Source organism: Arvicola amphibius, chromosome 1 (genome assembly GCF_903992535.2).
Source record: "Arvicola amphibius chromosome 1, mArvAmp1.2, whole genome shotgun sequence".
NCBI classification, from domain to species: Eukaryota; Metazoa; Chordata; class Mammalia; order Rodentia; family Cricetidae; genus Arvicola; species Arvicola amphibius.
The window spans coordinates 56,525,771-56,669,949 of NC_052047.1; the positions used below are offsets into that span (position 1 = coordinate 56,525,771).

The following is a 144,179-nucleotide window of genomic DNA, read 5'->3' on the forward strand; positions in this document are numbered from 1 at the left end:
GGTTTGTTTCAAGGCTTTGAAACCCAACTCCATTCGTGCATATTAATAAACTCGGATAAAAAAAAGCCATAACTGCCATTTTAAAAAATCAAGCAGAAAATTGTGCGTAGTAATTGCCTCAGTTTTGCAAAAATAATTTAAAAATTCACAGAAAAAAATAATAAATACCAACAAAGGTCAGTTTACAATTACTTTTATTTTCATTACACATTTCTGGATTTTTCATGGTAGTTCATAAATAGAAAAAAAGGTTATTTTTTCCACATGCTAAAATAAAATATATTAAACCAAGATCATTGGGTAGAGACACTATGGATGCTTTTTCTCCATTGGTTTTCTCCAAGATTTACAATTAATTTGCTTTCTTGTTTTGTGTGTGTGTGCGAGGGGGGGGGGGGTTTGCTTGTTTGTTTTAGTAATAGGTCCTAGTGTTCCAAGAACACCTTCCAGTCGAAAAGTAGCGAAGGAAGTCAGGCAAGTGAAGAATAAACTGTCACCCTACAGCTGGTGCTCTAGGCTGAAAATCTACCAGATGTACACTCGGCTTTGTACTGTGAGGAACACAGCCTTAGGGATCCTTCACAGTCCTAAACATGCAGAGAACCAACCTTGATAGAGAAGTATCAAGGGCTGCTGTATCCTGTTGCTAAGTGACCGCTCACAATATTTAGCCTTGAGGCAATAAGAAATGGATCATGGAAACTCTTGCTAAAGGGACTGCTTAGTAAGCTTGCATAAGTGATTGTTTAAATACTAAACTGGAAGTGGAATCAAAGACTAGGAATGTAAATGTGCATGACAGATATCTGAGCACCAAAGAACAGCTAGAGCTTTGTACAGATTTCTGAGCTTCGTGTATTGTTGTCATGGGGATTTCCTAATCTGTGGGTGTGAATATCTTATTGTTTCAAGACAAATATTTGAATTCCTAAAAAAGAAATGGGATTGAGGCACAAGGAGAGACCTCTTAATACAAACCCGGGGAAGCTCTCTGCCCTCTCAATCTTTATTTCGATGTTAGCAAACAAAATGCTGCATTCACTCAACTCAAAGGGATGCCCTTTCAATTGAACAGATTTCACTCTACACACCAAGACAAAATCCATATATAAAGACAATGCCTTTACTTTGTGTTGTTAGTTTTTTGAGACAGGGTTTCTCTGTGTGACCCTGGCTGTCCTGGAACTCATTCTGTACACCAGGCTAGCCTTGAACTCAGGTCTGCCTCTGCCTCCCTAGTACTGGAATCAAAGATGTGCACCACCAGCACCCAGCTAAAGACAATGTTAAATGAATACTCAGTATCCTTTAGGACCAAGGAGCTTTAGGTCAGCTGGACTCAAAATTCCTCATCTCATCCAAGGCTGTAATGCATATGCCAACTCTCTTCTTCTTTGCAGAAGAAGAAGATCCATGTTGGATCTTCTAAAAGTCTTTTTCCCAGAGAGTCTCACCTAAAGCTCTGTTGCCTGAAGTCATGAAAATTCTCCCACAGGTTCTGTTTTAAAATAAGAACTCCTATTTGGTTTGTCATTTTGAGGTGCATGTTAGAAAGCAGGATACCAAACAGTTCGCATGTTCCAAATTGTAACTAAAAGGATATTTATAAAAATACAAATCATTACCTGGAGAGAAAGTTCAGGGGTTAAGAGTACATAGTGCTTTTGCAAAGGACTTGAATTTGTTTCTTAGCACCCAAGTCACATGGCTCATAACTGCCTGTAACTTTAGTTCCAGATTTTAAAACCTCTGGATTCCATGGGCACCAGCACTCATGTGCACATATCCACACTTAGGCACACACACCTACACATAGTTAAATATATATATATATATATAAATATGAATTCACAATTACCTGAGAACAAAGTAAACAAACTGTTTTCCTGGATTCCTATGTTTTCCCAGGCATTTAGTTAGTCATCACACAAAAACTGCAAAAGTGGTGATTAATTCACTGTGAGAGAGATTTTTCCTTTCCTATCCTTGTTTTTTTTTTTAGAAATGTTGCAAATTTTATTCTGTGTTTAGGGGTAAAATTATGAGAATGGCCCTAGAGAAGATCAACATTACATAGTAGGTCTATTCACAACATTTCAGTAACTATATTTTGTGATTTTTGTAGGACTTGTGCCCCGAATTATCTCTGTGCTCCAAAAAAGCTCAGTACCTACAAAAACAAGATGCCATTCCTGCAGGTGTAGAAAAGCAAGCCTTGAATGTTCCAGGATTTGGAATATTCAGACTTGTCAGTAGCTCTCTGGTACTGAAAGTAAACAGCCTGATATTTTTAATAAATCATTTGCATATGAGATCTGGAAAACAGACTTGGCTGCTTCCCATCAACCTCAGGCAAATGACAGAAGAAACAGAAATTTCTGAGCACAAAGTCTTTGACAAAGATGCTGTAGACAGCAAGAAGGCACAGCCTGGGCTGGACATCTTGTGACCAGTCTTCAAATATTCTGACATCCTTTATTGGACCAATCTGGAAATGTTACTAGCTTCGTTCGCAAGCATAGTAAGTTTGTTCTGGTCTTCAGTTTAGAGAGGGAAAAATGATGTAAATTGTCAATCTAAAGCTAAACAAACACACTGTATAAAAAAAATTTTAGGGTGTCATTGCTTTTCCAAACTATAATTGTTATGCTGTTGTTTTTGTTGACAAGAGTAAATAGATTTTACTATATCTCTCTTGCAAAAATAATGACTAATCTTGACAAAAAAATCATTAGCAACATGTGGATGCTTCTCAAGAAGTTCTTCAGTTGCTGATGAATTCTGTCAAGCCAAAAGAAAGTCAAGATAATGTGGATGACTTCCGCATTACAGGAGAAAACTACTCATTATTCTGACTTCACCCCAAGCCATGTCCTGAGTGGCACTGTCTGGTCTAATGGAGCAAAGTGTAAACCAGGGAGGGAAATCAGAATCAAGAAGCCCAGAGGGCTGACTGAACCTCTCCAAAGAGTTTCCCCGAGTTTTCTTGATCTTGAGATAAAAAGCCTAGCGGGGATTCTGGAAATTATCAATTTTTATCCTGTTCAAGGCAATTGCAGTTTCTCACACAGAACTGCCAGAGTTGAGCATCCTATGAAGGAGGAGGGATGTCATAACTGTGAACTTCACATAGCTATCTGGATTATCAGATAGCTGGTGAGAGCATTAGTGGGGGCTGAGTGTTTTGGTACCTTTGGTACACAGGAGAGGGTCCTTTTATTGAGCACCTGTCTTTCTCTTTTGTAGAGTTTGTAGTTATAGATCCCTCTTCTATCCTATAGGTCACTACTAAAAGAAGCTCCCTAAAACTATAGACTTTCTGGTCAACAATTTGCTATATTCATGGAATGACAATTATCACAATCTTCCAAAAAAGAAGACCCAAGAATAAGTCTTGCCTTTCTCCTTCATTAGATTAAAAAATTAAGTTCTAGAGAAATGAAGTGACTTGTCCAAAACCACACAGCAGGGTCTTTTCATAAACCTCAAAGCCAACAGGCCTCAAGGCCACCCTCACGGACAGCTCCACTCAGAGTCTTCTGTGCTCTTATATTATGAAGTGGAGATAAATTGTTTTCCATTATAACAGTGTGATTGAAAGGGGAACTGGGCTCACTATTGTTTCATCCTAAGAGACTGCCATATTCCATATAAATAGCCCAAGAAAAGATCAAAATTCCAAAGTGGAGGCATAGTTTCTCCTGAATGCATATCACTTTTACACCACTACCAAGTCAAAAGACTCATAAAGTTGAGCCATCTTAAGCTGGGACCATGCGTAGAGCACTGACCTGTCCCACATAGGACTAAGTCAACCCGAATTCCCCTTAATGACTATGTTTTGGGTAGGTGTGCAATGTAGAGTGACTGCCTGCATGGGGGATGGAGAGGCTGCCCTCTTGCTTTTGAAGCCTGGAGGAATTCCCTACTTTCTCACAGGATCCCAGACTCATGTGGACATGAAACAACAACAACAAAACCTAGTGACCAGGTTAAAAACAAACAAGGAAATGATTATGAAATGTACTGAGTCTATACCCTCACTCCCTGTGATGGTTTGAATGAGAAACATCCTCCATAAGCTCATGTACTTCATCACTTTGTCCCCAGGTGGTAGCACTTTTGGGGAAGGTTATAAAAGGTTAGAGACTCTAAGAAATGGAGCTTTTTACTACAGGTAGTATGTGGCTAGGCATGGGCTCTGAGGTTTTAGAGTTTGGCCTCATTTCCTGCTCTCTCTTTTGTTTACTGTGTGCACTTAAAATGTGATCTCCCTGCCTTCTAACTTCTGGGCCAACTTCATATTCGTTCCTTCTGTGCCTTCCCTGCCACAATGGACTTTATTCTCCTGGAACTGGAAGTCAAGTAAATCCTGTAGTCCCCAGTGTTGCTTTTGGCCAGAGTGTCCTTGTCACCGCAACGGGACGGAACCTGAACACTGTGGCATTTCAATGTCCTGGTCACTGGGGTTTGGCTAGGTTGATCTTGAGGAGAACACATGGTGAGATGAGGTGAAATAACAGAGAGGGTAACAGAAAAGCCATGTTATCACCCAATGTGTCAGCAACCTGTTGTCAAATATTACTTCATGTAAAGATGTATTGCATTGTTTATGCTGCATTTGTTTATGTAAAGATATGTCACGGTTTTATCTGACTAAGGCACCTGATTTGTCTAATAAAAGGCCGAATGGCCAATAGCTAGGCATTCGAGGGTTAAGTGGGACTGGAAGACAGAAAGAATAAGTAGGAGGAGGAATCTAAGCTCAAGAGAGAGAGAAGAGAATAAGGGAGAACAGAGGGAAATGCCTGGTGCCAGTCAGATGGTCATACATGAAGTAGCACATACGGAATGAAAGAAAGGTAAAAAAGCCCTCAGGCAAAACCTAAATGAAGAGAAACAGGTTAATTGAAGTTATCAGATCTAGTGGGACAAGAATAAACTAAGGCTGAGTATTCATAACTAATGAGTCTCCATGTCATAATTTGTGAGCTGACTGGTGACCCAAATGAAAGCCTGTTACATTTGGTGCCCAATGTGGGACCATTTCCACACAGGGCCTGAGAAAGCGAGGAGGAAAATGAAAACAAACAAACAAAGAACTGAATACTGCTACCTTAAGAGGCTCTGTGGTACAGCGAGCACTAAAGCAGTCGGAACGATAAGTAGAAGCAGAAAGCTAAGTAAAAACACCTGACACAGTGCAAGCACCAGTTTCCTAAACACAGCTCTCAGCCAGGCCCACCAGGTGTAAAGCTCAACCCTCATGGACCCAAGCAGGGCAGAGCCAATGCAAAGTTCATTCACATGCAAAACCAGATGCCTGGCTAAATGTTGGGCGACACCTTAAACTAGCAAACATAGTTTCCTTGGTCAAATAAGAAAAAGGAGACTTTGGATTACACATATCTGAGGGGTAGGGACTCCTACCTCTCTGAGTGGGAGACCAGAGCCCTTCCTGGAAGCATAGCCTTCCTTGATACCAGAAAGTCAAAAGCAGATATGAAGTACAGCACAACTTCTCCTTCTACCCCAGGCACAGTTCCCACACACGATCCTCACAGCAGCCCTAGGACAGAGGGGCCATCTTCTCCCTGAGAAATCAGGTGACATACCCAGATTATTACAACTAGCTAAAGGAAAATTTACAACAACCTCTGTCTTTAAGCTACTTAAGTAATTGTTTCACCTGACCAAAAGTACTCCCTAAATATGAGACTATCGGTGCTAAAATATATCAGCTCTGAGAAAATTGGGACAAATGGGTGACCCTGTGTTTAGTACAGTGTTTTCTATCAGAAGCTCAAAAATGAGGGCTTACAGATCTGTTGTCGGGGTTTCTGTCCTGCCCAGTTCCCGCAATCGTTAAGTCCCAAAGAAACCACACAGAGGTCTTCATTAACTATAGACTGATTGGCCCATTAGCTCAGGCTTCTTATGAGCTCTTATAACTTATATTAGCCCATTATTATAGTATATGTTAGCTATGTGGCTTGGTACCTTATTTAGCGAGGCATTCACATCTTGCTTCTTCTGTGGCTGGACAGGACTGCATAGGAATGGGCTCCCTTCTTCCCAGAATTCTCCTGTTCTCATTGAACCACCTCTACTTCCTGTCTGGTTGTCCCACCTATACTTCCTTCCTGGCTACTGACCAATCAGTGTTTATTTAAAATAGACAGAATATAGACAATTGCCCCACACCACAGGACTGCTCTGATAGAATAGCCTTATCAACTTCTTATTGCCAATGATGTGGGGCAGGTAGGATCCTCAGATACCTGTCTATTTACTACAGCACTGCAGGGCTATTCTCTGCTTTCATGGTCCAGAATGTTTTTCCAAGATCACATTTGTGATTCAAGTAGCAGGAAGGAGGGAAAGGAAGACAGGGGACCAAGAAATAATTCTGCTTTATCTCTTGAGGGAGCTTCTTGAAAGTTTCCTAGAACACTTCTACTGACACCGTTCCCTAAAACTCATGTGAATTCACCCAGCAGTAGAAGAGGCAAGATGGTGTTGTTTTGAACTAGATAAACATGTTCTTATTTTAGACAGAGGTGAAAATGGGTGTTGCAGAACAGCGAGGTTAACAGGCTCCTGATGACCATTGAGTCCTCAGTATTCAGTAAGTATACACAAATGCCCATTAGCATCTTCAATATTACTATCCAGGTGCATACACTTGGCTCATATAGGGAACCACATATGAAAGGCTCTGGTTCAATCCATAGGACAGAGATAGATAGATAGATAGATAGATAGATAGATAGATAGATAGATAGACAGACAGACAGATAGATAAAGATAAAATAGAGATATTACCATGAATTACTTCCCCAGAAGGACTTTGACCTGGGTCTTGTGCTTATGAGGCAAGGTGTGTCCTATGAGGCATCCTCATGAAGGAGTCATCTAGGCATTTTAAATTATTTGAAGAATCAATAAAATTGTACTGTTGTTATAGATTGGGGCATATACTCGTTGTAATGATATTTTGGAGTAGAAACATCTGTGGTCTTTATGGCTTAAAATAGCCTATATTTTCAATTGAGTGGAAAATTAGATGCTTCTGGGCTTTTTAACATGAGAGAGACATCAATTTTTTATATTAGCCATTAACTATGAGTTTTTACATTTTTTACCCTTGTATTTATTAATTCTTATTCAGATCACAGGAACCCTTCAAAGTAAGCATTGTACAATCTTATAGTGAATGAAAAAACTTGTCCTCTGCAGTAGAAGCATTGGAATCCTCAAACCTAACGGGGTGCCTTCTCCACAAGGTCCTCTGTTGCCCTCTAGTGCCTCTCTGCTCCCTCTCACCCTCATTTTCCCCACTGCATGACAGAACGAACTCTTGAAAATAAGGACAATCAAAGCCACCCTCTTCCAGTTCTTAGGGCCTGCAATGTGCATCATATTCTGCTTAACAAAACCAAACACTATAGAAGCTAAATACATAGGTCAACATCACACTCATACAAGTTAAATGGAATCCAAACCTGGTCTTACTTGACCAATGACTGTCACTGCCAGACATGCATGTGTCAGGCAGCGAGCACTGTGTGCTGAGGAATGACCACACTGAAGGGGTGAGATGATAGGTCAAGGAAGAATAAAATGAGGCACGAGCATGCGCTGCGAAGACAGGGAGGGCTGCAGGCTTCCCTCAGTTGTCACCGCTGGTCTTAGTCACCCTTCCTGACGCTCAAGAATGAGGGGATTTCTCATCCTATGAAAGTGAGCTGCCAAACTGACCTTTCATGTTGTCAGAGTGGTCAGCCATGGTCAGGAGAGCAGGAACTGGATTAGAAATGCCAAGGCAGGCAGCGGAAGTCATCGTTGTCTTGAGGAATGAAAATAACAGATCTCAAATTCTTAGATTGGGGTAGAAGAGTTCTGTTTTTGTCTTTGTCAAAGGAGGAGGGATTTGAAAGGGATTCACTTGAGATGGAGCCAACTGTAAAGAAAATCTTCTCAGAGAATAGCTGAATATTTCTCCCTTGGTTGGGAAAGTATTAACCACATAGCATGATTCAAAGCCAGTGAAAGATTGTAGCTGGTTTAACAGGAGCCTTAAAAAGTTCTAGCCTTTAAAGCTTCCATCTAGGGTTTAATTAAAGGCAATAGGATAAGCTAAAGGGGCGGGGGCTAAAAATTTGAGCATAAAGAAGTCTACTCATAACAGATTCTGTCTATGTTTCTTTATTCTTCTCTTTTCAATCCATCATTCCTCATTGTTTCTTCTTGTTCTTCTTTGTTCTACCCATTACAAATGTTCCCAGTCATATATATCCTTAAAACCAACAATTCCTAGCAGGTATTGGGGTTGGAATTCTTTTGCCCTATAGAAAGTCAGATAAGGGTTTTCACACACACACACACACACACACACACACACACATGCACGCACACACACACACACACACACACAGAGAGAGAGAGAGAGAGAGAGAGAGAGAGAGAGAGAGAGAGAGAGAGAGAGAGAGAGAGAGAGAGAGAAAGTGGAGAAAGTTAGCTAAGAAAGGAATTAAATTATCAGGGGATTCTAGAAGGGAAAGTTAGTGTGCTATACTGCATTTATAGGTGGTAGATGCTTTCAACTTTTAAAAGGTTTATTTTCAGTAAAATTATGAATATGGCACAGATTGTTTAGATTGATGTGCTGCTTTTTTCCCTCCCAGCATGCTTAGAATTGGGTACCCAAGCAACCTACATAAACAGTCTCTTGATCTGATTAGCACATTCACCAGACACTGCAATTCCTATGGGCCTACGTCTGGAGTTAGACTTACTTCTCTAAGCAAACAAGAGACCCAGACCTTTAAATTATTAGTTCCAGGCTATGATGTTATGGTTATCAGCTGTTCTGATCATGGGTGTTGTTGGGTCTTTTTTCTGGGTTGCAGTTAATCATCTCTTCTGCTGTCCCTGAGAGTAAAGTACAAGCCATAAATTTCCTGAATTAAAATCATCAGTAAACTAAGGTGAAGGTGAGAGTAAGGAGTTAAGAATCTTTAAGTGAGGTAAAACCAGAACAGCAGCTTGGGTAGTAATTCTATGTCCTTGAAGATCTGTGAACATCTTAAATGGAATGTTTAATGCCTGGACCCTAAGCACTGACCAAATGCCTGCTGATAAAGATAATTGCAAGAAGGCAGATTTCTGCATTTATCTAGAAGAGAGGAACAAGGCCTTGCAGTGGGAAACTGTTCTGAACTAGGGAATTAATTATCAAATATGTAACATAAAGGGAGTCAGCTACAATGAAAAATCTACAGCAAAAGATAGTCACTTGTTCACAAAGCAATAATGCCAAAAAGGCTTACCCTTTTGTTTTAGCCTTTATCAGATCCCTTGGTTCTGATAAGTCTCATGAAATGATGGCTGAGCAATTACTGTATAATGTTGTGGCTTGTAGCAGTGATCCTTCTGGTAGACAAGAGAATCAATCACTATTTTTCATTGACAAGAGAATCAATCACTATTTTTCATTACCACCCCACCCTTTAAGGTCCTAAGGTGGTACGGGAAGTCCTTCTGTATATGAGTTGCTTTTGTTGGTTAATGAATATATAAACTGCTTTGGCATGTAATAGGGCATAGTAGAGCTAGGTGGGGAAAACTAAACTGAATGCTGGGAGAGAGAAGGAGGAGTCAAGAGAAGCTATGTAGCCCAACCAGAGACAGACATTGGATGGAAACTTGTTGGTAAGCCACAGCCATGTGATGATATACAGATTAATAGAAATGGGTTAACCAAAGATATACGAGATAGCTAACAATATGCTTAAGTGATTGGCCAAGCAGCAATTTAAATAATATAGTTTCAGTGTGTTTATTTTGAATCAAGGCAGTCAGGAAAAGAATGAGCAGCCTCCTAATACACTAAGGTATCTAAGCTTGCTTGTCAAAGGATTTTTCTCTAGACAAACACAAGCACCAACACCCTTCTGAAAATCAGAACTGATAAGTGTTTCCACAAGTGTTAATTAAGCAGTTCATAAAACTTTTATACATTTCTTCTTACAGGATGGGTAAAACAATATAACAGGTAGGTGTTCTGCTTTCCTTTCTATTGCTGTAATAAAACACTCTCACCAAAAATAATTTAGGGGGAAAAGGGGTTATTTTAGCTCACAATTCCAGTCAGAGGAAGGACAAGGCAGGAGCTCAAGGCAGGAACTTGCTATTCCAAACAGCATTACCTTCAACAAAGGAATTCACTTCTCAGGCAAAGAGGTGTCGCAGGAGCCACAGGGGACACTGCTTGCTAGCTCATAGACAGGTTTATGCTAAGTTACATTTTTTTACGTAGTTCAGGACCATCTGCACAGGAAATAGTGCTGCCTGCAGTGGGGTAGACCCAATTATTGATCAAGACAATCCCCACAGATATACCCACAGCTCCTCGACTAAAGCTCTCCCCTCTCTTATATGACTATAGGCTGTGTCAAGTTTACACTTGAAGCTGACCATGAAAGTGGGTATTACTGTGACTGCCATTTTAAAACGCAAATTGGAGCTTATTCTAAGAAGTAACTTATAGCACGTCTTCACATCAGACAAATCTATGCAATAAATCTGAGCTGAAATAGCAATCAAGTACCAGGACCATCCATTGCATGCCATTCACCTCTTTTAATTCTATTTCCAGACATAGTCATTCTAGCACTGAATGATATTTCATTGTCTAGAAGGCAAACAAAGAATCTTTTACCTCACCCTTGCATAGTGGACTAACTGGGGATGTTATCTTTGCCTGGGTGACTCCCAAAACTGTTTCTTGACCTCCTGAAGAACCCTAAAATCCAAATAGTAGGAAATTTATATTCACCCAAAGCACTCTGCTGTTACGAAGGAGATGACTGACAGTTGCACTGTGTGGAGTGCCTAGTGCAATAACTGATCGTTTTCTCTTCTCTGGTGGTCTGCTCTTTGCATCAAGTGTTTAACTGTGGTCTCACATTTGTGTCACTTGGCAAGAAGCACACACGTTGTTGTGTCATTGTACAATATCCTTAGAATATCCTTAGAAGGATATAGGTGAATTTTCTTCATAGAGAACAGATACACCATTGTTTGATTCTCAAACCAAAGATTCTTCTATTTGTATCACTGAAAAAAGGCACACACTTTGTTTATGAACAAATACATTGCACGTCGAGGGCATCAGTGTTTAACATTACAACTTTCTGGGAGGTTGGTTATTGTACGGACAAAGAGGAAGGAAGGGAGGAGCGAGAAGAGGAATGCTTTAGGGGAGAAGAGAAGCTAGGGCAAGGAATGGAGAAGAGAAAGCAGAAGAAAGAAAGAAAGAAAGAAAGAAAGAAAGAAAGAAAGAAAGAAAGAAAGAAAGAAAGAAAGAAAGAAAGGAAAAAAAGAAAGGAGGGAGGGAGGGAAGGAGGGAGGGAGGGGAAGGAGGGAAGGAGAGAGAGAAAGAAAAAGAAAGAAAGAAAGAAAGAAAGAAAGAAAGAAAGAAAGAAAGAAAGAAAGAAAGAAAGAAAAGCAAGCCAGCCTCGGGGTAAAAGGCAACTTAGGAGGTGGAGACCTGGCATCAGACTGTGCATGGGTGACCAGGCCAGACATCCCCAGGCCTCAGTTGGTTCAGCTGGGCCTGCTCCAGAGGAAGAAGTTGCAGCTTGATGAGGGGTCATTAGGGGGACCTTGTGGCCTGGCACACACATAGAAATGGCGGCCCAGGTTGGGTCCTGGTTTTTTCACAATCCGCATCACACATGGCTCCCTGTGGCCTCTGCAGAGGGGTGCGGGTGAGGGCCCACTCAGCACAGACTTCCAGAACAAGGTCTGTACCCCCTTCTCATCTTTGACCTCAGAATCCTTGGCTTGCTCATCCACCATTGTGGTTGTCATAGCCTCTTCCGGAGACTTCGGGGTAAGAAGGGCGCCCACTAGAGGCAGCCTAGGTAGTTCTACATCAGAAGTTTGGGAATGGCTAGCAGAAGGCTGAAAATAACTCATCAGGTCTCTCTGGCGTCTTCTGGAGCCATCTTGACGTTTTGAAGGCCTGGACGAGTGCCTGTGGGCCTGTGTTTCCTGTGTTTTTTGCTGCTTCTGGACCTGGGCTTGATGGCTGGGCTGCAGGACTGGCTGCCCTCGCTTGAGTGCTTGTTCACGAGGAACTAGGAAGCCTAGAATCTTGAGCTGGGTACCTGCAAACTCAGGGAGGAAACGGGTGCACAGAGCTGGGCACTGTTTTGCTGGTAAACAGGACACATTCAAGAGAGCTCCCACAGGGCAGTGGTCAGAGCCCATAACTTGAGGGAGCAGGAAGGCATCTTGGAAAGTGTCTACGATTAGAGTCCGGTCCCCCAGTACATAGTCAAGTCTGGTACCATAGTTGAGACGGCGGGCACCAGTGATCACTGACCAGCAGGTGAAGGCTCTCTCCTGTTTTGGATAGAAATAACGGTAGCTATCCATAAAAGGCCCTATATGGGACTCAGCCTGGTACTCTAGGTCACTGACCAAGCCATCCATCCACTTACGACCCGGGTCTTCTTCAAAGCACTCTAGACTGCCAGCATCGCAGTGGTCAATTGGACGGTGGGCTGTATTCAGGTCCCCCAGGATTATAACATGGCAGCCAGCTGCCAGGAGCGCTTCTGCCCTGATCTGCAGCAGGCGATAGAAACGCATCTTAAAGGTCAGCCGCTCAGGCCTCCCGGGATTCGCATATGGGCAGTACACGTTGATCAGGGTCAAGGGCTTCTCCTTCCCTTCCCGTGTGCAGATCTTATGCTGCGTAAGGAGAGCCCGGCCCTCACTATCCAGAGCCCGGAGCTGCTCTTGGGTGAACTCAGTCATGTTTCCATAGCAACCAATATCCCCATTCAGGGTGGCAAACAGACCGCTCAGGCCTTCTTCAGCAGCCACTGGGGTAGCACTGTCCTTACAGAAAGTGGCTACACCAGAATAGCCACTCTGGCTGCGACTGAAGCTGAAATAGGAGTTATAGCCCTCAACAACAGCCAGGGGCTCCCTCAGTGAGTCTCTGGTCACTTTGGTCTCCTGGAGACAGACAATATCGGCATCCAGCTCTTCCAAAACCTGTCGCAAGACCGTTGAACTGGGTACCTGGCATCCCAGACCTTGCAGGGGCCTCCGGATCCCGTTGATATTCCAGCTTACCACGCGCAACATTTTGGTAGACTGTACCGTTTCACAGACTGTATGTATAGGCATAGTCAAACTGTTATCTGGAAGTTAACTGGCTCCCACCTTCCTCCTGCGGTTGAGCAGGTGTTCTCATCCCCCAAAGCGCTGGACTGCTTACCTGGGCTTCAAGTTCAGTTCTCTTTAGTGAGAGATGAACTATGGTGAGAACAGATTCCAACAAGGAAGGAAAGCTGGGTTTATATGCTGGTGACGTCAGCACTCAGAAAACTGAGGCAGGGGTTTGCAAGAACAAGACCTACCTGGGCTACGCAGCAAGACCATGTCCAAAATCCAGGAAAGAGTGAATGACGTCTATGGTCCTTTTCTTCTGGCTGCACACAGGCCAGACTCCTGAGTTCCCGATTTCCTTCCTCCTCTATTCAAAAGTCCCTTTGATACATCAGCTTAGTTACAACTGGCTTTCCAAAGACTATTACTAAAAAGCAAACAGAGTTCTTTCTAACAGTTAACAATCAACCAAGCAGAGTCTTCCCAAGACACACAAGTTACAAACATGGGAATTTCTTTTTGGGAGACACCAGTCACTCAAGAGGCAGTCTTGGCTGTGGTGTTGTCTTTTGTATCTGAGAGCATGCAGACTTGAGTTGGGCTCCTTTCACACAGTGGAAGAACAACACAGAGGGTAGCCAAGGTAAGGAAAATATGTATTTTACCCAAATATTTGGTAGTTTTGCTTGTCAACTAAGACACTGATTCATATGATTAGTGTGCATTGACACACACACACACACACACACACAGAGAGAGAGAGAGAGAGAGAGAGAGAGAGAGAGCACCCTTTCAAGCACTCAGTTTACCACTTCAGAACTCTCTTTTGAAACTGTGCTTCAAATACTGTAAAATCAGAAGTCACCACAGTAGGAAAAGGGTGAGCCTAAGGAAATTGGAAGAGGGACATGAGGTCTCAGGTTATTTCTCTACCCTTTGGCTAGCTATGATGGAAGACACAGTAGGGGAGGTGAGAGACATTTATAAAGCAAACCAGAGTGTGGAGAGAGGAAATAGAAGGTCTGTAAGCAAACAGTCATCCATCAGTCACAAAGAAGAGGAACATGACCCCAAAAATTCTACCATGGATCTTTTACAACTCATAAACAGGATACAAGATAAACTCAAAAAAAGTCAGTAGCCCTCCTTTACACAGATAATAAATGGACTAAGAAAGAAATAACTCTTTGAAGAGAGAAATTGAAGAAGACACCAGAAAGTGGAAAGCTCTCCTATGCTCTTGGGTAGGTAGAATTAACATAGTAAAAAATGGCAATCTTACCAAAAGCAATCTACAGATTCAATGCAATGCCCATCAAAATCCCAGCAAAATTCTTCACAGACCTCAAAAGAACAGTACTCAACTTCATATAGAAAAGCAAAAATCCCAGGATAGTTAAAACAATCCTGTACAATAAAAGAACTTCTGGAGGCATCACAATTCCTGACTTTAAACTCTACTACAGAGCTACGGTCCTGAAAACAGCCTGGTAATGGCATAAAAACACACAGGAGGACCAATGAAACTGAATTGAAGACCTGGATATTAATCCACACACCTATGAACACCTGATTTTTGACAAATAAGCAAAAAATATCAAATGGAAAAAAGAAAGCATATTTAACAAGTGGTGCTGGCATAACTGGATATCAACATGTAGAAAAATGAAAATAGGTCCAAATCTATCACCAATCACAAAACTCAAGTACAAATGGATCAAAGACCTCAACATAAAGCCAGTCACACTGAACCTCATAGAAGAAAAAGTGGGAAGTATACTTGAACACATTGGCACAGGAGACCACTTTCTAAATATAACCCCAGTAGCACAGACACTGAGAGAAACAATTAATAAATGTGATCTTCTGAAACTGAAAAGCTTCTGTAAAGCAAAGGACACAGTCAACAAGACAATACGGCAGCCTAGAAAATGGGAAAAGATCTTTATCAACCCCACATCAGATAGAGGTCTGATACAAAGAACTCAAGAAATTGGTTATCACCGGGCGGTGGTGGCGCACGCCTTTAATCCCAGCACTCAGGAGGCAGAGGCAGGCGGATCTCTGTGAGTTCGAGACCAGCCTGGTCTACAAGAGCTAGTTCCAGGAAAGGCTCCAAAGCCACAGAGAAACCCTGTCTCGAAAAACCAAAAAAAAGAAAAAAGAAATTGGTTATCAAAAGAACAACTAATACAATAAAAAATGGAGTACAAACCTAAACAGAGAACTCTCAACAAAGGAATCTAAAATGGCTGAAAGACACCTAAGGAAATGCTCAACATCCTTAGTCATCAGAGAAATGCAAATCAAAACAACTCTGAGCTTCCATTTTATACCTGTAAGAATGGCCAAGATCAAAAACACTGATGACACCTTATTCTGGAGAGGTTGTGGGGTAAAGGGAACACTTCTGCATTGCTGGTGGAAATGCAAGCTGATACATACCCTTTGGACATCAGTGTGGCAATTTCTTAGAAAATTAGGAAACAACCTTCCTCAAGACCCAGCAATACCGCTTTTTGGTATATATTCAAAGGATGTTCAATTGTACCACAAAGACATGTGTTCAACTATGTTCATAGCAGCATTGTTTGTCATAGCCAGAACTTGGAAACAACTTAAATGCCTCTCGACTGAAGAATGGGTAAGGAAAATATTGTTATGAGAGTTGCGGGCAGGCCTGCTTTTTGTCCCGCCCAGCTCCCAGCTGCCTGGCTAGCTTATGCCCAGAAATAACAACACACAAACTGTATTCATTTAAACACTGTCTGGCCCATTATTTCCAGCCTCTTATTGTCTAATTCTCACATCTTGAATAACCCAATTTTAATAATCTGTGTAGCACTACTAGGGGTGGCTTATTGGAAAGATTCTAGCCTGCATCCATCTCGGAGAGGAGAGTCATGGCGACTGCTTGAGGCATCTGACTAACTTCCCTCTTTCCCAGCATTCTGTTCTGTCTACTCTACTTATCTAAATCCCACCCTATCAAAAAGCCAAGGCAGTTTCTTTATTAACCAATGAGAGTCCGCCATCAAAATATGGTACTTTTCCACAATGGAGTACTACACAGCAGAAAAAAATAATGACATCTTGAAATTTGTAGGCAAATGGATAGAGCTAGAAAACATCATATTGTGTGAAGTAACTCAGACCCAGCAAGACAATTATCATATGTACTCACTCGTAAGTGGTTTTTAAACATAAAACAAAGAAAAACCAGCCTACAAATCACAATCCCAGAGAACCTAGACAACAATGAGGACCCTAAGAGAGACATACATGGATCTAATCTACATGGGAAGTAGAATAAGACAAGATCTCCTGAGTAAATTGGGAGCATGGGACCTTGGGAGAAGGTTGAAGGGGAGAGGAAAGGCAAGGAGGGGAGCAATGGAAAATGTAGAGCTCAATAAAATCAACTTAAAGAAAAACAAAAGGAACATGGAATATTTTTGTGCATGTAGGTCATCAAGCCCTTAGGGCTGGAAATGGCTGCAGGGTTAATGGTCTAGATGCTCAGAGTTAGAACTACAGAGAGAACAGAATCAGGGTTCTTTGCTATGGTGATGAAAGGTGGAGGAAGGAGAAGGAACACCCTAGCCCCAAGCCACCTCTGTGCAACGCCCCCCCACACCAGGGCCCTCTTCAGCAGCATGTGAAAATCCTGTGATTTGTCTCCTCTGAGATTTCCACTGGCTTAAAACTTGACCTCAGAGGAGTCTTCATGGTCTTGCTTACAAGTTGATTTCTACACTATCCACGTCATCTTGGAGGGAATGTGAAGGCCAAGTAGTTTCTGACACAAGCAGCCACTTCCAAAGTATGTTTGTGAGCAAGGACCTTAGTGAACCCTGAATCTGGTAACCACCCTTCACAGTAAAGCAGAAGAGTCTCGTGTAAAAGCTCTAGGCTACAGGCTTCACTGGCAGGGATCTGGTTCTGAGAACAGTCTCTCATAGGAGCTACTTGAAAGCTGGGACCAATCTGAGTCCCTGTTGGACTATCTGAAGCACAGCCTGTAAGCCAAGCTATTTAAATAAATCGTGTGTGTGTGTGTGTGTGTGTGTATGTGTGTGTGTGTGTGTACGTGTGTGTTGGTGTATTCGTATGGGATTTACTAGAATGTATGTATCCTGACTAATACAATACAAATTTGTCAAGGCTTTATGACATACTGCCCATTTTCATTATATTAGTCTATTACCATACTTCTCTCTTTCTCTCTGTGTGTGTATGTGTGCTGGTTCATGTGTATTCATACGTGAAAAGGCTACAGAAAGAACTTAGTTGTCATCCCTTAGATACCTTCCACCTTGATTTTTGAGAGAGTCTCTCTTTGGGACTTGGGCAGTGCCTGTCTCCAACATTTATGCTATTTTCAATAAACCAAGCAAATTGTTTGAGGCTGTAACAATTTAGTTTTATTAATATCTACAAAATACACTTATTTTTAAAGACAAACTAAAAATATTCTCTGGATGTGGAGAAGTAAATAATGTTTTTCTAAATAACAGTGGAACCAGGAACAATTTTAAACTGAATGGTAACCAATGCAGGCGTACAGAACTTCAGTGCTGCAGCAGAAGCAGGACTCAGAGGAAAACCCCCAGCACTAAAATACATGTGTAAGAAAAGAAAACAGGCTGCAATATCAATGATCTAAGCATCTATCTCAAAACAGTTGAACAAAGATATCCAAGGAAGCTAGAAGAAATAAGACATTTTTATATTTCTAAAAATAGAGGGAAAAAGCACAATTAGATAAAATAAAGAAAGAAAGCTAAAGATTGTAGGTTTGAAAACAGCTGCAACAACAATTGGTAATCCCAAAGCAAGACTGATCTAAGGAAAAAAGGATAGAAAACAAATTGCCAATATCAGCAACAAATGTAGTTTAACTCAAATTTAACTCAATATTTTTTGTTTCGTTTTGTTTTGGGGGGTTTTCTGTTGTTTGTTTGTTTGTTTGTTTGTATTTGTTTTTCTGTTTTGTTTTGTTTTGTTCTTTTGAGACAGGGTTTCTGTGTCTAACAGTCCTGGCTGTTCTAGAACTCACTATGTAGACCAATAGACCTGCAGAAATCAGAAATCTGCCTGCCCCTGCCTTCCAAGTGCTGGGATTACAAGTATGTGCTACCACCATCTGACTCACTAACTCAATATGTCAACAAAAATATTTTACTACCTATTAAGGGCACCAAGTATGAGCATGAAAGGAAATAGGATGCAATGAATTAGCTTTGAAAGTGTCCATAAAATTCACATTTCAGGCCGGGCGGTGGTGGTACACGCCTTTAATCTATCTCAGCACTCGAGAGGCAGGGGCAAGCAGATCTCTGTGAGTTCAATGCCGGCCTGTCTTCAGAGTGAGTTTCAGCACAGCCATGACTGTTCCACAGAGAAACCCTGTCCCAAGAAACAAAACAAAACAATCACATTTCAGATTTTATTACATTCAATTTAGTACAACAACATTCTCTGTACAATAATACAGGCTACTATCAATTTGGTGGTAAAGGCCTAGAAAGTAAGAAATATCGTATGTTGTGAGCTTTGAAAGAACAGAGTCAGCACCAGCTCTAATCATGATCCCCAGAATGTGACTTTAAGAAAGTTTATAACCTCTCTAAGCTCCATTTTCTCATATTTTTTAAAAAAGGAAAACAATAGCCAAACTTACTGGCACATGTTGGAAGGGTGAAAGATTAGAACAGCAAGCACGTTCAAGTTCCCACAGAACACCTTCCCCGTAATGACCCATGACCTCAGATTTACCATTTGAATATTTGTAGGAAAAATTCAGAAACATTGAAAAAAAATAAGGTCATTCATTTTTTAAAAGCTTGACATTTCATTTTCCTTGTCCATTTTGACCAGGGATGTTTGATTGGCAACTTATTTATTTATTTATTTATTTTCATTTTACATACCACAGTCCTCCTACCCACTCCTCCTGCTCCCCCGTGGATTGTCAATTGTTCGATAAAAATTATGTTACCAGCTGTGCTGAGGATGGAGACCAATGGTATACAGGTTTAACTACCGTGTGTGAAAGTTCTGGGGTTTGCTTCTCAGTTTCATTAAAAGAGAGAGAAAAAAAGTGAGTTAACAATATATGAACAAAATGCAGCACCACATGAGAAAGTTAAAGTTATAGAACAATATACAAGTTTAGCTCTGTGTCATGGAGTGGTCTTTTCCTTGAGTACTGGTAGTGTTCAGTAAGAACTAAACCGATTGTGTAACACTGCCAAACTTTGTTTCGAAGTCCTTCCATCTCGGGTGCTGGCATTATACGAGAGCGCCCTCTCTGATAGCTCCGGCGGTGTGCCAGTGTAGTTTCTGAGAGACTCTCATCTTGACCAGCAACAGGGGGTCTAGGATCCAAGCCATTCACACGCCAGAACGGCATGACAGATGCTCAGGGTTCTTCACACACTGAACAAACCTGACAGGCCTGTGGGAGAGAAGCAAGAAAGGAAATCAAGGGACAGGATGAGGACTGGCAAGATGGGTCATGGGGTAAAGGGATCACTGCCATGCCGTGCCCCATGACTGGAGAGCTTGATCTCCAGAGTTCATGTGGTGGAACAAAGCCCTGATTCCTACAAGTTGTCTTCAGATGCTCACATGAAAGCTATGGTATGTGCACACATGTGCAAATGTACATACATACAGTAAATAAACATAAATGTAACAAAAATTTAAGAGGAAAGAGACTGAACGATGTACCTTATGGCCCAACTCATCAATGAAAGAAAACCCTTCGGCAACCAAAGGAAAATGGACCACTGACCATCTACACACATGCCTCTCCTCAGCATCAACACTGAGAACTGCCTAGCCCAGGAGTAAACGACTTGAAAGGGTGCTCCATTCGGGTGCAGTTCACTTGTAAGGCCATAGAAATCAATGCCAAGGACGGAGTGCAATGGAAATATATGGAGGTGAAAAGCGAACATCTGGTTCAAACGTGTCACAAGTCTGTGACAGCTGATGATCACGAGACAGCAGATGTGGCCACAGAGAGCAGGGCCACCCTCATTCTTGAGGATTCTGCCTTCCCCAGTTAGGGAGCTTCCTGATGACTTCTGGGTGAAAGCAAGAGTCAGCACAGAACTCAGGGACTGTCCTTAAGAGGTATGGATATCTTCAGAGGGCCACGCTTCCTCTACATGTAGCACGCTTTAGGATCTAACTGGTAAATTTAAAAGACTGTCATTTTCATAAATGTGAGCTCACAAAACCATGGAGTCTATGTTCCGCAACCTCCTCCAGCCTGCCAGCACTCTTTCCTGTACAAAACGTCTTTGCACCTTCGCCTCATCAGCTGTCTACAGAGTTTCTTTTATAGCTGATCTTTTCTTCTGCTATTTTTTTTTCATTTAACTTCTGCAGCATGTTGATGATTTTTTTTTCCTGGCAGTTTCCAAAGAAGAGACAGCTTGATTGATGGGAAATTCAGGTCATCTGGGAAATGAGCCACCCATCCATTAAATCTGCCTTTGAGATATGGTAGGCGACGTGAAGAGGCGTAAAATTACTCCGTCTCTTCAGCCTGTGCATACATCACAGAGCCTTTTCTCTGGGCTTTGGTCTTGGTTGAAGCTGCTCCTCATGGGAAAGCTTCGAAAGTCCTGCTTGCTCTGTAGAAAGTGGCTGGCTGTCCCTGTCTGTATCATTGGTTGTAACCAGTCAAAAACAATGAGGGGCCCCCCAGTTTGGAGTTACAGATGACTTTAAAGATATATACCAGCCCATAGGTTAATGGTAAATTTCTGTTAAGAATTTACATTAGGTGCTCACTTCGGTAGCACTGACACTAAAATTGGAACAATGCACAGACGATTAGCATGACCCTTATGGGAGGATGACACACAAATTGTGATGCATTCGATTAAAAATAAAAAGAATTTACATTGGTGTTGGTTTTAATCTAGAAAAGATAAGTCTTTGTAAACTGCCGTGTGGAAATTTACCAAATAATAGGCATTTACATTTGAATCTAACCAAGGAGATTTCACATGCAAATTTATAGCCAGTCACGGAATCTTAAAACTTGGGAGAAAAGTCTTGGCGAGGCATGTTTCTGTTCCCCTGAAGGTCAGCAGAAAAGCAGGAAGTGTGTCCTCCGAGCGTCAGTCAGCTTCTGGGGCAAGTCACTGCTTACGGCTGGCACGGAAGGAGGAAGAGGACGAATGGGCAGGCAGCCAGATTGAAGCCATTGGCTAGGGAGACAAGTTAGGTTTGTTGGCACAGCAGAAGCCATCACACACCACACGCCCCCAAGGCCTGAGAGGCATCGCTGAAGCCTGCTCAGGTCACACTGCTGTTTTGTTCACAAGAAATCATTTACCGGCCTGGTTACATGGCTCGGTGATTAAGAGCACTGACTGGTCTTCCAGAGGATCCACATTCAATTTCGGACTCTCACAGGGTGACTCACAACTGTACTTCCAGCTCTAGGGACCCAATGCCCTCTTCGGCCTCCAGGCACAAATGTCATGCACAGACATGGATGCAAGCAAAATACTCATACATTAAAAAAATAAAATATTTAGAGGGTTGGATAGATAGCTCAGAGGTTAAGAACCCTGGCTGCTCTTACAGAGGTCCTGAGTTCAATTCTCTCAAGTCACATGGTGGCTCACATCTATCTCTGATAAGATCTGGCCCCTCTTCTGGCCTGCAGATATACATGCCGGCAGAATACTGTTTACATAATAAATAAACAAATCTTAAAAAATAAAAGAGATCAATTACCTGTAGTTATCCTGGCAGGTAAATGCAATATTCCTTTTTTCTACAATCAGCTTCAGCTCATTTATGGAGGATCCTGAGCATGAGTTACTAGGGAAGAAAGAAAATATTCAAGGAATCAGATCTTTCAAACACCCTCTGAGCGTCTGACCTCCTCTGCATAACTGCTCCTGGGAACAGCACTGAGTAGAGGCGGATCAGAAGTCCACCTCTTGGGTTCTCAGGTCATCAGGAGCAGAGGTGGGAGTCACTGTCCTTTGTGAAGACAGAAGTAAGACATTAGAAGGAGGGCTCAGAGCAGAGTGAGCATGCAGGTCTGTCCCCGCTGCACTCTTGTGACCTTGCATTTTTTCCACAGGCTGACTCAGAGACTATCAGTCTGCTACAGACAGTGACATACCTGGACTCTGCTTCGAGGTTATGCATCACCCAGGCCTGGAGTTTATGAACCTTATTTGGGTCCAGATTAAAGACTTCCACACTTCCAAAGGTACTAAAACAGAAGAGATAAAGAACATCCTTGATCCCAGGCCAGCGGGCAGGGCATCCAGACTGCCTGTCAGAATTCACCCAGCTGGACACCATTGAGCAGAATCTACCTCGCCTCCTACCTTTCCCCATTTGACATGACTCTTGGATTCCAGATTTCAAGATAAGATTTTTTTTTTTTCAAGACAGGGTTTCTCTGTGTTACAACTCTGGCTGTCCTGGAGCACACCAAGATCGCCTGCCTCTGCCTGCCATGCTAGGGTCAAAGGCTTGCATCTCCACTGCCCAGCCCAGATGAGATTTTAGCTATACTTCGGTGCTGATTAATACATATGAGATACTTGATGTAGCATTACCAGAGAAGCTGCTTACAACCACAGAATCTCACCAATGCCTTTTTAGATTCACCCTTGTTAGTGTGGACAGCTACCCTCCCTGTGGCAGGGACTTAGCTCTCTAATATCAGATGACAAGATTCTGAGTGCTAGCTAGCATCTTCACCCCAAACCCATAGGACAAGAGGGTCAGAAGAAGGCAACAGAGTTAATGTGGCTTTGTAAACTTAAATATTGAAACGGAAGAGAGGAACAATTAACAGAGGGTACCTAGAGTGCCCAGAAAAAAAATTTAATACATGCTTCCATCTTCAGAAGTATTTTTATCAGAGAAAAGTTAGAGAACAAAGGCCATTGATGTGATAGAAACTAAGGTGAAAAGGAGGCTTGGGACGGGAGGCTTGAGGGTGGGCCAGTTCAGTCCTGAGGACTAAATGAGAAAGTAATAGCTGATATGCCGTGGGGAGTTTTCATTAGACATGGAACTCACTCTTGGTTTATCTCTATAACATCCTCACCTCCTCACCTCATCACTTATGCATACAGGGACTCCCAGAGCCCAGCTGCCTGCCCCAGGTCACACAGGGTGTGTGTGATGACCTCTGGGGTCCACCCTGTTAAATCATTAGTGCTTTGCTGACAATGCTGCCATAAGAAAATGAAGATCAGAGCCCAGCGTGGCTTCTGATGTCCCAGGACACCTCTGCTGCTGAAGTGGGATTCCCACTCTTCACACGGGGAAAGAGACAAGTGAGCCATTATTCCTGAATGGTGGGGATGCAGAAAGGGAGAAGTGGGGAGGCAGGCCAGACAGTATGGGTGAAATGGGAGGATAAAATGAGAGGGGGAAGGAGAGTTGAGAAGATGATGCGAGACCTCAGAAAGTGAAGAGCAATGGCTGGTAACCATATAATGGCCCTTAGGAACGTTGGAGGATTTCAGACAAAGGAGAAATCAGAGCAAACATTGAACCAGGAAGAAAAATATCTTCTGAGAATACAAAAACTCCTTTTTTTTAAGACCAGCTCTTCGGGAATGAAAGAAAGGCACATTCTTTTGAGGAATGCCATGTCCAACAGGCGACTATGTGAAGCATGATTAATAAAAATTCAGAGACAGATATTTGGGGTTCAACCTGAAGACAAGAAAAGCGAAGTAGCCAGCCACTGACTCTTATCTCAACTTCTGTCCAAAAATGGTGACCCTGCTTCCAGGAAACCTCAGATTGAGACTGAGAGTTGTCTCCTCCCATTTTATCACCCTCTCTAAATCTTGGATTAAGGACATATACCACTACCACCTGGTTTCTATGGCAAGCTAATGTGGCTATTGGGATTAAAGGTGTGTGTCATTGCTGCCTGGTCTGTAAGGCTGTTTACTTTTCTAATCCTCAGGTAAGCTTTATTTATTAAACTACCAATGAAATGCCACTAAAACAATGGTAACTGCAAAAACTAACCCTTGCAAACAGGCTGCAAGGAAAGGAAAGAAGTACCTGTTTTTGTAAAATGGTTCACCGAGAGACCCATTGAGCATCACTTGGACCACACCACAGGCAGTTTCTGCAAACTTAAAAAAAAAAAAGTCCATCATTATTCTCCAGTAATTTCATGCAAAAGAGTATGCAGTATTAGCTAGGAGGGAGAAAATAGCCTCTACGCTTTCAGCCCAGGAATGGTGACAACAGTCTAAGCCATTGGAAATATTTGCTTTGCATGAGTTCTTGATGCAGCCTTGCCACTCTGTAATGATGCAGAAGTTGAAAGTCTAGAGTGGGAAACAGAGTATCTCTAGAAGAAGGAAATGAAGGCACTCGCCTGGTGTCATGTCCTGTAGAGGCTACACCTTATTTAACAGAAGCAAGATGGACAACTTAGGGGCAAGGGAAGTGGAGCACTGTGGAAAGAGAAACTTAGGCAAGAGCCAATGACCGTGACATTGTCTAAAAAGACACCAAGAGCAAAAGGAGACGCCCTGAAGAACTCTGTAGACCAGGCTGGCCTTTGAACACAGAGAGTTTGATTTCCTCAAGCAACCAACTTTCATCTGGAAAATTCATTAAGAACTGGAGTGAACCATGTACAAGGAGTACTGTGCAGCTTCCTCTGAAGACAGACCAAGACCTCTGGGACCTAGGTCTCCTTCTGTGACATTTGTGCACACATTGTAATGATGGGTGGAACAGCTTTAGCCATCAGTATGAAGAACTCCGTGGGGAACGAGAGCTTGGCTTCCCGGGATCTTCTAGAGTCTGTAGTGATCTATACCTGGTACATGGCGGAGGGGATGTTTTGCCCAGTAAAATTCCAAGGAAAGAAAAGATGGCAGGAAAAAGGAAGATACTTCATTCTAGAGATTAGGAAAGAGCAAGGAAGTGCTGTATAGGAGACAAAATCCCTGCCCCAAAGACTAGGTGGGATTTAATATGAATCTGTGATGGGAAAGGGCTGTAGGTTCTGGAAAGCAGTGGTGTTTGTGGGGGAAAAGTCAGTTCATGGAAGGCCATGTATGCAGTTGAGGAATTGACATTATTCTGCAGGTGACTTCTACACCACAGAGTGATCTGGAGTGGAATTATGAAGTCCAGTGGTGCTTGCCTAGCTACAGAGGGAGATGAGCAGGGGGGCACCTCTAACCCTGATAAATCATCATTAAACACTGACCCAGGAGAGCACTGGACTCCACAAGGTACAATTCTCATGAGTCCCTGACACAAGGAAATCTTGGCTCAGTTGACCTCAAGGTCACATGACTTAGCAGCAAGATGACCTGAAGATTCAAACCTGTAAGAAGAACCATCTTAGCCGGGCGGTGGTGGCGCACGCCTTTAATCCCAGCACTTGGGAGGCAGAGGCAGGCGGATCTCTGTGAGTTCCAGACCAGCCTGGTCTACAAGAGCTAGCTCCAGGACAGGCTCTAAAGCTGCAGAGAAACCCTGTCTCGAAAAACCAAAAAAAAAAAAAAAAAAAAAAAAAGAAGAACCATCTTTACTGTCAAAGATAGGGACTAGACTATTTGCCTTCTTCCATGAGGCAAGGATCAAGGTGCCCGTGCTGCAGCGTCTCAGAAGTCAGGGTGCCTTCAGTCACCCTCACCATTTAACTCTTAGTACCAAGGGTTGAAATGGGAGTACAAGAAAGCTATATATCTGCTATAAAAGGTTTTAATGATGGTGTGGCTGTAAAACATATCCCAGAGTTGATAGCATAAATGAAAAGCATTCTCTTAAAAAGCAATAAAAAAAATACAGTGTCTCTGAGTGTTCAAAACATGTAGTAAATGTTCAACAATACTAGGCCAAGCAGCTATAATTAATGTAGACCTCTGTGTGTTTCTTTGGGACTGAACAGCTGTGGAATCTGGTGGGACAGAAATCTCTGTCAACAAATATGTTTGGATTTTTTCTTTTCCTTTCACTTGTTTTTCTTGATCATTTTCATTTTCCCCCATTGGTCTACTTACAAAGGAATTTTTATTACTGACGTACAACTAACGGGGAAAAAAAGTAAATCTGCTTATGCAATTTCAATTGAAGTTATCTGTATGATGTGAGGTGAGGGAGCTAGTGTTTCTCAGCCCAGACTCGAGATCAGGAATCAGCTAGTAGCTTCCACGATTGCTTGCACCTCCATGGTGCTGCTCCAAAGTGGCCATGGTATTCATGATATTTTATTTGGCTATTGTGAAGACAGAGCTCTTAACTCCTGCAAAGAGTTGGGAACATATTAAGTGGTCCATAAATGCAAATTATTAAAACTTTCCCAGAAATCCAACCAAAACCTGGGTCCCAAGATTAAATCAAACCTAGCTTCCTGATAGACATAGCCAATGAATATTATGCACTCATTGGGGGTAGGGATTCTTTTTCTGAGCTTGCAAAGCCTCTGTGAGTGTTCTGAAATTGGGTGGGAAAGTCATCTAGCATGTATCTCTGAGCTTTTTTTCTCAGAAAAGGTTTCCACACTTTCACACCTACAAAGATATGTGACCCCAAAAGGGTCCAAATCAACCAACCATTGACCAGACAGCACCTTCAGTCAAAACTCTGGAACTGAACTACTTGGAACTTACCTTTTGGGAAATCTCTTTCCAGAACACCGTGACAGGATTGTTGGGACAGTTTTCACTCCAGTGTGGGCAAGAGTCATAGTTCAGGTCTAAAACACATAGTGTATAGGAAATAGTTAAAGTGGAAATGGACATGTACCTTCAGGCTCGTTCTTGGCTGACAATGACAGTGGGAGTGTTTTCCAATGGCATCTGCGCCAAGGCAGAGGCTGGAGAATGGATATATCTCAACCCAATTTGACTAAGTGTCCCCTGAATTCCTTCCAGCTGCTTGCCTTCCCTTCCAGATCCCAGACAGGAACAGTGTGATGGGTTTGACTCATGATTCTGGGAAATGACAACAAAAGTTTGCCCCAAAGAGAGCAGCCCCCATCACTCCCCTGGAGTCCAGGAACACTTAGAGAGAAGGCCAGGCCTTTGCCGGAAGAAGGCATATTCGCCAGACACTTCTCTGGTTTCTGGTAGTTCTCTCTTGTGGCGAGTTTCCTTCTCAACCCCCAGAAGTTTGGGGGCTCAGGTGGTCTCAGGTTTTTTACAGCCAGCCCCATCACAACAGGTTCAGCCCTTAGTGCAGTACAGAGCATAGAGTGTGGCTACATTATTTCTATGACACTGTACGCAAGGTTATCTACCTTAGTATATAAACATTTGCTGAGGGTTAGGTTCTGGAGATAGAGGCTTGAATCAGTGGGAGCTCTGCCTCTTATAGCATGTGATGTAGCGAAGACAAATACCCAGAGAAAGATTAACTTCTGCTGTGAAATAGTGCCAGGAAAAGTTCAGGTTGAATTTTGCCTTGGACAAGAATTATTGTCCTCAGACAGACACTAAAGAGAAGGACACCTTATGCAGATGGCACGTGCAGAGGCAAAAAGCTGTGCTGGGCTCTGATCAGAAAAGGAGAACGATAAAAGATGAGGCCCCTGATATACAGAGGCCACGCCAAGCTGAGGAACTTAGACCATTAGTCTAGAGGTGAGGAGAGAAAATTAGGTTTTCAAAGGAGATAGACACGGTCAGATGTTTACTATAAGGAAAACCTCTGTGGTGTCAGATCTAATGGAGACTGATCCAGAGGGGTAAAGAGTCATCACTGCAGCATTGCGGCATCCCCAGAGCATCCCAAGAGTGGGTGTCTGGGTGCTGGACTCAGGCAGTGTGAGCAGAGACGAAGAACAGATGGGTTTCTGAGCACATAGATTGATTTGCTATAAAGGGAAAAGAAGGGAAGATCACAATAAAGAATGGGGATGATACCTTAAGATGCCCATGCTAAATGTCTGGCGAATATGTCTTCTTCCGGCGAAGGACTGGCCTTCTCTCTAAGTGTTCCTGGACTCCAGGGGAGTGATGGGGGGCTGGTCTCTTTATTATATTATCTCAATATAATAATTGGTTCACTGTGTCTATTTATAACCAAACATTATACTACACACCTTAAGTATATATAATTTCAGTTTCAAAATGACTTTAAAAGTGGCTCAGAATTGTGTTCAAGAATGCATGATGCAGAATGCATTAAGATATATAGGTTAAGGGGGCCACTACTTGTAAAAAAAAAAAAAGAGGGGAAGAGAAAGAGGAAGTGGAGAGGGAAGAAGGAGTAGATGTGGGAGGAGACAGGGAAAGGAGAGAGTAGGAAAAAGAACTGGATTTGGGGATGTCTGATCTCAACAGCATTATAAACGAGTACTGTGCTTTGATACAGCTTGGCTTGCCAACACTCAAATTACCTCAATTATCTATTGCATTGTGTTGAGTTGATGGGACCTCTAAGACGAGTTGGGATCATGAGGGAACCTATCCACGTGAATAAATAATGGCTTTCTCAGCGTCTCTCTCTCTCTCTCTCTCTCTCTCTCTCTCTCTCTCTCTCTCTCTCTCTCTCTCTCTCTCTCTCTCTCTCTCGCTTCCTCCCTTATGGGAGGATTTCTGATCAGTCATCTCCTCCACATGTACTACTTCCCATCCCTCAGAGGCCAACTGCAGTCCTAAACTCTGAAGCTGATATTTCCAGAGGACAGGGATTGCTGTTCTCTAAGAGCCTGACTTGCCATTGAGGGTACCGATGGCATTAGGGCATGTGCCTACTGACCTTTCAAGGTCCCTTGTCCAGCTCAAGAATCCATTCCCCGGCACCCTGAGCCATCCCAGGTGATTGAGATCCTTACCGGAAGTGCTGGGATCTCCACACCACCTGAGATCATCAGCAATGTAGCCCAGCAGCGTGTCCTCCAGGGTGAACATCTTCCCCTGGACCGAGGTATACTGATGAGCCAAATGCTTGGATTTGCTCCAAAAGAGAGTCTGAGAAAGAATAAACACACAATTTAGTAGGTCCAAAAATAAACCCGAGGGTTGGGGGATGTGGCTCAGCAGTAGAATGAGTGATAACACAAACGAGGCTCTGGGTTCCATCCCCAGAACAGCAGCCAATCCATAGTTCCATCAATCAACCTTCTGTAAATAAAACTATCAAAGTAAATCATCACACCCACTACCTATTCAGAGAAGTCTGTTTGATTATTGTCTGTCCTCCACGTCCTCTGTTCAGAGCAATGCACTTGGTACCCCTGGGGTAGGAGACACAGCAATCTCCAGCTCACTTAAAAATGGGATGGGCGGTGATAACGGGGAGTGGATTGGAGAGCTTCACTTAGCTTCAGACATGAGAAATTTTGCTTTAAACACAGACTTTGAAAGAGTTGTCCTCATGAGAGACCTTTCCCAGTATATTAAAGGACTGGAAACCAGGCTTCTAGGACTCCAGGGCTTCTTCAATTTACATTTCAGTCGGTTTACATCTTTGTTTGTTTGTTTGTTTGTTTTATCAAGATAGTTTGTCTGTGTAGCTTTTGGAGCCTGTCCTGGAACTCTTTCTGTAGACTAGGCTGGCCTTGAACTCACAAAGATCCGCCAGCCAGACTCTGCCTCCCAAATGCTGGGATTAAAGGCGTGTGCCACCACTCTCTGGCCTTCAGCTGGTTTACATTTCTTATATTTGGGCAATTTCTTCTCACCGAGCCTGAGATTCCTCGCTGGTGAAAAAAGACTGATCCCTGGCTTGCCTACTCCATAGGATGGCTCTGAAGAACTAAGAAGGTGAGGGCTAGGAGAGTAAAAATCACTCTTCAAATGCAAATTGGCCTTGTGTTACCATCTACTTGTCGGTTACATCAGAATCCAGAAGTTCCATAAGTATGTAAGTCTGGATTACTTTTCTTATGGGGTGGGGTTGATGTTAGATTCTTTTCTCTGTTCCCACCTCTTCTCTTTTACCCTCCTTCCCCAGATATCCTAAACCCTGAGGGTCTCCTAGTTCTCCAAAGCCTGCCTTCTACCAATACTACCCTACCAACCATATCAAATGATGCCTAATGCCAAGATTGCCTCTCTTTCTGCATCCTAACTCTGGTCCTGGGACCTCTTCCCTTTGGCTTTTATTCTCAAATGTGAAAGGAATAACTTGTTACCTTGTTACATGGTACGGTCTGAGTGACCAACTTAACGAGTGGCTCATAGTCTTCTCCTGTGATGTTGCATTGATTCTTGGAAACAAATGCTCTTTTGAATGTACTCAGTATCTTCTTGCAGTCGTGATCACTATAAAAGGAAACGTGGAGAGCAGATTTTTAAAATATTTTGGAAGGGTCTGGTAAGATGGCTCATCAGTGAAGAGTATTTGTTGACTGGGTTTGGTCCTCAGCACCTACGCAGTGGCTCTCAACTGTGTGTTCAGTCCAGAGGACCCGACACCTTCATCTGGCCTCCATGGGCACTGCACACACATGGTGTATGAACATACACAGAGGCAAAACAACAAGACACATAAAACAAAAATAAGTCTTAGAAATATTTTCGGAGCATAGGTAATAGCAAGAAATGCTCCTCCTCTGGGAACCACACACAGGGCAGTCAGTCCTGTACATCATCCTATCAGATGTGTACCGCATCCTCCGGGGTGGAAATCAGCCTCTGTGCAGAGGCTCACTGAGGGTAAAGTGGCCCAAGTGCTGGATAAAATTAAGAAGAAAATATGAAGAAAACTGTTATTTTTGGTTCTTATCCTACATCTTATATAAAATCACTTATGGTTTCTAAGTGCCTTCAGAAAGGACAAGATTTCAAAATGCCTAGCAGAGGGGACTGGATATTCTCAACACAGAGAAGTCATGAATGCCTGAGGTGATAAACATGCCGATCACTCTAATCTGATCATTATATAGTAGTGTATATGTGGACCAAATTGCCATGTTGTGCCCATAAATATATCCAATACTATGTGTCAATTAAAACTTCAAATAAGCAGGGCTATTGCAGTTGGACTTGTTAATGTAGGACAGGGTTCAACGGTCTGTGCTCTCATGGCTTCCCTTGCCCCCAGGCAATGCTGACCCTGGTTATGTTTGAGAATCAGTGGAGACAAATGAAAGAGTGAAAGGTTCAATAACATTTCTATCCTAAGTCTAATCCAGAGTAGTTTAAGCCCATCAGCAGCTGCCTTTGAAAACTATGCCCGGAAACCATAGTGCTCCCCCTTTTACATACACAAAAAGAAAGTTATGATGCTATGTACTTTAATGTCAATCAAAATTTATGGGGTGCTATCATGAGCAATTTAGAAAATAGACGTTTGGCGGCTACTTTGCTTTCAGTAGGGTTTATGCTTTAATTCCAGTAATTACTGCCGTGGCCTTCTGAAGAACTCTCTGTTCTAAGTTCCAGCTGTTGTAGACCTCCTCTACTTTCCCCTTGGTGACATCTGCAGCACTTGAGGCAGACTAAGACGAGAGACGGAGGCCGAAGAAGCAGCAAGGCGGAGAGTGTTTCCCACTTTGAAGAAGGCCTGGTGGAAAGGGAAGTGATCAGCCCTGAGAACCTGCCACACATCAGAATTTCTCATCAGCAAGCTTTTATTTAATCACCAAAAACTCACAATGCTCCCAAATTTTTCTTATCCTTCTCTTAGGTCTTATACTCCAGTTCAAATTACAGTAAAGATTCAAGAAACCTGGGGCTAAAACCTGAGGAAAGTTCTTTTCTGAGGAGTGGAGACTGGAGCAATACTGCTGGATCTGACATGGAAGAGTTGATTCTACTCGGAAGAATTTGTATTTCAAAGAGAAAAACAAAAGCATCATCTTGCATAAATCATCAAAATTGTTTTCAAAATCTTTTTACCCCCTTTTTTCACTTGTAGCCAAATAGAAATATGTTAGGATTCAAATTTTAGGGGCAACCCCCTAGGAAACACACTTTCAAAGAGTCCTTTCCTTTACTGCTAAAACCTTCTGTTGTTGTTCTGTCTGTCTGTCTGTCTGTCTATCTACCTATCTAATCTATCCTATCTATCTATCTATCTATCTATCTATCTATCTATCTATCTATCTATCATCTATCTATCTATCTATCAAACTGAGGTTGCCCAGAGGTGTTACTGGCTGCCATCTTTATCATTCAAGCCAAGCATGACCAGAAGTGTTCCTGTCCACCACTCTAACCCTGCAAACATATGCTTCACAGTCTTTACCTAAGCATGCCCCCAGACTGTGTGCACCATCCTTTTTCTTCTCTTTTTTAAATATTTATTTATTTATTATGTATACAATATTCTGTCTGTGTGTATGCCTGCAGGCCAGAAGAGGGCACCGGACCCCATTACAGATGGTTGTGAGCCACCATATGGTTGCTGGGAATTGAACTCAGGACCTTTGGAAGAGCAGGCCATGCTCTTAACCTCTGAGCCAAGTCTCCAGCCCCTCTTTTTTCTTCTTGAACCTGCTCTCATTCCCCAACCTTATTTCTCAGCTATGCTTGTCTTTAGTTTGTACTCATTAAGACGCAATCTCCTCTTTTCTTATAATAACAAAATTTCGGAGTAGCTGGGACTACAGACACACAACACCACAACAGTGGTGGCACTGGGTAATTTCGCTTTGGTTTTTGTAGTGCTAGGAATTAAACTCCCTGCATCACACATGCTGCGCAAGTGCTCTACCACTGAGATTCACTTTCCAGTCCATCCTGACTTTACACGCACAGATAAGTAAAGTCATGATGCTTAGCAACCCATTAGCATTAATGGCCTGACCTTCCTCTACCCTACCCCTGGCTACCACAATTCTTTCTGTTTCAATTTGACTATGCTAGGTACCTCATGCAACTGGAATCTTTATATGTGGCTGACTTTACTTAGCACGATGTTCTTAGGATATTCATGCTGTATTATCTCTTAATTAGAGTTAGTATTGCTATGATAAAACTATGACCAAAACAGATCATAAAAGAAAGCTGTTAACTGGGGCTGGCTTAGAGTTTCAGGCTGTGAGTCCATGAACATCATGGCGGAAAGCATGGTGGCAGGTGGGCAGGCTCAGTGTTGGAGCAGTAGCTGAGAGCTTACACTCTGATTTGCAAGCAGCAGGCAGAGAGAGCAAGACCGAGTCTGGCATTGATCTTTTGAAACCATAAAGCTCACTTGAGGTCGATGGTGCATTCTCCTCTTTTCTACCCCTCTGCTCCTGTCAGTGGCCCTTCACTGTACTGCTCCCAGCCCCATGGACCACTTCTTATCATCTACCCCTCGCTCCTTCACTTTCCACTAAGTTACTCAGGGTTGGTTGTTTCCAGATGACCAAAGTTGGAAAGCAGCAATAGAGGAAAAGAGGGGCAGTCGTGACCCTGTGAGTCAGATGCTGTTCAAGATGCCAATGGCTAGTGCTTACATCAGAATCTCACACCAGCCACTGAGGGGGAATCTGGTTTAGAAGAGACCAGAACTCAGGGCAATTTAGGCCCTGGCCAAGCAGAATTAGCCAGCTACAGAATTGCTTTGCAGGCCGAAATCATCATCTTCTTCTTCTTCTTCTTCTTCTTCTTCTTCTTCTTCTTCTTCTTCTTCTTCTTCTTCTTCTTCTTCTTTTTTTTTTTTTTTCTTCTTTTTTTTCTTCTTCTTTCTTTTTCTTCTTCTTCTTCTTCTTCTTCTTCTTCTCCTCCTCCTCCTCCTCCTCCTCCTCCTCCTCCTCCTCCTCCTCCTCCTTCTTTTTAAAGACTACTTATTTGTTATGTATACAATGTTCTGTCTGCATGTATATCTGTAGGGCAGAAGAGGGCACCAGATCTCATTATGGATGGTTATAAGCCACCATGTGGTTGCTGGGAATTGAACTCAGGATCTCTGAAAGAACAGCCAGTGCTCTTAGCCACTGAGCCATCTCTCCAACCCTATCTTCTCATTTTTATTGTTTTTATTGAGTTATACATTTTTATGCACTCTCCTCCCTTCCTCCCCTCTTCCCTTCTACCCCCCCCCCATGACACCCCACACTCCTAATTTACTCAGGAGATCTTGTCTTTTTCTCCTTCCTATGTAGATCCATGTGTGTCTCTCTTAAGGTCTTCTTTGTTGTCTGGGTTCTCTGAGGCTATGAACTGTAGGTTGGTTATTCTTTTGTTTTATGTCTAAAAGTCACTTATATTTGTCTTTCTGGGTCTGTGTTACCCCACTCAATATGTTTTTTTCTAGATCCATCCATTGCCAGCAAATTTCAAGTTGTTGTTATTTTTTAACACTCTATAGTACTCTAATGTGTAATGTGTGCCACATTTTCTTTATTCATCTTTCGGCTGAGGGACATCTAGGTTGTTTCCAGGTTCTGGTTCATACTGCAAGGACATATGCTCCACTGTGTTCATAGCAGCAGATCTTCTCTTTTTTGATAGACAATGCTGCCTCCCACAGGAAAAACAAAACTATGCAGCTATGTTCAAAATAGGCTTCTAGATGAAAAACGTTACGATCCCCAGGGGAGTTGTGTCTCTAGACCATAGGAGATATTCAAGAATAGAACTGGGCAGTCATTTCTAGATGCTAGAATAACATGAGTTGGGAAGGAAAAGGTAAAGTGTTATGCCGAAGGGAGACACATATATGTGTGTGATTGTTAAACCGGGTTTTTGTGGACAGCCTGCACTGGGTATCCATCTCCACTATAAATGTGAACTACTTCCATAATAACGGCATTTCTACCTCCATAATGTGCCACTCCTGTGCGAGGCTTTGACACCTACGCCCCCGTTCCTTCAACACATTTAGCTCTCGAGGGAGTAGGGGTACACGTTTTATGAACTTTTCAGCTCTCTAGTCCTCCAGGTCAAGCTGTCTCTGCTCAAAGAAAACACAGTTGCCAAGGCTACTCCAGCCTGAATTTAAAGGAAAGACTGCCACCTTGTGGGCGAAGTGAGTGATTGGAGAGACACAGGAAGCGATGAGGAATTTCTAAACAGGGTCTCAGGAAAACAGCTCACAGAATCAGTTAACCAGGGCTCAGAGTGCTCAGAGAAACTCGACTATCAAACAGAGAGCCGGTATGGGTCTCACCCGGGTCGTCTGTATATACGTCATGGTTATGTAGCTTAGTGTTCTTACGGAACTCCTAACAGTGGGAGTGGGAACTGTCTCTAACTCTTCTTTCTGCTTTCAGTATCCTTTTCCTCCTACTGGGTTTCCTCATCCAGTCTTAATATGAGGGGATGTGCCTAGTCTTATTAATATAACTAGATAAGCCATGCTTGCTTGATATCGATCCCTGGGAGGCCAGCCTTTTTCCGAAGGGAAAGGAGGAGGAGTGGATCTGGGGAGATGGGAGGGGAGGGGGCTAGGAGAAGAGGGAGGGAAAACTTTGGTCAGGATTTTTTTTAAAAAGGAAACTCTAGTTTGAAGGGGTTCCTGGAAATGGCTAAATCAGAAATCTTGAAAATATTTAGTTAAAATATGCCATGTGCGAAGTGCAGAGGGTAAATCCGAGAACGAGATAAAGGCCGTGAAAGTTATAAAGCGCGTTAGAAAGCCATGGAAGTTCTGGGGGAGGGGCAGGCAGTGTTCAACATTCTATAAGGGGAGGGGGGAAATGTTAGCTGGCACTGAGCAAAGACCTGAAGGAAGACAGAAGCGTAGAGCCCTGACATCCGCAGGAATAATGTTCTGGAAAGAAGGTTCTAGTAATTGATGTGTGGAAAGGAACATTTTGGCTGGAGCAAAGCAAGCAAGGAGGAACAAGGAAGAAATGCGAATCTGACCTTCACTGTGGACTTCTACTTCGGGTAGAGTAGTGGCAACAGAAGGCTTTGTGCACAGGAAGTAGAAGAGATCACTTAAGTTCAAAAGAATTCTCTGCCCTTTTTTCTGGCTGGAGTCTGAAAGAAGGTGGGTGCAGAGGCAGGTAGATCAGAACTCGGGAGACAGAGGCAAGAAAATCTCGGAGTTCAAGGCTGGCCTGGTCTACAGAGTAAGTTCCAGGACAGCCAGAGCTAACACAAAAGGGAAAGGAGAGGAAAAGAAAAAAATAAGATGAAAAAAGTGATAGATTCCAAGTTCGCTGTGGATTTCTAGTGGACGGAGTATATGTGAGCATACGGTGTTGGACAAACTATCTGGTCAGTAACTAGAAAGCTTGTGATTGAGATACTAGAAGGATGGAGACGCCATCAATTGGAAGAGAGTTTCCAGCAGAAATAGCCTTGATATGTGTTCAATTTAGGACAGCTGGAGCTTGAAATGCCCATAAGATGTCCACAGGAAGTCATAGACCAGAGAAAGGGGCTTGTGAGAAGGCCAAAAAAGATATGATGATGATGATGATGATGATGATGATGATGGCCTCAATAGAAGGACTGAGCTTTGAGACTTGCCAACGAGAAAACTGTGGAAGATGAAACATGCACGCCATCAAAAAGCAAAATGAAGGGTTATGAAAAATGCTAAGTGAACAACGTGTCAAGCTGAAGGAAGGGCTCTACATGACAGGTCCACCTGATACCAAAGGAAGAGGAAGACTGAGACAAGACTGTTTCAAGTGCTGGAAAGGAAGTTGTGCCAAGAACTGCATGGCTTCTACATGTAATGCAGGGGAGGCACGGAGACGATCTGTTTCTTTACTTATGTCAAATATTGTATCTTGAGAATTTATTTGGGAGAACACTACTTCTACTTAAATATAGCGTACATGTATCATGAAGAAAGCAACATGCCCAAACACACCTTCCATGTCCTCATTTTCCTTGCCCATTTCAAAGCTTACCATGTTTTCTTTTAGGATAATAACTAAACTTCCTTATCAGTCATCGGTTTGGTTAGAAATTTTCCTGAAAGTGTAACTCAGAATGACACATCAAAACATTTTAGGCTTAACAATTCTACGACAGTCATTCTTCAACTTCCTATATTCTCGAAAACATATTTATCATTCTTTCTGAAATGTTCCCAATGTCTTATGGGCAGTGGTAGCACGTGCCTTTAATCCCAGTACTCTGCAGGCAGAGACAGGTGGATATCAGAGAGTTCGAGGCTAGCCTGGTCTACAGAGTGAGTTCCAGGACACCCACAGCTGCAGAGAAACCTTGTCTTGAAAAAACAAACAGCAACTATAGATGGAGTGGCGGGCTGTGTCCCGCCACCCGGCTAGCTTTATACCTGAAATAATTACACGGAAACTGTATTCTTTTAAACACTGCCTGGCCCATTAGTTTCAGCCTCCTATTGGTTAATTCTCATATCTTGCTTTAACCCATATTTAGTAATCTGTGTAGCACCACGAGGTGGTTGCTTACCAGGAGAGATCTTAACCTGTGTCCATCTCAGAGAGGAGAAGCATGGCGACTCACTATGGTGACTGCCTCGAGCATCTGCCTCACTGCCTTCTACCCAGCATTCTGTTCTGTCTACTCCACCTACCTAATTTTCTGTCCTCTTAAAGTGCCAAGGCAGATTTTTTATTAATCAATAAAGTAACACATAGACACTCCTCCATCTAGCAACAGTTTCCCAGTGTCATGAAAGCAAATTTATACTTACACTTCATCAGTACTGTATAACTTGATTTTTTTTAATGTGGAAAAGATCACATCATGTGAAAGGAGCCCAGAAAGACCCCCTTTCCCATTTCTCTTCTTGTTTTAGAGGCAGGATCTCATGTATCTCAGGCTGGCCTTGAATTCACGGTGTAGCTGAGGATGATCTCTAACTTCTGATTCTCCTGCCTCAACCTCCCAAGTGTTGTGATTATCCCATATCAAGATTTATAGAGTGTTAAAAATAGAACCCAGGGCTTAATGCATATTAGATAAACACTCTACTGAAAGAGCTCCATCCCCAGCCCTCAGTCTTGTTCTTTCCATAACCCCATCTTAGAAACTAACCCTTGACAGATGTGCACAGCCTTTTCTATGAGAAGTATCCTAATAACTTTGTCTCTTCCACTTGGCTCTGCCTCCTGAAGGCTTTCCCACCCCTTACATCACCACAGTGAGGGCAAAGCTCTGAGCACACGCTCTTGGGCAATGTATGCAAACCTTATCTATCCCTTCCAAAACATTAAAAATGTGTTCATTCCTTTAACACTATCCCATTCAAAACAGTTTGGTGGTTTCTCAAAAAGTTAAACAGTCTTTTGCCATTTGGTCCAAGTCTTTACTTCTGGATATTTGCCCCCCTCCAAATGAAACTATATGCTCATACAATAATTCATACATTAATGTCTAGATCATCTTCATTTATCATATTCAAAATGTGAATATCAGTCAAATGTCCGTCATCCAGTAAGTTCATAAACAAATTATGGTATAACACATACAGTTGACTTAGTAATAAAAAGTAACCAACTTTTAAAATAAAGTGTGTATACAGGTGTAAGTTTGGTGTATGTATATATGAAGTATATGCATACATGTGCAGATGCATACACTTTTGCACACACTCACAGAGGCTCAAGGAGGACAAGCTGTCCTGCCCCAGGACCCTTCACTTTATTCCCTTGAGATAGGGTCTCTCACTGACCTGGAGCCAAGCTTACGGCCAGCAAACCTCGGTGATCCCCTGTTTCCACTCCACACAGTTTTGGATTATAGCCCCTAGTGCAGCCACATCTAGCTTCTCACATATGTGCTGGGATCTTAGCTCAAATAGGCAGTGGAGGTGGCATTACCAACTCTGGGTCAAGTGAAATATTCAATGAACAGCATTCATATAACTGATTATACACCTGAAGGTGGGGGGGGGTGAAATTATTTTCCTAATTTTGCAATACACGAAGACAAATTCCAGATAGCTAAAGAACTTAACTGTGAAAAGTAGCAGCTTATCATTTTTAAAGTCATACCACTCTTTATAATGTCACATTAAAAAAATCTATTCCTCAGTAAGATACAGAGGCACAGCCATAAGAGAAAACATAATTGCAACAACATTTAGATTTTCAGGATGAAGGGTACCACAGATAAAGTCAAGAACGAAGCCACAGATTGGGAAACTATGTTGGCCATCCATATATTTGACAAGAGATTAGGATGTTGAATGTAGAAAGATGGGCAAAGCAGAAGAAGTCCGGATGACCAATGGATGCATAAAGGATGATCAGTTGACCTAATTTGATCAGGGAAATGAAACCAAAACTCAGCGCCACAATTCCAAAGAAAGTTCAGAGCAATCATGCAGAGACTTGATTCTGCAAGTTTGGAGTATATATGTCAATGTTGTGTCTCCATGTGATGTGACACAGATTCCCTTCACCTTCTTCTCTGGATAGCATGTCTCCAACGAAGATTTCAAAACATTTCTCAAACTTCCTTACACACTGGTCTAGCCATGTGGGTCACTTTTGGCCAATGAAATTTAAGAAGAGACCAGAAGCCTGAAGGAGGGATTCTGAGAGAAATATTCTTATCTGATGAGAAGAGTCCCGAAACCAAGTCCCGTCTCCCTGACCTTTGCTCCCTAGATGTGATTATGGGAGGACACAATGGCTGTGATTGCTGCGACCGTTCTCTGATGGATAAAAACCACATCCCACGAGATAAAAGACTAGAAAGGAAGGGTCTGACTCTTACTGACTGTGAGGTCACTTCACTTCTGGGTATCTCATTATATATGTGTGTGAGTGAGTGAGTGTGTGTGTGTGTGTGTGTGTGTGTGTGTGTGTGTATTTACCACAAAGATGTTGAAACCTTCACCCTGGTATTTCTGAATGTATCCCTATTTAGGAAGAAGAGCTTTGTAGAACACACACACAAAACACAGAATACACACACACACACACACACACATTTTTTTGAGTACATTTAGTGTGGCTTGGGACTACATTATTTCAGGACTGGTCACCTTGTACTGGATAACCAATTGGGGCCTCATTTAAGGGAGAGGCTAATTCATTCAAAGAGGCCATCAAATGGAGAAGGAATATTAGAGGAGGAACATGGGAGGAGATGGAGGGAAGAAAGGAAAGAAAAATGTGATATAGTGACATTTTAATTCTAATAAATTTTTAAAAATTAAACAGCTAAAACCATCTTTGAGGATGATCAATTTTATATGAAGTCACTGGGGCAGTTCTACATCCCATATCGCTGGGCTGATGTAGAAAGGAAGAAACTGGGGCTGGAGAAATGGCTCCGTGGGTAAAGTTTACACATGCAGTGCATGAGAACCTGAGCATGAGTGTCAAAGTTAGGTACAGGAGCCTTCAGTGGCCAGCCAGTCTAACCAAAACCCAGGTTCAGTGTGAGGATTTGTCTCGCAAAATAAAATGGACAACAATAGAAAGAAATACCCAGCCTTGTTCTCTGGTCTATGCATGTGCACGCACACACACATGTCCACACACACACACACACACACACACACACACACACACACACACGAAGAGTTAGATGTAGAAATAGACATGTACAGAGAGAATACTGTATAAAGACACCCCCCCACACACACACACAGGGAAGCCTTTCCACTCAGCCAAAGATTTCTATAGATCCCAGGACTTGGGAGAAGGGCATGGGACAGAGTCCCGCACAGCCGCCCTACATAGACCTCCACTTTTGACTTCCGACCTCCAGACTGTCAGATAGTACATTTCTGTTGTTGAAGCCATACGTGTAGTAAATACCTTGTTAGGGCGGCTCTAGCAATTTAAGACGCCAGTGAAAGTAACCATGGCACATTCTGTGACTCGTATTTGTACACAGGTAAATGCCATCGAAATTGTAAAATACCCTTCATTGGAAAACACAGTTAACCCCATAGAACCAAAGTGTGCAATAAACACAAAATCAGAACAGCCTGGAGGCGGTACCTTTTCTCATCATACTGGTGATCAGCAAGCTAAAGACACCTGGCAGAGTTGGGGGTGTGAGGAAACGAAAACACTCGTTGTGTCAAGAAGGGAACCACCCCAAGAAGAGAAATTGGGCATTTTTTAAAAAAATAAAAAATTATGTATGTCTTAACTTAGCAAACTTACTCCTAGGATTTTCTATCTTACACACACACACACACACACACACACACACACACACTTTATTCTAGCATTTCTTAGGAACTGTTACAAATATTAAAGCACTGAAAATGTCCCCATGTAAATCTAGTGTACAGAGAATTCATCAAGTGTGACTCCATTAACTGTGAAAATGAGAGCCAGCTGGGCTCATCGACAAGAACCCTGTTCAATGCAGAGGAAGAGGAAAGTGAGACACAGAGAGAAAACATGTTGAAAACAAGAGTCTGTGCTGCCTTGTGCTGGGAGCATTTCTAGAGAGCTCTGAGAGGAAACAAATGGCAGGGTTAGTCTCTGAGAAAAGGGCAAAGAAATTGAGAGAGGTGTTTTGTGAGCTGAGTCTGCAACTAGCTACTTTTTGAAACACTGAAAGAATGCTATGACATGGTATGGCATTTTTTTGCTATTGTTATTGATCAAAAAGGGAAGTTCCTAATATCCCACGGACATCTCGATGTGTTTAAAATATTCACGACTTAACTTCCTTGGCTTTAAGACATTGACAGAAGACTCTGGTTGAGGTGCATGAAATTGGGAGTGAATCTTTTGGTGTACTAAGACTAAGGAAAAGCTAACTTGGTAAAGGAGAAACACACAGTTCTTGACTGTGAATTGATTTGCTCCGACCCTGAGATTACACAATGCCTTTGAAAAAAGGGTTACAGCAAGAAAGTAGGTCCCAAACTACAACTGTCTGCCCTTACCTCTGTCTGAGCATCCTTTTAAATCTCTACCAATTGTGTGTGTTTTCTGCCTGTGTCCTTGAAGGACTTCCAAGGAGATTTCATCACTGGCAGCTTAGATATCTCGACAGATAACAGATAATTCAACTTGTAATAAACACCTACTCCCAGGAACCAAGATGACCAGCTTTATTATGAATTTCGTTCTATTTAACCTAGGAATGCAGAAATGACTTCATAATATTTGTTTGACAGTCATAACAAGAGGAGGGAGGGAGAGAGGGGAAAAGAAGACAGAGGAAGAAGAAGAGAGGAAGGGAGAGAGAGAGACAGAGACAGAGAGAGAGACAGAGACAGAGAGAGAAAGAGGGCATTTGAACAGTGCAGGGAGAATCTGGTGGTAGCTATGACAGGGTATCCCTTTCATATACCTTGAGTGAAATTCTTTCTTCAAACTCAATTAGAGTAATCATTGCTAAAGACTCCACGCTCATTGTGCTCGTTAACTTTGATCAACTTGACACACACTATCCACACCTGGGAGGAGGGAAGCTTAACTAAGGAATTGCCTCCATTAGATTGGGCCTGTGGGAACATCTGGGGGACATTTTGTCAATTGCTAATTGATGTGAGAGGGTCCAGATCACTGTGGACAGTCCCACCTTGGGCTGATGGGTCTGGGCTATATAAGAAAGATAGCAGAGCAAGTCAGAATACAAGTCAGTAAGTAGTGTTCCTCGATGGCTCTGCTTCATTTCCTGCCTTGATGTCCCTCTGTGAGTTCCTGCCTCCTTCCGTACTGGTCTGTGACCTGGAAGAGCAAATATTCTCCTTTTCTCACTAAGCTGTTTTTTATCATGGTGATTATCACAGCAACAGAAAACAGACTAGGACAGTAACATATGTAAAGTCAAACTTGTCCCATGTGTGTATACCACATCTGACGTATTCTGGTAAGGAGAACACACCATACAATTAAAAATTAATTCATTACAAAAGATTCTAACTGCATTGCGTAAGCTACTCAGTGTGGAAGCTATCTATCTGGTTAAGCAGGCATGGACTGCTTTTGTCCTTCATTTTAAACTTTATTCATTTTTTAAGTGGTGGAGCCACCCACTATTTAGGAGTCTAACTGGGAGTTAGTTGGTTTCACATTCTTAATCTTGTGTTTTAAATATTTTTTGGGTTTTTTTTTTTTTTTTTCGAGACAGGGTTTCCCTGTAGTTTCTAGAGCCTGTCCTGGAACTAGCTCTTGTAGAGCTAGGCCTCGAACTCAGAGATCCGCCTGCCTCTGCCTCCCGAGTGCTGGGATTAAAGGCATGCACCACCACCGCCCGGCTTGTGTTTTAAATTTTTAAGCAAGCATTCTACAGCGGGCATGCTTCCTTTTCATTGTTTGAGAAAAATCAGTCCTTTAGGGAATAAAAGTATTAGTCTCTGGCTTGGATGACTCCATATTTCTGACTCAGCTGTCACTCTCCTGTTTCCTCATCGCCTCTCCCAGAGTGGGTACCTGTTGGTTAAAACGATCTCTGCATCCATCCATATCAGTGTATGAATATAACCACCTTTCGCTTTCTGACCCTTCGTAACACATGAGCACAGGAAACCAATTCTTCATCTTTCACTCTGTTTCCTGTTTTGTTTTTTTGCTCAGTGTCTTAAATCTATTCTTGCCACCCACTTCTCCTTTGAGAAAGATGATCTTTTCAATACCCTGACACAATCAATTTCCAAGTAGTTTCTCAAAGAACAAGACTCATAGCTGTTCAACTCTGAGGTCATTTTGCCAGAAAACCATGTCCACACCAATTTGGTGAACGAACCCCTTCCCACTCCAGGTTGCTTTGGGTCATGGTGTTTATCCCAGCAACAGAAAGCAAAGGAGGGCTGTCATAGATGAAGCACCACCTTTCACATGTGGATATTCCTTTCTTGTCTGACACTTTCTCTGTAAAAGAAGCTGTCTTCACCTCAATTCCCAGACACCTCTGGAGCATAGGCAAGAACTTCTGTTTCCACCTACTTGGATGCGCATTTACCTTTTTGTAAATATGTTTGTGCTTTGTATTTTAATTATATAATTCTATTAAATTGTATGTAACTAAATTAGGTAAGAGACAAATAAAAACAATGCTTCCTATGAAAATTAAGTGCTTGTTTCAGAAAATAATGACCTGTGTGAGTCTATTGAAAAAAAATGCTGCATTTGGCATCGAAATGCCAATTGTAATGACCGTTGGACATTATGGATTTCTGGAGGCCTTCCTCACTTAGATGATTTCTTAACCTACTTAAAAGGCTCTGCCTCTCTAGTAACTCCTCAGTTTCTTCTATTTTTGCATACCAGCTGTTACCTACTTCTGTTCTTCCCAGAGAAATGCAGTTGCAAGAGTACTATGATTCGGAGAGAGAGCGGCAGATGTAGTGAGAAGTGGATATACTCTAGGTACATTTGGTACAGGGGACAGACAAGACTCACGCCCAGGCTGTCCTCAAACTCACCATATAACCCAGGCTAGCCTTAAACAGCAGTCCTTGGCTTCTTAGTGATGGGATGAACACATGCCCCCACACCAACCTGGATATAGTTAGTAGAGCCATTTCATTAAGTGTGTGAGTGTATACGGAATGCGGAGGGGGGAAGGAGAAAGAAGTGATGCCAAGATGTTTTGGGTTGAGCTACTGGGAAATAAGTTGCTATTTCAAACAGGGACAGGACAGAGTGAAACAAAGTGAGAAATGCGCCGGAGATTCGCATCTGTACAAATGAGTTTTGTGACTCCCGCTGCTGTCCAAGTGGGGATTTTTCAATAGGAAGTTGGGTTGTGACAGTCTTGGGGCTGTGAAGTTTTGGGTGAAGCTATGAATGTGAAAGCAAACTGTTGGGAGACAGGGAAGAAAATGTTTCACAAGGAGGCTGTGAAGTCAACTTTTTCTAGTGATTCCGATTGGTCCAGGGAGATGAAGGCAGGCAGCTACCAGCAGATTGATGAATCTGCTAAGATCTGCTTAAGATGAGTGCTAGCGATACCGAAATGAACTAAAGAAAAATTAACGAGAGCCTCTGGATGACTTTCTTAGTTCCATTCTTGCTGCAGGAAGGTGTATAGCTAGCAACTACCTGCCTACTGGGGCATGGCTTCATGGACTGTTTACCCGTATGCGGAAGCGTGTCCGGCCCCTTCCTTCCTTCCTCTAGCGGCTTGCCTCTGGGCCCCGTTTTGGCTGTTCGGTTTGCTTTGGGTCTGATCTTCGTCCATCGTTCAAGCAGAACATCCTGACCTTGTAAGTCTACCCCTTAATAAATACCTATCTGTTTTCTTAGTTCTGAGCTAGTGTGAGATTCCTTTTCTGTTAAGTGTCCGATCGTTTCTGCCTTTATATTCTTGTCTTGCTACTGTCTATTCTAAGTGAGACAGCCAACGTGGTCTTTCTTTGATTAAGCAGTGACATGCCAGTACAGAGTACTTTCAATACACGCCACTAGTGGCATTATCTTGTCTGTGAAGGTCAAAGAAGATAGCTTATGTCATTTAAAATACAGAGTGCTTACAAGAACAATGACATGAGCATAAAATAAATATATAACAATTACATATTGAATAGCCAGAGATAAAGCAAACACATAATTTTTTTTTTCGAGACAGGGTTTCCCTGTAGTTTCTAGAGCCTGTCTTGGAACTAGCTCTTGTAGACGAGGCTGGCTTCGAACTCAGAGATCCGCCTGCCTCTGCCTCCCGAGTGCTGGGATTAAAGGCGTGCGCCACCACCGCCCGGCTACAAACACATAATTATATTGTTACTAGGAGCTAAGATTTTCAGTATAAGAGAAGTAAAAGACAAACATAAAATTAAGAATATTAAAGCCTTGTACTTTTGTTCTGAATTGAGGTTATAGATATGAACTCATAACATGTATGTCTCTCCTGTCTTCTAGTGACCAGAGGGATGACTCAGCTGTTATAGAGCAGGCACTGCTCTTCCATAGGACTTGAGTTTGTCTCCCAGCACCCATGTTGGGCAGCTCAAAATCCACCTTCAGGGGATCCAACACTCTTGTGGCCTCTAAGAGCACTGGACTCACATGCACAAACACACACACATACACACACACATAATTTCAAAAATAAAATATTAAAAATATTATCTTCTAGAACTAGCCACTAAAGTCCAGAAAACCCATGCCAGATGGCAGGGAGTAGCCCTGACACACTCTCTAAGTTTTGTTTCTACCAGCAGTGGGCATGGTTCCTCAGAATGGTAGACAGTCTCATCTCTAGGGCAGGATAGTCACATCTCTAGGGCAGGACAGTCACAAGGTATGTGTAGGACACTGAGGATTGAGGATTGGTTTTGCCTTGAGAATGCTCTCTGCCTTGTATATCAGCGGTTCAGACACTACGGCCTCGGGAGTCCAGGCCTTATACCAGTAACTGTAGCCAGATTGATCCTCTGGAGTTTGGTCTGAGATTGTGTCACATCATTGGCTACTCTGGTTCTCAGGTCTCAGACATGGGACTGAGCAATTCTGCTGGCATCCTTTGGTCACCAGCCTGCAAAGGTCTATTGTGAGACTTCCCAGTCATTGTAATTACACGAGCCAGCTCTACTAGCAAATCCCCCACTTGTCTCCCCATCCACATCTTTTCATTGGCTCTGTTTCTATGAAGAGTCCTGACTAATATATCTGCCATCTGACTAATAAAGAGAAAGAATCAAGCACTTATCAGCCTTTTTTCCTATGAACTCTCTTTCAAGACAACCAATGGGGAAAGCTCTCTCCTCAGAAGAAATAAAGTAAATAAATGTCAAAGGACTCTCCCAGTTAGAAAACAGTGAATTGCTAACCCTGTGGAACTGGTCAACCTTGGCCATGATCATCAGATGCTACCAAAATTATGGGGTGAAAAGTCACTGTGGAACTTGAGAACAGATGGCCCAGGCGTGCAGTGCCCAGCTCTAATAACTTTCAAACTATGGGACAATATGACATCACGGGTCTTGGGATGTGATGCTGCAAGGGAAGCTACCTCTGTGAAATATTCTGCCCCATTCCCAAGTCTCACTGACTCTATCCTGGCTGTCAGTTCACAGGCAACACTGCTTCTAGAAGAGCATGTTAAACAGCAGCACTCACTGGGCTCCAGGGAGGTGACGCAGCAGATCACAGCGCTAGCTGCACAAGCTTGACAGCCCGAGTGTGTTCCATGGAACCCACATGAAGGTGGAAGGAGAAAACTGACCTCCACACACGCTCCATGATGCCTGTGTGCCCATGCACATATGTGCTCACGCACTTCATACACATACATGCAATAGCACTAAATCAAAGCATAAAAATAAAAAGAGAGCAACACCAGAATGTAACCATCCAAACCCAGGCCATTCTGTTCCACATACTGACTGATGTCTGTAAATGAAGAGAAAATGGTAATAAGTTTAAAAAAAAACTTACTAAACATTTATACAGAGCATACATGACTCTGCATTAGGACAAATCAAAGTTATGTTGTGTCTTTAAGAAAATCCTGGAAGATTAAACACAGGCTGGACATTACTAAAATGTCACCTTCCAGGGAATCCACCCAAGTTTTACTCCTATAATTGAAAATGGAAACCCTCCTCCACATTTTCTCCAGCTCTTTCCACCACTTGCTATAGTGTGTATGCTCTTGTTTTGTTTCATGTCTACCTCTTCCTGTGAGAATATAAGTTCTGGAAATCAAAAGAATTATGTATGTTTTGTTCACTGCTAAAAAGCTAGATGGATCTGCAAGAGTTTAGAAATACAGTTGGCCCTTTGTACATGTGGCTGCCATGGCTGTCAATACAAACCACTGGAGACTGGAAATACACAGAATAAGATACCTCCATACCAAGCATGTACATACTTTCCCTCTTGATATCATTCTCTGGACTACATGACATAATAACAATCAATATAGCATTTGTGTTGCATTAGGTTTTTAAGAAATCCAGAGAAGACATGAAATATGAGTGACAAAGTGAAAAATATATGCAAATATATCAGGATTTTATAGAAGAACTTTAGACATGGATTTTGGTAGCCTTCTGACTAGGCATCCTAAGACCAGCTCCCAATAGGTACAGAGAAATGACAGTATTCATGAAGAAATATGTTACAAAATACTTAGAAGGAAGGCCAAATTAAGGACAAAAGATTGTAGTGGCATTTCATTTGTATTTTAATAAATAAAGCTTGCCTGAAGATCAGAGAGTAAAACAGCCCAAATAGTCAGCCTTACAGACCAGGCAGTGTGACATACATCTTTGATCTCATTAGCCACACTAGTGTGCCATAGAAACCAGGTGGTGCACGCCTTTAATCCAAGCCCTAGACAGGATTATAAAACGGGAGGAGACAGCTCTCACTCTCAGTCTCATTCTGAGATTCCTGGAGGCAGGATTGTCATTTCAGACTGAGGTTGATGTTAGAGCTAGTGACTGGCTGCTTTGATGTTCTGGTCTTCAGGTTGAACCCCATTTCTGTCTCTGAGGTTTTATTAAACGTGCTACATTTGTTGCCCAACTTTTGGGGCATGAATTTATGAAAAATCCGTTTGCCTGAGGTTTTTTAGCCACCAGCTCTGGCCAGAGCTGGACCTGAACCTAGCCACCTGGGTACTGGAGAAAAACTAGCGCTCCCAGCTCCCATCCACCCTGGCTTAGCTTCCATGTAAAGATGGAAAATACACAGAGAATCCGGACAGTGTATGTTATTGTGTTATCTTTAAATTGTTTTACTGCTAAGGAAGGAGAAACAGCTGTTAAAATAATTTGATTATAAATGCTGCTGGATTAATCCATTTTATATATTTGGAAAATATCTTGACTTCTAAATTTAAGTCAAAAGATATGTTACTTTGAAGAAAAGATGTTGCTTTTGTTTCCATAGGAAATGAGAGGATGTGAATTCATTTTTGGTTAGGAAAAATAAGGTTTGTTTGAGGAAGACACCCTGAAAAATCTCCAATAGGAGTGTATGACCCAGATGGTCCAACATTTTAGAGCACCTCTGTTGCAGTTTCCTCTGAGTTCGAATTCCAGAGCAGTTTCAAGAATGCTGGCTGATATAATCCAGACTTACAGAATACTCCAGTCAGGACTTTCAACCATAATCCTAAACTTTCTTTGGGTCCCCATAAGATTATCAGCACCCCCAGTCAGCAGGAAGTAGCCTAAAACTATGTTCACATTCCCCCAAACTGGATTATGGATGTTTGTCATTGTTTAGTATGTTGGCTACAAGTTGTTATAGATAATGACCAGGAAAAAAGTTAAACAAAGGAGATTAGACTCAGAGTTCTTGTTTTGAAAAGAAAAAAAGGGGGATATAAATATGATAGGATAAAAGGGTTGATTATTGAATCTACTCTGAAAAGAAAAAAGGGATGATATAGATATGATCTTGTTTTGAAAAGAAAAAGGGGTGATAAAGGTATAATAGGACAAAAGGGCAGATTATTGAATATAATATTGTCCTAAAAGGTTTTCCAATCAAATGGACCTACGAAAGAAGTGGGTATAGCTATCCTAATATCTAACAAAATAGGCTTCAAACTAAAATCAATCAGAAGAGATGGAGAAGGACACTTTATACTCATAACAGGAACAATCCATCAAGATGTAGTCTCAATCCTGAACATCTGTGCCCCTAATAAAGAGCACCCACATATGTAAAAGAAACATTACTAAAACTTAAACTGCAATCAAACCTCACACACTAATAGTAGAAGACTTCAACACTCCACTCTTGCCAGTGGACAGATCAACCAGAGAGAAACTTAACAGAGAAATAAGAGAACTGAAAGATGTCATGAATCAAATAAACTTAACAGACATCTATAGAACATTCAATCCAAACCCAGAAGAATATACCTTGTTCTCAGCACCTCATGGAACCTTCTCTAAAACTGATAACATACTCGGTAACAAAACAAACCTCCACAGATACAAAAAAATTGGAGTAACACCTGTGTCTTATCAGATCACCATGGATTAAAGTTAGAATTTAACAACAATACTACTCTCAGAAAGCCTACAAACTCATGGAAATTGAACAGTGAACTACTGAACCACCACTGGGTAAAGGAAGAAATAAAGAAAGAAATTAAAGACTTCCTTGAATTTAGCAAAAATGAAGGCACAATGTATCCAAACCTATGGGACACTATGAAAAGAGTGCTAACAGGAAAGTTTATAGCACTAAGTGCCCACATAAAGAAAATGGAGAAATCTCACTTTAGTGACTTCACAGCACACCTGAAAGCTCTAGAACAAAAGAAGCAGTCTCACCCAGAAGGAGTAAAAGACAGAAAATAATCAAATTGAGGGCTGAAATCAACAAAATAAAAAAAAGAAAACAACACAAAGAATCAATGAAACAAAGAGCTGGTTCTTTGAGAAAATCAACAAGATAGACAACTCCTTATACAAACTAATCAAAAGGCAGAGAGAGAACATCCAAATTAACAAAATCAGAAATGAAAAGGGGACATAACAACAGACACTGAGGAAATTCAGATAATCATTAGGTCATACTACAAAAATCTGTACTCCACAAAATTGGAAAATGTAAAAGAAATGGATAATTTTCTACATAGATACCATATACCAAAATTAAATCAGGACTAGGTGAGCAATTTAAATAGACTGAAAAACTGCAAGGAAATAGAAGCTCTCATCAAAAACCTCCCTACCAAAAAAAGCCCAGGGCAGGATGGTTTTAGTGCAGAATTCTAGCAGAACTTCCAAGAAGAACTAATACCTATACCCTTCAAAGTGTTCCACATAATAGAAACAGAAGGAACATTGCCAAACTCTCTTAATAAGGCTACAGTTGCCCTAATACCAAAACCATACAAAGACTCAACTAAGAAGAAGAATTACAGACCAATCTCACTGATGAACATGGATGCAAAAATACTCAATAAAATACTGGCAAACTAAATCAAAGAACAGATCAAAAAAATCATCCACCATGATCAAGTCAGCTTCATCCCAGAGATGCAGGGCTAGTTAAACATATGAAAATCTATCCATGTAATCCATCATATAAATAAACTGAAAGAAAAAAACATGATTTTTTTCATTAGATGCTGAAAAGGCATTCAACCAAATCTAACACCCCTTTGTGATAAAGGTCTTGGAGAGATCAGGGATACAAGGAACATATCTAAATATAATAAAAGCAATATATAGCAAGTCGACAACCAACATCAAATTAAGTGGAGAGAAACTCAAAGTGATTCCAGAAAAATCAAGAACAAAACAAGGCTGTTCACTATCTCCATATATCTTCAACATAATTCTTGAAGTTTTGTCTATGGCAATAAGACAACAAAAGATGAAGATGATTCAAAATGAAAAGGAAGAAGTCAAACTTTCATTAGTTGCAGATGATATGATAGCATATATAAGTGATCCCGAAAACTCTACTAAAGAACTCCTACAGCTGATAAAAACCTTCAGTGACGTGGCAGGCTACAAGATCAACTCAATTGATCCCTCTTATACACAAATGATAAAAAAGTTGAGAGGGAAACCAGAGAAAAATCACGCTTCATAATAGCCACAATAACTTAAAATATCTTGTGGTAACACTAACCAAAGAAGTATTTAACAAGAACTTTAAGTCTTTGAAGAAAAAATTAAAGAAGATACCAAAAAATGGAAAGATCTCCCATGCTCTTGGATAGGTAGGATCAACATAGTAAAAATGGCAATCCTATCAAAAGTAATCTATAGATTCAGTGCAATACCTATCAAAATCCCAGCACAAATCTTCACAGACTTTGAAAGAGCAATAATCAACTTCATAGGAAAAAACAAAAACCCAGGATAGCCCAAACAATCCTGTATAATAAAGTAACTTCTGGAGGCATCACCATCCCTGACATCAAGCTCCATTACAGAGCTACAGTAATGAAAACAGCTTAGTACTGGCATAAAAACAGAGAGGTTGACCATGGAATCAAATTGAAGACCCAGACATTAATCCACACACCTATGAACACCTGATTTTTGACAAAGAAGCTAAAATTATACAATGGAAAAAAGAAAGCATATTTAACAAATGGTGCTGGCATAACTGGATGTCAATGTAGAAGAATGAAAACAGATCCATATCTATTGCTATGCACAAAACTCAAGTCCAAATAGATTAAAGACCTCAATATAAATCTGACCACACTGAACCTGATAGAAGAGAAAATAAGTAGAAGTCTTCAATGCATGGGCACAGGAGACCACTTCCTAAACATAACCAAGACACCAAGAGCAACAATAAATAAATGGGACCTCCTGAAGCTGAGAAGCCTCTGTAAAGCAAAGGACACAGTCAATAATACAAAAAAAGCATCCTACTGAATGGGAAAAGATCTTTACTAACCCCATATCAGACAAAAGACTGATTTCCAAAATATAAAAAGAACTCAAGAAATTGGACATCAAAAATCTAAATAACCCAATTTATAAATGAGGTACACAACTAATTCTCAACAGAATAATCTCAGATGACCAAAAGATACTTAAGGAAATGTTCAACATCTCTAGCCATCATGGAAATGCAAATCAAAACAACTCTGAGATACCATCTTACACCTGTCAGAATGGCTAAGATCAAAAAACACCTATTATAGCTTATGCATGAGAGGACAGGGAGTAAGGGGAGCACCCATCCATTGCTGGTGGGAATGCAAACTTGTACAACCATTTTGGAAATCAGTATGGCAGTTTCTCAGAAAATTGGGACTCAACCTATCTCAAGATCCAGAAATACCACTCTTGGGCATATACCCAAAGGATGCTCAGTCATACTACAGAAGCATTTGTCCACATATGTTCATAGCAGCATTATTTGTAATAGCCAGAATCTGGAAACAACCTAGATGCCACTCAACTGAAGAATGAATAAAGAAAATGTGGCACATCTACACATTAGAGTGTTACTCAGCAGTAAAAAACAATGACATCTTGAATTTTACATGTAAATGGATGGAATTAGAAAACACTCTCCTGAGTGAGGTAACCCAGACCCAAAAAGATGAATATTATATACTCTCTCATAAGTGGATACTAGCTATAAACAAAGGATACTGAGCCCATAGTTCATGATCTTAGAGAAGCTAAGTAATAAATTGAACCTTTTCCCCCCAAAAATATATAGATCCACCTGGAAATTGGAAACAGACAAGATCACCTGACAAAATTGGAAGCATGGGGATGGAGGGCGAGGGAGAGTGGAAGGGTAAAAAGAGGGAAGAAGGGGAGGGGTGAGGAGAACTTGAGGGAATGAAATAGTCAAGGTGGAAGAAGGACAGAGATAAGAGCAAAGAAAGAGCTATCTTGATTGAGGGAGCCATTATAAGGTTAGCAGAAACCTGGCTCTAGAGAAATTCCCAGGAATTCACAAGGATGACCCCAGCTAGGACCCTAAGCAATAGAGGAGAAGGGGCCTGGTCTGGACTTGTCCTGTAGCCAGACTGATGAATATCAAATATTACCATAGAACCTTCATCCAGCAACTGATGGAAACAGAGGCAGAGACCTGCATCAGAGCATAAGACTGAGCTCCCACGATCCAGTTGAAGAGTGGGAGGAATGAGAATGTGAGCAAAGAGGTCAAGACCATGATGGATTCTCCCACTGAAATAGTCTACATGAGCTAGTGGGAGCTCATCAACTCCAGCTGGGCTGGGAAGGGCCAAGCATGAGACCAAACTGGTCCCTCTGAGTGTGGTTGACAGTTGCATGGCTGGGGCAGACTGACAGACTGAGGGACTACTGGCAATGGCACCAGGATTTATCCCTACTGCATGCACTGGCTTTTTTGGGGGGGGGAGGGGGAACTTATTCTCTTTGAATGGATACCTTGCTTGGCCTGGATATAATGGGGAGGGCCTTGGACCTTCCACAGGGCAGTGTGTGCTTTGCCTCCTCTGAGGATTGGATAGGAGTGGGGTGGGAAGCTATGTGGAGGGAATGGGGGGAGGGAAGGGAGTGAGAACTTGGATTGGTATGTGTAGTGAAAATGGATATATGTGTGTGTGTGTGCGTGTGTGTACAATATTTCCTAATTGGACAAGCAGAACACAAAAGAAAGTAACTGCAAAACATTGTCAAGACAAGGGGGCAGCCATTCAGAATATCCTGCTTCACAGAAAAGTCTGTTGAATATGATAGGCCTGTAAATTAAGTAAATTAGTAAATTAGTAACAAGATTTTGGACTCGCCAAAGTAGAATAGATATGAAATATTTTCTCTGAATTTGTCAAATTCAAATGGACTAGACATTGTTGATGTATTTATTGCCTATATATAGTATATAGTTATTGTACTTATTGTATATAGTTTTTCTTATATTAGCTATAGTCTTCTTTATTTTAGATTAAAAGGGGAAATGTAGTGATATTTCATTTGTATTTTAATAAATAAAGCTTGCCTGAAGATCTGAGAGTAAAAGAGCCCCACTGGTCAGTCTTACAGACAAGGCACTGTGGCATACATCTTTAATCCCAGTAGCCACACTAGTTTGCCATAGAAACCAGGTGGTGCATGCCTTTAATCCAAGTCCTGGAGAGAATTATAAAACGGGAAGAGACAGCTCTCACTTTCTGTCTTATTGTGAGATTCCTGGAGGCAGGATCACCATTTTGGACTGAGTTCAGGGTAAAGAACCAGTGACTGACTGCTTTGCTTTTCTGGTCTTCATGTTGAACCCCAATTTCTGTCTCTGAGTTTTTATTAGTCATGCTACATAAAAGATAGCCAGCATTTGTTTGCAGTGTCATATTATAATTTGCCATAGTTTGGATATGGTCTGTGTCTGTACCCTGACAGTTTCCATGCTGGGAGCCTGGTCCACCATGTGGCAATGTTGAGTTTGTGGAACCTTTAAGAGATGGGACCTCATAGAAGATGCCTAAGTCATGGGTAATCACTCTCGGAATAAATTAATCCTGTTCTGAAGGTGGGGATTGATTCTTATGAGGATTGCATGGTCCCTCTCTAGACTCTGACTTCCTGGATGACTGAGCTGTATCTTCTGCAGTTCTCATCATCATGATGCCACCTGCCATGCTATGATGTAGCCAGAGGTCGCCATCAGAGCCCAGGAGCTGCAGCACTGTGTTCTTAGGCTTGTGAAATTGTGAGCTAAACTTTTCTTTCCTTCATCTGTTTCCGAACATCCTATACTTTATTATACTAGCAGCAAAGGACTAAGACAGGTACTGTTGGAAAGCCTTACTCAAAAAACTTTTGCCTAGTGGAATGTGGTTTTCATGTGAAGTTATAGCTCCAACCTTTTAAAGTTAGATGGTAGTTTGTCATTCTTGTCTGTTAGAGATACAAATAATTTCTGTGCAACAAAGAGAAAATCTCAGAGTTTCTGCTTCGTACTGCCTTCTAGAACATTAGCTAGTTTTTGCCTAACCTATGTATCTAAGTCTAATATTCCTTTTAAATACCAGCAGATATAAAGTGCTTCACAATATTTTTGAAGGGAATTTGTCGCTTTATTGACTTCCTCATAAATGAATATTTAAAGCCAGGTCTCTCTGACTCCAAGTACTGTTCTTGTTACATTTCACCTGGTCACTTTCAAGCCTGTCACAAATAAATAATTAGATCTCTAATGTGTGTAGCTCTCCGGGCTATGAATGTCACTTTCTTGTAGAAACTTACACTTTGGAAAATGTTTTCAAATTGTCACGAGAAAAGCTCCCTGCTGTTGAAACTGGCAGTGGTTCTAGACTTTTCCCTGATAATCAGTTTTCTGTCACTCTAAGGAAATGCCTGACACAATCTTATATAAGGAAGAGTTTACTTAGGTCCAGGGGTCTGGCAGTTCCATCCAAGATCAGGAAGTCCTTACCCTGTGTTTGTACTGATTTTCTGATTTTCTGCTTTCATCCAGTCTTAAATAAATGCTGAGACTATCAAGGTGGAAATCATAGGGAAGTAAGATGCCCAGACTTGGCCTCTAAGAAAACCCGGAAACTTAGAAGAAGAAGAAGAAGAAGAAGAAGAAGAAGAAGAAGAAGAAGAAGAAGAAGAAGAAGAAGAAGAAGAAGAAGAAGAAGAAGAGGAGGAGGAGGAGGAGGAGGAGGAGGAGGAGGAGGAGGAGGAGGAGGAGGAGGAGGAGGAGGAGGAGGAGGAGGAGGAGGAGGAAGAAGAAGAAGAAGAAGCAGCAGCAGCAAAGGATAAGTTTAAAAAGTGTAACCTGAAAACAAAAGAATGAGAAAAGCCAGCTAATGTGAGAAAAAAATGATCAGTAAAACAGAGAAGAATATTCTCTCTTTTATTATTTATGTTTGCATCCAGCCATCTTGATATTGACATAAAGTGAGTTCAATTTGAAAGGCTTTGACACAGAGACCAGAATATAATGAGCAGCATATGAGGTAAGGAGGGGTGGTGAGGTGAATTAGAACCCCACCTCCCTGGCTCTCAGCACTGCACTCCTTGTGGCTGTATTGAGATCTTTCATAGGCATGCAGTTTATATCCCTGTACTTTCACCTGGACCTCCAGTTTCTGTAACCACAATAAATGACTGACATCCCCAAAATCCATGGGGGAAGATGATCTTCTCCAAAATGTAAGAGTCATGGGATTTAAGTCATGCCAATAGAATCCATCTCCAGAGACCCATCTTGTTCTGTGTGCTGGATCTCCATCCCACTCTCGGGCTCTCACCGACCTCCTCACATACTCTGAGTCCTGACTGTTACATGAACACTTAACACTCTCCCACAGTACCAAGAGCCACTGTCAGTGCTGACAGCCTGTGCACACTTTGGTGAATCCTGGATGTGCATCTCTCAGCTTGTTGAGGGCCATCTTAGTCAGAAGATAGTTCCTATGTGTAGCCTTCAAGATAGGGGAACCATTCTTCAAGCGTATTTTACATTTAATGTCCCTGGTTCAACTTAGAAAGTTGAGTTTCATTTTTAAAGCCATGCCTTGATATCCATCTTCCCATGGGGCAGGGAGTGTAACTCATCCAGAGAATGTGTGCTTAACATTAATCTGAGAGCACAAAATACATCGCTGGTAGAAGGACATCACCACCCTAATTGTGAGTGGCTCACACTTTACCAGGCTTTAAGGAAAAGACTAAAGTTCCAGGAAGTAAGGGAATCATGCCAGTCTTTCTTCAGATTAAGCTGTAGCATCAGCAATTCTAGAGCTTCCAATCTATTATCTTTGACTGTAAGTGTTTCGGATTGCCAGCCTCCATGACTACATGAACCAATTCCACCCACCCACCCCCATGCCTCCCACACACTATTTCCATTTCTGTGGAGACCCTGTGATATAAGCACTGGCACTGGCACTGGATGTCAGGCAGAAGAAGAAAGGTCTCAAGGAGAGACTATTCACGTTGACTTGGTGGACACACAGGAAGTGGTTGCTGGAGCTGGCAATAGAAAGGCAGTCCCTTGCAAAAGTGACATAAGATGTGGCAACCCGGTCAACTGCAAAAGTGACACCCCTCAGGAACCTAAAGCTGAAGAGTCCAGTCTTTCTTTTTTTTTTATCTTTTTGGTTGTACAAGAGAAAGTACAGGTACAGAGGGAAGAATTTGGGATCCTTAGTGCAGAATCGAGAGCAAACGTTTCCGATTTGCTAGGTTTGAAAATAAAAACTGCCATTCTGTGTTTCTTGATAAGGGCATCAAAATAAGAAACAATCCCAAGATAATCATAAAACTCAGGGTGTTGTCAGTAAACTGTGTCCACAGTACAGAGGTCTCAGCAATGTGGCTGTGGGGCGCTTTGTGTATGTGTGTGTAAATATTATCTAGAAACATAAAGAACCCCCCAAACACATACATAAGTAATTCAACAGACAGAGTGAAGATCTGAACAAAGTTTAAGTGTACAAAAACAGACGAGGAAAAGGACTTGCTGGCAAACAGGGAAACTTAGATACTGCTTTTCTATTCTTCTCATAATTAAAAAAAGTTTAAGACATTCAAGAGTGGTCAGCTTGTGGAGAAGTGGGCCCTGTAGACTGATGAGTGGGTGTAAAATGACAAAGCTATTTCAGAAGGGACCCAGAAACATCTGGAATTCAAAAACCACTAAAACTTAGAGCATGCACTGTGATGGTTGGGATGAAAATGACCCCATAGGTTCATCGGGAGTGACACTAGCCAGAGGTGTGGCATTGTTGGAGGTGTGGCCTTGTAGCAGGAAGTGTATCACTCTGGGGGTGGGTTTCGAGATTTCAGAAGCTCAAGCCAGCCCAAATCTCTCTCTCTCTCTCTCTCTCTCTCTCTCTCTCTCTCTCTCTCTCTCTCTCTCTCTCTCTCTCTCTCTTGATTTCCAGAACCTATACAGTGGGAGACAGGACTCACATTGGTGGCTCTTCAGCTGCCACACATGTCCTGTGGCCCATGGCCCACCAAATGTAACAGGGATACATGATTTGGAAGTTAAACTTTCGTCAACTGGAAATGATTGTATGTACCCTATAAAGAAGGAGGTAGATTTGGGTGTACCAATATGAATGACCCCCTACCACCAAGTGTTGGGTTAACAAGATAGCTCAATAAATCAGAAAAAAAATGTAACTTTCAGCATTGGCAGACTGAATTGTGGGACTAGGATTTGATACACGAATGATTGGACCTAATCTATACTTGTTACTGTGGGGAGGTGTCTGCATCACTACATTTGCACAGCAGTAAACTTCAGATGTTTACCATGTCGAGATTATTCCCTAGCGCTCTTCCTTTCCTCAGGTGCTGGGTGCAGTCACTACTGTTTCCATTTTGTGTGGAGAGAACACACCACAGCACATACATTGAAGACCTGGTCCAAGGTCATGCTGTGGCAGAGCCAAGATCCAAGCTCAGATGATCTGGCTTCAGAGTTCACATTCTCAAACCACAGGAGGATAAGGTGCCATGTGTTCAGTGAAACTCGTTGGCTCGTTTTGCTTATAATATTGTTTCTTTCCTCTTTCAAGGTCTCTATACATGGCCTATAAACTTCCCAGCCACTCTACCTACAAACATGCACAGGCAGTTAATTTAGAGGCTCGCGAATTTAAACCCTAGAATCACATGTAGATAGTTTACTCAAACTTTCTGACTCAGTTTGCATATCTGTAACGTGGAGATACCAACAGTAACTCCCTCCGTGCGATTGTCTTCTGCCACATTCTATTCTGTTCCATTCATCCATTCACTGTGATGCTGGGGATGAACCCAATTCACTGTGTAAAGTGAGCAAGAGCCCCTGTTTCTGAGCTGCCTCTCAGCTCTGATGTGGTTGCTAAAGGGCTACACGATTGGCTGTTTTTAAGTGCCTGGCACACAACAAATATCTATCACTAATCTCCTCACATAAAACGCATGTGCGTGCATGAGCATGAGGGCATGTGTGTGTGAAAAGATGATCATCACAATATTAACAGGCTAGGTCAATGAGGTGGACCAGTTGGTAGGGATGCTTGCTTCTAAACCCAATGACTTGAATTTGATTCCCAGATTCTACATTGGGAGTGAGAGAGCTGATGTCATGACCTTCACATGTATGTGGTGAGACATGTGCACACATACACATGAAATGAAGTAAATATGCACAATTTTATTAATTAATCCTGTTATTTTTAGATTGATTATGATCTGACAGACACAAATAACTAATATTTGCTGAATGCTTATAAATACACATGAGTGGATCGGTTGAGCCAGCGCTTGTCAATCTACACTCCACAGGGTTAATACTAATCATACATCATGCCAGTTCCACACAACCAGTTTGCTAAGCACAGTGGATTTACCCAAAATGATTGAACAGCCAATATCATTTAAAAAAATCTGTAAACAAAATACTTAGCAGTACTCCGAAAGTAATTCTATATGTACATTTTCAAGTAAAATCAGGACCCAAACCACAGCATCTAGATTGTGCCTCTGAGGACGGAATGTGAAACGGGGCTCTGGGATGCCTTCCCAGCCTGTGGTGCTTCTGTTTGCCTTGAGACATCAGTTCTACACTAAGATATCTGGGGGAGAGACATGCAACAAACCCTCCATCCCTTTGGTGGAAGGGGGTATGCGGGCTGATTCCTTTGGGCTGATGAAGGCACTGTTTCCCAGGGTCTGCACAGGTCTGCCAGGCTGATTCAGCTTATCTGATGGGTAGTATTTCAGTTTTTATAGTCTGATTGCTTTGTTTTATTTAAGATCAAGCGCGAAGAGTCACGATGCTATCTCAGCTTGGTTTTTGTTAGGTGTGTGTTTTGATTAATTAATGTATTTATTTTAAGGCTGGTCTCCCTTTGCAACTCAAGCCTGACCCAAAATTTACAATGTAGCTATGCAGCCCTGGATAATATCGAACTCACAGCAATCTTCCTGTACCAACCTCCTTAGTGCTGGGGTTACACGCATGAACTACCACCCCAGGATGCCGTTTTATGAAGATAAATAAAACTCAAGACAGACATCTGACCTTTCTGACTCCCTCCATCCCCACAGCGTGCTCAGTAAGCTACTTGGTCAAGTGTCACCTGTGACCATAAATTTCCGGGCACGGCCAGTGGCAGATCGAAACTGCAAGTCAAGTGACAATGTCAAGTTCTTGTGCTTGCGAGTCATATTCTGTTCCTGCATTGCAGCTGTGGCCAAGGATGGCCCCCAAAACCCAGCTCAGGACCCGCTGAGGGGGGGAGGGCGGTCAAGCATCTTTGGGGAGCTCAGCACGAATCAGCACCCACCTCCTATGCCCTGCAACCCTCGAGGTGGTTGGGGGGAGGGGCTGTGCTCTGGTAACTTGCACAGGAATTTGGGGCTCATCCCAATCCTCATCACTGCCCCCTCGGCTCCCAGCTGACCCGCAACACAAGATTCTTTGTTTAGAACAGTCTGAACGCTCCCCCGCGCGCGCGAGCTCCAGCTGAGTCACAGCCAGCCTCCCCGGAGTTCAGCTATGCGACCCGCCGTGACCAGCATGTGCTTCCAATGCCAACTCACCTCATCTCAGGCCGGAGAATTTGAGTGTAAACGAGACACCGTCCCAGGAAGATCTCGGAAAAGTGCTTCGTGGTAGGCTTGCCTTTCCACACCATGGGTGCGCGCGGCCACAGAACTATGACCACCACCGTCACTACCGAGGCGATCAGGACCACGAGACCCACTCCAAGACAGATCTGGGCTTTCCTAGAGAGACGGCAGCAGGGTCTGTCCCCAGACACCTGGCTAAATTCGTAGTTGGCCATGGGGCTCCTTGGAGATCAGCCCAGGCTAGGCAGGAAGAGAGCACAGTGCAGACAGGGTCAGAGCCTGCCCCTCCTCCTTTCTTTCACTTGCCTTTTATCGGTTTCCTTTCCCACCCTCTACCCCTGCTTTAAAGCTTCAAGGGGTGACTGGAGGACGAATAAGACTTTAAGGACGTCAACAGGCACTCCAGCTGTTTACTTCCAGACTCCAGAGCCTCCTTTTCCAGAGGAAGCCAGCACCTTAGCCTCTTCAGGTGTACAAACAGCTTGGGAACACTCCTGGGCCAGCACCTTCTGTCACCTGTGCACCTGATGCTCCCTGGAGGGTAAAGTCTGTCCAACTTCCAACTCTCTCTCTCTCTCTCTCTCTCTCTCTCTCTCTCTCTCTCTCTCTCTCTCTCTCTCTCTCTCTCTCTCTCTCTCTTTCTCTCTCTCTCTCCCCTCTCTCTCCCTCTCCACCTCCCTCTTCCCCCCTCCCCCCTCTCCTTCTTCTCTCTCCCTCTCTCCCTCTCTCCCTGTCTCTCCCTCTCTCTCTCTCTCCCTCTCTCTTCACTCGATGCCTGGCAATGAAGTAGAGACTTCTGAGCTTTGATAAAATCCTGCCGCAAGATCTTTAAAGTCGCAGCTTTAGCTTCGGTCTGTGCCTCCTCTCCAGCGGTCTCAGTTCAAACCCAACCCTGGCTGTTAACATTGCTGTCAAATTTTAGAGAGACGTGAAGCAGTGACTCACATCAAGGCTTGCTATGGTGAGATGGGTTCAACAGACTTAGTGATTACTTGTGAAATGTAAGTTATTACTGCTTGTTCAGGAAGCTGCTGAAGTGATGGGACTTATGCTTGATGGGATGTTTGTAACACGTCTCATATGCACTAATACTTCATCCCGAGTGGGAACCCCAAAATACCATAGCTCTTCTTTCCCAAGAAGACATCTATTGCTCATATAGACTGGTCACATAATGGATCATACTGCATGATTTCCATGGGCAGTCTTTTTCCAGGCATAGGGCATATTAGATGTAAAAGCTGAGGCAGGAAAGCCACTGGTCCTGTTTCAAGGTACAGAAGAGCAGCCACTGTAGCCAGACTAGAGAATGGAGAGGGGGTAGTGTTGAGGGCAGCAGGAGAGCAGGTCTGCAGCTCTGTGGGACACGAGGATTCTTTTTTTGTTTTAGTGCTTTTCATTTTTAAAAATTTTTGTTGCCATTTTGCTTCTCCATTTGTCATGCATCTGTGTGTGTGTGTGTGTGTGTGTGTGTGTGTGAATGTATGCCACAACATGCAAGTGGAGGTCAAAGGACAACTTTGAGGAGCCCTTTCTCCCTCTACCATGTGTGCCCCAGAGGCTGAACTCAGGCCATCAGGCCTGACTGTAATAATATGATGCTTTTTACTCTTTTGGCTTTTTTTTTTTTTTGCCGGGGGGCAACCAAATAAATCACACAGAGGCTTATGTTTAGTTATAAATGTCCAGTTTTAGCCTAACTTATTTCTTGCCAGCTTTCTCAACTTATATATCCCCTCTGCCTTTTGTCTCTGGGCATTCTCTCACTTCTGTAAATCTTCCTCTTACTCAGTGGATTGCTCTGTAGCTGGATGACTGGCCCGTGATGTCCTCCTCTTCTCTGGCTCTTCTTTCTCCTCCCAGATTACTTTTTCTGTATGTTCTCTGCCTGCCAACCCCACCTATCCTTTCTCCTGCCTCGCTCTTGGCCGTTCAGATCTTTATTAGACCATCAGGGGTTCTAGACAGGCAAAGTATCACAGCTTCGCAGAGCTGAACAAATACAGCATAAACAAAAGTCACTCACCTTAGCATGATATTTCCCAACACCTGGCAGCAGAGGACCGTACATGTTGGGCCATCTCACCAGCCCACCTTTCAGTTTCAAAGCATTCAAGGTCAGTGAGTCACCTGACGTGACAAGGGAAAGGCTCAGCCTGGCTTTGGAGAACAAAGATGGAAACATAGGGACCAGGTCTCATGACTTTAACCTGTAGGGTATTAACAAAATGGCAAACCTAAAAATAACCACACCCTGGATATGGTTCTAAAGTAGAAGCAACAGGATTTGCCAAGTAGGATGTGGTTTGCAAGGATGGGGGGAATCAATGATACCACCAGTATTTTCAGTCTGAGAACTGATCAAAGGAAGGACTGACCCTACTGCTAGGCATAGAAATAGGAAAGCTGGAATGAAGTGGCGTTAGTTTTGGGGAGAAGGCATAAGTGGAGAATTCTGTTTAGATGGAGTTAAGTTTGAGATTCCAACACGAGACACTGAGTTGGGTACAAGTACGGAGTGATGATGAGGGACCAGTGTTGTACACCTGGCACATGAGGCTTCTTCAGCTGAGCTTTACAGGCTTGTAAAGAGGATCGTAAGGTCACAGAGAGACTGTGTGACAGGCAGAAGTTTCAAAGTCTTGTGGGACGTGCTTGAAGGAAGAGCCAGCAAAGTGCAGGCATCTCAGCAAAGGGAGCTTGGAAGGGTGACTCCTGAAAAAGAAAAGAAAAAGTTCTTTTTGACAAAGGGAAAGTTAAAAAAGAAAATCGCATGTGTTTGTCTCTGTGTGTGTATGTGTGTGTGTTTGTGTATTCAGGCTCATATGTGTGGTGCCCCTACAGGCTAAAATAAGGCATCAGGTGCCCCAGAGTTGAAGCTGTAAATGGTTGGAAATTGCCTGATGTAGATGCTAGAAACAAACTCCAGTGCAAGAGCACCAAACACTCAAATGCTGATCCTTCTTCTTCCCATCCTCCAGATGGAGCATTTTCAGAGAATGAGGACACAGCCCAGCACAGAGGGTGCAAGAGAATGGGAATGTGATATCAGTGAGTTAGAGTGCTTGTTTGGGTCAAAAGGAACAGAGAAATAAGGACACAAGTGGACAGTGCTTGGCACAGTGATTTGGATAGGTAACATCCTCTGTAGGTTATTGATTTTGAACTCTTGGGACTCAGGCAGGGGTGCTATTTTGGAAGATTGTGTACATTTAGGAGTCGGGGTTGAGATGGAGGAATTGAGTCACTGGATAAAAGTCTTTAATTCTGTGTTATCCCTGGCAACTTGCTGTCCAGTTCTGTGTTTCTAGGTTAGTCATGAAATAAACAACTCCTACGCCACATAATATTCTACCCAAAGCACACAGCCGAGAGATCATGAACTGACCCCTCTAAAGCTTCAACTAAAGTGAATTTTTCCTCTTTTCAGTTACTCTGTTGGCTATTTTTTCACAAAGATGAGAAAGTAACACTCTGGGATTCAGGAAAGAGCATGCTGTTCTGAGATTAGACTTCTTGTGCACTTTTGGAGGCCCACAAGCTGACTCACTGGTCCAGTAACATTTGACAAATGCAGGAGAGGGGGGCGAGGAATCCGAGGCATGGTGGGGGTGGGGGTGGAGAATACAGTTTGGGGGTTGAGATTTTAGAGGATTTGGTGATAATGACCTAAGGGTGTTTTCTCCTGATTGCTTTTTTCCATGGAGTAAAAGGAAAGCTCCCGCGACAGGGAACACTGATGGAGACTAATCAGTCTGAATCGTGGGGTGGGAGGGAATGGATGAGTTCTAAGGGTGTCATTAAATGGTCAAAAGTTCAAAGAAAGGCTAGTGTTTGTTTGTCCAACCACACCCACTGCTCAGACAAAAACCGGAAAAAGGCTGCAGATGGGGGACACAGCTGGGCCAGTAGTCATCTGCTAGAGAGCCCATAACACAGCACCATACATTGGATGGCTGCAGCAAAAGGAACTTATTGTCTTACAGTTCTGGAGGCTGGAAGTTCAAGCCCAAGGTGTTTGCACAGCTGGTCCCTCCTGCGGCCTCTCCACTGGGCTTTTAGGCTTCTTCTGTGTCTGTGTTAGCGGAGGAGGTCTCTCTGCAACAGCCTAGTTTGCAGTTTTTATAAAAACACCAGGTGATGTATTTGAGCTCTCCCTCAAGGATCTCATTTTAATTACTCCTATTTGGGTAACTGGGCTATCTCCACTGGGATTAGGGTTTAGGCCTAAGAATTGGGGGGAGTCAACATGAAGCCCTGCAGTCCTTAACACTGGGTAAAGACAGAGAGCTGAAAATGTGAGCGAGGACAGGGTTTAAATAGTAGCCCTTGACTCCTAAGTCCTACAGATACTGAAGTGAGAACAAACAGACGATGAGAAACCGTGAAAAGACACATGATATTACTACCATGATGCTGATGGGCCTGCAGGGTTATTAGAGCAGGGACATCTATAGTAGGTCAAACTCAACATGATGTTTCTCCTTTAATGTGCATTCCTCCTGGTCTTTATTTAAGTAATGAGCATCAATATCCTGGGCACACAATTGCTTAAACTGGGATCTTCCAAGGCATCCCCCTCCCTCAAACCACAAAACCCCCGGGTGAGGTTGGTCCCTGCTGCCTGCACATGAGTCATGAGACACTATATTCTTCCTCTCCAGTCCAACTTAATCCATTCTTTTTCACCTCAGAGTGGGCTTTCAACTCTTTTCCCGAATCCAGCCTGCTCAGTCTCCATCTATTCTCCACACCACAGATGGGGAGTTGGTCCAGGTGTCATGATTTTTAAGAGGTAATTTCCCCAACATGATTGTCTTTCGCACTTCCCAGCTTGCTCTAGACACCCCCCACAGCCTGTGGTCCCCTCTCAACGCATCCCTCTCCCAACCTCCACGGCCCTCCAGTGCCCTTGGCCTTCTCTGTCCCTAGTCAGCCCAAATTCTCCTCTGCCTTTGACCTCCATAGGTGTCATATACCGACCCAACAGGTGGCAATCTCAGTACACACTCTCCAGGAAGCCTTCCCATATATGAAAACAACGTCAGAACAGAAAGGGCTGATGCAGGCTCATGGCTTGAAGGTCTTGTTCACTGTGGCGCAGAAGGTACCGAGGTAGCATGAGGCATCTAGTCCTGTTGCATCTTCAGTCAGGAAGTGCAGAGCAATGAGAGCCAGCACTCAGTTCTAGACTGGGGTCCCAACCTATAGCAGGGTGCTGTGCATAATTAGGGCAGATCTTGCTACCCCAACTAGAAAATCCCCAATCTAGAAAATCTCCCGGAAACAGGCCCATTGGCTTGTCCCCTAGATGATTTTAGAGCTAAAGTTAACCATCACAGTGGGTTTCCAAGTTGTCCCCTCTCCTGCATGAATAATGCAGATCTGAAACAAGACAGATCTCAGAGGCTTAGCAATGAACCACCCAGCCACCAAACACAACTTTGGAGAGTTTCTCCTAGTCTTCCTTCCCACAAGACAAGGTATTTGCTAAGGGTGTGGTTGGTAAGAATTGATCTGTTTTTTTTCCTGGGATTCAGCTTGAAGTCCTGAAGTGTTTGTTAAACAGATGAATGTGTGATGCTCCGGTTTACTCCCAGGATCCATTTTCCCCTGAGAACTGGATTTATCCCCGCATGCCAGATCTAAGCTGTAGACCCGAAAGTGGAGCAGGGAATGCTGGTCCTGCTTTGCTTCAAGTCTGCTTTCCTTATCTCTGACCCTGTCGGCCCACGTTCCTTCACCGGTTTGCTCTGTGCTTTCTTTCTTGTCGCCTCTAAGTGCAAAGTTCAAAAATAGTTACTGTGTAACAGCTCTTCGCCTCTTTCTTGCTTATAAAATGAGACGAGACCTTCCCACCCACCCACCCGCGACCATCCATTTACAAAGAGTATTGTTAATTTTTTTCAGGACAGGTTTATTTTTTATTGCTATGTATCTGCGTGAGCCTACATGAGTTTGTGTGCACAAGTGTGTTCAGGGGCCTGTGGAGGTTAGAAGAGGGCACCAGATTCCCTGAAGCTGGAGTTATAAGGTGGCTGTGAGCCATCCAAACTGGGGTCTGGTGTGTGCATTCAGATTCTCGCAAGCACTCTTAACCACCGGTCCATTTCTCTTGCAATAAGTACTGTTTTTGGCAATAAATACGATAAAATACCCTTGAAGCAAAATGATAGGTGTAGAAAATAAATTTTTCCTTCCTTGGCCTCTTCTTATATTAATGAACAAATAAAACACATATTTACATATACACACATTTACACACATGTACACGTGTATCCACACATATATAGACAGATCTTTATCATGTCGCTAAAGCAAAGCATACCATGTCCTATTGGTGACGTGATTTCTTCCCATGTTGCTTCCATTGACAGCATCCAATACGCTGACTACTGAACCAAAATCTTTTAAATGACCTCTGATATTCTAGTATACAATACTCCAAGTTAGCTTAAGTAGACCCATAGTCATGGGCACTTATGTGAGCTATATCTCTGTCGCTACATTAAACATTACAGTATACCTCCTTGAGTTAATATATTTTTCTATATTCAAGTGCATGCATTCTCCAAAAAGTAGATTTTGTGATCAAAGGGCACAAAGTTTGAATAATCTTTTGCCAATCAAAACAGTTGTACCAAGTGAATGCACACTATGTCTCCAATGTGGGTTTCCCAGCATTCACATGAGTAAGACTTCTGTTTTCAATGCTGTTTTCATTTCCTGTCATTAATCCTCAATGAGATGAGGAAACTTTGGCTTTTAGTTCCTCTTTCTGTCAAATATAACAAGCACAGGAGAAAAAGAATCCAAAAGGGAGCCTGAAATCCTGACTTCTGCTAAATCTCTCTGAATTTGTGTTTTATCTTTCTCAACAATGATCAGCTACAGTGTCTGACATTGATACATACTTAGAGAAGAAAAGTGCATCTGCACAAAAATTGTCCATCTCTTCCACCCATAACAAAGTGTTGATTTCCCTTCAGCTTTAATACCCATGTTATGTCTAATCGAACTGAAGTGGGGGCTAATGGGAGAGAATCTGCCCACTTAAAATGGACACAGTCCTGTTATGATGGTCTTATTTGTACATAGTTAACTCACTGAGACTCAAAACAAAGTGTATTGTAGTATTCATTCATTTACTCAACAAATATTGAGGACCTACCTTATGCAAGGCTCTATGAAAGGGACCTTGATCTCTGTGTCACACAATGAAAAACACAGTCTTTGTGGTCAGGAAAGAGGACTCAGTCTTTCCAGTAAATTATAAATCTTCTCTGAAACACAAGTTCCTCTTCTGTACTATGAGATTAAAAGAGTCTTTGGACTCCCTAGAATGAATTCTTTCGCTAGGTACTACCTCCAACATGGGTTCAAAGAGTAAGCTCAGACACTGCAGCAGCTGTGTGGTTGGCACCAGGGATGCCAGGGAGTTCCAGCCGCTTTAAGAGAAGCTTAGAGAAGACAAGTTACTGCCTTTGGCTGTGAACAGCAAGCAAGGTGTATAGAAGAGGGGCATGGGCATCTAAACACAACCTCAAGCGATGGAGTGGATCTGAGAGATGCCTTGGGGGTGGACCGAGGAGTTACTCTTGCAGACCATACACAATTCCCACTAATATTTTAATATGTGTTTGCTTTCTCTCTCTCTCTCTCTCTCTCTCTCTCTCTCTCTCTCTCTCTCTCTCTCTCTCTCTCTCTCTCTCTCGTTATAAAGCCAGGGAACCATGAAGTCCACTGTTAAATTCTGTCCCCTAGAAATGACAAGGAAGCAAATACTCATGATACTGAAACAATATGACTGCCTAAACAAGACCTGAACAATGGCAACATGGATAGACATGATACCATGGAAGAAGGAAATCGCATGGGGCTCTATCCTCAGACAAAGAACCACAGGCAGCTAATGGCTGTTGAGAGAGGAGAATTAATTCTCCCCAGAGAGGAACTCCCTACCTGGCTGAACAATTCAAAGCAGTCAGCCTGAAATCATATACATACAAGCAACACTAAATGAATTCTGCATGCGGTACTTATATATTTGTGTGTGTGTGTGTGTGTGTGTGTATGTGTGTGTGTGTGTGAAGCAATAATAATAGTCACAAAGATGCAGTGAGTTTGGGAGGGAGTAGGGGTTGGTGGGAGGAGTTGGAAGGAGAAAAGGGAGAAATGATGCAATTGTATTTTAATCAAAATATAAAGTGAAAAGGTAGTTATGATGTGTTCTTTAATTATACATATTTCTGAAAGTGTGTGCTGCACATACGGTCCCCACCAAGCCTGTTTCCCCTCTGCAACAGAAGAACCCAGAAGTTTTTCAGTAGCTTCTTGAACGTGAGTGCCCTATGCAGTCTCTTCACCTCCCAGGCTTGCTGTATAACAAGTACATGCAGAGCACATACACCTCCTGGGTTCAGTTTCCAAAAATGGATGGTGTCTCTCCTCATCCCCCCCCCCCAGCAGGTCCCCTCCTCTAGGATAGGGCCACTGTTTGCCTTGATTCACCAACCATCACAAGTACACTGCACTCCCAGTACCAAGACAGTGTCCGACATGTGACTGGCACCTGGGCAATGCCTGGAGAAGGAAACTCTCTCTCGCTGCCTAGCTCACAGCACTGGGCTGAGCATTAGCTCATAAATCCAAGTTCTCCAGTTCTCCAGCTGAAGTCCATCTAAGGACATCCTCTGGGAGTAAAGAGAGTGTGGAGAGAGGAGACAGAGATGCTACAATCAGTTGCACAGTTAGCTTCTTTTCCTGCTTCGATAATGATTTCTAGCCTCTTAGAGTGCCGAACACCCTGTGAACAATAAAGCCGTTATGGAAACATTTTATAAGTGGTGCATTATGGACAAGACACCAGAGACCTTGAGTGGACAAGCTGACTGTGTCCCGGAAAGGACTTATGATCCAGAGTGGATACTTCTGGGGACATTCTTGGGTTGTGGCCCCTGGCAGCTGTAAGATGTTTGTGACCTCGGAAAGCTCAGGGAGGAGCATTTTTCTTGGCAGGAATCTGTCTCTTCAGTATGTTCTGTGCATCCTTGAATGGGGACCGTAAAGAGATGCTGAGCTTCACAAACAACAGGAAAGCCTTCTTACTGAGGTTGTCAAGTCATAACCTGGGCTTTTATTTCTAGCCAATTCAAGAGGAGAGCTGCATGTTTCTCCTCCCACATCCTGGAACTGAGCAAGGCCCAATCTCCCAGTGAGTTTTTTTTTTCCCCACTGGGCCTCCTGCTCTTCTTTGCAGGGTGCCTGTTTATTTGGTGTGAGTAGAGCTCAGAGTGCCAGGAAGCCAGCAGATCCTTCCTGGACAAGTGCTAACCTCAGCCTCTGTATTCAGTGGTATTCCACGTCTCTCCACATCCTCTCCATCCCCTTGCTCTCCTGAACCTTCAGATGACCCCTTAGTGCACTGCCTGTGACAAGTCTTACGTCTTGACCAGTTTTATAAGTTTTCCCTTATATAGCAAGTCCTTGGCGTGTGTTTTTATACCCACTCTATACTCCCTGAATTCTTTAATCTTAGCACTCGGGAGGCAGAGGCAGGCAGATCTCTGTGAGTTTGAGGCCAGCCTGGTCTACAAGAGCTAGTTCCAGGACAGGCTCCAAAACTATACAGAAACCTTGTCTCGACCCTCTACCCATCCCCCCCCAAAAAAAAACAAAAACCAAAAAAATAGAACTTATTCTATGTATTTGGATATTTAGCCTGCACGTGTATGTTTGCGGTACCTGGGGAACCCAGGAGACAATGTCATAGGCTCTGGAACAGGTGTTACAGAACACTGTGAGCTACTGTGTGAGCACTGAACCCCAGCCTCTACGATAGTGAGTGCTTTTAGCTACTAAGTCATCTTTCTGACACCCATTCTGAATAACTGAGAGTTTCCGCTCCTCCCCCAGACTGTGGATGGACACCAAAGAAATCTTTGTTTCAGTTCTGTTCCTAGGAACTAGAAAGTCACAGATATCTAGAAGGCACTACACACCATTAACAAATACACTTCACATTGCAATGGTTTCCCCTTCTATTTACTTACTCACCCAGTTAGTCATTAAATATTTATTGAGCATTTACTCTGTCTTATGAGCTGTTTTAAGTACCAGGCATACAAAAGCTAAAAGTATTTAGTCCTGTAGTCTAATGGAGGCAGACATGTAATAGACACACTCAATAGGTTATCCATACATAGCAGTGATGAGGACCAGGAGACCAACTGAGCAGAGGATGGAAAGGGGAATTAGAAGACTGGGCCCAGACTCAGGAAGGTGTCATGCGGAAGGTAGTTCTAGGCAGTGATCTGAAGAAGGTGAGGTAGTCACATAACAAAGACACACAGCGCAGGCAAAGGTCTGCAGGCAGAAGCAAGACGAGTCTGCTCAAGGAGCAGCAAGGAGCAACGAGAGGATCCTGTCACTGCCTGTGTGTTGGCAGTGGGTGACAAGCAGATACAGATACAGAGGAGTGGCACCTGCTGACTTGGATTTTATTAGAATCCTTGCTGAAAGGCAACAGAAAAGGGGCCAGAAGGAGCCCGATCATTTAAAAGTCTGTAGTGTCTGGATCCAGACAAGAGATGATGGGGTCTTGATCTGGCTTAGCTTTAGCAGGTTCGATTAAATTCTGGGTGTGGTTACAAGGACTGGCTGCTGGAATCGACAGTAGTGTCAAAGGCAATCATGATTCGGGCTTGAACAACTGGGATGATAAAGATGTCACTTGCTGAGCTGAGAAAGACAGAAAGGAAAATTCATTCAGCGCCCCAGCTTGGGAAGCCTATTACTTCCAGAAGCCCATTACTTCCACAAGTAGAAATGTTGAGAACACAAACACTTATGCCAGGCTTTACAAAGAGGCAGTACTTGTGGATCTGACCGAGGTGGCGAGGGAAAGTCTGGTTTACTAGTAGCTGGTCGAGCAGAAGAACTGAGATATATTTAAACCCCTAGGATGGACACAGGGTGCCTGCTTCTCTACACTATGCCATCTTGTGACTGAGCACGGTGAGGTTACACACACACACACACACACACAAAGCTAAATGGCACTTCATTCCAGCAGCTAAGACCCAAGCATCACCTTTCAGCTTATTTCTGAGCCTATCACTCAGCCAATGGCTGGAGTGTGTTGATTACAGTAAATCTGGGCTAATCCTATAGCCTGACCTTGGAAGTGGAGCCCAAAAGTGGACTGTGGGTGAGGTGAGAGAATATTCCCTGGAGGAAAATCAGATGCTCTGATGTGGAATATCATAATCAGCAGACTCACTAATGTCAAATTCAGCCCCCTCGTGACATATGGGCTATGTTTACACGTTAGCCATTCCGAGCGAGCACTGTCAACCCACCCCAAATACCAATGTGTGCCAATTTTTTTCTCAACAGATTCCCTTAGAAGATGTTTACTTCATTTCCAGGGATATTTATTCTTTCCATTCTTACATTCACTACCAAAGGCTGAAGGTCAAATATCTTAGCAGGAGAATTCTGGAATAGCTGAGGGGCACTGAATAATGCTCTCTCTGCCCAGTACATTTGAGGCAAATTAAAAAACAAAAATGAAACAAACATCAAGAGAAAGTTGCGAATGAAACCCATCTGAAGACTTTGACCCCAAACATACTCACTCACTGATGTTTGAACTCTCACTTCAGCAGTGAACTTCCTGTGAAGTTTTTACACTCGCAGCAAAAACAAGCAGGAAATAGAATTGTTACATCCTCCCGCCCATCTTCGTTCGTTCTTCCACCCCTACCTTCCCACCCCTGTGCACTCCACCCATGCAAGCCCCTGCTAGAGGGATCGATATTTATTATCACTTTACCAGGAATTAGAATTACCTAAATGACATACCTCTGGATGTTTTTGTGAGAGTTTCCAGAAAGACTTAGTGGAGGAGAGAAGGCTGACTGAGTGTGAGTGGTGGCACCATGCATCGCCTGGATGGATTCTGGAGCTGAATTAAAAGGGAAAAAGAAAAAGAATAAAAGAAGAGACTGAGAACCGGCATCCACCTCTCCCACTTGTCCGAGTGTGAATGCAGTGTGTCCCACGCCTCACACACCTGCCATGATCGACCAGATTCTGCCTCAAACCATGAGTCAAAATGAACCTTTCCTTGCTTTAATTTGCTTTTTTGGGGTGTTTTGTCAAAGCAACCAGAGAAGTCACTAAAACCCCTGACATCAGCATTGCCCACAGAAGTGCCTCAATATGTTAATGAGCTGCTATGAATATATTATAATCACCCCAAGTCTATGTCCACACTCAAGTTGAGCCCTGACACCCTACATCCCATGGAGTTGCACAGAGGTGTAATGATGTGGGCCTCCCATTTTTGCACACCTAACCATGCTGCCCTCCCTAACCTCAGGTGACCATTGTTTTTCTTGATAGATTTCTTTTCTTCTGTAATATAATCATTGGGATTACACAATAGGTTGCCTTTTAATTTTTTTTTATTTGGTTTCTTTTATATGTACGAATATTTTGCCTACATATATGTCTGTGGGCCACTTACAAGCCTAATACTCGTGAAGGCTGAATGAAGGTGTCAGATGCTCTTGGGACTGAAGTTACAGTGAGTTGTGAGCCACTGTGTAAATTACTGGGACTCCAGCCCAGCCCTCGGGAAGAGCAGTCGGGACTCTTAACTGCTGAGCCATCTCCAGCCCCCGTAGGCTGTGTTTTGGGATAGACTTCTCTCACATAGCTATATACGCACTTGAGGCTCCCTTTTAGCTCCCCCATCCCACCTTTGGGTCTTTATGACTGAGAATGCATTTCTCTCCGCCACTGTTGGATACACCACTGCCTCTCTTGTCATTCATCTACTGTAGGATATCTAGGTTATTTTTTTTCCTGAGACTAAAATTTTACCAATCTAATAAATTATAAAATCCTGCTTATTTCATTAAGTAGTTAGTAGTCAAAATAAAACTTGATCTTATATTTTAGAAAGACACCCTTTCTTAAACAAGGAGAGTTTTTGCAGATATTTTTTTTATAATGTAATAACAACTTTGGGTTCATACATCACTGGAAAAATAATAACATGAAGGAAAAAATTATGCACCTTTACTCAGAAATAAATAACAGTAATGCTAATATTTTGGTATAAAACATAATTCCCCAAATTTAGGTCCCAGTATTCTAAGTTAATGTTATAAACATTTTACTTTCTCTCTAGGTGTCCCTTATAAGTAGAACTTGTAGTTGAGAGTAGTCCTGTGTGGTTATTTATTTAATCACTATCTTGTGTTCAAATATTCCCTATCTCTTGCTGTGCTATAGTTACAGTGTAATTATAACATCCAGCAACTAACACCTCGAAGTTTTCTTACAGTAATTTTCTGGAATTTTAATAAAACTATTGTTTTGTTGTTGGACAAAAGGTAACAAAAATTAAAAGGAACTAACAATTGCAATTCTAAAGTGTTCAAAATCTTTACTTATTAAAAATAATGCAGAAAAAAGGCATAGCTTGATTACTTAAGGTACATTACTTGCAAGAGCAAAAAGGCCTAGGGTATGGCTCAGTGTCAGCACCTGCCTGCCAAGCCTGAGCTCTGAGTGTGGCTCCCAGCACTGAACAAAGAAGCGATCAAGAACCTAGAAGTCAGGGGATGTTGAGGATGTTGTGCAATCAGTAGCGTGCCTGCCCTCCCACCCCCACCATGCACAAAGCCCTGGGTTTCATTCCCAGGACCACGAGAAACTGGACATGGTGGTGCACACCTGTAACTATGGTGGTGCACACCTGTAACTATGGTGGTGCACACCTGTAACTATGGAGGTGCACAGCTGTAACTATGGTGGTGCACACCTGTAACTTCAGCACTCGGGAGGCAGGGACAGGAGGATCAGGCGTTCATGGTCATCCTCAGCCACATAGTAAGCTTAAGGCTACCCTGGACTACATAAGAACTCGTCTCAAAATAAGAAGAAAAAAACCCCACAGAAACGTTATTCCCTTTATTTTAAAATTTTCATTTATTGTGTATGTTTTACCATATACATAGCAGTGTGGTACATCTCTTTCCCAAATTAATGGGAATAACACCCATGATCCCTGCAGCATTGTTCACAGTTATCAGGAAGCACAGCTGAGGTGGCCATCAGTGAATGAAGATCTAGAGAAACCGAGGTACGTGTATGGAACATTATTCCGCCACAAGAAAGGAAATACCATTGTTTTTACAGCACAAAACAATGTAGAGGACACTATGCAAGTGAGATATGCCAGGTAAATGCTTTAAAAATCTCACTTACTTGGAGAATCTAAAAATCACTGAAGTCAGAGTCAGAGAGGGGGATAAGGGCTATCAGGACTGAGGGGCAGTGAGCTGGGAAATGAAGGAGCCGACTGTGGTTTATGATATGAACGTGTGTTAAGCACAGGTGCTGATGGGGTCACTAATGATTTGATTGTGATAATCACTCCAGTGTGTGCCGAGTCGGCACTCTGCACACCTTAAGTATATCCAATCTTAGTCTACTAGGTATTTTATAATAGAATAAACCTTTAAAAATAGATAGGCAATGCTGGGTCTATAGCTCAGAGATGGGGGCTTGTACTGCATGTAAAGCCTTGGGTATAATCCCCACAACCACAAGAAAAAGGGGAGATATACAATATTACAGGAAACAGAGAAAAAAATCACCGTAACTGAAGAACATCAAGACAACCACATTCATGTTTATTTTTCTAAGTGTGTGTGTGTGTGTGTGTGTGTGTGTGTGTGTATTTGTGTGAGGAGAAAGAGAGAGACAGACAGAGAGAGAGACAGAGACAGACAGAGAGAGAAACAGAGAGAAGCTTACATACATATATACACAGGTTAGAGTTAAATTCTTATCCTGGCTATATAACTTAGTGATACAGTGTACAAGGCACTAGTTCAAATTTCCAGTACCGCACATATGTGCACCTGCCCACATGCACGCACATACAATACATACGCATTATTAGAACATCCTGAAGGAGATAATCTTTTGTCTTCTTTTAAAGACAGGGAATCCTGTTCAGTTAAAGTCGTGATAACAGGAAGAGTCTGAGGTGCCCTAAGTGTAATTAGAAAGGCTAGAAAGCAGGGAAGAGAGATGTGGGGAGTAAGTTAGTAAATTGTGGACCGAGAACACAGCAGCCTTCCTATCCTTGAATGTATATTAAAGCTTTACTTCAAATCCTGCCATGAGTTCCCCATCGTTGTTCACAACTCAACCGATCCAGAAGCAGCAAATGCTTCTGAGGAACTGTCCTCCCTCCCTGAACTTCTGTGGCCCCACAGTCACCTCACATAAGCCCACAGCCCTTCTCTGTGTCCATGCAGGCTCAGAACCACTAGCTAAGTCTGAATCTCTCAGACCTCCTTTCTTAAAAGTTGATCTTAACTCTGGTCAGTGGATGCTTATCAGCTGCCCTCATCCTTGTACAAACATGTTTCTGTATCTGGTCTTCTTATTGCAGAGATTCTATGATCTCAAGAGCTTGAATTTAATCTTCATGAACAGTGGAACTGGCTGGTGTTTGTCTTGAACCCAGAGTGATACATTGGAGACGGTGATGGTAAGCTGGCTTCCTTTTACCCTGAGGATTCTTTGGCTGGACTACAAATCAAATGGACACAAACAAATTAACAAGGGGGGATACAATAAATTATACAGGGTATCTGAAAGTCCCAGAAGAATGTGTAACTTCAAGAGAGAGCAGATGGTAATTTATGCAACACATCCTCATTACAGAAAAAAAATGCGGGCTTGGGGCTGCTGGGGAAGTGGGAAGTTGCTCAAGATATGGTGGCATGGGAAGGAAGCATGCCCTGATCATCTGCCTTGCAAATATGTCACCCAATAAGAAAGGTTAATCTGGGGACTGTCCTGTGCTTGACACAGAGTTTACCTTCGTACATTTCCTTTAAGGAAAGGCTGCCAGAGTCACTGCTGGCTCTGCAGTTTCTCACAAAACCAGCTCCAAATATACTGAGTATATTTGGGGGTATGATATTTTTGTCAGCTATGATCATATTTAAGAGTGATGGGTCCTGATCCCCAGTAACTGAGCATTGTGGGAAAAAAGAATTGGCAGGCCACTGTACACAGAGTTCAGTCTATGTTGTAATTAAGTGTTGGAGGAGAGGCCGCTGTTCATCCCAGCCAACCAGAATCAAAATAACCATACAGAAACCGTATTATTAATTAAAACACTGCTTGGTCCCTTAGCTCTAGCTTCTTATTGGCTACCTCTTACATCTTAATTTAACCCATTTCTATTAATCTGTATATCACCACAAGTTCATGACCTACTAGCAAAGTTTCAGCACGTCTATCTCCAGGGCAGCTCCATGGCGTCTCTCTGACTCTGCCTTCCTCCTCCCATGCTATAGGCCAAGCCAATTCTTTATTCATTAACCAATAAAAGCAACACAGAAACAGAAGGACCTCCCACACCAATTAAGAAACTAGCTTCTGTGGGGCAGGGCATTTGTTTATAATAATAGTCAGGTGGACTTACAAAGTGTACACACGAGCACACACAGACTTGCATAAAAATGGAGACAGTCAGCTTGAGTGGTATGTAGCCCTCAACAGTGGCTGAAGCTGGTGCACAGCCCTCCATGGTGATTCAACTCACCATTTCGCTTCTCTCTTTGGAATTTCTTGCTCACAATGAAGTTGGCCAATGTATTGATGGCCAACAGAGAGTTCCAAAAGAATCACTCTGGTTTGTATGATTGTTTGACTCCTGGCATAAATATTGCGAGAAATTTCTGTGTCAGTGCAGAGTAATCTCTAAGATCCATTAATGGGAGGAAAAGCAAGGTGCAGAGGTCTGTGCTGAACACCTTCTTCTTTATGTAGGAAAAGGTGAAGAGCAATAATGGGTCTTCATATCTGCTTATATTTTTCACAAAGAACCCCCTGATGGGGCGTGTGAATCTTTACACAGTGGGGGCCCAAGTACAGATCAGAAGAGGTAATAAAAGTGAGGCTCCAGGCTGGCTGTGGCCTCCCCACCTCATGCTGAAACTTACTTGCCACTGAAATGATTTCGGGTGACTTGTAGGGTGTAGTGATGTCATGGAAGTCAGTGGAGGCTGTTACTGAGGGAGTGAGCTACCATCCACTGTGCTCCTGATAAGAAAGAGAGATCTTGATTCCTCTCTCTGTCTGTATATACTGGTTAGTCCCTTCTGCTATGTCATGGCACAACAGAAGTCACCACTAGAAGCTGATACTATGTTCCTGACATTCCCAGCCACCAGAAACATGAGCCAGGTATATTATTATTCTTTTGATATGCTAGTGTTTTCATTTGTATATTTGTAACCAAGTCTCAACCTGTAGTATGAGTTATTTTGGAACTTTCTATGTAGCCAAATTGGGCTTGTAATTTCCAGCAATCCTCCTGCCTCAGTCTTTTGACCAATAAGATTACAAGCATGGTATTCTTCTACAGCCACAGAAATGAGACTAAGAGAGATGAAATGTGTTTTTACAAAGGTTTTTGTCTTTTAAATATATGTACATATTGGCTTTCCAAAAATAACATTAAAAATCACCAGATGTAATCTAAACAAATCTATTTATACTAGACAATAACAATGGGCCTTTGAAAAAGTGTTTCCTGTCAGCAGGCAAGCTTATAAACACCCACCATAGAGAAACCTGCCGAAGAGTGGCTCCCTCTTGATCAGGTGCTATCACTACAGAAGAGTGGATCCTTCTGGATTGAGTGTTGTCCCTATGGAAGCGTGGATCCCTCTGGATCAGGTGCTGTCCCTACAGAGGAGTGGATCCCTCTGGATCAGGTGCTGCCCCTACAGAAGAGTGGATCCCTCTGGATCGAGTGCTGTTCCTAAGAAGAGGGATCCCTCTGGATCAAGAATTGTCCCTTTCTGGCATTCACAACACAGTGATAGCAGCTTCCTTTCTCTCGGGGTTCATGCTATTGCGGCCACACCATAGCCCCATGTCAGAACACAGCAGGAGAGAGATGGTGCAGACACCTCTTACAAGGCTGTATGACTTCCTCAAACAGGACCACCATCTGTGCAGCAAGTGTCCAAATACCTGAACTATGGGAGACATCTCTCATCTAAACCATCATAATTATTGGTCCGGGATCTTAGAAGTGACACTCAGCAAAAGTGCAAATATGTTTAATAATTTTAAATTCCAAGAGGATTGTCTGCTAATACAAGTATTACCGGTAATGTTAAGCATAGGTTATAGCACTGGGATAAATCTGGTGGGTCTTGAGGCAAATTTTTGTGCTTCTAGAACCGATGGCTCAAAAACAAGTTTTCTAAGAGCACTTGACTGCATACAGACGACTTGCTAAGACTGAATGTGATTTTAAGTGTACAATAGCATTTGCTACCTGCTTAGACACTATAATTTGCAGGGGTTTATGCAGTAGAAAGCACAAACCTCTGTGCTCTGTGACCCATATGTATTCCGAAAGCCTTCTTTATGCACTCTTTGTCTGTATCTTTAACTACAAAGACTGGTATATTTAGAACTCACCTTCCTTGTTAATAATTGGTTCACAAGAAACTCCTTATGTAAAGTCTGTTTCTTTTGTGCCAACCTCATCTGGGCTCTGGAGTCAGATGCCCCACTGACATGCCGATGCCCTGGTGGCTGGTCCTCTGAGCTCTCTCAGCCTCTTCATGTATCAGAAGCAGCAACTGTCAGGTGTGGCCTCCACTGCCTATAGAACTTTGCAGCAGGAGTAGGTTCAGCTGTCTTGTGATGCAGGTTCCATGGGCAGCGCTGGCTTCCTGCTCTAAGTGAATCACTCCCCTATCCATTCCCGCAGTGGACTTACTGTCTGTCACAGGGTCTGTTTCTGAAGAAATGTAACTGATCTCAACCCCTTCTTGCTTAAGGACTAAAGGGGATTTCCTGATGATCAGCATGGGGGAAGGGTATCTTCAAGCCTAGGGATACTGCTCTCTGGCTTTGCTCAGTGATGGCAGCCGCCGAGCTTGAGGGTATTGAAATAATTGGCTGTGCGTCGGCTGGAGGGACACCACAGCAGCAGGGAGCCCTTGTGCCTGCGTTGGAGTCCCCTTACTTTCCACACGTAATGGGACAGGACCTCCTAAGCTCCTGCTTCTTTTAGGCCGCAGGTCAGCAACCACTTTCGGGGCAGGAAATGAGTATTTTCAGCTTTGACAGCTTCCCAGTCTCTGTGCATCTTGTCCACACTGCCATCTTAGCAGAAAGCATTAGATGACGCAAGAGGAAGGAGTGCGTCTGCACTCCAATCAAACTGTGCTCGTGGACTCGTAAAGGCATAAAATGATGTTCTTTATACGTTTTTTTTTTTCCAATCATTTCAAAATGTAAAACCCACTAAAAGGCTGAAAAGATGCTTCACTGAGTAAAGATGCTAGCCATCAAGCCTGCTGGAATAAGAGAACAGACTTCTGAACATTGTCTTCAGACCTCCACAAGCATGTGACACACACCACACCCACGCACGCACGCACGCATCACATGCACTGAGTTACTTAATTAAATGTAATTTTAAAATAATGAAAGAAAATGGGCCTCATTCACAGCCTCTGGGCACACAAAAGCAAGAAAGGGGTAGATTCTGCCCTTTGCAGGCTCTCTTTTCACTTTTTTATTACCATGACAAAACACCATGACCCAATGCAGCTTATAAAAGAAAGCGTTTAATTTGGGGCTCATGGATCCAGATAGAGTCCATTGACATCATGGTGGGGAACATGGCAGCAAGCAGACAAGCATGACACTGGAGCAGTAACTGAGAGTTTACTTATGATCCACAGGCGTGAGGCAGACAAAGAGAGACAGAGACAGAAACAGAGACAGAGGCAGAGAGATACAGACAGAGAGACAGAGAAAGGCAGCCTTAGCCTGCCTGGCATGGTCCTTTGAAACTCCAAAGTCCATCCCCAGTGTTGCCTTCTCCAATAAGACTATGTCTCCTAGCCCTTCCCAAAGCAGTCTCACCAACTGAAAACCAAGCATTCAGACGTACGAAGCTATGGAGGTCGTTCTTACTCAAACCGCTACAAGAGCCATTGACATACACTCTATAGATAGTGTTGTTGGTTATTTTTTTCCCTCACCATGGCATTTATAAGCCATTTCACAGCTTGGGGGATCCCAGCATCCAGCACAGTGGGTTTTCATAAGGATGTCAAGGGTGTAAAAAGGATATTTCAGTAGCTTAACCCTGGTTAAGAGTCTCAGCTCTTTTCTTTTCACCAGCTATGCCTATTAAAAAGAGCACCTAATAGCATTCTAAGGACCAAGGTCTCTTCTCCGCCTGGGCAGGGGTATCATGCTGTAAGTGTAATGTTATCCCTGGCCTAGCCATCTCAACTAGGAACAGGCCCTCGTGCAAAGTTAAAATATCTAGCCATTAAACAATCGTGTTAGCTTTCCATTGCTGTGGTAAAACACTGGAATAATTAGCTTTTTGGGGAGAGGAGGTTTATTTTGTCTAACAGTTGAGGAAGTATCATCCGTGAATGATTGTTCTTATGATTTTGTGCCCATGGCAGGGCAGGGTATCATGGAATATGCTGAGAGCCTCTCACCTCACTTGTGTTCAAGAAGCAAAGGAGAATAGGAGAAGGCTGGAGTCCCACAGACACACTCAAGGCCAGTCCCCCAGTAACCTAAAGGCCTCCCCCTTGGCCTCACTGCTTAAAAAGTTCTGCAAAATTCCCAGTGGGTCACCCTGAGGTTCAAGCTCTTAACACAGGGGCCTTTTAGAGGGGCATTAGAGGGGCATTAGGTGGGCATTCAGGATCAAACTACAGCACTAATGAAAACCGAATTCTAGTCAGCGATTTTTTTTTTTTTTTTTTTTTTTTTTGGTTTTTCGAGACAGGGTTTCCCTGTAGTTTCTAGAGCCTGTCCTGGAACTAGCTCTTGTAGACCAGGCTGGCCTCGATCTCAGAGATCCGCCTGCCTCTGCCTCCCGAGTGCTGGGATTAAAGGCGTGCGCCACCACCGCCCGGCCCCTCTAGTCAGCGATTTTATTAGTCTACTGCAACCTTATTGGGCAACTCCACTGGAGAAGGGATAAATGGCAGGCCAGATCCAATGCTATGTCTTTGGGTATAATACTGCCATAGCACTGCCTACCCCTCACAGGATTCCTAATCAAAAAATCCAGCAGCTTAGGGCTGAGTAAATCTGTTAGTGTAAAAAGGTTCCCTGCAGTCTGTGTCACCCTCACCTTGCCAGGCTCCATCACTTTTTTTTGCAACGCTTTTCTCTCATGGATGTTAGGCTAGGTTGAGTCTTCCACTCTGAATCCCAAGAATCCCTGAGGCATCTTCATCACTTATACAAAGAGATGTTCATTGTGAGGCTATTCATCCATTAGTGGATGTTTGCCCCACCTCTCCCCCACACACCTGTGTTGCGGGAGCTCCTTCCGCTCCTTCAGCCAATAGCCGCTGAGATACCAGCCCATTAGGGCGTGGTCTCTCTCTTTAAAAACCACTGCCACTTCCCTCCACTCGTGCTCTGGCTTCCAGCTCCACTTCCGGTGACTAGGCTCCCTTCCTGATTGCGCATAGGGCTGTTGTCTGGGATGGTGATCTGTAAGTTTTTCCCCTTCAAAGAAATAACCATTCTATTCATCATAATTCCAAACTGGTGTGGGATTGTTTGTGACTTACGCCTTCACACCTGCTTCCCTGCTCAATCTGCCCCTGAATTTACATTGGTAACTACAACTGTAAAATATAGGGTTCCTGTGGTTACAATTTTTTTTTTGTAAATTTGTATTTCACAAAGCCCAAACAAAGTTTAATGTGTTCTTAAAGCTTGTAAGCCTGAGCTTTGTCTCAAGTCATTAAGATTATTTATTTATCTGTCTATCTATCTATTATTTATCTTTTTGTTTTGTTTTGTTTTAGACAGAGTTTTCCAGTAGCTATGGAGCGAGTCCTGGAACTCACACTGTAGATCAGACTGGCCTCAAACTCACAGCCTGCTTCTGCATCCCGAGTGCTGGGATTAAACGTATGTGCCACCACTGCGCAGCAATTGTTAAGTTTTAAAACGATATTTAGATAGAATTAATGTGCCACAATTTCTAAAATGTGAAAAATCATACAGGTTAAGCTGAGAGAAGCCAAAGTAAACCACCCTGCTTTTGTATGGGGAAGGTACACATACCTGACCAACTTTTCAATATACATTTTCCCCAAATAAATAAGCTGTTCTCCTGGAGAATTTGGGTAATTTTAGCAGCTGTCATGTGACAAAACTTCCCCAGGACAGAATCATGAAATCATGAATAAATACGCATTAGAACAAAATGATGCATTTTGACTTTTTGAGGGAAAAGACAAACTACAAAATACCAAGAATTTAACAATACATATTTCTTACTACTGGGATAACCTCTCACTGGCTTTACCGAGAAAACAGAAACCCACTAAGGCTTCAAGTCATGGGGATTGTGTTGGAATTAGCACAACCTGCCTTGCTGATTATTAATGTGACTCTTCAGAGCCCTCGCCAGGTCTTGAAAAGCAGTTTCCCAGTCTCAACAATCCTTCCATCCTGGCCGCCAGCGCTCTTTCAGTTTGCCCTTTGCTTGGTGCCAAAAGTCTCCTGAGAAGGAAAAGTCTGAGATCTTGCTTTCAAAGCAAGCCTGTTTGTGGAGTTCCAGCAACTGCAAAGTCTTCAACCGAGATTCATTTTCATGGGTCCTGCTTTCTGCCTTGAAGAGTTTTGAATAGCCTCTGTCAGTGGGAAAGCCAGTTCAGTTCAGCTTGCTTTGGAGCGGAACGTGACTACTTTCCAAAGTGACCCTTGTCCATTCGCATCCATTCCACACCCTCTGCAAATCTTGACATTAATTGGAATCGAGAAAGGGGTCACTGTAGCACAGGTGTGACCCTATTCTCACAGTGGAAACACATTGTTTTACTTGTTTGCTAAGGCAGCTACAGCAATATATGGAGGTGAGGGAAGACTGCGTTTGTTAGTGAAGCGTCGCTATGACAAAGTGCTGTAGACGATCAGCTTCAATCAGAGAAAAGGTTTCAGGGGCTTCCATCCTTGGTTGTCTGAACCTTCTCTTTGGAACCGATAAGCATTGAGATGAAAGCCGTGATAGAAGAGACTGCTCATCCCATGGCTGCCAGGAAGCAAAAAGAGAAAAGAGGTCAAGATCTCAGAACATCCCCTCAAAGACATAGCCCATCTCCATCCTCTAGGCTGTACTCCTTGAAGGCTCCATCACCTCTCAGTGGTGCTGACAGACTGAGAATCAAGCCTGCAGTACATGGGTCAGACGGTGGTAGGAAGGCATGCAGCTGAGTACCCTTGTACCAGAACCTCTGACGGGCTCCCTGCGAGAGGAAGGCGTTTTCAGGTGCCCAGTATCTTCACCATCACGGCCCCCACACTTTCCCCTTTTGAGTCCTGGGTTTCTCTTGCTATCAAGTCTGTTGTGTTTGAGGGAAGGCAGTCACATGTAGGGAGCCCAAGAGGGGAACCTAGTGGCCAGAGTAGTAACAAAACAAGAACTTAACTCTATGACATGTCCAACAGTCTCCCCGTCTTGTGCTCTGGGGACTTCCATAAGCATTTCTCCTTGGGCCGAATGCTCAGCATTCATTCATTCATTCAGCATGAGTCTGAATTACACACACACACACACACACACACACACACACACACATATATGTCTGCATTCTACATCCTCTGTGTGTCAGGGTGGTGCTGGGGCATTAACAAAGAAACACGGGGATGGGTCCCTCCTACTGAGGCTTGCTGTCCTCTGCCTTAGGAAGGGAAAAGCTGAGGCCATGGGAGGTGTCCTTGACCAAATAATAGGGCTTTTGTGGTACTATGTGTTCCTCTGCAAAATAGCATCATAACTGCAAGGATTTCCGAGGGTTAAGAAAGGAGTAAAGAAGACCATGTGTGGAGAGGCTTCACCTACACACGCTCTAAGGAGCAGCTCACCTGTGTGCTCTTCTGGCAGGTACATGTCTAGACAATTACAACGCAATTAGATCTGTAATGATAAAACCAACCCCCAGCGCTTACACAGTGCTGAAGACATGCCTCATACTTCCCTGGGTCCACTCTGCATGCTGCCTCATCATGAGTTCTTACAATCAGTACTTAAAACAAGAGGGGCAGAACTGCCTGGTGTGAGATGGAGAGGAAGGGGTTAAATAGGAAGTAACCAAAGAGATGTAGCTCTGTGTCTACTGACAGGCTTGCTCTTTTGTGGTTAAACAACCTCAAAGCTAAAACTAGGTTCTGTATCAGAGACTGATGCCAGAGCACTTTCCAGTGGTCCCACAAACAGAACATCTGCATGCTCACGGAGCCCCGGCTTCCTTATAGGGACAAGTACATGTGGTTTTGAGCCCTTCCCTTGTGGGCTTTCCCAGAGGATCATAGGAAGAATTTCCCCAGTTGCCATATACAGTCTATCCCTTATTCAGAGGTGGGTGAGGGGAGGCCACCTTACCTTATAAATACACTACTCACCTCATAAACTATCCTAAGACTTCTTGAAAATCCACACTGCCCAGCCCAGTGTGCCACTATACCCTTCAGACACCACCGTCTCCCACTCTCTCTCTGGAGTGTGAGATCTACCTTTTTTTTTTTTAGCTGTTATTTCTGAGCTGACTTCTTCATTGTGAGTACTGAGGTGAAGCCCTTGCCTGCTAACGGATAGACAACAAGCCGTGTTGAGAATGGGGTACTGAGAGAAGGCAGGCGAGGGACAGGTGTGGTTTAAGGGTGGTGGTGGCTCCCGCCTTTAATCCCAGCTCCCAGGAGGCAGAGACAGGCGGACCTCTGTGAGTTCGAGGCCAGCCTGGTCTGCAAATCAAGTTCCAGGACAGCCAGAGGTGCTATACAGAGAAACCATGTCTTAGAAAAACAAACAGTAACAACAAAAACAAGAACAAACAAACAAAACAAAAAGTATGGCCTTCTGGCTGGCACGTAGCTCAGTGGTAGAGTTGTAGGTTATGCAAGAGCAAGAAACTGAGTCTGTGTTAGACTGTCATCGTGGTGCTAGTGTTGCAGACACTTAAAAACACAAGCACGCATGAACACACACGGGGAAAGTGATACATTGCATAGGTTAACAGATAATAACGTTTATTTTTGGCCTTTCCTCCAATATTTCTATATTAAATTTTTTTCAAGTGGGCAGTGAACTTCATGTTCAGAAAAAGAAACCCTGCTTTTATTTTTAGAAAACAAAAAGCCTTTTTTCCTCACAGAATTCCAAAAGGCAGCATCTAATTAAGTCACAGGTTAGTTTTGCTGTGGGTGACTGTGCAAAGCCCCCTGTAACCCAGGCAACCTGAACGACCGGACACTATGTTCTCCAAACCAGCCTAAGAGACACCCCTTGGCGGCTACACCCCTGAGATCATTCTGAGGAGCTGTTTGGTCCCAAAGTAAATTGAGCCCTTTCTTTCTCTTTTGCCTGAGGCCAGTAGTCCTCAACATCCCCCCCCTCTCTCTCTTTCTCTCCCTCTCTCTCTCTCTGCTTCCTTCACACACAAAAAAATATCACACACTCCAAGTATTTTATTGAAATACAAAAATAAAAATAAATAAAGAAGAGTGTGGCTCACCATGCTTTTAAAACTGTCTCCTCCCATTCTTGGTTTCTTCCAACAAGGGAGACCCACGCCATGTGCTTTTTCTCAAAGTTTAGCTCATATACATAGCCGTTCTTTTATACAAACACTTACAGGTTGTCTACATTTCTCAGCCACAGCTAAGCCAGGGCTGCAAAGATGGGTAAGTCTTCAGTGAAGAACCAGTACGCAGTAAAGTCAGGCAAAGACATAAACAATGGTAAGACACTATAAAGGGACCCAGTTAGTGGATTTTTTCTCCATGTTTTATTTTTTTATATTTAAAAAATTTCCATCTTCTCCCCTCCTCCTCCCCCTTCCCTTCCCTCCCCTCCACCCATACCCCCCCCTCCAGGCCAAGGAGCCATCAGGGTTCCCTAGTTAGTGGATTTTTTGAAGGCAGAGGAGATAAGAGAAAGAGTGAAGAATAGCTGGATGGTGATGGCACACACTTTTAATTCCATCGCCCAGAAAACAGAGGTAGAGGGAGCTGAGTTCGAGGGCAGCATCGTCTACAGAGTGAGTTCCAGGACAGCCAGGGCTACACAGAGAAACCAAACAGAAAACCAAAAAAGCAAGCAAACAAACAAACAAAAAGCATGAAGACTACGAAGGCTCTAATGGGATGAAAGAAAATGGCATTAACGTTTTTCTAAAAATAAAAAATGGTTTTAGGTGAGAAGTGATATCCAATACATAAGCAGGGCATAATATCTGTCATATAAATGAAAATGAATGCAGAGAGAGAAGCATGTTCAAAGACCCAGAAGAAGGGAAAGTAAGTCAAATCTGGGCTATAGCAACGAAGTGAACTTAGTGATGTCACATTGGGCATGGCTTCTCTAAGAAGCATTTTACAATAAGCCATAGTGACTATATCACATGGAACTTCTGCCATGTAACAAGTCCCTGTTCCTCTACACTGCCTTGATTACCGTTTTCTTCACTCCTGAATCTGACCACGCTTGCCACTTCTATCTAAACTGTGACTCAGTCCCAGAGTGTCCTAGTATAGAAGGAGGGATCCATGGACCCACCAGGTGCCTGTATGTGTGCTGGGTATAGAAGCTGGAAGGCATGCTAGCTCCAGTCATGATGGCAGTGATGATGATAAAGGTGACTGTGGAGGTACCCGTCTTTTGACTACTACAACACAACTCAGGGAGCAGTTTCATAAAGAAACAAATTTTATTTGGGCTCAAGCACTCGGGGTGTCAGGTCCTAGCATCATGATACAAATTTTTCTGAGAGTCCCCAAGTATACATCCTATCATGGGGGGAACATGTATGAATCTATATTTCTATGTGATCTGTCTTAGTCATTTTTCAACTGCTGTAACAAAATACCATGACCAAGGCAACTTATAGAAAGAACAATTTTGAGGGGGCTTATAGTTTCAGAGGCTGAGTCTGTGACCATCATGGTGGGGAGTGTGGCAGCAGTCAGGCAGGTATGGCCCTGGAGAAACAGTTGAGAACTTACATCCTTGCACAAGTAGATGGCAGAGAGAGCTAACTGGGCTTGGCAGTGACATGGGCTTTTAAGACCTCAAAGCCCACACCCAGTGACTCACCTCCTCCAAAAATTCACACTTCCTAATCCTTCCCAAACAGTTCCAACAACTGATGACCAAATATTCAAATTCATGAGTCTATGGAGGTCATTCTCTTTCAAACCACCACATGGCCTTTCTCTCTTTCCTTAGAGAGTTATGGGGATTTAGTCATCAATGACCTACTGTAATCTACTTCCTAAAGTCTGAGCATAATAGTTGGATTCATTCCCCTTCTCTTAATATACTAACATAAAATTTTGAATCTTAAATTCCTGTGTGAGTACACGGAGAAAACCACAGCGAGTGGCAATGATCAAGTGGTCTGTTATCTCCTGACATTGGAGGGGACACCCCTGATGGAGCCTTCTGAAACAAATTTGTGTGTAGATTCCAAAGGGACAGAGTTAGGTAGAGATTGAGGAGGAATCAAGAGTCAGAGATGGAAAGCGGAGGAAGTTAGAAAACGATTATATAATTCACACACACACACACACACACACACACACACACACACACACAGTGGGAAGGGAGGGAGATAAAGAGATGGGGGAAGAGAGGGAAGGGGGAGAGGAAGAGGGAGGGAGAAAGGGGTAGAGACAGCCTAGGGAGAGTCTGAGGTTACCCTCTATAGTCCATCATCAGGAGACTGAATTGGGAACCTTGGACTTGGTCCTCCCCACTGCTTCTTTAATTTGGCCCCACCCCCATTCCTCATACATCCCTCCCACCCACCCTGGAATCCACTGCATTCCTCTTTCCCCATAGCTTTGGGGGAAAATCTGCATCTTTATCTTTCAGCATGTAACCTTTCGGTCTGGCTTCTTTCCCTTGGCACAGTACCATGTGTATGATTGCATGCATCACACTAGCCCCTTTGGATCCCTGAGTGGCATTTCCCAGGAGAGATGAGCCACGGTAATTCTAACTGTTCACCAGTCAGGTTATGGACATTACTTCTACTTGCTAAATGAATATTCCATTCTATGGATATCCAAAACCTTGGGTAGCTGGCCTCAATGGTTTTGTGTGTGTTTGACATTTTAGGCTGTTCCCTTATCATAAGTGGCTGTTAAATAGACATCTTTAAATACACATCTTTGCATAGCATCTATATATACTGTACATGTATCTGTAGCTCCTAATAAGCATGTATTGTGTCTTTTAAAACAGAAACATACAGAAAATAGAAAATACAGCTTCTTCCAAAAATATATTTAATTATATGAGATTTTATGACACTTCAGGTCTCCGTGTTTTGTATTATTATCAAAATAAGAAGCAGTAACTTTAATTCTGTAGCACATTTTGACTGGTAAGCAAGACTAGCTAAATGCCTTGTTTTTTTGGGTTTTTTTTTTTTTTTTTTTTGCATCAGAAGCATGAGTCTAACAGGATTACTGCCTGGCTACATTGTTTTCCTAGAAGAAAGTGTCTTTAGAGAGTGGGAGCCCTTGGCATAGGCAGGGTGGACGCAAGGCTGGGTTCCCTTAGAACGCTCTGGTGAATTTGTAGTCACACTTGAGAACTTGAAGTCAAAGCTACTAAGAGAGCAATGACAAGGCTGGCATCCCTTGTTGTGGAAAGAGCTGGGCTCTCCCTCCGCAGAGAGGCTGACGCTCTGAAAGGAATGAGGAAACAGAGACAGTGTTAGCATGTGACATCTGCTTTCAAAATCACGCAAGCACACGACAGAAATGTTTAAATAGAACAGAAAGTTCAGAAAGCCAGAAGTAAAAATTAATTTCCCTATTCCCAGAGAATCACAGATAATAATTTCAGTTGTCATTTCAAGAAAGCCACACACACACACACACACACACACACACACACACACACACACACAAACATGCACAGGCATGTACTCACACACATGCACACACACTAATGCACATGCACACGCACATACAAACACTCTCACACATCCCTCTATGTAAAAACACAGAATGCAATTTTCTTCCTTTGCCTGACTCCACCTCTTGGACAAAGTTTATGCTGGTTCACACGGAGTCAATTCATTTTTCCTTGTGTATGAATTCTTATTGTACGGATGTTCAAGAGTGTTAGCCAAGTTCCTTGTTGTGAATAGTGTAACATCAGAGTTTAACCGATTAAGAAAACCCTGTTCTGACTTTAAAATACCCAGCAGAGGCCTGACCAAATCCCATTTAAATTAAAGAAGGTCTGACCTTCGCAGTTTTTGAAACAGAAATTACTGAATTCTTTTCAACCAATTAAAATATAAACTTTTAAAGTTATAAAAAAGGAATCCCACCGCTCTGGACTAGTGGCCAGACAACTTCCTTAGGATGTGGGAGTCCCTTTTTTTAATTAGCCAAAGGATGGCTCCCTCTGCTGGACATTCACTACAGCTGCATTTCTGATTCAGTGCCTGTCCCTATTAGATTCATTCAAAATTGGTCCCTCCAACTTTTCTCGTTTTTTGCCTTAAAATAATTAACTAGATAATATCTGGATATATTCCATTTATTTTCAACAAAATTAAATAACAGGGCAAAAAGCAAGAAAGCATGAGGGCCTCCCTTCATCTTTTTGCACTTCTTACTTTGATATCGAGAAGTTACGGTTGGTGCTTTGGAGTTCACCTCCTCAGACCCCTGTCTCCTGTTTGCCCCATTACCAGCCACTAACGAAACATGCAGCTTTGTCCTCTTTGCACTATATTTCTGTGTCTATGCTAGAGTCTTGGTCTGGCCTATTTTGGAGTTAAAGGTGGCTGTAAAACACCACGGGGTGCTGGGGAACAAGCGCCAGTCCTTCAGCACAGCAGCTGGTACTCTTGACCACGGGAGCCATCTCTCTAGCCCTAACTTTTATTTTCTCAAAAAAATAACAGAAGCATCTCCAAGACATACTGTTAAGTGACAAAACAGCAAATCCCAGAGTCACATCTATAGTATCATTTATTATAACTAATCTAAGAGATCTACATCTGGTGTGTGTGTGTGCACGTCCATGAACATGTACACATGCATACATGGACCAGGACAGGAATGTCATAATCTACAAGGACACGCGAGAATATAGAAACAGTGGTCTATCTACTTTGAGTAAGGAAACTAAGTAGCATAGGAATCAAGAAAAAACAGTGTTCACTTCCTCGACCCTTTTGATAATTGCAAATTTTGCTTCAAGGGTGTATATTAACTTTGAAAAGCTAGGATTAAGAAGGAAAGTCTGCTGAAGTGTTGCTAGGCAAAGCATGGCGTTGAGCTGTCTGGGGGAGAGCTGGCTCGGCTTGTAAATGTGTGTGGAACTTGCACCCACCTAACTCAGAGATGGGGGGCGGCTACAGTGAAGAAACAACCTAATCTGCAGCGGGTGACTTAGGAGATACATGGAAAATCACGCTGCAGTTCGCCTGAGTTCCGACTGACGCCCTTGACTTACGAGCTCATGACACAGTCCGGGTGAGTGCTGTGGTCCACGCACATTAAGAACTTCACAGGTCTAAAGGGGAAAAACAGTCCTTAGGAGATTTCCCAAATAACTAACATTCACCCATTAAACATGTATGATTTGTCTGAAAAGCACTGGAAACACAAAATGTATCTCTGAAGATCCCACAAGCAACTCCTTTATAAACAATACTAGGTAGGCTGGAAGTGGTGCACACTTTTCATCCCAACACTAGGGAGGAAGGTAGAGGCAGGGAGATCTCTGTAAATCTGAGGCCAACCTGGTCTACATAGAGAAAGAGTCCCAGGGCAGCCAAGGCTGCACAGTTTGACCCTATCCCAACACCCTTCTTACAAAAGATAGCATTTATTAAGCTCTTACTAGGTATCAGATATTTTGATTGTGTATTTTATTCAGATTGTGTCATTCAATCATTCAACCATCCAGTGGAGTTGATCTTATTTTCAGCTGCAATTTGTTGCAGCTAAAACTGCCCACAATGATTCTCCCACGTTCTCACAACATGGGAAACGTCGTGAGTTAGCGCGCTAACCTCGAACCTTTTAGGTCATCCAGACCCTCTCTGCCTGCACATCCTTCTTCATTAGGAAAACCTTTCCAATGTGTACTTTGGACAGAAGGTTGGGCCTAAAACACATGAGGGATGATGGCCATGCTCTGGCTCCAGCAAAGAACACTCCGTTGCCTAGTACAACCAAGCCTGAAAATGGAAAGTTCTGGGGCACCCAGGAGGGAAGGCAAACAGCAAAGGAAATAGGAGCAGGCCACAGTGACACAGAAGCCTTGAATTACAAGGCAGGCTAAGGGAATGTCTCTATCCAGATGACTGGAAAGAGTCGAGAAAAGTGGGGGCCTTACACTGCCACTCAATGCCTGCCCTGCAATTTCCACTTAGACTCATCTACCCTTCAAGGAAGTCTACTGTACATACATACATTTTATTAGTGGTGGGTTTTGAGGTATCGCCTCACTATGCTGCCTAGGCTGGTCTTAAAACCCCTGCTGGGCTCTAGTCATCCTCCCACCTTGGCCTCATGGGTGCCTGGTACAACAGATGTGATCGGTCAATACATATTTATAAAAACCAAATGTAGCTGTCGTTGTCTTTTACCAAAGACAGTCACTGAATTTCATCGAGTCTGATCCAGTGTGGTATTAGCAGGTCCAACCAGGAGGAGCGAGTCTCTGTGGGTTGATAAGGCTCCACCAATCTCACCAAGGACCCTGATGTGAACTCCGGCTGACAAGGGACAAAAGGTGACTCCCCTGAATTCTGAGGGTTGTGAGACCCTCACCTACACTTATGTAGACCTTTGTGTGGTTAGCCTTTGCAGTTTTGCTTCTTTGCTCTCCAGGAGCAATTGAAAAACCTTAACAGAATAGCAGCCAGCAGGAGCTGAGTGAAGCTTGGAGTCCAGGAATCAGCAGCGAGCTGAAGTGGGGATCACAGGAGAGAGAAAGAAAAAGGCTGGGACCTAGAAGAGCTGTGATGGGGAGGAGGCTTCTGGGTCTGGCCTGACTGATACAGCATGGCCTGGTGCTTGGAGAAAGAGACTTTCTAGAGAGTTCTTGAGCCAGAGAAAAGAGGTGGTAACTCTGAAATCTGTAGCCACAACTGTCCCTATCTCTGAGCTGTAATATAGTAAGAATTGTCTATTTAGATGTCTTTCTAATAACAGTGCTTTGACTCATGAAGGAACATTAGTAGGGGGTGCTGGAGGATATATGCTTCAAGGCTACACCAAGTTGGGTTCAAAAACCAACTTTGACCATGCGTAATGACCTTGGACCGGTCATTTAACCTCTGTGACTCATCTAAAAACAGGCAAGCTTTATAGCTCAAAGACATATAAAACTAGTTCATGACACTATGAATCTAGCCAGTGATTATCACCGAAGCCGACAGGTGTACCCAAGAGGGAGTCTGGCGGACACCCAGGTGCCGGTTGTCGTCTTCATCCCTGAGGGCTGCAGCAGACTGAACTTGATCATGCAACATTGTATGTAAATCTGTAATTTTCCTGTATGTGGGTCAGATGTCCAGAAGAGTGTATTTGCTTAGTTTTACTCTTGAAAGTGGATGATGGACAGCACCTAAGCTTTGCATTTGTGTGAGCATGAGCAACAATGAGCAAAAGGGAGCCTGGAACAGGGATGGCATGACCACACATCCAGAGGTGTCGGTCTGTTGGAAGAATAATAGAGCTCTTACAACTCTAGGAAGACGGAAGCAGCAAGGTGATGGTGTTGGGCAATCAAACTCCTGGTGCCTTTTCCACCCAGCACACCGTTAGCGTTTAAGAAAGCCTGCCAGGGTTGAGCGCGCGAGCCCCTGGAAAACCATTAGGCTTGAACGCTTAAGAGCTGAGGCGGCGGTGGTGCACACATTTACTTTCAGCACCCAGGAAGCAGAGGAAGGCGGAGTTCAGGGTCACCCTGGTCTACAAAGTGAGTTCCAAGACAGCCAGGGCTATATAGAGAAACCCTGTCTTAGAGAGAGAAAGAGAGAGAGAGAGAGAGAGAGAGAGAGAGAGAGAGAGAGAGAGAGAGAGAGAGAGAGAGAGAGAGAGAGAGAGAGAGAGAGAGAGAGACAGAGACAGACAGAGACAGAGAGAGTGGAGATAGGTTAGAGAGGAATGGGGAGGGGGATTCTGGGTTGTCTGTAGGAAGGCCCTCGATGACACCTGAGGCAAAACATACAAAGTGTGGGTCACAGTGTCTCAACACTTAGTAGCTGTTATGATTTTTCATAGTATCTATGGTCAAGACCCATCTATCAAGCACGCATCTCAGTAGCTTGTGTCCTGTGATCTAAGATATGGAAACCACAGCCCTTGGTCTCCAATTTCATCACGCATCCACCGAGGCTGGATAATAGTAAATTATAAATTTCTGCTTTTAGCATCCCCCAACTGTCCTTAAAAGGGACTCAGAAAGGTTCTCCCTGCCCACACATCCACAGGCAACCCAGAAGTGGCAACCCTGGCCTTTGGTGCGGTTTCCTGCAAAACTAACCCTTCGAATCGCTTTACTCTTTCAAAGTGGTTATACATAGCGCCACCTACCGGTAGTCATCGATACAAGTGTGCTGGAACCCCAGGGCCTCCAGTCTGTCTTCCAGGATTTTCACACTGCCTTCGCCACAGGATTCCCTAAAACACAGACCAATGTATCTTTTTAAAAAACAGATTAAAGAAGGAGGAAAACGTAGTAGTTTCAGTGTCAACCAGAGATCTTTCGGCCACTCTCTGATGTATTTCTCTCAAAGGGAACAAGGAAAAGCTTCTGGTTCGGGAGCTGTGGCTTCTGGGAAACCTACACAGTCAAGCAGAGTGATGAGGCCACAGGGTTTGGCAATATTCCCCTCCATGCAGCATCAGAGCTCTGAAGAATCTGGCCCAGCTCGCCTCTGAAGTTTCCGCATGGGCATAAAACTGGTTGTGGCCTCATCGCCAGGCTTCTGAAGCAAACGGCACTATGTAAACCGCAGGGTAGAAATGTTTGCAAACCGGGAGCCAAGAAAGTGGGGAAGTTATCTTAGAGTGCTTGGCAGAGGTGTTCATTCACGAAAAAAAGAATGAGTTCCACCCTTGCTTATATATAAACTCAGGTAGTTTCTGCGAAGTTTTGGTCCTCACCGCTTAGCCAGCACCTAGTTGCAAATGTGGTTGCTCCGTGGAGAGCAAAGGCTTCGCCACAGAGCCCTGTGTTGATTTTGAAAACCCTGGTGAGGGTATTGAGCATTCAGGAAAAAAGAAACTGGCTTTGATCTTCAGGGATTCCTAAGAAACTCCCACGCCACTCATGGGGGTACACTGGCATTCCCGACAGTCAGCCTTCGTTACCAGCCACATTAGAGACAGAAGGCTGGCAGGTCCCTAAGGCTAAGTGCAAAGGGGCCCTGATTAGATCATAGCCAAGCAAAGCAAGATCTCACAGCTACCATAGCTACCACCCCAGTCCCCACAACTTACACAATGGGTCCCCCAACTTCATGCATGACCCAGATCTCAATTCTTGTGATTTTATCCTTTTGTAAGTATGGGATTTCAAAATCTGCAAAAAACCTGGAAGACAGGGAAGACATGGATTTTTTTTCTTTGTTCTTCCACGGGGTTGAATGTGTACATGCTAGACAAGCCCTGTCTCCAGTCTAGATCATTTCAAGTCTTAACACAGCACGATCACTCTCCATTTGGGATGCTAGTTTATTTAGATATTAATTATTTTAAACGTTTCTAGGAAAGTCGGGTGTGGTGGCGCACACCTTTGAACCCAGCACTAGTAAAGTAGAGGTAAGTGGATCTTTTTTGAGATTGAGGCCAGTCTGGTCTACTTAGTGAATTCCAGGACAACCAGGGCTATTCAGAGAGACCCCATCTCCCCTCCCTCCAAAACGGTATCTAGGGTTCCTTTTACATTTTGTGTACATGCCCATGTTTATGTGTGTGAGGGAGCACATGTATGTGTGTATGTGCATATGGAAGCCAGAGGACAAAACTGGGTGCTGTCCAGTCTCTCTGGCCTGGAACTGTTCAAGTCACTAAGCTGGAGCAGAGAGTCCCAGAGGTCCACCTGTCTCTGTCACCCCAGGACTTGGATTACAAATGTGTCTTCACCCCTGGATTTTTCACCTGGGTTCTAGGGATCAGACAGAGTCCCTCGTGTTTGCCAGGCAAGCACAACCGCTGAGCTCTCTCCCTCCGGCTGCTCTTCTTACCTCTACATTTGAAGCCTCGCTCGTGACTTTGCAACTCTCAATGGTTTAATTGTAGAGACCCGGCTCTAATTACCACATTTACCACATCACTCAACTGTTTCTCTTTACCTGACTTTACAAAAGCAAGCGTTAAATTGGGACTGGGATGATTTTCTGGTCCTTGGGTCCTGCAGTTCTTACCCTTTCACGGGATAGGCTCCTTTGGGCTCTGAGCCATTCAGCATGACATTGATCACCCCAGAACTGTCTCTTGAATACTGCAAGAAGAAATGCATTTTTGAGGAAATGAAGTGATAGCTCGTGTGTGTGTGTGTTTGTGTGCGTGTGTGTGTGCGCGCGCGCATGTGTGTGCGTGTGCGTGTGTGTGTGTGTGCTTTTAAAGCAGCTTTAGATTTTTTTAAAAAATGAAGTTCTCAGTGGGGGGAGCATTGGCATTTTACAAGGCTAGAAGAGATGCAGATGGTTCCATTTGGAGAAGCAAATTACCTTGAAAGTCCCTACTTGTAGTCCCCTACTCAGTAATCCCACATTTCGCATCTTAGCCTAAGGATATGATACGGAATGCATGGTATCCTGTCAGCTGGGCTGAGCGGACATGACAGACTCCACACTGCAGCGGCTTCACAGGAAGGTTCGCTTTATGTTCCCACTGGACATTCAAGCTCTTGGTGGATTAGCACTTGGTGTTCTCGCTATGAGGATGCCACCACACCTGCAAAGTTGTTAACTGCCAGGGAAAGAGAAGAGCTGGTGGCCTGGCCTACGAGTCACAAACGTCAATCTCACTCACATCTCATTGGTCCATGCAAGTCACATGTAAATAACTGGAGCAGTACAAGCCACAGGTGCAGAAAGTAAGCCAGCTGTCTTTGGTAAACAATACAGAGTCCCACCACAAGCACTGCACACAAGCAAGCACACTGTGGCATGGTTCGCAAGACCAAAACATGCTCACCAGCTTGGCACTGTAAGGGACTGGTGTACGGTTCCCACTACGTACCAACATAAAACCAATGTCTGGATTATTAACATGTCACTATCAAGAATCTACAGAGGTTATGCAATATCATAGGAAGTGTTTACATTCAAGCAAAGTGCGAGATTACATGAACAGAAGATGTGCTTTGCTCTAATATAATTGGGTGAGGCTGAGGGTGTAGCTCAGACGTGCTGACATGCAATAGGCCTCGAGGTCCATTTCTGGTATCAATAAATAAACAATTAAATAAGTGGGTGTCTAGGTAGTCTTGTTCCCAGAGCTCTAGTTCAGCACACGTAATTTTCTTCTTAAATGATTGTTCTAGAATAAAGGGTAGGTGGTGGTGGATTCCGTGTCACTGAGCCTCACAGGACAGGTTTGCTCACTAATAAGAGCACACCCTGATACCATGTGCTCCGAAGCAGAGGGACGTTTTGTGCCTTTTGTCTCCAGCTGCTCCCGAAAGATACGAACAGTAGGAGTTAGGTCTTCAGATGCTGACATCTGTAACCTCTGTGTTAAAGGGTAGGTAACATTTGGGTGTCAGGAACATCACGGGTGATCTCGCTTGTCTTTCTCTGCCTTGTCATTTTCTATCATGAGCAGGGACAGCATTGACAGTGGGGAAAAACCTGCAAAGAGTGTGGGAACGCAGGCAGCAAAGGTATAGCCAACAGTGGCTGAAGCTTCAGTCTCTGAAGCTGGAGAGCCTGCTTGCAAATCCTGGTTCACTGGCTTATTATGATTTTAAACTGTTGCAAAGTCTGTTGCACTCTTTGTTTTTTTTTTTTTTAAAAAAAAACTTATTTATTTATTATGTGTACAACATTCTGCTTCCATGTATGCCCACACACCAGAAGAGGGCGCCAGGTCTCATTACAGATGGTTGTGAGCCATCATGTGGTTGCTGGGAATTGAACTCAGGACCTCTAGAAGAGCAGTCAGTGCTCTTAACCCCTGAGCCATCTCTCCAGCCCCTGTTGCACTTTTTGTAATGAATGTCCCAAGTCTGAATAAACAGCTACCTCAAAGGATTGATTGATGTAAAGACGAAATGTTTAAAGTCATGGGTGTAGCTCATGAGAGGACCTTTGTTGGATATGTACCAAGCCCCAAGTTTGATCCCCAGCACCACAAATAATAATAATAACAACAATATTTATTGACTACTTATGAGGTCAAGTCGTGTTGTTACTATACTGGATTGGCTTTGCTCCTGCTTCAACCACCTAGTATTTTCTAAGGGCTTAAAAATTAGAGGGACTGATACTAGTTTCCAATAATAAAACCCAGTACTAGTTTCCAATAATAAAATCCACTTTAAAGTTATGTAGGTTCACGGTGGCATGTACTATGATTTTTTTTTCTGTGTGTGTTTTGTTTGTTTGCTTGCTTTTGAGACAGGGTTTCTTTGCGTAGCCTTGACTGCCCCAGAACAAGCTCTGTAGACCAGGCTGGCTCCAACTCACAGAAATCTGCCTCTACCCAGCTCAAATGCAGCTTTAGTACCTATTTACAGGGTTCTCTCTCTTTTCTTATGATTTATTTATTTTTCTTTCATGTGCATTGGTATTTTGCCTGCGTGTATGTGTGAGGGTGTCAGATTGACTAGGGGTGGAGGTACAGACAGCTGTGAGCTGTTGGGAGGGTGCTGGGACTTGAGCTTGGGTCCTCTAGGAAAGTTGCCGGTGCTCTTAACTGCCGAGCCATCTCTCCAGCCCCTTTCAGTTCTTTTACAGACTCTGTCAATAGGACACCTCTATAGGGGTGTTAAGCCTTCCAGTCTCCAATAAGAAACTTGGGCAGCTACTGGAGCCTGTATTTCAGATGAAGCCCCGGGGAAGCAGGAACAAACACTGCTCACACTGGATCTGGCAGGAGCACACAGTGCTCCGCATGAGGCCTTGTGCTTTGCAGGGGGTCCTTTGCTTAGCCCTGGTAGAAGGTCCACCCAATCAGTGGACCCAGTGAACACCGGGAGAGCAAAGTAGACAGTGGCGATGGGTGGCAAGGACACATCACTTCTGAAAGAGGAGTAGCAGAAGTACCCTGTCCTTCACTTGCTTCTTGATCAGCGTGATTGGCAGTTATTCATCAGCACTTAGCTATAGACTGAATTCTCGTTATTTCTAATCTTTATTCCAATGCTTGAGGCAGGGAATGTAAGCTATATATGACATCATTTTTTATAGCTACTGACAGCCACCATCAACTCTATGGCAATATCCTCTGAAATACCTTAGGAACATTTCTGTGGCGCCAGCTTATTGAGAACCTACCGGCTCTTCTCCCGTTAATGATACTCTGTGGACATCTCTGATACCCACATCTAAGTCTATGTGCCCCAGGCTCTTCTGTAAAGTAGAGATTGCTCCCATTTTGCACAGCACTATGAAGTATCACGACTTTGAAGCACTGCACACAATCGCGGTGCGCCAGGAATGCTGACAACGCACTATCCCCGTGTATAGCTAATGCTTGCCAAACGTTTTTCTCTGTACCAGCCACTGCATTAAGTATTTTATCTCCTTAAACCCTCACATCTTTGTGGGGCAGGGAAAAGGAGTCAGGACAGTGGAAAGGAAGATTTGTCGAGATGAGGTAACAGCCTGGGATCCAGTTCATAGAATCCACGCATGTTCCACCCTCGCTCGCCCTTCCCAGGGTTACCTGCATGGATGCCCTTTTCCAATAAGAGTCCACGGCATTGTTTTCACAGTCTTCCGATGTGGGGCAGGACTGGTAATCAAGCCCTGGGAGGAAAAGTATGCAAATGCATTTCATATTGGAAATGCATTACTGTAAAGTATTTGCTAACTCCATATTTGGTATGGGTTCAGAACAATGCGTACAATCCATTTACTGTCTCAAGCCTCATTTTCCCCTCTGGGAAATAAAGAAATGAAAGTAGAGTCCTGCTGGATTAGACTCATAAACTCTGAGGTCAGATTGTGAGACTACACGGCTTACTGGATTGTACATTCCTAAGAAGTTTCCTTAATCAAGCCATGCCTCAGTTTCCACACTTGCCAAATTAGGGATAATGATAGCATTATATAGGACAATGTGTGAATTCTGGAATCAATGTGTCTAAATACATGTAACAGCTTACAGCAAAGGTAAGGGCACTCTACCCATTATTATTATCCATTACTATAGATGTCACCTATCTCAGAGAGGATTTGGGAAGAATTACAACAACATAATTACATAATTACAAACATATATGAAAATAAGCAGCATCAAATGTAAATTTGCAGGTAGAGGGGCCCTTACTTTCTGGCGATGTATGCAAAAGTCTTACCAGGGGCATTTTCCTGTCGACACCAGCTCAGGAAATCTCCAACCTTGCCATACAGAACATCACAGAGGGGCATAAAGCGACGTGTGTTCTCTGCAAAGCTGGTAACCAGTAGGTGGTTATTCTCCCAGAACAGCGACTGGTGAGGCACAGCCAGGAGTGGGAATGGGAAAGAAAATGAAAACATGTTGCAGTTGTCACCAAGACAAATCAGCACCCATTCCTCATGGAAGACAAATCAGCACCCGTTCCTGGTGGAACTGGGACCTGCTGTCAGCCTCTGCTTTCTTTCTCCTTGTCACTACTGCCTGTTTGAAGGGTGCTACCTCACTCCTCCCTGTACTGCACACACATATAGACCAGTGCTTCTCAACCTTCCCAATGCTTCTGCCCTTTAATACAGTTCCACATGTTATAGCGACCCCCATGTGTAAAATTAATTTCATTTTGCTACTTTGTAACTGCAATTTCGCTACTGTTAGGAATCGTAATGTAAATGTATTTTGGAGACAGAAGTTTGTGGAACGGGTTGCAGCCCACAGTTGAGAACCACTGACATAGACGGTAATGACATATTATCCCAGTAGTCTAAGATACGTGTACCATTGGTAAGACCCCTGCATTAAAAAGGATTAAGGGATCAGGGCTGGGAGCCTAGCTCTGACCCATGCTTTGACCTATGCTAGCTGTGTGATTCTGAACACGGCGTTTCATCTCCCTGTGCCTTGGTTTGGAACATAAAAAGCAGAAGCTTTAGCCTCGAGCTGTAGCTGTGGTTAAGACAGCATGCTATCATGTGATGCCCTCCCTAGAATGCACAGTGCTTCAAAACGCCTCACTCTTTACAGCACACCGGGCTCCTTCCAGGGTAAATCACATCTTCATCCAGAACAGGTAACAATATTCCTGGCGGCTGTCTCATCTAGTCCTCAGTAGTCCAGTGTCTTCTACTGGAAGGGCTATAAGAACTGTCTTTTACTTGGTATCTCTATCCCTTAATACAACACCAGGAACGCAGATTTATTGAGTTTATCAACTAGTTCACTAAACCTTGGAGAGCACAATTTTAAATTATACATCTGCTTTTTATCAACAAAGAAACAGAAAAATGCAGCATAAACTTAAACATTAGTTCTTGGTCGTATCTGAGGTACTTGTCCTTACCTTGTCTCTAGGAAGGGAGTGCCTGGAGAGGTTAATGAAGAGGTCATAGTCCGAGGGACGCACAGAGCAGGGGTCTTTGTCTAGCACAGCCTTGAAGGCCTCCCAGATGGCTGTGCAGTTTTGGTGCCTGTGCAAAAGTGTCAGTCAGGACTGCGGAGACACTTCAGAAGGTAAGGCTCTTGTGGTGGGAGCATGCGCACCTGAACTCAACGACCCCAACTCCCACCGCTCCTGTCCATGTGTGGCTGCCTGTACCTCTAACCCCAGCATTGCATGAGGCAGAGACAGGAGCATGACCAAGGCTTGCTGTCTGCCAGACTAGCTCTAACTTTGGGACCAGACGCTGATAGAGTCAGAAAATTACAGAGCAGGACACCCAGTGTTCCCCTCTGGCCTCTGTGTGGGCACAGGGACAACACACACACACACACACACACACACACACACACACACACACACTGCAAGTTACAAAGAGAAAACCCAAAAGGCACCACAAGGCACTGTGAAGCATTTCCACTGTGAGAGGAAAAGCAGAGATCTCTAGTTCTAAGTAATTTATTTTTTTCCCCAGGCTCACAGCACAGGCAGAAAAGGGCCCAGAGGGAAGCATAGCTATAAACTGACAATTTCTTTCCTTTTCTTTTTTGTTTTGTGTTTTTGTTTGTTTGGCTTTGGTGGGGTTTGTTGTTGCCACTTTGTATTTTTGAAACAGGGTTTCTCTGAGTAGCCTTGGCTATCCTAGAACTCACTCTGTAGACCAGGCTAGCCCTGAACTCAGAGCTCTGCCTGCCTCTGCCTCCTGAGGGCTGGGATTAAAGGCAGAAGGTGACAATTTCAATAAACTGTGCAGACACAAGAGTGGGGCCCATTGTTCAGGTCCCCGAGGGTGGGTCTCTGGATCCAGGAGGCCCAGTCAGGAGGAAGACAGAAGTGGATGGAAGGCAAGTGTTGGGAGTGGCTTCTTCTGCCTCAGCAGGAGGTGCTCCAGGGGCAGTTTCACTCCTGAGGTACAAACCACCTTTCGAAATCACTTCCTATGCAATGGTCATTTTTTCTTCCCCGGTGTGAGAGATGACTATCCCCACTCCTTAGTTCTCTCCCTCTCTCTTTCTCCCTCCCACTCGTCCTCCCTCTCCACTGAAACGCATAACAATTAAATACAAGTGGCACGAGAAAGGGACATTATATCAACTCCAAAAGCGGGTCCAAAGGAGGAAAACATTTCAGTAGGACGCACAATGTGCGCAAGACAGAGAAAACCAGAGTCCTCTAGCTGTTCATCCTAATGACGTTCGGCGGCTCCCTCTCCATCCCCTTTCTTCTTCAGTTCAGACAAACACTAAACTTGGGGCATCCTCTGGCAAAAGACACCTCGTGAAGGGGCCCTAAAGGAGATGGGAGTTTGAAGGACGTGAGGGTTTCAGGCACAAGGAGGACCTGAAGTTCCCAAAGGGCGCGGACTTCAGCAGTTGCTAGAGCCGTCTGTTAGCTGGCGAGAACAGACACTCAAATTCACCTCTAGACTGGTGTTTGTGCTGGCGCGCACACCTCTCTCATCTCTACACCCGCAGGAGTGCCTCATCTGCACTCTCCTCCTGGGCCTGGAGATCCCATCCACTCAGGCCTCTATCTCCGAGAATTACTTACATAGAGACCCACAAGTTCCCCTGCCTGACTTTCCAAAGCCCCTCTATCTTCCTTTTCACTTTCTAACTTAGCGCTCACCCGGGCTGGAGGCTCAGCAGTGTGGTGTATTCTGCACAGCGACCCAGGAAGATGCTTTGCAAATGCGGCGTGGTGCCGGCCCCGCTCCACCGCGCTGTGACAGCTCTCGCCCCCAGCAGTAGTGAGAGCAGCAGGGACAGCCACAGCCACAGAGACAACGCGCATCCCTGGGCAGCCATCGAGCCGACTGATTCCACCAGTCGGCGACCTCCTGGGCTCCTCCCATTTTCTCTCCTGGGGCGGAGGCCGTTCCCCTTAGATAACCACTAGGTGGAAACTCATCCTAACAACGCTGCTCCTGCCCCCCCCCCCAACCCCATTCCCTTTCCTCTTCTGTTCCAACAAACACTAAACGTGAGGCACCTCCAGGAGGGGTCCCAAAGGACATGGGGGTTTGAAGGGCGTGCAGGTTTCATACATAAGAGGAAAAAACGTTTCTGGTTTACATGGCAACACCCTTGACAGATGTCCTTTTTCCCAAGGGCCAAACATGGGTGAATTTTGTTTGTTTTCAGGACACACACGCCACACACACACACACACACACACACACACACACACACAGAGAGAGAGAGAGAGAGAGAGAGAGAGAGAGAGAGAGAGAGAGAGAGAGAGAGAGAGAGAGAGAGAGAGAGAGAGATCATCCATATGTAAGCACCGAGCAACTTAAACTCAGTTCCCGTTCACACTGTCTTTCCTACCTGGGTTTATAATTACCTTCGGTTTCTAGATGAGGAAACTTGGAAAAGTTAACTTCTCAGCCAGCTCAGTTCCACTCCCAGGTAACCCTAAAGACAGTCTAGAGAGCTGGAGAGAAGAGATTTCCACGTGGAGTGCCAAGTCCTCTGACCTTACTTCAAAAACAGCTGCGAACTCAGACTGTTGGAACAGTACTGAATACACCTGAGAGATGTGTGTGTGTGTGTGTGTGTGTGTGTGCGCGCGCGCGCGCGCAAGCACCCGCGCATGCAAGCACACGTACATGTATGTGTAATTTTATTTGAATCCCTTTTTGTTGTACCCAAACCCTATATTCTCCCATCTAGCTTTTCCTTAAGCAGAAGGTCACAGTCCAATGACAAGTATTTTCAGTTCTCCAGCATCCGTCCATCCGTTCTCTCCTTCCAGTTTGCTCCCATAGTTCTAAACAGGTGTATGGGTTGTCTCTACGTAGTTTTGCTTTGGATATCATCTTCTGGCTTTCTACTGTGGAAAAGTAGGTGGTATCACCTCCCTCCTTCCCCATCCCTTGCCCCATCCATTCGTTTTTACCTTTCATCCTCCCAGCAAGGTGTTATCACAGCTCTGTCATACTGCATTATTATGAACTTGTGAACATTATTCATGGCTGAGTGTATAGCATTTTATTTCCTTAGTGCCAAGAGGTAGAGAATGACTTTTCCTGAACTCATTTTTCCCTACCGTGGGTTGGTATTCTATGCTTCAATGTGCAAGGAGGTCACGGTCCACACTCTGTAAGTCTTGCAAATTTTCTCACTCAAAACCAACAGTCATCATCCTTTTTTGGGAATATCCTGTTTCCTGCTCCAAGATGAGTATGCTGCTTTAGGCTGTGTGACTGTCTTCCCAGTGAGCCCTCCCTCTAGGCTGTGTCATGCACTCTCCTCTCTAGATCTCTCTAGGAAACACAATTTCTCGTGGCTTCTTGAGAAGATACTAGGAAGTCTCCACGATTTTTGCATAACAGAAAATATTACGATTTTTACACATCTGATTGAGAATTGAATATGTAGAATTTTAAATTAGAAATGATTTCCCTTCAAAGTCTGAGAACCATTTTCCTTTTATTTATCTTCCATCTCCTGCCCCAGTAGTTTGGGGGATTTTTTTTTACCATGTGGAGTTTGAGTTTTCAGAGATGAATTTGGGGGATGGTTTTTACTCAGTGTCTCTGTAACCAGCAGAACCATTCACTATTTTGCTTATTATTTAGTTATTCACCTGGTTATTTATTATTAATTTATGGTACTAATGGAATTGAACCTTAGACACCACTCATACTAGGCAAATACTCTAACCTTGAGCTATATTCCTAGCCTTCTTTTTGCTTTTTATTTTGAGACACAAGGTCTCACCAGGTTACCTCCACTGGTCTTCAAAGCACTGTGTCGCCTGGGTAGGTCCCAAACTAACTTGGCAGATGCACAGAGGCTTCTCAGGCTTAGAAAGGAAGGAAACAGATACTTCTCCAGAGAAACCATAAATAAAAGGTTCTCAGATCTTTAGCTGAGTAAGACTCACTCTGGATTTCAGACATCAAAAAGAGAGGATGACTATGGTGTGTGTGTATTCCACTAAATTAATAAATATGCCACCAATAGAGATTGCATACAGATTTTGCACCCCAAACTGTCTTTCTGTCCCTTTCCCCTTCAGAACAGAAACAAGGATATTCCACTTAGATGGTCTCAGTCAGACCATGAAGAGCACCCCTCTCCAACTGACATGACATTAGAGAAGAATTTAGTCAGTCAAAAATATTTTTCCTGCTGGGCGGTGGTGGCGCACTCCTTTAATCTCAGCACTCGGGAGGCAGAGGCAGGCGGATCTCTGTGAGTTCGAGGCCAGCCTGGTCTACAAGAGCTAGTTCCAGGACAGGCTCTAAAAAAGCTGCAGAGAAACCCTGTCTCGAAAAAACAAAAAAAAATATTTTTCCTGACCCCAAACTGTACTAACAAATACTGAAAATATTTGAGTAACTGTTATACAGTCAGGAAGACTTTTCAAGAACAAGAGAGAGAGAAAAAGGCTTAAATTGCCTTCAATATTAATAAAAATATGAATATCAAAGATAAAGGCTCAACAAGAAGTGAAGAGCGTAACAAACTCTCTAACATCTTGGATATATCTAAGTTAGCATGAACTGTAGAAATACAAATATTAAAAGTACTGTGAGAGAGGCCCTGAGTAAACTGAGGCCCTGGAAGACAAGAGGTTCATGTTATACAGTGACAGAAAGTTGAGATGGATTTTTTTCTACAATTATACAGGAAACACTTTGTATTTAAAGATTTTGTGTAATTACTTTAGATTTCCAAGACAAGCACTGAAGGTAAGGTTCCCTGCTGCCTAATGAAGTGTAAAATGAAAAAGAAAAAAACTACTAAAAACAGAATCAGGACTGATGACTTAGGGGATTTTAAGCCTGCCCAGACTGTGAAAGATGCTGAAATTGAGGTCTACCACGAGGAATACACACTTTGGGGAGCAAAAAGAAGACAGTTGTGTGGCTGGGCATTATTATTTGGAAATACATATTTAAAACATTTTAAACTGTGGTAAGATATACATAGAATTTATCTTTTTAGCTATCTTTAAGTATGAGCATCATTATCTTAGTGCTTGGTAAGTGTGGTGGTATGAATAGATACGGCCCCCATTGACTCATGTGTTTGGTGCTTGGCCCATAAGGAGAGGCATGATTAGGAGATGTGACCTTCTTGGAGTAGGTGCATCCTTGTTGGAGGAAGTGTGTCATGTGGAGGTGGGCTTTGAGGTCTCATATATGCTCAAGCCATAGCCAGTGTTTCAGTTCACTTCCTGTTGCCTGTGGATCAAGGTATAGAACTCTCAGCTCCTTCTCCAGCACCATGTCCTGCCATGATGATAATGGGTCAAACCTCTAAAACTACTGTAAGCCTGTAAGCCAATTCCAATTAAATGTTTTCCTTTATAAGAAATAAGAGTTGCTGTGGTCATGGTGTCTCTTCCCAGCAATAGAAACCCTAACTAAGACAGGAAGGAAAAAAGAAAAAAGAAACCTGACCCACATAGGCCCATCTGGCACCACCAGACCTGGGTAGGTGGAAGATGCCCACTGGCTCACTGGGTGCTGCTGGGCCTGGGTGAGTGGAGATACCCACAGGCCCACCTGCTGCTGTGAAGCCTAGAGAGGTAGAGGACACCTGAGATGCTCCCATCCACAGCCCTGTGGTGTGGGCCCAGCATGAGAGACACTGAAGAGGCCCCCACCCACAGTCACGCAGTGCAGGTAGAGCAGAAGACACCCGAGATATCCCTGCCTGTAGCCATGCTGCAGGTGGGGAGGGCACCACTCCAATAAACATGTACATGGAGAAATGGTAGAGAAAGAGAAACAGAATGACTTGTGCACAATGGAGAGAGGCAGAGCTGGAGATGCAAGGGATGTGAGCAGCTTATGCTGCCACCTGAGGCCACAGAGTTGCCCTGGCCCATACTACCACCAAGAGCCATGTCTGGGTCTGTGGTCCTGCAGCAGCAGAGGTCTGGGTGGATGTCTGTGGCCCCTGTTTCCACCAAAGGCCATGGGGCAGTCCCTGGTCTGGGATACCTTCCACCTGGGGCCATGTTGATGTCTGAGAGCTGTGCAGAGCCAGCCCCACCCCTTACAGGCTGGCCTTTGGGAAAGCTGACTCCATTCCTTGCCTGATCAGTGTGGGAGAGCTGGCCCCACCCCTCACCTTAGCAGAGCAGGAGAGCTGGCTCTGGTGGTGTGGGTGTAGGAGAGCGGGTGGGGCGTCCAACTCAATTACCATCAGTTCCAGATTCAGGGCTTTGAGTTGTCCTACTCCAACATCTACTCCTTCTAAGAACTGCTGGAGCATGTGAAGGGGCCAGTCCTGCAGAACCAAAGCTGCTGGATCTCCACGACATAGGACAACAATAGGACATCTGAGAGGAGTCCAGGAATCCAGTATTGCTAGTATAGCAGAAGTCAGAGCCCTCAAACCACACCAATGACTCATTGCAATGAACAGTTGCAAGGAAAACTTTTTGGGCAAAAGGGCAGACTGAGTGACACACCTTGACACCATGGTACACCACAACTTCCATGGTGAGATACTGTTTTGCTTTCTTCCATTTTTTTTTAATTTTAATTTTAATTTTTTTCTTGGTGGGGGGTTGCCAGGGCACAGGGTAGATATGGAGAGATAGGAAGATGAGTGGGGTTGGGGTGTATGATATGAAATTTGCAAAGAACCAAGAAAAAGTTTCCAAAAGTCTAGTTCTAACAGTGGATGTTTTGAAGAGTGGTATGATTCATAGATCCCTCCCACATCTCAGACAGTGCAGGGTTGTTTCAGGAAGATCTATGGAAGCGGCTCTCCTTGCAGCAGAATGAATCATTGTGACCCACAAAGTGTTTGTGACTGTTATGCTGAGAAACACTAAGTAGGACTGAAGAAACAGAGAGAAAGAAACAGTTTTAAAAATAGACCTAAAGTGGGGTGGGGAGCAAGCAGGGAGGAAGGCAGTTGTGCTATCAAAACTCTTCCAGCAGGAAACAGACCATTAAGTCCATTCCAGGACAGATATGTGTCACCCTTCATAAAAACTGATAGCTTTCAATGAAGCCACAGGTAAAGAGAACACAGATGAGAACCAGAGGCTGTTCCTAGACTTTGAGCTTGATGGAGTTTGTCTGGGTAGACTTTGGACATGAATGACTGTCTAGTGACTGGCTTGCCTTCCATTTTTTTCCTTTGTGAGGGACAGAGTCCATGGACATCACCTGACACCTGCTTCGCTCATTCTGGAGCACAGGTCTTGGTCTTTGGTTTTACTAGTGCACAGGAAACCTTGGCCCAGAATACAGTATGGCCAGAGCTACATCCGTTTGTAATTTAGGCAGTTCACATCTATCCCATCCATCTCATGTGCCCCCAGAGCTGGGGTGACAGACACATCGGCACCCCTGGATTTTACCAGAGTACTGGAGACCCAAACTTATGTCCTCATAATTACACAGCAATGCTTTATCCATTGAGTGGCCTCCCCAGGCCGTTAATTTTTCTGGGATGTCTCTAGGGAAGACATCTCCTATTCATTACTTTGGTTGTCTCCTTATAGGAACATTCTTAACATGAATGAAAACACCTCCATTCAGAGGACCTGAACTGCCCATGAATGCCAGCCATTCACAGATAGTTATTTTCTAATACTATATTTATTTATTTATTTTTTTCCTTTTTCTCATGGTTTATTTTTTTTATATTTAAAAATTTCCATCTCCTTCCCTCCTCCTCCCCCCTCCCTCCCCTCCTTCTCCCCCTTCTCTCCCCTCCTTCTCCCCCTTCCCTCCCCTCCCCTCCACCCATACCTCCCCTCCCTCCCTCTCAAGGCCAAGGAGCCATCAGGGTTCCCCACTCTATGCTAAGACCAAGGTCCTCCCAACTCCCCCCAGGTCCAGGAAGGTGATCGACCAAGCTGAGAAGGCTCCCACAGAGCCCGTCCATGAAGAACAATCAGAGCCCAGAGCCATTGTCCTTTGCTTCTCAGTCAGCCCCCGCTGTTGGCCACACTCAGAGAGACGGGTTTGGTCGCATGATCCATCAGTCCCATTCCAACTGGAGTTGGTGATCTCCCATTAGTTCTGTCCCACCGTTTCCATGAGTGAACGCATCCCTCTCGTTCCTGACTTTCTCCCTCATGTTCTCGCTCCTTCTGCTCCTCATCGGGACCTTGAGAGCTCAGTCCAGTGCTCCAATGTGGGGCTCAGTCATCTTCCCCATCTGTCGCCAGCTGGAGGTTCCCTCACGGTCCTGACTTTCTTTCTCATGTTCTCTCTCCTTCTGCTCCTCATCAGGACCTTGGGAGCTCAGTCCGGTGCTCCAAGGTGGGGCTCTGTCATTTTCTTCATCTATCGTCAGGTGGAGATTCTTCTTATTATCTTCTCAAGGATCCCAAACTTATAGGCTCGATGTCCTTTAATCATGGCTAGAAACCGAATATGAGTGAGTACATCCCATGTTCATCTTTATGGGTCTGGGTTACCTCACTCAGAATAGTGTTTTCTATTTCCATCCATTTGCCTGCAAAATTCAAGATGTCATTGTTTTTTACCGCTGAGTAGTATTCTAGCATGTATATATTCCACAGTTTCTTCATTCATTCTTCCACTGAAGGGCATCTAGGCTGTCTCCAGGATCTGGCTATTACAAATAATGCTGCTATGAACATAGATGAGCATATGCTTTTGTTGTATGATTGGGCATCTCTTGGGTAGATTCCCAATAGTGGAATTGCTGGGTCCTGGGGTAGGTTGATCCCGAATTTCCTGAGAAACCGCCACACTGCTTTCCAAAGTGGTTGCACAAGTTTGCATTCCCACCAGCAATGGATGAGTGTGCCCCTTACCCCACAACCTCTCCAGCAAAGGTTATTATTGGTGTTTTGGATTTTAGCCAATCTGACAGGTGTAAGATGATATCTCAAAGTTGTTTTGATTTGCATTTCCCTGATAGCTAGGGAGGTTGAGCATGACCTTAAGTGTCTTTTGGCCATTCGAACTTCTTCTGTTGAGAATTCTCTGTTCAGTTCAGCGCCCCAATTTTTAATTGGGTTAATTGGCATTTTACCGTCTAGTCTCTTGAGTTCCTTATATATTTTAGAGATCAGACCTTTGTCAGTTGCAGGGTTGGTGAAGATCTTTTCCCAGTCAGTAGGCTGCCTTTGTGTCTTAGTGACAATGTCCTTTGCTTTACAGAAGCTGCTCAACTTCAGGAGGTCCCATTTATTCAATGTTGCCCTTAAAGTCTGTGCAGCTGGGGTTATGCATAGGAAACGGTTCCCTGTGCCCATTTGTTGTAGAGTACTTCCCACTTTCTCCTCTATCAAGCTCAATGTGTTCAAATTAATATTGAGGTCTTTAATCCATTTGGACTTGAGTTTTGTGCATGGTGATAGATATGGATCTACTTTCATTCTTCTACAGGTTGACATCCAGTTATGCCAGCACCATTTGTTGAAGATGCCCTCTTTCTTCCATTGTGTACTTTTGGCTCCTTTATCAAAAATCAGGTGTTCATAGGTTTGTGGTTTAAGATCCGGGTCTTCTATACGATTCCATTGGTCAACTTCTCTGTTATTATGCCAATACCAAGCCGTTTTCAATACTGTAGCTTTGTAATAGAGTTTGAAGTCAGGGATGGTAATGCCTCCAGAAGTACCTTTATTGTATAAGATTTTTTTGGCTATCCTGGGTTTCTTGTTTTTCCATATAAAGTTGATTATTGTCCTCTCAATCTCTGTGAAGAATTTTAATGGGACCTTGATTGGGATTGCATTGAATCTATAGATTGCTTTTGGTAGAATTGCCATTTTTACTATGTTGATCCTCCCAATCCACGAGCAGGGGAGATCCTTCCATTTTCTGGTATCCTCTTCAATTTCTTTCTTCAAAGACTTAAAGTTCTTGTCGAATAAATCCTTCACTTCCTTGGTTAGCGATACTCCCAGATATCTTATGCTATTTGTGGCTATTGTGAAAGGTGATACTTCTCTGATTTCCCTCTCTGCTTCCTTATCCTTTGTGTATAGGAGGGCGACTGATTTTTTGGAGTTGATCTTGTATCCTGCCACGTTACTGAAGGAGTTTATCAGCTGTAGGAGTTCTTTGGTGGAGTTTTTGGGGTCGCTTATGTATACTATCATATCATCTGCAAATAATGAAAGTTTAACTTCTTCCTTTCCAAATTGAATCCCCTTGATTCCTTTATGTTGTCTTATTGCTATTGCTAGAACTTCAAGCACTATATTGAAGAGATAAGGAGAGAGTGGACAGCCTTGTCGTGTTCCTGAATTTAGTGGGATAGCCTTGAGTTTCTCTCCGTTTAATTTGATGTTAGCTGTCGGCTTGCTGTAAATAGCTTTTATTATATTTAGGAATGACCCTTGTATCCCTAATCTCTCCAAGACCTTTATCATAAAGGGGTGTTGAATTTTGTCAAATGCTTTTTCAGCATCTAATGAGATGACCATATGTTTTTTTTCCTTCAGTTTGTTTATATGATGGATTACATTAATAGATTTTCGTATGTTGAACCAGCCCTGCATCTCTGGGATGAAGCCTACTTGATCGTAATGGATAATTTTTCTAATGTGTTCTTGGATTCGGTTTGCCAGTATTTTATTGAGAATTTTTGCGTCAATGTTCATGAGTGAGATTGGCCTGTAATTCTCTTTCTTGGTTGAGTCTTTGTGTGGTTTAGGTATCAGGGTAACTGTAGCTTCATAGAAGGAATTTGGCAGTGACTCTTGTGTTTCTATATTATGAAATACCTTAAGGAGTATAGGTATTAGGTCTTCTTGGAAGTTCTGGTAGAATTCCGCATTGAAACCATCTGGTCCTGGGCTCTTTTTGGTAGGGAGGTTTCTGATAACAGTTTCTAATTCTTCGCGACTAACAGGACGATTTAGAGCATTTACCTGGTCCTGGTTTAACTTTGGTATATGGTATTTATCTAAAAAACTGTCCATTTCTTTTACATTTTCCAATTTTGTGGCATACAGGCTTTTGTAGTAAGATCTAATGATTTTCTGAATTTCCTCTGTGTCTGTGGTTATGTCCCCCTTTTCATTTCTGATCTTGTTAATTTGCGTGTTCTCCCTCTGCCGTTTGATTAGTTTGGCTAAGGGTTTGTCAATCTTGTTGATTTTCTCCAAGAACCAGCTTCTTGTTTCATTGATTCTTTGGATTGTTTTCTGTGTTTCTATTTTGTTGATTTCTGCCCTCAGTTTGATTATTTCCAGTCTTCTACTTCTCCTAGGTGAGTCTGCTTCTTTTTTTTCCAGAGCTTTCAGGTGTGCTGTTAAGTCACCAATGAGTGCTTTCTCCGTTTTCTTTAAGTGGGCACTTAGTGCTATGAACTTTCCTCTTAGCACTGCTTTCATTGTGTCCCATAGGTTTGAGTATGTTGTGTCTTTGTTTTCATTAAATTCAAGAAAGACTTTAATTTCTTTCTTTATTTCTTCCTTGACCCAGGTGTGGGTCAGTAGTTGACTGTTCAGTTTCCATGAGTTTGTGGGCCTTCTGGGGGTAGCATTGTTGTTGAATTCTAATTTTAATCCATGGTGATCCGATAAGACACAGGTGGTTACTAATATTTTTTTGTAACTGTGGAAGTTTGCTTTGTTACCAAGTATATGGTCAATTTTCGAAAAGGTTCCATGAGCCGCAGAGAAGAAGGTATATTCTTTCCTATTTGGGTGGAATGTTCTATAGATGTCTGTTAAGTCCATTTGGTTCATTACCTCCATTAAGTCTTTCAATTCTCTGTTAGGTTTCTGTCTGATTGACCTGTCCATTGGTGAGAGAGGAGTGTTGAAGTCTCCAACTATTAGTGTGTGTGGTTTGATGGCTGCCTTGAGTTCTAGAAGTGTTTCTTTTACATAAGTGGGAGCTTTTATATTAGGGGCATAGATATTCAGGATTGAGACTTCATTCTGAAGGATTTTTCCTGTTATGAGTATAAAGTGTCCCTTTCCATCTCTTCTGATTGATTTTAGTTTGAAGTCAACTTTGTTGGAAATTAGTATGGCCACACCCGCTTGTTTCTTAGGGCCATTTGCTTGATAAACCTTTTCCCAACCCTTTACTCTGAGTAGGTGCCTGTCTTTGTGGTTGAGGTGTGTTTCTTGTAAACAGCAAAATGTTGGATTCTGTTTTCGTATCCAGTCTCTTAGCCTGTGCCTTTTTATAGGTGAATTGAGTCCATTGATATTAAGTGATATTAATGACCAGTGGTTGTTAACTTCAGTCATTTTTAGTAGTAGAGTTTGTGTGTTTCCCTTCTTCTAGTTGTGCTGGTGAAGGGTCGCTAGATGCTTGAGTTATTGTCGGTGTTGTTGGACTCCTTGGTTTGTGATTTTCCTTCTATTACTTTCTGCAAGGCTGGATTTGTGGCTGCGTATTGTTTAAATCTGTTTTTGTCCTGGAATATCTTGTTTTCTCCATCAATGGTGAATGCAAGCTTTGCTGGGTATAATAGTCTAGGCTTGCATCCATGTTCCCTAAGTGTCTGTAGCACATCTATCCAAGCTCTTCTGGCTTTCATGGTTTCCATTGAGAAATCAGGTGTAATTCTGATAGGTTTCCCTTTATATGTTACTTGACCTTTTTCCTTTGCAGCTCTTAATATCTGTTCTTTATTCTGTATGTTTTGTGTTTTGATTATTATATGGCGTGGGGATGCTTTCTTTTGATCCAGTCTATTTGATGTTCTGTAGGCTTCTTGTACCTTCATAGGAACATCCTTCTTTAGGTTGGGGAAGTTTTCTTCTATAATTTTGTTGAATATGTTTTCTGGGCCTTTGAGTTGTAATTCTTCTCCTTCTTCTACCCCAATTATTCTTAGGTTTGGTCTTTTCATGGTGTCCCAGATTTCCTGAATGTTTTGTGTTAAGAATTTGTTAGATTTGTTTAGTTCTTTAATCTGTGAGTTTATTTCCTCTATAGTATCTTCAGAGTCCGAGATTCTTTCTTCCATCTCTTGTATTCGGTTGGAAATACTTGTCTCTGAAGTTTCTGTTCGTTTACTCAGAGTTTCCATTTCCAGTCGTCCCTCAGATTGTGTTTTCTTCAATACCTCCATTTCATTTATCAGGTCTTGTACTGTTTCCCTTACCTGTTTGATTGCTTTTTCTTGTTTTTCTTGTTTTTCTTGGGTATCTTTGAGAGATTTATTTATTTCGTCTACCTTTTTGTTTGTCATCTCCATTTCTTTATGGCAGTTTTTTACCTCCTGTTTAAGGTCCTCTGTTATTTTCATAAAGTACTGTTTAATGTCGGTTTCTTCTATATCTTCTGGGGTAGGGTGTTCCATACTTGTTGTTTCGGGATGTCTGGCTTGTGGTGATGTCATGTTGCCTTTCATGTTGTTGGAGGAGCTCCTGCATTGGCGCCTGCCCATCTCTTCCCCAAAGAACGATGGATCCTCCTGCAGACTGTCAGGTCCCCTTGCAGGCCAAGCAGCTCTCAGACAAAGGCCTACCTTGCTCCGGGCAGTCAAATGAAGGAGGGGACCTCCCACCGGCCTGGGTGCACTCAATTCCAGGTCCCCAGAGCCCAAACAGGCTGAGCTGTGGGATTTTGTGGCCCCAAAGACGGGAGGATGAGGAAGGGGGAGGGGGGGAGGATTCTGGGTGCAAGCTGGGAAGGGACAGGAAGAGAGAGGCAGTATCCGGGGAGAATAACCCCTGCAGGAAGAGCAGGAAGTGTGCTGGTGGCAGGGGGAGTTGTGGAGAGTCGGTGGTCCCTCTCCGGGCAGCTGCCGCGGTTTGGGCACTCACTCCTCACTCACCCCAGAGAACGATGGATCCTCCTGCAGACTGTCAGGACCCCTTGCAGGCCAAGCAGCTCTCAGACAAAGGCCTACCTTGGTCCGGGCAGTCAAATGAAGGAGGGGACCTCCCACCGGCCTGGGTGCACTCAATTCCAGGTCCCCAGAGCCCAAACAGGCTGAGCCCAGAGAAAGATGGATCCTCCTGCAGACTGTCAGGACCCCTTGCAGGCCAAGCAGCTCTCAGACATGGACTGGTTCTCCTGGTGTCCTCCATCTTCTCTGCATCTTACACTCTTTCCATCTCTTCATCCATGGGGTTCTGTGAGCTAAATCCAAGGTTCCAGCGAGGAGGGCAGGAAAACAAAAAGAGCCCTAATACTATATTTAAAGCAGCAACAGGTGTGTGCGTTATCCTTACTTTCAATAGAATATAAGGTCTGCAAAATCCGACATTGCAATAAGGCTAAGTGTGGGAGAAGTGGAAAGTTAGAATTCATTTTAGGAAGACATACTATGTAATACAATTTGCTTAATCAGCAGCATCATGAGGCTACAACAGTAGGCGTTGCCATTTCAGATTCTTATAGTGGTTATTGGGTTAAATCAGATAGTTATGCTGTTTGTTTGATCTGGTAATGTAGACCAAATCCAGGGCCTTGGGCAAGCTAGAGCTGCACTGAGCCTGGGGTCATATTTTTAAAAGAAGTCTAGATTTGCACACATTTACTTTGTAAATACGGCTGTAAAGCACAGACATTAGGAAGCACTGGTTCACTTGTTCTGTGTCAAATACATATTGAACAGCCAGTTACTTTTGTATCCCAAATGTCTCCAGAAAAGCTTCTGTCCTTTAACTTTATTAGTTTTTGTTGGTGGTTGTTGTTCAATCAAGACAAAATCAGTTGATTTTACTAATATTGAAATTTGGCAAAAATTAAACAAGAAAAGCTATCACACTTTATCAATATCAGTATAACAAAAATAGTAACAAAATAACATTTAACATTATGAAATGATACAAAAGGTGGGTAAGATCTTAGGTAACATGATGTATGCATCTGCTCACAAACCTGTTCCAGTCTAGACCACAGGAAACTTACTACTCATGTGTTTGCTGTATCATTTGATCTATTTTTCTCCTTTAATATTAACTGGGTTAAGGCTGAAAACTCTGCCTCACACAGGCTAGTTGTTATGAATGATAGAAACAACAAGAACCTCTGCTTACTTGGCAAAGGAAAGTCCTCATCTGTGCTAATGCGCAGTGCCCACAGACTCCAGGGCTAGTAATCATCTCCGAGGAATATGATAAAGTTGCAAGTCACTGTCTTCTTCAGGCTTAGTTCAAGTCTTGATCTCTGGTTTTCAAAAGCAAATGGGTCTTTTACGCAACTGGTTTCTTAACCCTAAGCACTGAAATTTCTCTTCTGGAAAGAAATGCTTAAAAGTTTGAGCCAGAGAAGAGAGATGTAGTATATTTTTTACTTTACTTCTTTCAAAGTGTTTTCAATATTCTCTTCATTATGATATTGATGACACTTTTAAGAATGCTTGTCTAGTGAATGTTGTCTAGTGAAAATACGGTGAGGTTTTCCACGGTCAGGTCAATTATCATGTTGGAGTTGGTGATATATTTTCACAGAACTTTCTTGAATGCATGCTTGAACACCATAGGAAAGAAGCACTACACAAGCAATGTTATTGCCAGTCTTGTTGTGAGCAGTATATTGTTTCACGAGCAATACTTTTCTTGTCTTCTTCCAGACATGTTTCATAATGAGCCTTCTGCCTCAACCTGCTGAGTGACTTGGATTCCACCGGGTGTGCACCACCACCATCCCTGACCTTTTTTTTTTTTCTTTCTTGACAATTTGAAATTCTTTTCATGTTTACAACCTAGCTCAAATGCTATAGTTTTTTTTTTTTTTTTTTTTTTTTTTTTTTTTTTGGTTTTGGTTTTTTGTTAGTACAGTTTGGGGTCAGGAAAAATATTTTTTTTTTTTTTGTTTTTTTCGAGACAGGGTTTCTCTGCAGCTTTTTTAGAGCCTGTCCTGGAACTAGCTCTTGTAGACCAGGCTGGCCTCGAACTCACAGAGATCCACCTGCCTCTGCCTCCCGAGTGCTGGGATTAAAGGCGTGTGCCACCACCGCCCGGCTGCAAATGCTATAGATTTCAACAAGTAAGTACTTAAGAGTGTTGGGCACTACAGACACTAAACAAAATCGATACTGTTATGTCAATAAACATATGTTCAGCTGTTAGTGTGAACTACAAAGTGACAAATCTTTAAAATAATGCTATGTGAACAAAATAGTTGTAAAGAGAACAAAAATCCCTGGTCTAAAATTATGCAAAAAAATCCACACAGGATACATAACTTAAGAATTAAAACATAAAGGTGTATGAAAAGTAATTACTATGACAAGAGGTTCATGTGCAAAATAAGGGGATGGGGTGGAAATGACAACGGATGTCAGTTGTTTATGTAACATTTGTTTCTCCCGTTGGGTGCGTACACATAGCTTCGTTTCTGTCTTTTTTCTAAAATGGTCTTAAAGTGCTTTAAAGCATTCGTAAGACTGGTGCCTTCCTAAAGGCAATGCAAATCTGTCATATAACCACTAACTAAAAACTGCCCTCCATCACTTGCGTTCCCCTCCATCTTCCTATACTGCCCTTGTACACGAAACCTTAAAGACAGTATCTTCTAGGCACCAGCTCTAAGTGTATTAGAATGTCACCCTCTTCTCAAGAGACTCCTGACAGGTTGCCTCCAGGGACCCAGCTAGGACTGCAAAGAACTTCAGCCTCATTAAAGGAGACGATCTGTGTGTGCATCCCCTGGGGTACCGACTGCAGCAGAATTTAGTGATCCCTGCGTAAATCCGGAAAGTCACTCTTTCTGGTCTAACCTCATAATGAGCTGCCTTTCTCCTTCATTCACTCCCCCGGCTGCAGACCTCACAGTTAACCCATAACCCTGCCTCATCCCGAAATGCCACCTTTGGGGTGAACCGGGGCTTGCGCTCTGCGCATTTGCGACTCAGACAGCCGAGCAGGATCCGGTTCTCTGCGGATCCAGAGGCTCTGACAATGTTCTCGCGATATCTCCTCCTCTCGCGAGAGCTTTTTGAAGGCCCTGGCGGTAATGGAGATCTTAAGATCCGAGTCTGAGGAGACTGGGGAACTGGGATACGAGGCGGTCGCTCGCTGGGGCGGAGACGCTGCTGCCCGTGAAGGAGGCTTTTCCGCTGGTGCCACAGAGCCGGAGCCACGCAGGCTGATGGCGGCGCTGGCTGGACCCTGCTCTGCTTCCGGGTGACAAATCCCAGAGTAACCCTCAATCCTTGTGCAAGTATCGTCGAGATTTTTGACATTGAAATCCGGTTTGTCTTGTTAACATTTCCAGAGTGCTGTAGTGTTTTTAATAACCACAGTAGCCTTGTGTGCTCCTTTAGCTTAAGCCAACCATTGATTTTTAAAATAAAGCATAAATTCTTTCACTAGACATACATCTGTATTTTTCCCTGTAATGATTCTAATAAAACACATTTCTTAATCACGAACAAGTCAGTACAAATGAATGAGTTTCCGTCACAACCCATATTATCTTCTGGTTGACTTGTTTGAGGGCTTTTACTACAGTTTAAAAACACTGGCAGTGGGACCAGGATCTAACTCTAATGCATGAATTGACTTTGTGGAGCCCATTCTCTAAAGAGAGATGTCTTCCTCAACCTAGGCGGGGTGAAAGGTGGGGTGAGGAGTGGGGTTGGTCCTCCCTCAATGAGATGAGGGACACTTAGGTGACTTCCCCAGGGGAGACCTTATCCTCACTTTTGAGGGAAGAGGAGTAGGGTAGGGGGAAGGTAGAGGGAGCAGGAGGAGAGAAGAGAGGGGAACTGGAATTGGTATGTAAAACATTAATTAATTTAAAAAAGGTAGAGGGACTGAAGAGATGGCTCAGCGATTAAGAGCAGGTACTGATCTTGCAGAAGAGCTGAGTTGGGTGCCAGCATGACCATCCAGTGGCTCACTTTTGACTAATTTGCTTATATATTAAGGTGTACATACATCTACAAACATGTAAGAGAATACATGAGCTGCTTTCTGTTCAAGAGTGGATATTTGATGGAAGTAAGATTTTTTTTTTAGTAACAGTGGTAGAAAACAAAAACATTAGATGGGACTCTTGAAGATTGCTTTTCTAGTTCTTTATTAAATAACTTATTCTCCCTTTCCTCTTCAGTGCCAGAGATAATATAGGGCCTTTGCACACATTAGGCAAGTGCTCTAGCAGTAAACTACAACACCCAATTCCTAAATAGCCTTTTAATTTTTAATATTTAACCTTCATTTCAAAAATACCATTGACACGCTTGAACTCACAGATTAAATTATCTTCATTATAATCTCTTATTTTTCTTTCTTTTTTGGTGTTTTGAGACAGGGTTTCTCAGTGTAACTGCTCTGGTTCTCATGGAACTCATTCTGTAGTCTTTTGCCTTCCCCCGGCCTCCCTTTATGATTGAGGTATATATGCAGATGGAAAATAAACGTGGGTGTATTTGGTCTTCACTGGATTGCCCTCCTGGTTCTATTCTATGTCTCTGTATGTTTTTTGTTTCTCTGTTACTCCAACCTAATTTTTCTAATTCACACACCCCTACCCTGGGACTTGTGAACCCTGTTGAGGCTGGACCCTGAACAACCCTGGATTCTCTCAGCCAGAAACAGGAGAATTGATGGGTTTGCTGGCTGGCAGCCTAACTTGAGGTTCAGTGAGAGACTCAGTATCAAGAGAATGTGGTTGAGACTCTGGTCAGTAACAATGAAATTTCCTTCAGATATTGTTGCAACGATTTGAATTACGCTAACTAAAAATGTCATTGTACAGCTATTAGTATTTTCATTAAGGTATAGTTATACTGACATACAGAAGCTCCGCTGAGAAGATAGCAATCAAAATATCCCATCAACTCACATTTCATTTAACATATCCTCTTCATTAATTGTTTCTCACTGTGGCTGCAGGTGGCTATGATATTTGTCAGAATAGAGTCCTTGCTAAAACCTCAAGCAAACTGTTCTGCTGAGTTTCTGTTATAAAGAATTGTTAGTTTCTGGGCTGGGGATATTGCCCAGTGGGTAAGAACACTTTCAGCATAAACATGGAGCCCCGAGCTCAAATCACTAGCATTCACATAAATAAAGGTGTTTTGGAGGGCAGATATAGTGGGGTTGCTGGTATTTCCTGGCTACCTGCCTCGCTCTAGGTTGAAAGAGCCCCTCTCAAGTGAATAAAGTGGAGATAGAGCAGGACACTGATAATGTCCACCTCTGTTCTCAGCGTGCATGGGGAGAATTACTGCTTCCAATCCACATTTCGCTTGTGAGCAGAGGTTTTGGAATACAGCACCTTAAGTGGTCTAACTTGATGTTTAAGCTGTTCTCAGATCTTTATGACAGACAGTACTGTGGCTATGTAACTCACACGACAGTGATTCGTTGAGTGTGATTTAAAGCTTCTGTTTTAATAACTGTGAAGTGCTGCTTGTAGGAAATGTCAAATGTCGTGCTAGACGTGCCACATGTTTTCTCTGGACTGCCATAAAGTCGAAAAGACCTTGTGTAGTGAAAGAGTAGTAACAGAACCCAAGGACTGTGACATTCCTCCAAGTGCATTGTACAGCTCATGATTCCAGGCAGTAGGAGTGGAATCAAAGTTTAAGGTTTGTATTAGCTGTAATTTCTAAAATTACCAACATGCTTTATAATTTTATTAAACTTGCAAATATTCAACAACTGACTTATTTTCTATTATTTTTATTGGCATTTCATAAATATGTACATTTATGGAGTGTAATAAAGACGTTTCATGTATATACACAATGTAGAATGATTAAATCAGATAATAAAATAACTCATTTCCCTATTATTTCTTACAGTGAGCCATTTGACATTGACTCTTACTTATTTTGAAATACATTATTGCTGATCATAGTCACAATTCTATGAAGCATCTGATCTGTTCTTCATTCTGTATGAAACTCTGTGCCTGTTGGTCAACAGCTTTCCATCTTCTTCCCCCCTCCAGCCTTCTACTTCCAGTTAAGTGGGTTTTTTTTTAGAATCTATATGTAAATATGATCATGCGTTATTTGCATTTCTGTGCTTGTCTTATAGTAATTTATTTCTAAATGAAGCTTACTTAATAACAACAGATTAAAACACTATCATTGTTTAAAGTCATGATAAAATAAGAAGTGGATGAATTTTATCTATTAATACTTTATTCCCCAGTTATCTAGTTTCATCAAAAAACAGCACAATATAAGTAGCAGCAACCATCATTAACACAACACTTTCAGTTTTAAAATTGGAGCAGTCAAACCAACAGGAAAGGTTTCTATTAAAAGAGCAAGTTAGGGGAAAACAACAACAAATGCCATTGCTGGGAAAGTGAGGCAATTCTGTACGTAGCATCACCAGGAAAGTGAATCAGCTTCCTCTTGCTTCATTTAAGTGGGTATGGTGGCATGTGATCTTGGACAGTTCACTTCCTTGTGACCCAGATTCTTCCAGAGGGTTCTAGAATGTAAATGTGGGTAGCTTGACATTCTGCTCTCCTCCCCACCCCAATTTTCTTAAATTGCAGGATTTCTGAGCAGTTTTTGAGTTGTGTCCTTCCCTCACATAAGCATTAGTTCTACTCTGATGGTGTAATTTTTATTACTTGTTAAGAGACATCCATGGGGGATTTGGTACACACAGAAATCTGGTAGCAATGGACGTCGATGGGGAGGAGTGAGACAGTTATGTACTCTGAACACTGTCTATGAGTTGTTGGCGAAGGCTGCTTGTTTTTTTCCCAGCCGCCCAGACCCAAAACTATTACACAGAAACTATATCATTTGCAATACTGCTTGGCCAATAGCTTATGTGTGTTTCTAGATAGCTCTTACATCTTAAATTAACCAAATTCTGCTTATCTGTGTATTGCCTCGTAGTTGCGGCCTACTGGTAAGGTTCTGTCGATTGTCTCTTGCAGTGGCTACATGGTGTCTCTCTGACTCTGCCTACTCTCTCCTCCTCTATCTGCTTGGAATTCTTGCCTTGCCCTATTCTGCACTGCAATGGGCCCAAAGTAGTTTCTTTATTAACCAATGGTATTCACAGCATACAGAGGGAAATCCCACATCAATGGGTACTTGGGGATTCAAATAATTTTAGGTGCACTTGGTAAAGTTGTAGATAACCTCACATTTGAAACATTTTAGGTAGGGCAGGTATGCTGCTGCAAATACTGGGAAGAAATTATCCAAGTGAGCCATAAAGCTATTGGTAGAGTGAACGAGAAAGTGACTGTGGTGACTACTTGTATTCCCGCGTTGCAAAAGAAGTAACAGAATGCCTTTGGTTCATAGCGTCACTGGGATTTCTGTCTGATAAGGATAGATGGTGGCAGGGTTGAGTAGAGGAGCTGGTTGTGCCTTGGCAGACCAGGAAGCAGAGACTGTGAATGTTTCCAATCCTCAAAAAAAAAAAAAAAAAAAAAAAAAAAAAAAAAAACAAAAAAAACAGGGTTGTTTCCAATCCTCGAAAACCCACGTCTAGTGGCCTTCTTCTGGCACATAGACCCTTCCTCCTAAAGACTCCACATGAGTCCAAAGCAGTGCCACATGCTGGGGAATGAACATTCAAAACACTAGGATATGAAGACACTTCTGATTCAAACCATAATATTGTAGCTCTGCCCCACAAAGATTTCTGGCCATCTCACACTGCAAAATGGCATTCGTATAACCTTAAAAACTACCATAGTGTTAGCCAATGGCACTGTTCAAGGTCTACAGTCTAAAGTATTTGCTAAAACTCATGTCAATCTCTTAGCTGTGTATGCCTGTAAAATTTAAAGTTATAAGCATCCAGTATTCAGTGGCACAGGGCACTAATTCGTATTCCAAAAGGGAGGGGCCCAGAGGATATCCAGGAAACACTAAACCAAAGAAAGATCAGAAAATACTCTATGAAAACGAACTACTTTCATTTTTTCAAAAGGCCAAAATATTTTAATTTTACTTAAATATAAAATTTAATTATTAGAAAAATATAATTGTTAAATCACCCTTGCTCATTTGTTTTCAAAAATTTCAAGAATTTATTCCTAAATAAAAGAGAAACTGCTCTTATCTTTTGGTTATATTTACAAAGATCTTTGTTATAGTCAATCCTATAGAAGTGAATTAAGACAAAACCAGAAGGGAAAACAATAAACTGTGTAGCTCCATCATTTAAAATCTGCCCCCATGTCTCTCACCTGCTGCACAGGTGCCTGTCCCTTACGCTGGCTTCACTTAGTTCCTTCATTTTTCCTCTGGGAAACACTTCCTTAGACAGCCTTTCCTTGTGCTATGCTTCTGCAGCTTTCTTTCCAGGAAGTCTTTCACATCTTGGAGTGGTTAATGTGTCTGGCCCTTGAGGCACTTGTCCTATTACCCTAGTGCAGTGTGCATAGGCTACCTTCCAATGGCTCTAATCTCTCTTACGTTGTAGATGTTTTGTCTGCAGATGTTAAAGCACTGGTGTTCCTTTCCTCAACAAAACTGCACAGTTTAAAATCTGTTCCTTCAGCCTTTTGTTCTCTCACAGAGATACTGTCTAAAAGCAACAAGCAACAGCCATGACACTATCTGAATGTTATTCTATCTTGAAATTTCCTACACCAACAATATTCTACTACTTTTGAATTTGGCCTCTCTCAAATCTTTAGGGAACTAACAGAATGTAGCTAGATTGTTCTCTAGAGTGTATCATGAATAGGCTGTAGTCCAGTTCCCAATAAGTTCATATTCCCATGTGTCTTTGTGCTTTTTTATTACTGTGAAGAGTCACCATGACCATGGCAACTCTTATAAAGGAAAACAGTTTCAGAGATTCAGTTCATTATCATTATGGTATGGAGCAGGGCAGCATATAGGCAGATGGGGTGTTGGAGAAGTTGACTGAGACATTGAGCAGTATCCTGAGCATAGGAAACCTCAAAGCCCGTTCCCATAGTGACACATAGCAACAAGACCTTACCTTCTCTAACAAAACCACACCTCGTAATAGCGCCACTCCCTATGAGATTATGGGGGACAATTGCATTCAAACTGCCATACCATCTGAACCTAATGAGCCCACATTTCTGCCCACATTTCTGTTGGTGTCCTGGGCTGAATTCCTACCAGAATGGCTCTTTAAGCAAAGCTCACGCATTTTAGTACTTTTCTGGCCTAACCATCGAAGTTCCTCCAAATCCCCCCCCAACACACACCGCAGATTAATTCCAAAGTCTTAAAAACAACAAGGTGAGGTATTGTAACAGAAATGAGCCCACCATTCTGGTATCATTTTTTTCCTGATTGTGTTAAATTTACATTGCTGTGCTCAGAATATCTAACAGAGACAACTTAAGGTAAAAGAACTTTATTTTTGTTTATATTTTCATATGGATTTCATCCCATTAGGGTGGGGAAGGCATGATTGACAGGAATAATTCTGTCCATGGATGGAAGTGTGTGGTGGAACTCTTCACATGAGAGTGGGCCAGGAGACAGATGGAGAATAACTAGAACCAAGGAAAGGTCTAACTTTCAGAAGTCTGTTCCCAATACCCCAATTCTGCTACCTAATCTGTATCTTCTCAGTGGCTCTACAGTTCCCCCAGACAGCAGGACCAATCAGGGAACAACACATAAGCCTGTGGAGAATAGTTTAGATTCAAACCATAAATGATACAATTATACCTCAATGTACCTTGAAATTTCAGAATACTTAAAGTATCTCAATACCCAAAGAATTACACGGTTCTTAGTGACTGCAACTACAAACCACATCGCTGAACATGTGGGCTAAAGCAACCCTGCATTTGAGACTCTTAACAATATGTTCACAAAGGAGAAAGCCATTCTTTTCTACCTTGCTACCTAAGCCCGCAATGACTGCATAAGAAAGTAGTACTCAGAAGAATGGGAAAGGCACATTGATTTACTTTCCATGTAGGCCATGGCCATAGCCATAGAGGTGATGTGTCTAGGGCTGAATATGTGGAAAGTGTCCACGAGGTCACAGGTGCCTGTTGGTAAGGTGGGGAGCTCTGTCCAGGCTGTTACCTACAGTCTTTGGCAAGTTATGTGACTTTCATTATTCTCTTCATCTGTAAATTCCAGGTGATAGTATTATCAACATTTCTATACTTACTCTGTGTATAGAAATGATTTCATGTTCCAAAGTCCTTTGAACACTGCCTTGTAATCAAGTTTGCTATCCTTATTTCATTTAAGGCAAATAAATGAACAACAGTATAAGTCACTGAGTCTCTCTCTCCTTAAAAACCAGACTTAGTGGTGCATGCCTTATCCCAGCATTGCAGAGACAGAGGAAGGAGGATCAGAACTTCCAGATCATCCTCCGCTACAGAGTGGTTTTGAAGTCAGCCTGGGTTATATATTGCCTCCAAAACAAACCAGCTAAACACACACACACACACACACACACACACACACACACACACACACACACACATTGTGGACTGACAATATTAGCAATTTCCTTGTTCCAGGAGGCAAAAGTGTTCTGATTTACTCTGCCAGTGGTGAGACAGTGAGCCAGCTAGAATTTTAACACAGACAATTGAATTCTGAAGCTAATGTGTTGAACTATACTACAGTTCCACTGGCTCTTATGATTTTAATACTAGAGTCAAATAAGAGAGGTATCCTATTTCATACAGCTTTGTGTGTGCAGTCATCAAGAGACCCATTGCAAGGGCTAATCTTTAATGTCAACTTGGATTAAAGCACCCAGTGGGATATTAGTAAAGCACCCATCTAGATATGTGTTGGTAAGGGTTTTTCTCAAGATAATTGATGAAAGAGGTGAATCTTACCCTGAATGGGGGTAGCACTAGCCTCTAGGCCGACTCTCTTAGACTAAAGAAGAAAGGAAGCTCACCAACCCAGGTATTATCTGCTTCCTAGCTTCCATGATGTGAGCGACACCCTCTGTCCCGCAATGGACTGAAGCCTTCAAAATGAATCTTTTCTCCCATAATGTATTTCTCTCAGGACTGGGAGGGTGAAACCTTTCAGCACTAAGCAGTGAAGACATTTTTCTCCTCATTTCCCAAACAAGTATGGTGGTTTGAAAGAGACTGTCTCCTGCAGTTTCAGGTATTTGGACACTTGGTCCCCAGTTGGCGGTGCAGTTTTGGGAATGGTACAGCCCTGCTGGAGGAAATACATCACTAAGGGTGGGCTTTGAGTGTTATACAGCGTTGATCCACTTCCACCTCACTCTTCCTGCTTTACATTTGCGGTTGAAGTCATCTCTCCACTTCCTGTTCCTGTTGCCATGCCTGCCACATGTTTTCATGCCTCCTGCCATGATGGTCGCATCTCTCTGGCACTTTAAGTCAGAATAAACGTCTACAAGTTTCTTCCATAAGCCTTGGTATTTGGTCACAGCAACAGAAAAGTAATATTAACCAGATGACTCAAAGGGTACAGGAGGATTGAGGAAGTATGAATTCAAATATGATGTCATTTTATGCAAGAGCGTAACTATCTGGAGACGTTTGTAGTCTTGAGTCAGGTGAGAGGAGCTTCTCCAGAACCAGTCACTGTACTTATGACACATGCTATCCTGATACCGTATGCCTTACAGTTACCTTATCAGGTCTGAAAAGTTTTAATTATGGAAGCATCGTCAGTAGCTGGAATGGTGTTTCTCAAACTTTGGTTACAAAGGAACATTATAGAATCCTGGGATTTGCTCCACATGCATTAACTCATCTGGATGAGACTCAGATGCCACATCCTTAAAGGCTCTTAAGGTTCTGATGCGGATTCTCTGAGGACCATACTTTGAGGTGCAGTCTGAAGGATGGTAGGTCCGTACTCTTGGCCTTTAAGCTTTCTGGTTGGAGTTTACTGCAGCGGCATTTTCAGTACCATAGAGGTTATCACATGGTATTTCTTAGCTGCTATCATTCCTTAAGCTGAGGGCAAACACGTGGATGAGAACTTTGAACAGCATGTACCTTGCCTCCTGATATGTGGAACACTATCATCTGCTGTGGTCACTTTCCGTGGATGACCACGTAGCTCAGCAAGTCTACGTGGTCAGATTTGTTTTTAGTGAGAAGTAAACATAATAATTGTGATATGAGAGAGCATTGGCTAAACCCTACTGCCTCTCTCAACTTATGTTCCCTCATTTGTTGGCAGAATTCCCTTTCAGTGTTTTAAGATCCGGCTAGTATATGACCATTTTTTCAATATCTATGTCTATCATCAGTGTATAATGCACCTTTCTCTTTGGAGAGGAATAAAATACAAATATCATGTTATGGGTAAAGGAAGGGAAAACATGATGAAAAGGTATTGTATGGAAAAATTAAACTAATAATAAGAATAATAAAAGAATTGGCTTGAGGTCTATTTTGTCATATACTAGAATAGCAACATGTGCCTCTGGAATTTCATATAAGTAATTTTTATCAGGGTGATTAGTATAGGCTTTATAAATTTTGGAGGAGACATTGTCTTTTTCTCATGTTACTTGTGTCTTTATGCCAGGATCTGCCTATCTGAGGTTAGATTAATGAAGTTTTTTTTTTCAGGCTGCCTCTTCTTTTTGTGGATTAATCTGTAGTGCTCAAGAGAGACTGGGTTGCAGTATAGTTGTGATGGTATGTCAGCCTCTTAGACTGGAGTTCCAGGCAGCTGGATCCATCTTCACTCTGCCCTTAGGGGTTGAGTACTGTCTGCAGCAACCATCAGTAGTTAGTCCACTCTGATAGGAGAGTAGCAGGTTACGTCAGAACAAACTCTGGTAGGTGCTGATTTGTTTAGGAAGTAAAGAGACCCTAATGATACTATGTGCAGTAATATGTTAGAATGGATGCAAAGGAAAAGAAAAGAAGAGGCAAGCAATTACTGTGAGACCAGTGAAGAGTCTAAGTGATATGGGAAGTAGAGGAGAAGGACATACGTGGGGGTGGAAACAATTGAGGCAAAGGAAGAATAGGACGAATATATGGCATTTTGGTTAATAGTAGACTATAAGGAGGGAGTCAGCCTCTGGGCTTTGGGAGATATAGCAGTAAGAGGAATGAGTATAGGAAAGAGAAAGGAAGAAAATGAAAAAAAGAAACAGAAAGGAAGAAAAATAAGGAAAATGAAAGAGAGAGATTGGAGACAGAGACAGAGAAAGGGGTGGGCGCGCTCACCAGCACAAGTGTGTGGCACAGCAAGAGGTACATGCGGTAGGGGACAGTGCTGTCTTGCTTCAGTGCCCTCCTTCACCACATGGATAAGAAACAGCTGGAGATGGTGGAAACACTGGCAAACAGGAACAGCTGTAGTGGTAGAGCTGCTTCACAGTTAAGTGCGCTTGCTCTTCCAGAGGCCTCAGGCTTGACGCTCGCCATCCAGATGTGGTTTCACACCCATCCAGATGCGCTCTTCTGGCCTTCATGGACACGAAGCACGCATGCAGTACACATACATGCATGCAGACAAAGCACCCACACAGAAAGTAAGATGTGTATAAAACTTTTTATAAAGAGTAGCTATAGTGGGCAAGGAGAGCTGGGTGGAAATAAAAAACAACAACAACAACAACAACCAAGATTACTTGCCTGAATGTTGATTTCCTCTTCTTAGCTGACTCATAGCTTTGCTAGCCTGGTCCATGTCCTGTGCTCCTCCTGCATTTAAATAGTCCCATCTTTTTCTTGTGGGCTCCAAGATCCACTCATGTGTGTTTTCTTGACTAGTCAGCTGGCTGTCTCACCCTAAGTGTGAATTTGAGAGATCAGCCCCTTACTGGATTTTTTAGGTCCCTTTTTGGGGGAAAACTAAAGGTTAATAGAAAACAACTGTGTGTTTACAGGGGTGAAATAACTGGCTGTCAGAAAAAAAACACAATGAAAGGAACAGAATAAAGGCAAAAATATGCATCATATGGAAGAGGAGTCAGACATTATGGGGCAGGCAGTCACAGGTATAGATCAAGGTATCTTAAAAAGATATTTTGTAAGGCAGAGGGCAATCATACATCATGGGGTCATGAGTTCGGTGCCGGTTGAAAACACGTTTTGCAGGGTACATTAGGTTTAGTAAACAGAAACTTATTAGCTAGAAATAGAAACCTATTCTTGTACGGTATGGAGACTTAACAGCAATGTGGCTCCTGTTCTGGTTTCACTGTATGCAAGTGGTGTGCCCCCACCATAACTGAATTAGTATAATAAATAAGACAATAACAAAAATACCTTTAAATAATTCAAGGGCTAAATAATTTAAAATAATTCAAGACTAAGTCACTGAATTTTATACCCAACCCCTAAAAGAAAAATATCAATCACAAACATATCAATCTTGCATACAAGGAAAAGGACTATGTTAATTAAAAAAAGTACCCTTCATAGGGACATTTTAGAACAGTAAATGAACTAGTCAGTTACCTTGGTCACATCAAGAAATAACATAAGCATTGACTGATTTATCTGCTTATTGATGATGGTTGACTTACCAGAACAGGCTAGTATTTACCTGATACAGTTACTTCTCCACATGCTGTAGATTAGTTAGTATCAATTTTTTGGTGCCCCCTTATCACTCAGCAGTTCCCCAGACCAAGGCTGCAGTTGAGAAGAATGAGTCCTACAATGGGACTGTGTATGCAGTGGCTGAGGTAAGATGAGAATCATGGCAGTGTTCCATGCATTCATGACTGCTTCAGAACAGTGATTAGTAAGTCCTTAGGAATCCTTGTCTTTTTGCCCACGTGGTTCTTAGCCTTGTTAATTTTCAGACAACTACTTTATATAATTATATTTTCTGGTTTGAAGTGTGTGTGTGTGTGTGTGTGTGTGTGTGTGTGTGTGTGTGTGTGTCCCTGTCTGTCCATTCGTCTGTCTATCCCCACCTCAGAGCTAACAAGGAAGGAAACAGATGGGTATTTCCGTAAACATCTCCCTCCTCTTTGGACGGGGTTAGGCAATTACCTGCCAGATTTCGTCATTACAGTGACTATATCCAACAATTTACAGGAAGTTTATCCATCACTCTTTCATTCTAGCTGCTTGTGATACTTCTTATTACAAGGTAAAAGAGCTGGGTTGAGCTGGCCTTGAGACCAGCCACCTTCCCTCATGCCACACACCCTGCCAAACAGCCCAGAGCAGATGCTTTGATCGGAAGACCAAGTTGGCATTGAGTTGACAACTTTTATTAAGGAGAGACGAGGATGTTTCTCCTTTGCTTTACTTACTTTGCTTTACTTAGGAGTAAGCAAACACCATGTTGACCCAGTAACAAAGCTAAGTAACAAAGAGGGCTCAAGGGCAGTTTGCAAGAATCTCACTGGGAAGGGGAAATAGAATGGACATTGCTAGTGGCTGGGAGGGGGAACGGGGATGGGAACAGCAGGGACCAGGTAGAATGAGGATGGAGGGAGAGAGTACTGGGAGAGACAATTGGAATCTATAGAAACCTAGATCAATGGAAACTCCCAGGAATCTTTGAGGGTAACCCTAGCTAAGACTAAGCAATGAGGAATACAGAGCCTGAACCAACCATCTCCTGTAACCAGGCAAGACTTCCAGTGGAGGGATTGAGACACCAACCCAATCACAAACTCTTAGACCTACAATTTATCCTGCCTACAAGATGTGCTGGGGTAAAGAGGTCATGGTTGTGGGAGTGACCAACTAATGACGGGCCCATATCCTGAGAGCAAGGAAGCTCAACTCCCGAGGCCCAGAACCTAGAAGCAAGATTCCCCAGAGAACTAGGATAGAGCAAAACACGAATGGAAAAAAGTAAGTCAATGAAATGATTCCTAATGATATTCTGCTATATTCATAGATTGATGCCTAGCTTTCATCAAAGGGGCTTCACACAGCAATGATGGAAACAGATGCAGAGGCCCACAGCCAAAGATTAGATGGAGCTCCATGAATCCTGTGGAAGAGGGGGAGGAAGGATTGTAGGACCCAGTGGTATCATGGGCTCCACAAGAAAACCCACAGAACCAACTAAACTGGGCTCTCAGGAGTTCACAGGGACTGAACCAGCAACTAGGGAGCCTACATGGGGCCGACCTAGGCACTCTACACATATGATACAATTGTGTAACTTGGTCTTCATGTGAGATTCCTAATAGTGAGAGCACAAGTTGTCTATGACTGTATTGCCTGATTTGGGGACCCATTACCTTCTACCAGACTTCTTCATTCAGCCTTAATAGGAGAATAAGTGCCTAGTCTTACTGCAACTTGATATACCGTGGCTGGTTAAAGTGCATGGGAGGTCCAGCTGTATCTGAAGAGAAACAGTGGAAGAGGAGTAGATGGGGCGGTGGGGGTTGGGGTTGGGAAGAAGGGAGCGAGGGGGAACTTTGATTGGGTTGTAAAACCAAACAAAGAAAAAAAAAAGAAAAAACATATTTGCAAAAGGCAAAAAGAGGTGTGAACATCTTTAAAGTACTGTATGCATGTATGAATAGAAGAATTAATAAGATTATATCAAAATAACAGGAGAGGTGGACAGGTCAAGGTGTTACTCTGTCCTTGTTTGGCATGAACAAGGTGGGGAGGGGAAGACGGATCAGTGGATAAACTACTCAGATTCTAGCAGTTAAAGCAAGCAAGCAAACAAACAAACAAACAAAAAAAAAAACAGCAAAACCACCAACCAACAACAAAAAGCCGAAGTGAGACAACACAAGCTATATTTAGAAAATGAAAGATTCTTGTCTGGAGTGTTTGCAAAGAAACATGAACTGCTCTACACATCATATCTCTATAGTTGAAACAAAACAAACCATGGTTTTATCTCCTAAAAGGAGATCTAAAAGGTAGGCATGGTTGTGCACGCTTGCAATCCCAGTGCTTACATGGGCTGCACAGCCACACTCTATCCCAAGAAAGAGAAGAACAGGAGGCAGGAAAGGTGTCCTAAGGAATAGGAATCATTCACATTTGGACACTTGAGTAACTTGTTGCATAGTTTGATCCTTTTTGGAAACCAGAGTAAGGCCTTGTTCTGCTTACTTGGTTACTAATAGGAGTTATTTTCTTAAGTGCTAACAACAGTCAACCTTGGTTCCAGCTCAGAAGTTAAGAGCACATATTATTAAGTTTGCAATATGTTGATAAAAACTAAAGACAGAAATTATCTGAATATAAGGTTAAATGCACAAGGTATAAATTTAGACCCTAATACTGTCAACTCACTAGCTATGATATTGGACAAGTCAATGTCTGTCTTTGAACATCATCTTCCCTTTCTGTTTAGTGGGAAAAATATAACCGATGACATGAATTACATATGATCACATGGAAAACACCATAGATATCTGAGGCATGCATTGCTGTATTGCAATTACTGTTTTTAGTTCTGTATATTTTTTTCTTTCATGTTTTTTTCCTGCTCTGATTTTCCTTATCTTTAAAAGTTTTTAAAATTTTTGTTTATTTGTGCATGTGTATGTGGATGCACATGCCATAGAATACTTGTGGAGGAGATCAGAGGACAGCAGTCAAATACAGGTCATCGGGTTTGATGGCAAGCACCTTTACCTGCTGAGCCATCTCACTGACTCTTCCTCCTCTTTTTATTTCTATCAAGTCTGACCTTTGCTTATATCTATTTCCTCTCTTCTTTAGTTTTTTATTTTATGCCTTCGAATATGTCGAACTTTTTCTCTGAGTATCAGTGAGCTACCTCTAGGGAACAGAATTGCACACCTTCAGAAAAGGGCACATGACGTAGTACCCGTATTCCAATTTGATGAGCTATCCTTCATACAGAAAGGGAACCATGTGCTAGAGACATGCTCCATCTGTCAGCTCTCTACTGCTATAACCATGATGGCAATGAGTAGTAAAACAACTCATGTCTCAAAAGTCTCAACCCTGTCTCAAAAAAGTCAAAAATTAAAAATAAAAAAATAGAGGTTAAAATCAAGTCACATAAAGATAAAAAATACACAAAGAGTCTGAATATTATATGTTATTATGTTCTCTTTGAATTGTTAAAATGCTGAGGAAGGAGCTACAGCTGATAAAAGATATTTGCTTATAAATGCTGCTGAATTAATCCAAGATAGGTATTTTAAAAATACCTTGACTTCAAAGTTAGCAGCTCTCGCTCCGCTGCTCCGCCATGCTGAACTGTGCTGACCTCAGGTGGAAACTATCATAATTACCATAATAACAGCACAGTTAAGGTTTAGACTGGGCAAGAAACAGGCGGTACCGTATTACCTCTACATGGTGCAACTTAAGTTTTTAAGAAATGCTTAACCTTTCAAGAAATGCTCCTGGAGAGTAAAAAATTACAGATTCACAATAGGACAGATTCAGACATAAAAGACCTTTAAATGGGTTACAGTGTTGGATGAGTGTATGTAGGCTTGGGAGAGAGAAGAAAAATGTAGAGAATAAAGTTAATGCCTTAAAAATAAAAGGGTAAAGTCTTTAAAGAGACAGAGTACAGAGAGTTATAGATTAAAAAAATAAAGAAAAATAAGCCACATAAAAATGGAAAATTCACAGAGAGTCTGGATTCTTTGTATTATTGTGTTTTCTTTAAAATTTTTGACTGTAAAGGAGCTAAGTACAGAGAGACATTTCATTACATGGGCTGCCAGGCTAGACCAAAATGGATATCATAAGGGTATGACTTCAAAATTTGGATCTAAAAACATGATGCTTTTAAAAGGAGGTTCTTCTTTTGTTTCCACAGAGGATGAGACCCTGTGGATTGCTTCTATCCCAATATGGTATGATAGACCATGCCCTCCTAAAAGGTTGCTGTGAACACCCTCAAAAAATTACTTCACCCAGCTGATGACTGAGATAAACCTGGCACACAGGTTACACAATGAAAGATCTGATTAACAGTGCCCTCATTCAGCACGAAGCAGTTTGGAGAGAAATAACTACGTCCATATTCCCAAATATTGTTTATAAATGTTCTTTTACATTTAAAGGGAAATATGATATAGATATAAATAATTTACATTGGTATGTATTTTAAGGTCAATTTTGTTATATGTATATGTATTTCTAATATTGATTAAGATATTGTGATTGTATAGTTCATTTTTAAAATGTAATGTTTAATTAGAAAATATGGGTTGTTAATGGATAATCATCAATAATAGTCAAGCTTGTAGTCATGTTAGTTAGATTTTCTAGATATATAGAGATATATTTCAGTTAGATAGACATTCTTCATATCTTTCAAAGACTACAGAATATAACATTTAATGTTTTAATAACTTAGGGCTTTTCATGACAATGAGACACGTCTGCTCCTGGCAGCACCAATCTACTTCAAGAGGATGATAGACATCAAAGAGGCTCTTTATGGAGTATGATAGCCATTTGGGCAAGAAACTGCTCTTGCCTGGACTGTTGCATAAACTGGACACACAGAACCCACAGAAAGAGGACTGCTGAACTTGCCTAAAGGTGAGATGGTCTTTCGAGGTTCTTGATTTATGAAAGAGTCTGTAAGACATTCTACAGGACACAGCAGAAAGTGACTAAACTGTCTTTCGAATTTTCCTGCTTCATAAAAATGTCTGCTGGATACTATGGGCCTGTAGGCCAAAGATGGATGTCCCAATAGTACAAAAGAACTTTGGGTGACTGTCCAGGCAGGGAGATGTCTCTGTCATTTCTAGAGTTTAGAAGTTGCTTACTTCTTGTTTACTTAGGTAATATTATATCCTTCTAAAGTCTTTGATGGAGTTGAAGAATAAGTAGATAGTTATAGTTTTCCTTTGTTATGGTAAAAGATAAAGTAGATATAAATATTGTAACTGTAATTCTTGCCTGATAACTGTTTTGTTATATGTAATTTTACTATGTTAAAGTTAAAGCCTTTCTTTTTTGTTTAAACAGAAAAAGGGGAAATGATGGAGGAGGGTCATCTGTCTATGTGTTACTTTCATTGGTTAATAAAGAAACTGCCTTGGCCCTTTGATAGGACAGAAAATTAGGCAGGCAGAGTAGACAGAACAAAACTGTGGGAGAAAAAAAGCAGAGTCAGGCAGACGCCTCAGGCAGACGCCATAGCTCTCCTCTCTGAGATGGATGCAGGCTAAGATCCTTCCCGGTAAGCCACCACCTCGTGGTGCTACACAGATTCCTAAATATGGGTTAAAGCAAGATATGAGAATTAGCCAATAAGAGGCTGAAACTAATGGGACAGGCAATGTTTAAATGAATACAGTTTCCATGTAATTGTTTTGGGTAAAGCTAGCCGGGTGGCAGGACATGGCCCTCAACTGTTCCATCTACAAAAGTTGAAGTCAAAAGATATGTTACTTTGGAGAAGAGGTTTTGCTTTTGTTTCCACAGTAAATGAGAGGCTATGGATTTATTCTGAGTTAAGAAAAATCAGGTTTGATCAAGGAAGACTACCTGAGAAATCTCCAGTAGGAACAGATGGCCCAGATGTCTGATTTCTACATCCAAACCAACTCAAGATGCTGCCTGAGATGATCAAGCCTCACAGGATACTCCAGTCAGAACTTGATCATAATTTTAAATTTTCTTTAGATCCCCATAAGATTATCAGTGCCCCCAACTAGCAGGAAGTAGCCTTAAAAACTATACCCATATTCCCAAAAAAATAAACTATGGATATTTTCCTTTGTTTAAAATGTTGGTTACAAGTTGTTTTGGCTAATGGTCAGGAAAAAAGCTAAACAAAGAATATTAGATTCAGAGTTCTTTTTTTTTAAAAAAAAAAAAAAGAGGATGAAGTAGTGTGGGACAATGGTCTATATTCTGCCAATTATATTTTAAATAAATGCTGATTGGCCAATAGCCAGGCAGAAAGTATAGGTGGGACAACCAGACAGGAAGTAGAAGTGGGTCAATGAGAACAGGAGAATTCTGGGAAGAAGGAAGTCCTAGTCTGCAGTCATGACCCAGCCACAGAAGAACTAAGATGTGACTGCCTCACTGAATAAGGTACCAAGCCACATGGCTAGCATAGACAAGAATAATGGGCTAAAATAAGTTATAAGAGTTAATAAGAAGCCTGAGCTAATGGGCCAATAAGTTTATAATATAGACTTCTGTGTGATTTCTTTGGGACTTAACAAATGTGGGAACTAGGCAGGACAAAAACCTCAGACAACAGTCAGGAACTTGAAAGAAGAAGCTAGAGTTCCTGTTTCCCCTTAAGATTACACTCTCAAAAAAAAAAAAAAAGATTATACCCTCCAATGACTGGACAAACCCTACTAGGTTATACCTCTAAAAGTCTCTTCAGCTTCTCCAAAGCACTATGAATTCAGGACCATACCTTTAACATAAGGTCTTTGGATGATACTTAGGTAAATCATAGCAAATGCAAACCTGAAGTTCTGAAAACGGATACTATGTTGCATACAAAAGAGACTCCATTAGGAAAATGTTCAAGGTAAGACATGCTCCCAAACTTCTGTTATATGGATTTTAAAAAGAGCTGATACCTACTTCAAGTAGTTAGAAGACCTCATGTTGGGCACCAGATGTGGCCATTGTCCCCAACTGCACCCAACTGGACCAACTCAGCAGGGGCTGAGTCGACATGGAATATTATGACACAGACTCTGGAAGTTGGTGAGCAAAACTCAGTTTATTACAAAAAGAGTTAAGGTAATATGGCAGAAATAACGGTGATTGGAGGATCTGCTCTCATTTGTTGTGTTGGCATTGTATGATAGGTTCTGGGTTTGCGTCAGTCATTGTTGGCCTCTGAGCAGATTATGAGAATAGCTTTCTGGGAGTGCCTTAGTTTTGTGGAAATATTTTTACCGCATGTGCTTTGGTTTTTGCTTTGTAAGCGTATTCCTGCTATAGTAGTGTATCCTGTGCTTACTCTAAAAAACAGAGTGGTTTCCTAGTGTCAAGCTAGGAGACTTAAGTATCAGGAAGGCAACACACTTGGACCAGTCTCTGATGTTTGTGAGAAAGGATGGGTCTCAGAGATTAGCATAGCTCTGGTATTGCATAGTGTATTTGTTAATTTTATTGCTGATGTGACCAAATACCTAACAATAAACTGTTGTGGGATAAACTTTTTGTACACTGTACAGACATGTTTCTGCCTAAGGCACATTCTGCTTGGTTAAATAAAGAGCTGAATGGCCAATAGCTAGGCAGGAGAGAATAAGTGGGACTTCTGGAGAGAGAGAGGAACTCAGGGTTAGAATCTAGACATGCAGGAGACACTAGCGAGACATGAGGGAGTCAGATATACAGAATGGAGGAGACATAAAAAGACGCATGACAGAACATAGATTAATATAAATGGATTAATTTAAGTTATAAAAGTTAGTTAGAAACAAGTCTAAGCTAAGGCTAAGTTTTCATAATTAATCATAAGGCTCCATGTCATTAATTCAGGGACTGGCAGCCCAAAAGAAAGTCTGACAAGACCGGCTACAAGAAACAACTTAAATGAGGAAGGGTTTGGCTTACTGTTTGAGAGCAGAGCCCATCATGCTGGGAATGGCACAAAGGCTGGAGTACTCAAAGCTGCTCTGCAGACCAGCAGGAAGAGTAATACGGGAAGTAAGGCCCATGTCCACAGAGTCACTTCCTCTGGCCAGGCCTTTCGCACACTTACAGGGAAAAGGCTGTGTGTGGACAGTTAGAGAAGGCGGCCACAGAAAGCCAAAGAGAGGCTCCAGAAGGAACCAAACCTGCTGTCTCCTTAATCCTGGACTTCTGGGTCTCCAGAACTGTGGGAAAATAAATTTCTGCTGTTCAAGTCACCCATGATGTGGCATTATGACAGTCCTAGTAAACAAATACATACAGAAATATGTCTTTATTTATATAGTCAGAACTAGAGGGGAAATAATGCTACTTCATTAAAGTAAATAATGTACATACTTAGGGGATCTCTCTCTCTCTCTCTCTCTCTCTCTCTCTCTCTCTCTCTCTCTGTGTGTGTGTATGTGTGTGTGTTTGAGGCCTGTTTGCTTATAAAGGAAAATGAGAAAATAAAGCCCCAAGAACATTTGGTTTTGCTTATCTCCCCAGCGATCTTTTCCTTTGGCAGCACCATTACATCAACTTAACCTCATTGTAACAGGTGCCAATTGGTTACTAAAGTTATTTACTTATGTATATGGGTGTTTCTCTGTATGCATGTCTGTTTATCACTTGCAAGCCTGGTGCCCATGAAGGTTAAATGAGCCACCTTGTGGTGTAGGGTACTGAACCCAGGTCATCTGGAAAGACAACTAGTCCTCTTAACTGCTGAGCCCTCTCTCTAACCCTGATTAGCTATTTTCGCTTGTGGTGATCAGCTCTGGTTCTGTAGTAGGATTATGATTCTGTTTCATAATGGCAACCCTGGTTTTCAATGCTTATTTTCAAAAACAACACTCTGTTGGGGAAAGGACTATGTCATATATTCAAGTAAACTGTAAGTTATATGCTTTTAGAATTGACCGATTCTGACTAGTAATTCTTCAAGCCTTCAAAAATACAGCTAGAAATGTTCAGAACAGGCCTTGTGTCAGTGTATTTTCAGTTTTCCAGACCATTTGACACCCTGCCCACTGCATGTTTGTTTGTTTCCTATAAGAATGAGAGTGAGGATAAGAGAAAGCACCAACCCAACGAGGCATTCCTTCATGCGGCTTTTCATGGCTCTCTTCCCATGCTTATCCAGCCTTTGTGGTGGTGTGGTGGCGCATGCATTTAATCCCAGTACTCAGGAGGCAGAGGCAGGCGGATCTCTGTGAGTTCGAGGCCAGCCTGGTCTACAAGAGCTAGTTCCAGGACAGGCTCCAAAGCTACAGAGAAACCCTGTCTTGAAAAAACAAAAGAAGGGGGGGGGGATTTGTTATCGTACCTTAAGAGATGGCAGAGAGACTACATTGCCAGCCTGGACTTCAGCGACAATTCCCGTCTGTTGTGGGTGTAGGAACTTACAGTGACAGCATGGCAGTAATCAGTCTTCTCTCTTAGGCCAAGGTTCAACAGGAATTAGTCATATCTCTAGCCATATGATTCACTAATCATGACTTAGCACATGGAGATAATGTTCACAGCTTCCTTGAAAGGGAAAATGACCCATAGTCCTCATTTTCTAATCACTTACTTCGCTCATCTTAGTCTCGGAAATAAATTCCTTGAAATAGTTAAAGTCCAGAATAGCTGTTATTTTTCTTAGTGGATTACAAACCTTCTAATCTGGGTTAGAGTGTTCCTTAGTTTACAGGTGGCTATTTTTGTCATTTTATACCTATTAAATGTGGTTTGTTCTAGGGTTGTGCTAGCACACAACAGGGGCACAAACATGTGAATGAGATACACAATATGGTGTGTCCATAGTTAACATAGAATCATAAGAATGCTCCGCGATTCCCTTGCTCGTTCTTTTTCTGACAGACCTTGTTCCAACTGCTGAGTATAATCTCATCTAGCTCTGTATAATTGGTACCATTGCAGTCTGCTCTGTATCCCAAGAGAGCTAGAGTGAAAGACCCGGATGGAATAAATAAAAAGTAAGTAAATGTCTCTTGAGAATTATTATAGAGCCAAAGTTCTACCGAAACAGCAGAGAAAAGAAGGGAAAACAGGCTGAGAAGGTACCTGAGGGAGGAAAAGAAGGAGAAATCTGTCAACAGCTTTTCAGTTCAGTAAGTCAATTTTTTTCCTGTTTCTTCAGCCACCTCTTTTTCCCCCAAGTACCACAGCACACAGGAGCGAACTTACTGTCAGACCTAGATTCACGTGGCCAGAATTTTTACTTACTGACTTGTGAAACCTTGGGCAATGTCTTAATTTCCTACCTCACAGTTGTTTTCTCTAACACTGTTTACAGACATTATTTATGACGAGCCAGAAACTCAACTCTTAGCACTTCAAATATATCAATTTAGTTCTCCTTAAAATCTTATGGAGTGGGTATTTTCCCCCACCCTCCTTTTACGGAAGAGAATATACTGAGGTACAGACACAGAAGTCCTGTAGTTTTCCTAGGGTAGTGCAAACTAGGAAACTGAACCTAACTATCATCTCCAGAGTCTAATTTTCCTGCTCACCTTGCACGGTAATATCAAATGGTAGGATTAGGACTACACGGGTGTTCTCCAGGGTTCTCACCTCCTTACTCCACTTTTGAACGTTTGATTCCTTTTATCAGTTGCCATGAATTTGGAGTAGGAGATACAAATGTGAATACGGCATATCTTCGGCTCACAGTCCGGAAATTTATGACTATTAAGCAGGGTTCTCAGCCTTGCCCTTATTTCTCCCATTTCTTCATGAGTCCTAAGGCCACAGATAAAAGCTGCTGCCATTAAGTGGAAAAAGTCTACTGGAGGGCTTGGATGTGGACGGGTTAAGTGTCGGGGCGAGACCTAAGGCCCTTTCTTCCGGTCTGAGCTTCTTCAGTTTAAAATGGCGGGATTTGTGCTAAGGCTCTTTCCCTATTAGACTGCCATGTAGGCTCGCCCTTCCCCCACCAGGCTCATCTGACCACTCTGGGTTGTTGATCCCAGGGGGCCGAGGTATCTGTCCCCGCTCTGGCAACTCCAGTTCCCCCATGGGCCAGCCTCCCGCCGTCACACCACGCTCCACGCTGGGGCTGCCATGTCCCCAGCACTCAGGCACAGAGCGCAGGCCGGGCTAGCAAGGCCCAAGGCCAGCAGACCCGGCCCAGCAAACCCCTGGGCAGCGATGGCCGCTGAGTGCCTGGGGCGCTCCCAGTCACCCTGACCGGAGAGCGTGCACGGAGGCGCCCGTGAAGACCCCGCCCTCAGACGGTGCGTTTTCAGGAGCTGAGACGCTCCGGTCTCTCCGTGGGCCAGAGAGAGGACCTGGAAGGAGCGTGCAGAGCTAAAGGTGGGAGCCGTACGCCCCAACGCGCCGATCACGTGGGCTGCAGTACCGCATGGCGGCGGCCCGCGCGCCCCCGCGTCACGGCCCGCGGAGCTGCCCGGGCGCGCGCGCCGACGGGGCGGGCGCATGCGCAGGGGGGCGCGCCACCTCTGCCCCGCGGCGAGGGTGTCTATGGAGAGGCGGCGGCTGCGGCTGCTGAGGCGGACGCGGAGGCTGTGGCGATGGCGCCCTTTCCCGACGAAGTGGACGTCTTCACCGCCCCGCACTGGCGGATGAAGCAGCTGGTGGGGCGCTACTGCGACAAGGTAACGGAGCGCGGGGCGGAGGGCGGCGCGGAGGAGCGGGCGGGCTCCGGGCGGCCTGGCCTGCGAGCCTCCCGCAACCCCCCTGCGTTGGCGCCGTGCGAGCGGCCGCCTGCGCCCCGTCAGCCGCGCGGCTCCCGCACCTTCCCGCCGGGGCCCTGGGTCTTGCCCTCGGGGCGCGCGTCGCCTGCCCTGCGTCTTGCTCGCGGGTCTGGCCTGCGCGGGGGTGATGGGCTCTCTCGGCCGCCCGGAGCTGCCGCCGCTGTCCCTGAAGGGTATGGGGGACCCGGGTCGGCCGCCCGCCCGCCGGCCGGGGCTCCCGGGTCGCCTCCCCAGGCCGCTTCTGCGGTTGCTCGCCACCGCAGTTCTGCCCGCCCGGCTCCTTCGGGCTCTTTGGGTCGCTTTGCAAACACTGTCCTCCGCCTGGACCTGTGACTTGCTTGCTTCCTGGCTCCACGGGCAGCGGCTTCCAGCCCCAGGCGCGGGCTTGTTTTCCCTGCCAGCGTCGCACTGGTTTGGTTCCGTAAGCCAGCCCCGTCAAGGGGCTGGGGAGGACCTGCACTCTGCGTTTCTGGTTGGCTTTTCACCTTCCAGATTTTATTTTCTTCGAATATTTAGTCCTTGTAGATTTTGTGTCAAGACAGCTAGCTAGCTAGCTGATTCTCTGTTGGACTTTTTACTGGGATCAGATAAGAGGGGGGGCCTAGGAAAAGTTGGTTTGCTGTGGAACGCGTTTTGGACTTTTAATTGATGGAGCCTAAGTTGAAGTACTTTTGTGGAGATGAGTTGAGGCTCTTTTCCAATGATTCTTAAAATTCCCAATTGTCGGTTTATGTTTGGAAGGTCGTCTATGTGTAAACTATGGGCAGTCATGTGTTTTGTAAAAATGAAACAAATAAATAGCTGTTAAAGTCATTATTAAACATGGAAATAAATTGAGTTTTCAGAAATTGCATAGAATAATCACCACTGTTAACAGCAAACAAGAGTTGTCTTACAACTCAGAGAGTGCTAGAAAAGAACCCCATGTCTTTACTGGTAGGTCACGGTAGAGCAGCAACTTGAAGTTTCAGATCTTAGCATTACTGCCCCACAACCGTTTGTGTCCCTCCATTTTGGGGAAAAAGGAAAACAAAACAAAACACTTAAGATTTTCGTCTCTACACCAAACCCAGTCCGAGGTCAGGGGGGGTACTTTTAAACGCCAGGACTGTTTAGGATCATGGTTCTCCACTTGGTTGCTTGTTAATTAACCCCAAAGTTCTTTAAGATCCTAATGCCTGGACCGCCATTCAAATTGGAATCTCCGAGCATAGAACCCAGATATCAAGTATAATCTTGAACTCTCAGGTGAGACTGGGGTACACAGAGGGCGATTGTCACCCAGGAGAAGCTTAACGGCTGGCTAAGCCCTTGAGCAGAAGAATATCGCCTTGCAATTTCAGTTAGTGGTTTTGTTTTTATAATCTTCACCTTTTGAATATGTTTTCCCTTCACACTATCCTTTAATTTCAGGCTTCTTAAGAAGCAGAAGAGGAATTTAATGAGGACTGATTGAATCCAAGGATTTTCTCTGGTTTGTTTTGGCGAGAGATAGTCCGAGACCCTCTGGCGATAAGGGAGAATATGGGCAGTTGTCCTTTTTCCTAGGAGCTTTCCGTATGTAAGATGTTTCAGATTGCCAAAGGATATGACCTTCCCAAATGATCAAATTTGTAATGCACTACCCAGTCTCTTTTTAAAGAAATTAGCGAGAGATAGTCCGAGACCCTCTGGCGATAAGGGAGAATATGGGCAGTTGTCCTTTTTCCTAGGAGCTTTCCGTATGTAAGATGTTTCAGATTGCCAAAGGATATGACCTTCCCAAATGATCAAATTTGTAATGCACTACCCAGTCTCTTTTTAAAGAAATTATGTTTTTGTTTTGATACTGTTTTTGAGACAGTTTTCTCTGCTAGTCTAGGCTATCCTTGAGAACCTTTAAGAGCCTGACCTTGAACTCCTGATCTTCCTGCTTCTGCCTTCCAGGCTCCAGACTTACAGGCATTTGTCAGCAGACTGGGCACTGTCATTATTTTTGTGTCTCTTTTTGGTGTTTGAGAACATTTGAGTAAATTTTGGAAATGCAGTTGACTTTGAAAAAAATGAGTCAAATGAGATTCTTCTCAGTTAAATGTTCCCTCTTGCATAACCAGTTTAATAAAGCATTTTTGATTTGATATAGCTTTAGTCAAAATTGCCTCTGATTTATTCCCAGCATTGTAAAAAAAAAAAGACACCAATTCTGATTTAATTGCTTGTAGTTAATGAGATTATCGCTTTTATTCATCAAGATTACTAAGGTTTCAGTTTTCTAACCTATGACCAAGGAAATTTAGTGAAGGAAAAAGCTGCATAGGAATTTTCATCATTTCTTCAATGGCCATTGAAGGTTCTCTGGATGTCCTTTGTGAGCAAA

The 144,179-nt window shown here is 43.0% G+C and overlaps 4 protein-coding genes and 1 non-coding gene across 5 annotated transcripts in view; 2 read left to right on the forward strand and 3 right to left on the reverse strand.

Moving 5' to 3' along the window:
• Positions 1-11,610: 11,610 nt before the first annotated feature.
• LOC119805971 (DNA-(apurinic or apyrimidinic site) endonuclease 2-like) lies at positions 11,611-13,167 on the reverse strand. The gene has a single exon (XM_038317744.1). It carries the CDS (start codon positions 13,165-13,167, stop codon positions 11,611-11,613), a length of 1,557 nt encoding a protein of 518 aa, XP_038173672.1.
• Positions 13,168-17,592: 4,425 nt separating this feature from the next.
• Cd38 (CD38 molecule) lies at positions 17,593-63,064 on the reverse strand. The gene is made up of 9 exons (XM_038316322.1): positions 62,927-63,064; positions 60,871-61,140; positions 30,320-30,449; positions 29,018-29,153; positions 26,850-26,935; positions 24,274-24,347; positions 22,355-22,447; positions 21,958-22,044; positions 17,593-19,651 (listed from the first exon to the last, which is right to left on the reverse strand). Exons 2-9 carry the CDS (start codon positions 61,113-61,115, stop codon positions 19,588-19,590), a joined length of 915 nt encoding a protein of 304 aa, XP_038172250.1. The 5' UTR covers positions 61,116-61,140; positions 62,927-63,064; the 3' UTR covers positions 17,593-19,587.
• On the forward strand, positions 20,993-21,096 carry LOC119806045. The gene has a single exon (XR_005284092.1). It is a non-coding gene; the product is annotated as a U6 spliceosomal RNA (small nuclear RNA).
• Positions 63,065-89,603: 26,539 nt separating the features above from the next.
• Positions 89,604-103,608, reverse strand: Bst1 (bone marrow stromal cell antigen 1). The gene is made up of 9 exons (XM_038314609.1): positions 103,430-103,608; positions 101,705-101,831; positions 100,544-100,679; positions 99,910-99,992; positions 96,441-96,517; positions 95,515-95,607; positions 94,606-94,692; positions 91,511-91,570; positions 89,604-89,720 (listed from the first exon to the last, which is right to left on the reverse strand). Exons 1-9 carry the CDS (start codon positions 103,606-103,608, stop codon positions 89,615-89,617), a joined length of 948 nt encoding a protein of 315 aa, XP_038170537.1. The 3' UTR covers positions 89,604-89,614.
• Positions 103,609-141,553: 37,945 nt separating this feature from the next.
• Fbxl5 (F-box and leucine rich repeat protein 5) overlaps positions 141,554-144,179 on the forward strand; it is a 42,894-nt gene continuing 40,268 nt past the window's right edge. Inside the window, exon 1 of the mRNA XM_038331652.1 lies at positions 141,554-141,724. Coding sequence (XP_038187580.1) covers positions 141,641-141,724 — 84 coding nt within the window. The 5' untranslated portion in view covers positions 141,554-141,640. The remainder of the gene's footprint in view (positions 141,725-144,179) is intronic.

Excerpts from the sequence above, each read along its gene's own strand:
- Cd38 (XM_038316322.1), bottom strand. The coding sequence starts at position 61,115 with ATGGCCAACTACGAATTTAGCCAGGTGTCTGGGGACAGACCCTGCTGC. Across the intron at positions 30,450-60,870 it reads ATTCTCCGGCCTGAGATGAG|TGATCACGACTGCAAGAAGA; the intron begins GTGAGTTGGCAT and ends TTCCTTTTATAG. Across the intron at positions 22,448-24,273 it reads GAACCATTTTACAAAAACAG|TACCTTTGGAAGTGTGGAAG; the intron begins GTACTTCTTTCC and ends CTTCTGTTTTAG.
- LOC119805971 (XM_038317744.1), bottom strand. The coding sequence starts at position 13,167 with ATGTTGCGCGTGGTAAGCTGGAATATCAACGGGATCCGGAGGCCCCTG.
- Bst1 (XM_038314609.1), bottom strand. The coding sequence starts at position 103,608 with ATGGCTGCCCAGGGATGCGCGTTGTCTCTGTGGCTGTGGCTGTCCCTG. Across the intron at positions 101,832-103,429 it reads CTGCTGAGCCTCCAGCCCGG|GCACCAAAACTGCACAGCCA; the intron begins GTGAGCGCTAAG and ends ACTTTTGCACAG. Across the intron at positions 91,571-94,605 it reads ACTTGTATCGATGACTACCG|ACCTGTGAAGTTCTTAATGT; the intron begins GTAGGTGGCGCT and ends TTTCCCCTTTAG.